The following is a 144,179-nucleotide window of genomic DNA, read 5'->3' as shown; positions in this document are numbered from 1 at the left end:
AATGGAACATTATTCAGCCATAAGAAAGAACAAAATAATGCCATTTGCAGCAACATGGATGGACCTAGAGATGATCATATTAAGTGAACTAAGCCAGAGAAACACAAATATCATATGACATCACTTATATGTGGAATCTAATAAAAATGCTACAAAAGAACTTATTTATAAAATAGAAACAAACTCAAAGATTTTAAAGTTCAATTTAGGATTACCAAAGGGGAAACTGTGGGGGGGGGGAAATAAATTGGAGGATGAGATTATTTATACATACTACTGTATATAAAACAAATAACAAGGACCTTCTTACTGCACAGTATGGGGAGGTTTACTCAATATTCTGTAATAATCCTTGGGTGGGGGAGAATGGACATATGTATACATATAATGGATTCACTTTGCTAATATAATATTGTAAATCAACTATACCTTAATAATTCTTTTAAATTATTCCAAATTAGAGTTAATTGGCAGTCCTTAACCTGACAAGTTGTGCCCACCTTAGTCGCCACCTCACCACTCTCCCCTCCAACCTATTCTAGGCAAGGGCTCTTCTATCCCACACATACACTTTATATCCTTTTCCTCCTTGCCTACAGGTCTTGGCTTATCCTATACCCTAATCCAGAATCCTGCTCCTCAAATCCCTATTAAGCTCCACCTTACAGTTCCTTCATGACTGGAAGCAAAACTTCTCCATCTTAAGCCTTCTTCTCCTAATCCTACCTGACCATGTCCATCTCCCCGCCTCTAAATGACATTCTGTCTATAGCACATTCAGCACAGCATCTGGCCTCAATGAATTAACTTTGAATTCCTTCAGAGATTACACTGACAGCTCTACTATCCAACTTAGAATATCATAAAGGTCACCTCCAAATTAAGTATTTCAAGCAACCTATTTTCTCCTTATCTTTATAATTCTTGTCTTTCCCTTCGAAGTAAATGTAGAATGAGTTGAGTTGCAGGGTTGGGGGTATTTTTATCTTCTAAATTTAAAATGTGTGTGTGTGTTCTTCTTTTTATGGCCACACCTATGACATGTGGAAGTTCTCAGACCAGGGGTCAAATCGGAGCTGCAGCCGCAGGGCTCTGCCACAGCCGCAGGCCTCTGCCACAGCTAGGGCAACACTGGGTCCAAGCCACATCTTCAATCTATGCCATAGTTTGCAGCAATGACAGATCCTTAACCCACTGAGTGAGGCCAGGGATTGAACCTGCATCCTCTTGTACGCTATGTCGGGCTCTTAACCCACTGAGCCACAACAGGAACTCCCTCAAATGTGTTTTATTTTATTTTGTTTTTTATTTTATTTATTTTTAGGGCTGCATATGGAGGTTCCCAGGCTAGAGGTCCAGTCAGAGCTGTAGCAGCCAGCCTATACCAGAGCCACAACAATGCAGGATCCAAGTCACATCTGTGACCTACACCACAGCTCACAGCAATGCCGATCCTTAACCCACTGAGCAAGGCCAGGGATTGAACCCGCATCCTCATGGATGCTGGTCGGGTTTGTTAACCTCTGAGCCACAACAGGAACTCCAAATTTGTTTTATTTTTAAATTTTAAACAAATTAATAATTTCTTATAAATTCACTAAGTCGATTCTATCAATTAGATAGCCACAATGTTTATGTTCCAGACCTGCATTAACAGGATGTACAAAACTATAAAAATGTGTCTGGCTGTGCTTATGGGGCAAAGGCAAAATGAGGGAAAAATGAAGTCGGATGCTCTGTGGATGTCCACCCACTCTACATCTTGACGGCTGAATTAATTAACTGTTTAACGCAACTGCCATCCTGTAGTGAATGACCTTCCTAACCTGACTTTCCGTCTAAATGAAAGATCATCCGCCTTCCTAGTGTGTACAATTGTTTGCCTAAAGATCTAATGATTTCTGACACACTTAACTTAAATCCCATGTCTTCTCTTTGAATTTCAAAAACCTAATTAGGTTTCCTTAACTCAATTCCATAGTGGACAAGGTTATTTGAGGACGAATTGAGAAATACATTCAGAGGCCCTCGTCTTCTTTGAAAGTGTTTATTTTTTTTTTCTTTTTCTCTTCCAAAATCTATTTTCCTAGAGGAAAGGGAATAATTTAAGCATCCCCTCTTTGGATGGAAGAGTGTGAGATAATTACTGAGAATTTCCCTGGGGCTCTGAAGCAGCTTGAGGTCAAATTTAAGTCTGAAAACAAGGACTCAAACAAATGCCATGAGATGATACCTTATAAATACTTAAAGAGGGGAAATGGTTGGACATCTCCACCTAGAAAAAGTCAGACAGTATCTCAAGGATGCTATGTGATTTGGTAAGACAAAATTTCCCCAATGCCTTACTCTTAGAGTTAAATCAAATTAAAGCCACATTGTGTCCACCCCTGTTCTGGTCCCTGCCCATAACCAAGGATATAGGAATTCGTTCTCCCATAGGAAGAAATCCTCTTCAGCTTCTCCTTTGAAAAGAACCAAAGCATCCTCCTCGTCAACTGTTCAGGACCCTCCTGTAAGAGCTTAGTCTCCTTACTTCTCTCATCAGAGAACAAATGAGCTGGTGATACAGAGGTAATTTGTACCATTTCCCCTTATATAAGACAGCCTGGTGTTAGGATCAAATAGAACCCTGGAGGTTCTAAAGTTCCCTGCTGTGGTGTTGGTTTGATACCTGGCCTGGGAATATCCACATGCTACAGGTGCAGCCAAGCAAAAACAAAAACCAAAAAAAAGAATCCTGGAGTTTCTGGATTCATGAGATCTGGGGAGATATTAAATCTCTCCATTTTTGAAAACTAAGAAACTGAACAAATGAAGCTTTAAGATCTTAAGTCAATGCTTCCTCCCTTCCATTCCCCCTTTCCTCCGTTTCTCCTTCTCCCTTCCCCCTCCCTCCTTTCTCTCTTCCTCATTTTTTTCTTTTCATTTATACCCCCTTCAGATGACAGGAAGCTCAGATGGGCTTTTAAAAAAAAATCATTGTTCCCTCTCAAAACAATAGGGTTAACAGAGAATGACAACTTGAATACTAGAATTCTCAAATTCAGAAAGAGAAAATAAATGAAATTTTATATAAACATAAGATGGGACACTGTGAAGAAGAAACTTCACAGATTAAACAATGCCCCTACTACACCTCCTCTATCCTCTCCACCTCACTCAGCTTCCCCTCCAGTCAGGACCCAATGGGTAAAGGATTCCCTACTTTTGTGCACCAAACACCTCCTAAGCATATCTTAGTACTTTCTTCTAACTGTAGAAAAAAATATGGACCTGGGGGTGCTGAGACAAGTGTTCCTGCTCTTACAAAACTTACACCCCAACAAAGGAGAAAAGATCATGCAAATAACCTAATCTTATTGGTTGTGAGATAAAAACAGCCAGAGAAAATTATGTAAAGGGCTATGGAAGCACAGAGGAAGTAAAGAAGCTTTTATGTGATATGTTGGGACATTCTAGAAAGCAAAGGAAGACTTCTAACCCCAACGGACTGAAGTCTTCTAATGATGACATTTATTCACCATGGCAGGTGACGGGAAGATAATTCTCCATGTATGTGTGGTAGAAAGGAATCATCTTCCCAAATTACTACAGTTCCTCTGTGTTAATGTTTAACCACCTTAAGATCAGCCCTGAATTTCACTCCTGGGCCTGGAATATAAGTGGGATGCATAGCATGGCTCAAGACACAAACTTTAGCTTCAGGCAGACAGGTTTGAATGTCAACTTCTCCCTTTATGTGTTATATCCGGAAGGCAGGCAAGTTTGAACATATTGATCCTTAGTTTCCTAATTTGAAAAATAAGGAAAATAGCAACTCATCTGATTTTTTGTGAGGTATCTAACACGTAACATTTAATCTAGATGTATCAATAATACAGCTATTAATACTATGATATCTAAAAATTTTACAAAGTGACACACTGAATATGACAATGAAACACAAAACTTTTATTCACATACAGCTAGTAGAAATCTGCATCAGATATTGTGTCAGAATCCTGATAGTCTGAATGTCTGTAAAATATCCAGGCTTCCAATGCATACCCCTGTGTGTGCCTATGTGTCTGTATGTGTGTGTGTGTGTGTGTGTGAGTGCAAACACTCACACTCTCTCTCTCTCTTTTAACTTTGAGCCAGGTTACAAATTCTCCATCAACAGAACTTATCACAGTCAGGAGCATTATCAAACTGCAAGAAAAGTGTAGCTCCCTTTCTTTAGCATCTAAACCATTTTGAGAACATGATGCTCCTCAGATTGACTTAGAGGATGCCATCAAGGTGACCCAAGCTTCTTTGGTCAACTCCTAGAGAGATCCAGAATGAAAAAGAAACATCTTTCACCTTCTTTTCCCACCTTACCTCAAAGTCTCCCATGTGAATCCTAATCCTAATCTCATCACTTCGAGAGAAGCAAGAAACAAGTTTACTAAAAGACTCAGATCAGCAGTTAAGTTTTCCTACAGTAAATTTTTTCTCACTATACAATATACATGAGGGGTTTCTGCCCTGATATTTTAATCATGGAGTAAACAACATTCTAAAAATCTATACATATGGGAAAGGCTCTTTCTCATCCTCTGGAAAACCAAGTGAGGACTTTGGATATACACACCTTTATTTCAGCAGAAGAACCTTGGAGTGGAAACAACAGTTCCTCCAACATTCATCACTATGTGGCTTTGACTTGTCCCCTCTGAGTCACTGCTAGATTTATGAGGCCCACCATCCTCAACCCCTCCTGAAGGAATAGGCCACCCACAGCCCCTGTGACACAAATGACCGCATCTGTACAACATGACCCAGAGTCAAAGGGATCAGAGGTTGTGTCTTATGGCAATCCATCCACAGGCCAGAATTCAGTCTTTGACCTAATGGGAAAAGATGATCTGAGCCAATCAAATTCCATTCTTCAGAATTTAGCACTAGGAAACCCGGAGTTGAGGCAGCTGGTAATAGAGACAGGAGCTAAAAAGGGCATGTGGCAGAACGGAGTCAGAGAGAACACTGCAAGATGATGTTTTCAAGGAGCAGAAACTACAAAGAAGAAAGTGAAAGTCAGAGTCATCTGGTTGATGGAAAAGAGAGGAGACATACACAGAGAGAATGAGAGAGAGAGAGACTAAGTCTCACTCTGTCTTTATCCAGCTTCTTCCTTCCTCTGCCCTTCCAGGGAAGCCCTCTCATTAATGCCTTAGCTCATCCCTCCCACTTTGCTTCTGTGCTCTATTTACTTTCCCAAATGCACCTCACTGGGCAAGGGCTTTAGATCCCCTCAATCATAAACAGTCCTGGTGCTAGGTCCCAGGCTCTGAGGGCCATGTGCCTTCCCAGATAAATGTCAAAGGGCTAGACTGAAATGTGAGGTTTGATCTAGAGTAGTGCAAAGCATGGAGAGTGGAGCAGGAGAAAAAAGACCTAAGGAAGGAGCCAATGCAACCTTGATAGGCTGAATACAATTTTGGCATTGCCATGATTTTTGAAAATCTTTTTGTAGGACTAAAATTGTTTTTTGGGTATATAGCACTATTGTAAGTGTTCTTACTAGCCCTTTCCAGGCTGAGTCATTCTCACTGCATTACTCTCCCTCTTAAATCTGTTTCGAATTCCAATTATGGTCACTCTCCAAGTTCAATTCTAGACTTTAGAATTCGATAAAAGTCAGCTTAATTTTTTATTTCATGCTATGCTCTTCCATGATACATGGAGAGAGAAATCCCAGGTCTCTTAAAGATCTAATATCTACAAGCTAAGATGTAGTAATCATTAGCTTGATAAGTGTAAATAAAGAAAAAAAAAGTCATTTTGTTTTAGGATCTATGTTCTAAAAGAGGGTTCTGGTAGAAGCTTCTTAATGGAGCAGGAGCTTAGGGAGAAACTTGAGGATTTTTAATTACCTTTCCAGAATATGTTAAATATGAATAAAATAAATTATATTCATCCAGAAAAGTGTATGTGAAAAGGAGGTCTTGGCAATGGAGTTCTAAAGGCCTAAGATATGGCCTTATTTACCCTAACATCTTGTAAATATGGTCTCTAAAATCTGCCACCCCCTCCCATTGGTATACTCAACAATTCTGGATGAGCTCAAAGATGAGGAAAATGAAGGCTCAATTTTCAATTTTAGGTCAGGAAACGTCCTGGGAACTTGAAGGGATTAGTATACTGTTTACATGCCAACTAAGCAGGTGATTCCATCAAGCTGATCAAACCCAATGAACATGTAACCATGTTGAAATATTCCCTGTTAGAGGATAAAAATGGTCAAACACAAAAGAAAAGAAAAATACTGTGAGGTCTTTTTAAGGGATTTTGTTTACCTTGTATCTATCTCCAGGTTTACTGTCCACTCAGATGTTGAAGAGCTTAGAGTGAGAACGTGCCTTCATGTGGGTAATGGATGTTTGCGCGCTCCAGCCCACTGACGTGTATAGGGAGAAATCCCATGTTGGCTGAGGCTAAGCTTTCAGTCAGCTTCAGAAGTGGGCCTGAGCACCCTGATGAAGCGAGGCAGGACTTCTAGTTGTGAACCAGTCACACAGATGAAAGACACATATTTTTTCAAGGCAGCCTTACAACTTCCCACAGTAGGGACTGGCCCTCACAATCCAAAACAGAGAACTGAAGGCAACTAAAATGTACACCTATCTTGAAGCTTCTGACAACAAAATCTTCTTCCTGGTCTTTTTCATCTTAAGGAAATGTATGTCTCAGCTCCACCTCTGAATTCCAGAACAAGTCAGACCACCTCTGTGTGAAAGGAGGAACTGGCAACCCAGAGGAAACATATTTCAGAAACTTTCAGTACATAAATGTCAAATCAAATTAGGCTCGTACTTTCCCCTTCATTGAACCATAATTCAACGAGAGTCTTATTATGCAAATTCACTGGAAAGCGCAGGTCTCTACATCTCTGCCAAACAATGAGTGCAACAATGGCTGTCACGTCATTCTAGTAAGAAAACATTGTATCTTGAAGACAAGAACTGGAGCTGATATAAAATTTTAATATGTTCATATTGCTTAATACAGTGCTATCTTGAGAGAGCACACAATAAATAACACTTGAAAGTGGCACACTGTTCCATGCCAAGTTAACCAGAAGGAAAATGTGTTCTGAGCTGAGCTATAAAACATTAGTCTTCCAAATAAGTCTCTGGCTCCACCGTTTTCAGGACACTTTGCTAATGCTTGTTTTTGTTGCCTTTTGTTGTGTATTTTATGTTTGCTTCTTTTCTGTATTACCATATGTATAATCCTTCAAAGATAACAACCAATCTCATTGAAAACTGCTCAATGTATTCTTCACATTTGTCAAAATATTTCAATTAACAGGATAAGGTGAGTCACTAAAGATTTTCTTGTTCTCACACATACAAATGACCTAAAGCTTTAATGCTTAAGCACCCCTATATAAGCAATAAATGAGCTGAACAATTTCCCACGAGCTCAGAGACACTCTGAAAAACTTAAACCTTCTCACGACCTATGAAATGAACTCATTACCTTTATGAAATTGCAATAAAGCCCACTAATGTTCCGTAAACATAGCATTTACTCCCATCACTGCTTCTGGCAAATACTGTTCAAACAGTGCCTGCATGGCAGAAGGGCTGAAAATCCTTATTTCTAACAAACATTAAAGGAATCTCTTTTGAATACATCATTCCAAACCCAAAACATTTTATTTTCCTGTTAGAATAATACTAACTTAAAGAAACTTAAGCTTAGTAATTGATGTAACTGTTCGCTGCAAGTTATTTTAAAAAAAAGAAATCAGGTCCAAATACCTGCTGTCTTCCTCTTGTAACAACCCTGACTTGGGTTAAGCAACAGTCAAAGATGCTGCAAAGCCACACACCGAGCTACTCTGGGAACATCACGACAAAGTGGTAGAGACTCAGATGTCATCTAGTCTCTCCACCCATCTTGCTGCACAGCCCTCTCCCATAACCCCCTGCAGGGGGCCCCCAAACTGCTGAAGAACTCCAGGGATGACACACTCACTGGTCTTTTGTGCTCTCACTGGACAACTCCAATTGGGAAAAGGTTTTCTCTATGTCCATGCTGTCTTAGACCTTGCAAAGGACCTCTTCTCTCTATGCATAATATGGCCTTCTACCACCTCCTGGCTCTTCTTGTATTTTCCCACTCCCATTTACTTTATCTGGGTGAGAGATCCATGCTCCTGTCCTTCCTGGTTCTCCGAACCCCAGGCTCAGCTCACAGCTCCTGATTTCTACTTCAGCCCCAGCTTTGCTCTACCAACTATTCAGACATGCTTCTCCCATAACTCCTTAGCATATTCACAAAGACATAATTTGCAACTTGCTCTCTGGCTCCATGTAGCTATAAAACTATAGGCCAGAGATTCTCCCACCTTCTGCCAGCTCCCCCTCTCATGCCCTGAGCAGTTCTCCCTCCAAGAAGCCAACATCAGACCATGAAGAGCTAAACCTCCCTGAGACACTGACTCCCATGTTCTACCCACATGTTCCCATCCTGCACTATGAAGTCAGAACATATAAGATGTGGTTGTTTTAAAAAAAGCAGTTCAGAGTTTACCTAAACAGAAATTGGGGACTTCTGTGAGCAAAAGGAGTTGGAGTTCAGAGCCCATCCAGGATCTCAAGACCAGAGGCACAGGCAGGAGAGAATGAGGGCAGATCCCAAGGCCATGCTGCCTCTCTTGTTGCGGGCACACCTCCCGGCCTGGGTCCTGTGCCATTACAGCCAGTCTGCTTGGAATTTGCTCCCTCATAATCCCCTCTTTCCTGTTTACACCTCTCTTTAACAATCATGCCTGACCCCTCTTTCCTTCAAACCCCATGTAGATTGTACAAGCCAGACACTCCAACTTTACTTTTGAAGCATAGTGTTTAATAATTTCCTCTCCAACTCTGCCACTACTGCCTTCTTCCAGCCCCACATCACTTCACACTTTTCTTCCTGTCTCTGGCTTCTTAGCCTCAATATCACATAGCCAGAGAAGTTTCCTATTGGGTGAAATTGCCCATGTCCTTCCCTGCTCATCTTCCTAGTGGTTCCCGTGTCCTGAAGCAGAGTCCAAGCTCTTTGGAATCATTGACACGGATCTGGCCTCAGTGACCCTTGTCCACCTCACATGTCATGGTTTCTTTTCACTCCTGCCCCAGATGAAAACAAGTCGGTTATTGCTCCCTGCAGACTCCCAGCTGGGTGCTTTCCCACATGCCTTTATCATCGCTATCCTCTCTCCCTAGAATGCCTTTCACCCACTCCCCAATTCTGACTTGAATATTTCTCCTTCATTCTCCAAAACTCCACTTGGACATCACCTACTCCAAGGAGTCTTTTCTAAATCTCTTAACTCTAAAGAAGGTTGTGGACTATGAACACCCAGTGCCTCTCACTGATGATATCATATTGATTACGACTGTCTACTTAGGGATCTCCAAGCCTCTCAAGGGCAGGGCATGTCTTATCACCCTCTGAATTGGTGGCATCTGGTGCAGAGCCTGGCACAAAGCAGCAATATGTAAAATGTTTGTTAAATAAATAGCTCAACAATTTTTTTTAAAGATAGGACATACCAAGCAAATACACGAGAATAAATGGTCTTACAATCAAGGAAAAAACAAAGTTTCCAGGTAAGTGCTATCATGTTTGAACTGTTGGTGCTGCATGAACATAAAACCCTTACTGTAATGGTTTAGCAAAGCTTATAGTCCATAGTTTGGAGTCAGTCAGAGAACAGAAGTTGCCCTGTATTGAAAGGAGCATGTGTTACATTTAAGTCAGAGCACTCATAGAACTTGGTCCCCTCAAAAAAACATAAACTATACTGAGGAATCATGACACTAAGCACAGAAATGAACAAGAGTGAATCAGGACCATAAAGTTAACATTGTCATCACTGACATATTGAGGAGGTCTTCATTTAACCACAAGCAAGCAGGAGCCACTAGGAAAAAGACTGGATCTCTATCAGCCTCTGAGTAAAAAAAGAATACCTTCCAGGCCAAGACTGTTATGTAGGAAAGTGAGTATCTGTAGCTATCTGAGGAAACAGAGGGAGCTGAGATCCTTGTAGCCTCACTGACTGTGCCCTTGACTTTCAACCCTGACCACATAACTAGAGTGGTTTTAGTACTGGGATGAATACGATGATCTGGCTTCTGCATGCACTGTTTACCTACTTGGGTCAGGCAAAATAGGCTGAAACAACTTAGAAACTAAACATTGGAGAAGACAATATGATAGAAAAGAAAATGAATCTACAATAAAACAGTAGCATTATTAATAAACCACTTAGCAACTAAGAAAAACATGAATTTTATCCATTTCTTTCCTTTCCTCACCCTCTATTTTTTCACTTCTCTCCCTACCATTCTCTCTCTCTCTAATCTTTATTTTTTCATTTCTCTTGCACTTTTCTTCTCTTTTAAGACAAGGAGAAACTGAAAAAGTATAAGATTCTATGGATTTGGGAGTTATCATAGGTTTGTTGTCTAAAGCTTGGAAATTTTCTCTGGAACATATCCCCACACATGCCCATAACCTCCAGTTACTTCAATAACTATTACTTACAAATGTCTATAGAGTTCTGCCTCCAAGTCATCACTCATACCTTAGGAGCCTCGATAGCTACCTTCAAAAGATCAATATGGACAGTCAATGTATTTATGTTCTAAATATAGGTTGAATGTGTGTGCCATACCCATGAAAAGATATGTCTACCCAGAACCTGTGAATGTAACCTTATTTGGAAAAAGAGTCTTTGCAGGTGTGATTTAGTTAAGAGTCTTAAGATGAGATTTTCCTCATAACCCTAGTTGACAATAAATCCAGTAACAAGTGCCGTTCCAAGAGAAGGGGAAAATACACATAGAGAAGTTGAGAGGAAAGAGGCAGAGATTGGAATGATGTGTTACCAGCCAAGAAGTGCCAAGAACTTCACACAGCCATCAGAAGTTGGGAGAGGGTCATGGAATAGACTCTGCTGCAAAGCCTCCAGACGGAACCAACCCTGCTGGCACCTTCCTATTGGACTTCCAGCCTTCAGAATAAATTTGTTATTCTGAGCCACCTGATTTATGGCCACTTGTTACAGCAGCCACAGGAAACTAATACATGTAAAAATTACAGTCATCTCTATACCACTTGCTTTACCAGCAAGCATTCTAGTGTTTTTGTGGATGGAGGGGAATTCTTCCTTAGATGCTCCTAAAGATCCCTTCAAGTCTCCTGCACATCTGAGAACAAGTTCTTTTCATTACTCATCTGCTCTTTCCTAGCCATATGCCAGGTCGAAATGACGCCATTCCTTGGCCTGACACCTCTGCCCTAGGAAGTAAGAACTCCATTGCCTTGCAGATACCACGGTGTCATAAGATATAACACAGAGAGTAATTTACAATTGCTAACAGATGTGTGATTTCATTTTCCATATGCCCTGAATTACACAAGTCCAAGGAAGAACCATTTTCCTTCTTTCCACATGAGAGGTAACCCCTTGCAGCAGTGTAATGCACTGAGTGGTCTGCATGGGCCCTTCTCATAAAGTGCCCTACAGAACCAGCTCCCTTACCTAGCTCCACCTGTCATGTCTCAAACTCATTCCAAGAGCTTAGAGTGAATTTAACCACCCTCGTTACAGTCCCTAATCAAAAGAGTCATGAAGACTCCCCCTTGACCCAGGCTAAAGCTCACCTTATCAGGATCAGCATCTATTAACAAGGGAAATATCTTCACCTTTCCAAGACAACCTCATCTCCAGCCCACTGTAACCTCACCATTAAACCCCCAAAGTCAATGACATCAAACTTCAGCTTCCCGACACCTCTTCATTTATCCAATCCTGGGTTATTCAGTCTTGCAGTCACTCACTTAAGACTACAGTGGTTATCTCCAGGACAACCATCATTAATTCCTTTCCTTCCTGAACATATATGTTAATATCACATTGAGAGGTGGAAAATATTTCTCTACCCCCTTCAATCTGGTCTGGCCTTTGATGCTTTGACCAATAGGAACCAAAGAAGTAACACTGTGCCAGCTCCAGGCCTTACTGTTGGGACTAGCAGAGTTCACTTTAGTATCCACCACCTAAGCAGCTATTAAGACGTCCAGCTGTAAGGAAATCCAGGTTGAGCTTTGTATGGTCTTGTCTGGTCCTATCTCTTTGTACGAAGTTTCCTACTATGTGTTGTGAAGCATAGGTTTGGCCCTCTCTCCTGTTGTCTACTTTATCTCAGCATTCAAACAAGATACATACAATACCTATACAACTTCCCATTAGAATAAGCAATAACTTACTCCCACAGAAGTATCTAAATCCATACTTGGGGAAAAAAAGCATTTCTTAGAAACAAAACCCACAAAAATGTACCTCTGATTCAACTGTACAAAATAATTTCCATCACTAAGCCTGCTTGCAATCAGATGAATAGTTTCTTCTTGGTTTTCCCCAAGTGGACACTTGCCTTTCCATTTGCATTTAAAGAGTCTATTTAGTTAGTTTTCTCCAAACGAATAAAAAAGTCTCCCCAAGAAAAGTAGTTGCATTTCTACCTCTTTTAAGACTAACAATTTGTACAGCTTAGAAATGACAATTATTTCTTTTCTATCACTTCCATCAAGGTTTTAAAAGCTTTGGGAATTACAGCGATGCACCATGTTACACTTTCATGCCTGTAAGCTGAAGTTTTATTCTAAGAAACATTCAAAAAGATGTAAGGAGGCATTACATTGGTCTCAACGCTTGATTATCTCTAGAAAATGTAAATGCAAAGAGAAACAGAAGCAGAAAGCAGAGACGGGGAGCAAGATATGAAAAGGCTGTCTCAGGGGAGTTTAAGACATTTTAGAAGGAGAAAAGCTAAAAGGAAGACGTGAGATTCCATTTCCATTCTTTTCCTTTCTCCCCATCTTTTCCCTTGTGGCTACACATACTTCACAAACACAGCATCAAGATTAGAATATAGCTCAGGAGCCATTTTAGACTTCAGTGTTCCAAATAAGTTTCAAAACCTCCACATATGTGGAATATCCCAATTGAAAATATTCTACTCTCTGAGAGCCAATCCAAAACTCTTCCTTCAGGTATCCACCATATTCTCATTGTCATTTCTTTGTCACCACCATTACTGGCTGTAGAAAAAGCTTAGTTCACTGCTTAGGCTGCAGAAATTAATGCTCAACTTATCCAAGGTACATGTATACAATAAGGATGATAACAACTGTTTATAAATTTAGCATAAACAAAAAGGTTACTCTGACGGTCTTACTTTCAATTCATTTTTAAGGGTAAATACCAGTTCTCCTTAAATACAGATTCTATATTTGTTGTTGATCCTTAACCAAAAGTAGACACTTTTAAAAGAAGTAACAAAAGCTCTATAGTTACATATTTTACAATACAATATGTAACTATAGATTAAAATGTTCAAAATCAGGAGTTCTCAATGTGGCACAGCAGGTTAAGGATCCAGAGTTGCCGCAGCCATGGCACAAGTTTCAGCTGCAGCTCAGACTCAAGCTCTGGCAAGGGAACTTCCATAGGCCATGGGTGCAGCCAAAAAAAAAAAAAAATTCAAAATCAATAATGCTATTAGACTATGGGCCTTTAAAATTCCAAGCATGCATCAATAAGCAATAAGAAATGGGAAAAAAATCATTGTCTCCACAAGAGAAAAGAGTTAAAGCCTTCAAAACCTACAAGCATTATGGTTGAAAATTATTTCATATTATTATTTGTCCTTAAAAGTACAAAATTAATGTATTTATTCTTTCCATAGGCTTTTAACAATCTCAAAGTTGTAACTTCATAAAATATTAGATATAAAAAGCATGATTTTATTAATTTCTGAAAATAGATACAAAGTTGAAATTCATCAGTGGATTATTAGTGGCTGAAATACATAAGAACTGAAAAAATAAGAAAAATGTGAAATCTAATAGAAAAATGGCAAGGTATACCAGTCTATTCATGTAAATATATCAATTATAGCTATGTAAAGTCCCTGTCTATTAAAGATCTGAATCACCTGTGGGTCTGCTTCTTTGGTGTATTCATTCAATCATTCATTCACCTTCTCCCTTTCTCTTTCTTTTCTCCCCTATCTCTCCCCTACTCTGTCCCCTGTCTTTATATGATTTGTTTGAGATTCATAGTATGCCTAGTAAATTTTGACTGAATGCCAGAAGTTGTACACAAAAACCTGTAGAAACTCTGGATAAGGTTATCTTTTTCTGGAGAGGGTTGGTCATTTCTTTGCTGGGCAAATAAAACAGAGGTGGCCACTTTAATCCAGTCACGGACTGAGAGGGGTCATGGATGAGTTCTAGTTCTGGCAAGGCTCTGTCTATCTCTGTTTGCCTCTGCTCCTAAGATAAGTGCCACCAGGATTCCAGATAAAACCTGTTGTCTTCACCAGGCCTTCTTCCCCTGGTGTGTCTGCTACTCCTATCCTCGCCTTCTCAAGCCAAAAGCCTACTAAAAATTCCACTCTGTTTTTGGAGCTTTTCTGCTTGGCTTCTTAACCTCCTACCTGTTTAGCATCATAATTCAACAGAAGTCTTGAAGGAAAACAGGCAGTATGTTGGGTTAAGTTCTCCACCTCTCCCCTCTCAAAAGGATCCTGACCCCTCAGGTTCTAAGTTTGCCTTTCAAGCCCCACTAGATGCACATAAACTCTGCTGATTTCTTTCCATCTTGGTAACAGTCCTTTTCCCAGATCTGCAACATCCTGCCCATACCTGGAATTGGCAAATGCCCAAGGAAACATTCATTCACCTCCCCATTTCCTGAGGGTTTGTACCCCTAAGTACTGATTGTCTCAGAAGCTTTCCAATACCTTTAAAGATATTTTTTAACCTGGCTTTTCTAAATCCCTTAACCCCTGGAGCACTGGTCTGCTGTAAGCACTCAATCATACATAGAGGCAGAAGCTCAAGGGGTATGAATAATACATAGAAGAAGAAATCTGGCATATTCCTAGTGAGGCTATGAAAGTCCTGTGACCTAGTGATTCCACTTCTCGTTTGATTTGCTAGTCATGGAATTGTCTGTAGCAGGGTCTTGGATCACCATCACTAGGTTACCATCACTAGGTGAGGGGAGTAAACATGCTAGACACACACTATAGGGTGCTATGAGGCAGGGGGAAGTCTGGAGCTAGACACAGACACAACTGACCTTGAACAATGTGAAAGTTAGCCTGTGCACAACTTATATTCAGCCCTCTATAGCTGTAGTCCCTCTGCATCAATGGATTCAAATAACCACAGACCCCTGTAGTATTGCAGTATTTACTATTGAAAAATATCAGCACATAAGTGGACCCATGCAATCGAAACTCACATTTTTCAAGGGTCAAACTGCAAAGCCAACTGGATACACCTCAAAAGTACAGAAACATAACAAATTATACAGCCTAGAGTGGATCAAGCACACACACAACACACACAAACATGACATATATTAAAAGAATATATACATACTTGAGAACACAAACACATTAAGACAACTATGTACAGAAGTAGGGCTCTCAGGAAGGAAGGGGGAGAATTACAAGAAAATAATGAGCAAACACTTTTAGAGCTATTACTATGCACCCGGCACTATTCTAAGTGCTTTACATTGATTTAAATTCTCTCAACAGTGCAGAGAGACAAATGATATTATTATCCTTGTTTTATAGTTGAAGAAACTTGAGGCACAAAATGGTTAAGCAACTTGCTCAAAGTCACACAGCTAGTAAGTGGTAGAGCCAGAGTTGAAACCTGGGAAATCTGGAATGAGAAGCTATGCCTCTCCCGGGAGGCTTCAGATCAACAGCAGGACTAATGCTGAGGAACACAATGACATCAATGCTTCCACCCAGAGGTGCCAAAACTAATCAACCAGTTACTAATGAGAACATCTGGGTAAGGCTGACCTGCATGGACGGATTCAATTTCTTTCCACCAGAAGCTCATTGTTCATAAAAAAACATTTTCCTCATTTCTCTTCAGCATAGAGTCTAAACCATTTTAAGTGTGCAGTCAATGAGAGTTGAACAATGGCTATAATCTCAAAAGAAGCCTATGGTTCATGCTGTATGCTCCTTTTACTTGAGAATCAAAGGTACAATCTTTGGCAGTGTCAAGCCCCATGGTTCCCCTCAGAGAACGGATCTCACAGAAAGGAAAATAAAAGACACTGTGGAATGTCCAGGAAAATATCAGGAAATTGAAGGTACAGAGGAGCCCAGATAACTGGGCTTAAGGAGGATTCAATACCGCATATTGACTCGGGTCCTAAGAGAGGCCCTGTAAAATGCTTCTTGAGGTAGAAGCTTAAAAAGAGAGGGTAACGAAAATAATTCTGAAGCTCCTGACTTTGAGCACACTGACATCAGTAAATGGAATAGCAGACGAAGGGAGAAAGAAGGAGGAGGAGACAGTAACCACTGTTTAGAAGGATATGCCAGTTGACTAAAAACCATGGTCTTTTAAGAAATGGATGTAGGAGTTCTCGTCGTGGCTCAGGGAAACAAATCTGACTAGTATCCATGAGGATGCAGGTTCGATCCCTGGCCTTGCTCAGAGGGTTAAGGATCTGCCATTACATGAGCTGTGGTGTAGGTTGCAGACACAGCTCAGATTCTGCGTTGCTATGGCTGTGGTATAGGCCAGCGGATGCAGCTCAGATTTGACCCCTAGCCTGGGAACCTCCATATGCCATGGGTAAGGCCTTAAAAAGACAAAAAGAAAAGGAAAGAAAAAGAAATGGATGCAAAAACTGGGTAAGGGAATGGGGAAACAGGGGAAGGAGGAAAGACAGAATGAAGAGGGATGAGGGTGGAGAGTGAGAAATGGGAGGAAGAGGAAAGAAAGAGGGGGAGGAAGAGGAGAGGCTCAAGGAGGCAAGCAGAAGGGAAACAGCAGGAAAGGGAGTTAAGATGCAGAAGCAGAGGGAACAAACTACCCGGTTCCATTTCATACAGGTAATTTTGTTCTTTACAAAGTAGCTTTCAAGTCTATTCCTCTAGGAAATCCCACCAAAGTGAATATCAGTTGCTTTTACTCTCCCCACAGCCCCCATCCCCTCCCCAAAAACACACACCATTTTTTCTTCACCATACTGACAGCCAGAGCTTATGTAAAAAATTGAAGGAAAACAGTACCATATGTTTACCCTCACCCGCCCTGCCCAGGTGTTATTCATATGTACATATGTCATCACAAGTGATGTGCGCGTCATTTTCTTGTTCACTCTCAGATGCAGAACCATCTGTCCCCTCGTAGGCTTTAGATCGACTATAGCTTTGTATCCCTTTGTCTCCTAGCATCTGGTTGGTTCAGCTAATAAACAAGAGGCACTAGTGGAAGATGGGCAGTCTGAAAAGGAAAGATGCCAGGGTATTTCTCCCCACTTTGCTCATTTGAGGCAATGTCTCCAGTGGTGCTTATGCCTCTATCCTGACCTCAGCTCCTGCCAGACATGCCCTCTCCCATTTTTCAGCTGCAGCCGGGTGGCCCCGGGTCCTGATCTCTGGCAACACTACCCCCTCCTGCTGCCCCTCTACCTAGAGATGTTTCCAGCTTTTTCAGTAGTTCAGCTCCATCTCTATGCTCTAGGTCCCCACATTTAGTTCCTCCTACTGAACACAGCCCAGTTTTTCTGCATGGAGCCCATCTGAAACACTCGCAAGCAAGTACATATAGAATAGGATGGTAGAAATTCCCTCTGTGGCACAGTGGGTTAAGAACCTGAGTTCAGCAGCTTGGGTTGCTACAGAGGCACTGATTCAATCCCCAGCCCAGTGCAGTGGATTAAAGGATCCCATGCTGCTGCAGCTGTGGATTCAATCCCTGGCCCCAGAACTTCGGTATGCCAGGGGTTGCAGTCATTAAAAAAAAAGAAGAAGAATAGGATGGCATACAACCTCCTGTTCTCAATTCTTTTGGGCAATAGGCAGAAACACCAGCCTCCACCCCAAGTTATCCACATCCTAATCAATCCTAGGAGCCTGTGAATATGTTTTCCACATGGTAAAAGGAATTTTGCAGCTACAAGTTAAAGGTCTTGAGATGGGGAGATTATGCTGAATTATCCAAGTGGACCCACTATAATCACAAGGCTCTTAGATGTGAAAGAGGAGGCAGGAGGGTCAGAATACCAGAGGAGATGTGGTGATGGAAGCAGAGGTTGACATGATATGATTTCTGGAGAAAGCCAGAGGCCAGGAATTCAGGTAGCCTCTAGATCACAGGAAAAGCCTGGAGTATTCACACCCTACCCATTTCCTTGATTTTAGCTCAGTGAAATCCATTTTGGACTTCTGACCTCCAAAATTATAAGAATAAATCTGCATTATTTAAAGCCACTAAGTTTTTTCTAATTTGCTACAGCAAGAAAAGGAAACTAATACATCCTGCAAGGGTCACCAAGGGAGCACTGAATGCAAAAAGAAACTAGACGGTCCTGGGAGAATCCTGGCTGTTATGGGCTCTTCCATTTCTTCTGAATGGGAGAGCAAAAGGAATGGAAAAAGAGAAACCCCTCCACCAAGGGCCAACGGTCTCGACACCAGGTACCAATAGGCACATGTGTGGGGGTCCTAATAGAAACTAGGGGTTGATTAGAACTCAATTCACAGCCAACATGACAAGTAAAGCACTTGATTTTTCAATAATGGAATGGGATAATGTTATCAGAGTTGCCATCTATCATATTTCACAGTGTCCCCCCAAAGGATACCAGGGCAACTTTCTGAGTTCAGTATCAGAAATCATTCTGTTTCACCTATTTGACACATTTGATCTTAATTAATAGATTCTGTGACATATGTTCATGTCATGCTTCCCCTTCCCATTTGGCTACTGGAAGATTTAAGCTTAAATTATGATTCACCTGTGACCTCGGTATAGGACTTTATTATATGCCTTTTATGGATTAACCTGACTTCTGACTCCGGTACTTTCCTACCTTGTTTTCTCTTTACCTGAATTTGTTATTTCAAATTTATTCATTCTTTATCATGTATACCTATAAAAATAAAATTAAGATACTTTTGATATAAGACAGGGTTTCAAAGAGTGAATAAATCAATTCTCAACAATGGATGTCACTGGCAAGAGGGAATGGAAGAAAAGGAAGTCATGAATGATAAATGGCCAAAGGGCTAATGCAATCAGAAGTGAAGTTGAAATTGAAAAATATTGAGATAAACATATTTTCAGTTAAGTCAGGATGTATTTTGAAGTATACCAGTCAGAAGACAGAGGCAAGAGTTTCCCATCATCCCCCAACTCTCTGATCACAACTATAGACAGACAGTAAGGAAGAACAGCCGGTGAGCGTGGTAAAGAGCTACAGACACTAGAAATGTCAGTCAGGGGTGGAGCATCAGAAAAAAAAAAATGAAACAAGGTACTCGGATGTGGTTCTTGGCATTGACCTACACTAGCCTATGTATTTTTTCCTTCCTTTCCAGAAAGAGAAAAGAGCACACATGTACTTCAGGGTCTACCAAAATGCCCATAAAACAGACCCAGGGATGTTCCTTTGGACTCCATATCACTTCCCATCTTAAATGAGATTTTGCAGGTAGGTTTTCATAGCTGAATAAAAATAGCCAAGATCCACACAGCTGCCATTTATGATGAGTACATGAAGATTTATAATAGGCAGGATAGAATCACTACCCAAATTAACAATATAGACTGATCTTCAGACCAAAATATGCTGACGGCAGGGAACATAATTGCTTATTTACACAAATGGTCTGTGCACTCAGGCATTCTGTGTAAATAGATCATTATAGCCATTTTCAAGACATTATAATCCATTAGGCAAATTAGACATGCTTTACAAGTCCTAATGATATGGCGGCATGACCAAATACCTCCAGAAACATTTATCCAGTTCATCTCTCAGATCTGCCTGACTTCCAATGAGGGCATTGGCTGAGAAGGCCACCAAGTGGTTCTGTTATGAGAAAAGGCAAATGCAAGATCTCAAGGTTCAGGGGTTTGATGCCTTCTTTGCCCTGCTGAGCAATAAACAATTGTTTAGAACCAACCCTCACATTTAAACCCTCACATGATTCACTAAATCATGAGATTTTTAATAACTGCCAAATAAGACTATTCTTATTCATCTCATAAAGCTAATGATTTTCTTCTGAATGGCTTCTTTCTTGTTACTATGAACCTTGCCTGCCTAAGAAGAATAATTCCCAGGCCTTTTCCCAGAATACTTCTATCCTCAATATCTCTTGCCAGGATTGTTAGCATAGACTCTTACTGATCTCCTGGACTCTGATGTCTCTCCTTCCACTCATTTAATGCTTGATAGCAGATGAATCTTCCTTAAGCAAAACTAGCCAGTGTACTTTGCTTTGTCACATATGCTAACACATATTTTCTCATTCAGTTACTAATCTGAGAAAAACTAGATAACTTCCCTGATTAAATCTGTTCCATGATTCCTCTGCCTACAACCAAAGTGACCTTGAGTTTTAGTTCACCCAGGACAGACCCAGCTTAATCCACCATTCTGATACAATTCTTTTTTTTTTTTTTTTTTTTTTTTTTTTTTTTGCCATTTCTTGGGCCATTCCCACAGCATATGGAGGTTCCCAGGCTAGGGGTCTAATCAGAGCTGTAGCCACCGGCCTACATCACAGCCACAACAACTCAGGATCTGAGCCTCGTCTGCAGCCTACACCACAGCTCACGGCAACGCCGGATCGTTAACCCACTGAGCAAGGGCAGGGACCGAACCCGCAACCTCATGGTTCCTAGTCGGATTCGTTAACCACTGCGCCACGACGGGAACTCCCTGATACAATTCTTAAATGTACTCTTTTCACTCTCAAAAGTGTCCCAGGTTGGACAATAATTTTATTGTTTGCATATAAAGTAAAGCTGAAACTCTGCGGCTTAAAGTTCATGCCTACTGAGCACAAGGCTGGAGCCTTAGTAAATCTGAGTGACCAACTGAGCGACCCCGCCATATTTCACACTCAGACAGAGTATACTGCCCTTTAAAATCATGGAGCCTATAGGATAGAAGAGCCCTTCTAATTCAAGCAACACCACCATTTTATCAATGAGCAAACTAAGGCACAACAAGCTGATGACAGAGCCAGACCCCAATACCTGTGCCTCCTAACTCTTGACACAGGGTACTGTTCCTTCTGCAATGAGTGTATATAATCAGAAGTCTGTGAGTCTAAGAAATAGGGTTTTTTTGCTCAGTATTATGACAAAATGTTGGATTGAGCTCTTTACATTTGTCCATGTCCAGCAACAGTGACAGCATTTAAGAGGACTCTACAACATGAGGGATGCTTTCTGTTCTTATGAGGCAATAAAGCTATGTGACTCAGAAAGAAATCACACTCACAACCTCAATTTCACTAACAGCTCCTATTCATTAAAGAAAGGAAACAAGTGCATTTTTAATTAAAAGAAATTGGGCAAATAGATCCCTAATGAATGGGGAAAATGTCTGCAAATGGTATGTCCAATAAAGGATTAATATCCAACCTATATAAAAAGGTCATGCAACCCAATATCAAAAAAAAAACCCTGATTAAAATATGGACAGAGGACCCGAATAGACATTTTCCTAAAGAAGACAAACAGATGGCAATCATGTACAACAAAAGGTGCTCAATATCACTGATCATTAGGAAAATGAAAATCAAAGCCACAATAAATCAACTCACATCTGAACGAATGGCTGCCATCAAAAAGACAACAAATAGTAAATGTTGTGAGGGTGTGGAGAAAAAAGATCCCTCCTATATTGTTGATAGGAATGTAAATTGGTGTAGCCACTCTAAACAACTCAAAATAGATTCCTCAAAAAACTAGAAATAAAAGTACCATATGATCCAGCAATTCCCCTCCGAGGTATACATCCAAAGAAAACGAAAACTCTAACTAACTTGAAAAGATATATGTACCAAATGTCCATAACGGCATTATTTACAACAGCCAAGATACGGAAGAAACCTAAGTGTCTATCAATGATTGATCTGGATAAATAAGACATGGTATATACATATATACGTAATAAAGTATTACTCAGTCATTAAAAAATGAAATTTTGCCGTTTGCAACAACATAGATAGACATAGAGGGTATTATGCTTAATGAAAAAGTAAGACAAAGACAAATAATATATATCATCACTTATATGTGGTATCCAAAGCAGCAAAACAAATGAATGAATATAACAAAACAGAATGGACTCACAGATATAGAAAATAAACTAGTGATTGCCAGTGGGAAGAAGGAAGACAGAAAAATAGGGATAGGGAATGAGGAGTACAAACTACTATGCATAAAATAAGTAAGATACAAGGATATGTTATACCCCACAGGGAAGATAGTCAATATTTTATAATAACTTTAAATGGAATATAATCTATAAAAATATTGAATCACTATGTTGTACACCTGATACTAATGTAATATTGTAAACCAGAAAAGAAAGGAAGGAAGGAAGGAGGAAGGAGGGAGGGAGGAAGAAAGGAGGGGAAGAAGGGGGGATCTCACACCCAATGGACCAAAAAAATTACAAATGGGTCTCCAGCTTCTTTGGTGCACTTGTTTCTTTTTTAATCCATAGGCTCTGAGAAGGAATTCAGCTCTCTGTCCCTCATTTCTTTCTGTCCTTTCTCCTCTTGCTTCTCTCCACCATGAATACAAGGGACAGGTGCCCAGCCTGAGTCTCCCCATCATTCCTATGCTGCTTCCAAGGTCACACTGACTGGAAGAATGTTAAAAAGGATGGTCACCTCAGCCAAATTACCTCAAAGCACATTTCCTCCTTCTGCTTTAAATTGTTGCAGTCTAGGAGCTTCAGAGGAGATTTAGGAAAGGATTAAAATTACAAGGTAGGCAAAGGGAAGTGGGAAAATGGGGAGTTGTCATTCAAAGGATGTGGAGTTTCATTTTTGCAAAATAAAATATTTCTAGAGCTCTATTAAACAACAAAGTATATATAGTTAACACCACTGTATGGGACACTTAAAAATGGTTAAGATCGTAAGATTTATGTTCTATGTTCCTCCCCAAAGTCTGAGGTAGGTGTGATGGTTAGTTCTATGTGTCCACTTGGCTAGATCATAGTCTCCAGTTGTTCAATCAAGCAATAATCTAAGTATTTCTGTATAAGTAGAGTTGGCCCTCTGTATCCATAGGATCTGCATCCATGGATTCAACCAAATGTGGATCAAAAATATTCAGGGAAAAAAAATTCCAGAAAGTTCCAAAGAATAAACCTTGAATTTACTCTGTGCTAGCAACTATTTGCATAGCATTTACATTGTATTTGCAACTATTTACATAGTATTTGTATTGTATCAAGCATTATAAGTATCTAGAGATGATTAAATCTAGAGATGATTTAAAGTATGCAAGGAAATGTGTTTAGGTTAAATGAAAACACTATGTAATTTTAACAAAAATAAACTCAAAAATAAACTTAAAGACTTAAATATAAGGCACAATACCATACAACTCCTAGAGGAGAACATAGGCAAAATATTCTCTGACATAAACCATGCAAATGTTTTATTAGGTCAGTCTCCCAAGGCAATAGAAATAAAAACAAAAAATAAACAAATGGGACCTAATCAGACTTAAAACTTTTGTATAGTAAAGTAAGACATAAATAAAATGAAAAGACAATTTACAGAACATGAGAAAATAGCTGCAAATGATGCCAATGACAAGGGTTTGATTTTTAAACTATATAAATAGCTCATACAACTTAACAACAAAAAACAAACAACCCAATAGAAAAATGAGCAGAAGACCTAAACAGACTTTCCTCCAAATAAATACAGATGGCCAATAGACGCATGGGAAAAAAATGCTCAACATCACTAATTATTAGAGAAATGCAAATCAAAACTACAATAGCATGCTAAAGAGGGTACGGAAGAAAGGGAACTCTCCTATACTGTTGGTAGAAATGTAAACTGGTGCAACCACTATGGAAAATAGTATGGAGGTTCCTCAGAAAGCTCAATATAGAACTACCATATGATCCAGCAATCTCACTCCTGGGCATATATCTGAACAAAACTGTCCTTAAAAAAGATATACGCACTCTTATGTTCATCGCAGCAGTATTCACAATACCCAAGACATGGAAACAACCAAAATGTCCATCAGTAGATGAATGGATACAGAAGATGTGGTACGTATATAAAATGACATACTGCTCAGCCACAAAAAAGAATGAAACAATGCCATTCACAGCAACATGAGAAATTAGAGATTTTCATACTAAGTGAAGTAAGTTAGCAAAAGAAAGACAAATGCCATATTATATCACTTAATGTATGGCACAAATAAACCTACCTATAAAACAGAAACAGACTCAAAGACATGGAGAACAAACTCTTGGTTGCCAAGGGGCAGGGAGTGGGATGGACTGGGAGTTTAGCATTAATAGATGCAAACTATTACATTTAGAATGGATAGATAATAAGGTCCTACTGTACAGCATAGGGAACTATATCCAATCACTTGTGATAGACCATCATGGAAAATAATATTTTTTAAAAAAACGATGTATATATATTATGACCAAGTTACTTCACTATACAGTAGAAATTGGCACAACATTGTAAATAAACTAGATTTAAAAAAAAAAAAAACACTATGCCATTCATATATTCCGTGGACTTGAGCATCCACAGTATTTGCTATTCACAGGGGATCCTAGAACCAATCCCCCCTCAGATACTGAGAGACTTTACTCTGTAGATGTGATTAAAGTTGATACTCAGTTGGTTTTCAGGAAGGGAGACCATCCTACATAGACTGGGGGCCTGACTCAATCAGTTGAAAGTTCTTAAGAGCAGAGCTGAAGTTTCCCTGAGGAAGAATAAAGTCAGCCTGTGGACAGTAGCTTCACCTCATGTCCAAGAGTTGCAGCATAACCTTCCTGATGGCCAACCACATGGATATTAGACAAACTTGGCTTCCAATTTGCCTTAGCAGCCACCAGAATCAGATAAGCATTTGCATAATCATAATCCTTTGTGTTAAATCTCTTAAAACATAGCTCTCACTGGTCTGTTTCTTGATTAAACTCTGACTGGTACAGTGGGAACAACAACAAAAACCTTTTGGCTTTTCTTTCCTTTTGTTATAGAAAGATATAAAGAATGTCATGGGTTTCCAATTGACATATATTAGGGACCTAGCCAGGTCCAGACCTTGTAGTAGGTAGTTGGACCCCAGTGGAAATAGTTCCCTCACTGGAGTTCAAACCCTCCCTCTTTTCTACCTCATCACCCAATCTTTGACATTCGCCCATCACAGATATATATGCATAAAACTTCACAAAGGATAGGCTCTCTCCAGACCAGTGATTCCTTTTTTTCTTAGTATTATAGTTGATTTACAGTCTTGTGCCAATTTCTGCTGTACAGCAAAGTGACTCAGTCATATATAGATGTGACACACATTCTTTTTTTGTATTATTTTCCATCATCAGACCAGTGATTCTTAATCCTAACCTCACTTAGAATGCTATGAAAGTTTAAATAATACTGGGTCCTGGCCCCACACCACATCATATGGATTTGAATCCTGGGGATAGGACCTGGGCACAATTTTTTATAAACTCCCAGAAGACTATAATGTGAGCCAAGGTTGACAGACACTGGAATTAACTACCCAGTTGTAATTATAACTTCAGTGTCAACTAAAATCACTCTGCCCTAGAGTTCACATTGTAGCTCAGTGGGTTACAAACCCAACTAGTATCCATAAGGACACAGGTTTGATCCCTGGCTTCTCTCAGTGAGTTAAGGATCCAGCTGTTGCTAGACATGTTTTTATATTTTCTTAGCCTCTTTGCTGAAAACTCCATCTTGTCCTTCCTTTCTTTGTCCCGTCTTCCTGCTTGAGAAACAGTCATGGTGGTGGTAAATAACTTAAACTTAAGAACAAAGACCTAAAGGTTTGGGTTATTCACGGGGTCAGCTGAATGAGGACATAATACATTGGTCTAGGCATGTAGGACCTGTGCAGATTGGCATGCCATTTGCACAAGCATGATATGTCCTCTAAAGAATAAGAGAAAGAGGAACCTCATGCCCAAGTGGTTTATGAGTGGTCGTTAACAGAATACGCATAAGAAAAGAGAACCAAGGTGCAAACCTAGGCACACAGGGTTGCCACAAATAGGCATGCCATTTGTAGAAGCACAGTGAGGATTCTCTGAAATGCTATGCATAGATAGCTAACTCAAATGCTAATGATTCTTAAATGCCTTAAGTTTAGAGTAAAAGTTTAACCATCTACCAGCTAAGTGACTTTTAAAATAATAAAAGAACTTATAAAATAATAAAAAAAAAAACTTATATCCTGCACCTACAACTCCCTTTTCACTTGACGTAATCCTCAAGAGCACAATAAAAGCAGTGGTTTCTTGAGGCAGTGCTCTTGGTCCCTGAGACCTTGAGTCCCCCGTTCCCACCTTTACTTAAGATAAATGTCTCTGTGTCTTGTTTTATGTTAACTTTCTTTCCTTAAGTTCCACAGCACCCGTTCTTCATTCCCATCCTGCTGGGCTGGTCTCAGCATCCAGCATTGCCATGAGCTGTAGTGTGGGTCACAGATGCAGCTCAGATCCCATGTTGCTGTGGCTGTGGGCATCTGCAGCTCCAATTCAACCCCTAGCCTGGGAACTTCCTTATGCTGCAGGTGCAGCCCTGAAAAGCAAAAGAAAAAATCACTCTGCCCTAGAAAATCTAAATAAGATTGTTTGAAACCTCATTTACAACTCATGGAAAGTCCAGTGTCTTTGCTAAGATTTCTGCACATTTACTACAGTAGGGTTCCAGATTTAGCTAATAAAAATAAAGGATATCTGGTTCAACAGTGGAATGTTGCAATTTATTACAAAAGACTTAATCTAGGACATTTAGGGCACCCTGACAAAGTCAACACATGTTTCACTGCAAAAATCATGAAATACGAGGGCATATATAGATTAGAGAGAAAGAGAGAGAATGCCTGGCAACCCTATGACCATGGAAAACCCATGAATTCATGCTCTTTCCCTCACTGGATTGTTTTGACTTATTAAGTCTACTTGTAATCCTATATGTCCTTTTTTTGGAGTTTAACTTTTTATTGAAGTACTGTTTATTTACAATGTTGTGTTAATTTCTGCTGTACAGCAGTGATTCAGTTATGGTTTATCATAGGATATTGAATATATTTCTCTGTGCTATACAGTAGGATTGGGTTGATTATCCCTTCCATATATTACATCTTATGTCTACTAAACTCAACCTCCCACTCCATCTCTCCCTCTTGGCAACCATAAGTCTGTTCTTCATGTGTGCAAATCTGTTTCTATTTTGTAGATAATCTGTGTCATTTTTTAGATTCCACATATAAATGCTATCATATGTATTTGTCCTTCTCTTTCTGACTTACTTCACTTAGTATGATAATCTGTAGTTGTATCCATGTTGCTGCAGATGGCATTATCTCATTCTTTTTTAGGGTTGAGTAGTATTTCATTGTATATATGTATCATTTCTTCCGTATCCATTCATCTGCTGATGGACATTTTGGTTGTTTCCATGTTTTGGATATTGTGAAGTGCTGCAATTAACATAATAGTGCATGTATCTTTCGAACTGTAGTTTTGTCTGGATATATACCCAGTAGTGGGATTTCTGGATCATATGGTTAACTCCATCTTTAGTTTTCTGAGGAACCTTCATGTTTTCCGTGGTGTCTGTACAAACTTACATTCCCATCAACAGTGTAGGAGGTTTCATTTTTTCCACATCCTCACCAGCATTTGTTATTTGTAGAATTTTTAACGATGGACATTCTGACTGGTGTGAGGTGCTACCTCACTGTAGTTATGATTTGAATTTCTCTAATAATTAGTGATGTGAAGCATTTTTTTCATGTGCATATTGGCTGTCTGTGTTTATTCTTTGGAGAAAAATCTATTTAAATCTTCTCCCTACTTATCAGTTGGATTGTTTATTGTTTTGTTGTTGTTAAGTTGTATGAGCTGTTTATATAGTTTTGTCAGTTGCATCATTTGCAACTATTTTCTCCCATTCTGTAAGCTGTCTTTTCATTTTCTTTATGGTTTTCTTTGTTATTCCAAAGCTTGTAAGTTTGATTAGGTCCCATTGGTTCATTTTTGCTTTTTTTTCTATTGCCTTGGGAGATGGACCTAAGAAAACATTGATGTATAGTTTGTATCAGAAGATGTTTTCCTATGATCAGTTCTAGGAGTTTTATGATATATCATGCCCTTATGTTTAAGTTTTTAAGCCATTTTAGTTTACTTTTGTGCATGGTGCATGGTGAGAGGGTATGTTCTAACTTCATTGACTTACTTTGTTCTTTTTTTAAATTTTTTATTGAAATATAATTGACTTAGAATGCTTTGTTAGTTTCAGGTATATAGCAAAGTGATTCAGATAATACAAATATATATATATGTATTCTTTATATGTTCTCTTCCACTATAGGTTATTATAAGATATTCAGTATAGTTCCCTGTGCTATACTATATCCTTACAGCCTTACATGTTTCTGTCAGGATTCTGCAAGCATAAATTAAGATGTATGTTTCACTTCCGGTCCTTATGCTTACCCTTGTGGGTAAATGACTTTGCTAGAGGTTTGAGCAGGGTGTTAATACTGCAGCAATACAAGCAACTGAAGATTGAATAAGAGGCACCTTGTTTGACATGGTTATTATCACTTCGCTAGATTGTTTAGTCTCTTCCTCTTCTATCCTTTTCTCTTCCCCAAATCTAAATTCCCATATTTTTTCCCCTAATGAGAAGTGATTTAGCAACATCTATACTTTTCTTTTCACCTTCTCTCTGAAATGCCTCTGAAATGCTTCTCTCTGAAAGGGCCCTCAACAAAGACAGGCCCTGCTCTCTGAGGGCTTCCAGTACCACTTGGAAAAACATTTACTTTTCACCCATTCCATGACTGTGCTAATATTTTCTATGTCAACAAATACTAATTCGGGTCCTTGGAGTTTGGAAAACCATTTTTCTGCACCTCCAGTTTTCAATTAGAGAGGGCCATTCTATGTTCCAGTCCACATTAGCTTTGAAGAGGAAGCTGGATCGCCTAAGGCTACACAGCCCATTAGGCAGACTGGTTAGCAGGAATGCACAATGTTAGTAAGTCAGCTTTTGGGTTTATTGTGGTTTCTAACACATGCTAACCATCATCATTACCTGGGCCTATTAAGAGTGTAGTTTCCAACTCCCACCCCAGACCCAGAGAATCAGAACCACAATGAGGGTGATTTGAATGATTAGCCAAGTTTAGGAAACATTTCCTTTGCATACTTAAAGGCCCTGTTAAAATGTAAACAAAGACATTTTCAGTATGGAAGAATTAACATGAGCTGATTCCTTGGAGTGGTTCTGAAGGGAAGATCCTCCAATGCGCAGTTCGCCTTCAGTCTGTGGGTCTAATTCTCATCTATTCAGTGGCTGGGCTAGCATCATCTCTATGGCTTCTCCCAACTCCAGAATTCTAGGATTCAGCACCACTAGATCCTATACGAAGGCTTCCAGACCACAGTCCAGGGGACTGAAGTATGGGAAGGAATAAAGCCAGAAAGAGATGAATTTTAAGAGGCCAAAGAGTAAGAAGGGAAGCAAGCCTTGTCGGAAAGGATACTTTAAACTGGAGGATCCGGAATCCAGTGGGGACACACAGGCACTTGGAGAGGGAGTCGTGGCTAAGAGCACAGATGCAGATCTCCAAGCCATCACATCACTGTGCCTCGGGACCATCTTGCCCAGGTCCATCCCTTTATCTCTTCATATAAAAATTAATGGTCAAATGTTCCTGATATTCCTGAGGAAGAGGCCAACCTACTTCCACTCCCGCTGAGACTCATAGCACAGATATTAAAAAGGGGGGTGTGACATCACTCAAGTACTAATGGAGCAGGCTGTTTCCTTACCCAAAATACCTCAACTTTCTGCTCAGCACACATTTAACAGACACAAACAGGTTGACTCAACTCAGAGGTGCAACATTTAGAAAATGATCATCTGGCACTTGTTTAGATGTCTGAACAAATTTTGAATTCAGGTGTGAAAGCTTCAAATCACTCATGCAAAATTAAAGTGGCAAAATGCCATTTATACCCATTGTTGAAATAAAGCTAAAACTTTTCAAGAAGAAAATCTAAATGACTGCTAGAAGTTCCAAAGCCATAACTATTCCAAAGAAAGGAAAGTAAATGATTAAAACACTGATAAATAAGGCAACATTTCTGGAGTATTAATTCCACATAAAATGAAGAAGGAGGAGGTGGAGGGGGAGAGGAAGGAGAAAAGTCTGTGCGTGTAACATGTTAAAAGAAGAAGAATATTGTACTTGGAATTCTTTTTGCAAAGCATTTCCTGAAGAAGAAGAAGGGAGAAAAGTGGAAGAGAAGAAACAGGCAAATTGTGTTCCTCTGGGGAGTTACTGACCACCTCAGATGAAGCCTAGACTTGGCATATTAAGGTCTGGTCTCGGGAGCCCTGGGGGAACAAGCAGAAAATAAGTCAGAGTAAAAGACGGAAAGAACCAGGAGTCAGAAGGACTGAGCTGCACCTTTGGGACCACAGGCAAGGAACTTGGCTGCTCTGCCTATTTCCTTATTTATAGATTGAGTGCACAATGCCAAGATCATGGTATGGTTAAAGGATTAGAAATCCCGTAGGAGTCCCTGACACCTACTAAGTGCCTGATAAACAGTAGCTGCTGAGATGATCTGAAATCCTGACCATGTTTTATTATTACTCCTATTTACGAGAGGCTTTTGGATGCCTGTACATTATACACTGTCAGCTGTTCTCTCTCTAGGAGCAATTATATGTCTCCAGGAATATGTTATCAGGCGTGGTTTTACTCATCAAAACCAACATACAAATGTCAGAATCCTGAAGACTGAGAAAGAAGACTGACAAATTTTAATGAAAGTGAGAAGGAAGAATAGGGACTTACAGTGGAGGACTGGAAGGGTTGCCCAGGAGACAAGAAATCAGAATGAGGGCCCTGCATGGTCCCCTGGAAGACGTCTCAAAACTAAGATAATGAGCCATTGAATCTAAAGTCTGAATGTCTCATAAATGTGTCTCTGGTGAATGCTCAGGGATTTGCCCTCCTAAGGTCACCAACTCAGGAGCCTGGCTGTCAGGGTTTGAACCTCGACCCCACCACTTCTTGGCTATGTAAACCTCAACAAGCCACTCAACCATCCTGTGCTTTGATTCCTCTGATGTACAATGGAGAGAATGCTGGAGCATTCTAGGGGTGTCACAAGGGTTACATGCTCCTAGCGTGGAGAGGACACTGTAAAGGGCCATTATTATTTACTCAGTAAGAGACAACAGAAACCCTGAGTCGACCTTTTAACTGCTTATTTGCATATGTTACTATTATTCTTTTGTCTGTAATTAACATTCTCATTAACTAAATCTCTCAGAATCATAGATTAACAAGCCTCAGCAATTTTGAGTATGGACGGCTCCTTTTTCCAAATGTTTTTAAGGATTAACACACACAGGCTAACTATTGAAAAAATACACTAATTCAGTAAATTTTCTTGAAATTACTATATTTTGTAAAAACTGTAACTGCTAATGGCTTTTTTAAGTCCAACCAATTAAAAAACACAAGATAAAGATTCCAAAAGCCACTTCAAATCCAAGTACTGCAAACAGCAAGCACCGACATTACTTTTTTATTTTATTTTTTTTCCTTTTCTAGGGCCACACCTGCAGCATATGGAGGTTCCCATGCTAGGGGTATAATCAGAGCTGTAGCCACTGGCCTACGCCAGAGCCAGAGCAACGCGGGATCCAAGCCATGTCTTCGACCTACACCACAGCTCACGGCAACGCCGGATCCTGAACCCACTGAGCAAGGCCAGGGATCAAACCCTCAACCTCATGGTTCCTATTCGGATCCATTAACCACTGTGCCACGACAGGAACTCCAATATTACATTCATATTAATCCAGGTATTCTCCAAGCAGGCAGGGGGACAGAGAGACAAATTATTCTAGAAAAGTTATTTACTGCTGGGAGAGTATTACAAATTGGTTTGGAGAAGGAGAAAGGAGGATAAGCAGAATGATGCAGGCTACAGAAATGTGATGAAATCCCTTCCAGAATGCTCTCCCATTTCGTTTATAGGTCATGGCAGCAACGGAAAAATCCAAATCAATTCAGTGGACAAGATGGAGAATCCTACCACAGTCAATCACGATCACATGTGGTACAGCTCCTCTCTCGGAAAGTTAAAAGAAATCAAATGCAGAATGCCCCCCCAGCCACATCAGTCACAAGAGCTGACCCTGACTTCAAAGGCAGCAGCCAGGGATCGGTAACCTCAGCAGTGACCGTCTTGCCAAATACAGCCAATAAAGTTTAAATCACTTGAAGTTCAGTTCAAAATAAGTATGTTTCTAATAAAAGTGTGTTTTCATAGATCTTCAGTGATGCTACATTCCTGGCTTGGGAAGCACTGGGGGTTTTATCTCTAAAAAAAGCAGGCCCATGAACAGAGTTGAGGAGGCAGGCAGGTGGCCACAGAATTCTATGAACCAAGCTACACGGAGATTTAACCACTTCTGACATTCATGTATAAGAAAGGAGGGAGAGAACAGGAGTAGGATGTTTAGAATCATCTGTGTACAAACAGATAAGATTCTCCTCCACCATTTTTGATCCAGGATACACAAGTTCTGTTTCTTCTATTGCATTGTTGTCCATTGTTCATAAACCCACCATTAAAAAGCATACAAATCATCCCACTTTTAGTAATGTAATGTCCCAAACATTTTGTAGAAAATTAGAGTCCCTTCAGAGTTATAGTCTCATGTACTTCTCTAAGCAATTTATATTTTAGGAACTTCTAATGGGACTGTAAAACCTTTTTTATAAACACTGGCAAATATATCTGCCACAGGACAGTTTTAAGAATTTTAATGAATGTGTTAATAACCTCTTTAAATTACCCTTTACTATCACTGACCTAAAGGATGTGCCTTAGAAAATATCTATAATAGAAGGATTATTTTAAACAATTCTCTCAAAGAGAGTTCAGGGATTTATTTTTAATAAAAGATTTAAAATCTACAAAAGGCAAGTTAAATTATATTTTGTCATATTGCTCAAACTAAAACTTAAAAATAGTGGTCTCTGACTACTGTCAGTGATCTCTAATTATTGATATTTTTACAGTTAAGTCCAATAAAAGAAAGTGACCTCTTGCTATGGACTGAATTATGTCCCCCCAGATTCACATGTTGAAGCCCCAGTGTGACAGTACTTGGAGATAAAGGCTTTAAATGAGGCCATAAGAGTAGGCTCGAATCCAATAGGACTGTTGTCCTCATAAAAAGAGGATGACGCTCCAGCGATATTTCCTGCCCTCCTTCTCACACCCTCCCTCTTTCCCTGCACGTGGACAGAGGAAAGGCCAACTGAGGACACAGCAGGAGGGTATCTGAGCAGGACCCTGTATCTGAGGCCTTCCCAGAGGAGATCCTCACTCATGTCTTCCATTTGCCTTTTAATCCATAGAAAAACTTTAAAGAACCAAGTTAATCAAGGAAGTGAAAAAATTCAGAGAAGAAAAGAAAACAGTAATAATAATTGAACCATTCAACAAAGTCAAGGACCTTCAGTTCTTCCAAGGCTATAGATAATATTCTGAGCCATGTCCTTGAAGCTGTTTTGCAGGTGCTGAAGCCCCCACCGGTGGAAGAAGTCAGCTGGATGCTGCCCATAAGCATGTAGATCCCAGACCAGTTGGAACTAGAAGGTTGATGACACTGACTCCCAGTTACCTCACCACCCACCAATCAGAAAAATATCCATGAGCTGACCACACCCTGCTCTTCAAACATGATAAAGACTCCTCACTACCCTCTCTATGGGGGAGCACAGTTCTTGAGTCATTAGCCTGCTGTGTTCCCCTCTTTGCCATGGAATTAAGGCTACTTTTTATGTTTCCTCCAACTCTGTCTCCACATTTCTATTTGGCATCGGTGTACAGAGGCAGCCAATATTTTGGCAACAGGAGGCAGCTATCATTAGCCGGAACTAAAACCTGAAACTAAACCTGATGGCTCCTGGATCTTGGACTTCCAGCCTCCAGAACTAGGAAAAAGTACAATTTCTGTTGTTTAAGTCACCAATCTGTGGTATTTTGTTATGGTCGCCCAAGGTATTACACCACTTAACAAGGAATTCCAAAACAGTATGATAAATGCTATGAAAATGAGAGCTGCAGAGAACACAGGAGGAGCAGCTCATGTGGGCTTGGGTCAGGAAGGGCTTCACAGGGAAGTGACTTCTAAACTGAGATGCAGAGAATGGGTTCGAGCAGGGTTTCTCCAAGTGGGACCTGAGGAATCTGGGAGACTCCGAGACCCTCTCAGAGGGGTTCCTGAAGTCCTGCCTTTCCCAACCATTGTGGGTTGAAGAGTGTCCTCCCAAAAAAATGTTATGTTGGAATTCTCCAGTACCTCAGAATGTGACTTTGTTTAGAGATAGGAGTATTTACAGAGAGAATTCAGTTAAAATTATGTTATTAGAGAGGGACTTTTATATTGATTACATGTTGAAATGTTACTATTTTGGATATATTAGGTCAAAACACATATTATTAAAATTAATTTTATCTGATTCTCTTCACCCTTTTAAGGCAGCTACTAGAAAACTTAAAATTCTACAGGTAGCTTGTATTATATTTCTATTGGACAGTGCTGATATAGCCCAATTTAGCTACATAGCCTGAGGGTCAATAGGAAATTGTATCTGAAATTTTTTTAATAGAGCTGGCTTATTAATCTCTTTAAGCTGGTGGAGGTCAAGCGGCCCTGCTTGGCTCCACTCCTATCACCAGCTGAGTGTAAAACAGGAGGACGGAGCATTCTTCTAATTTTAAAAAAGGCATCTAAGCAACAACTGAAGCCCTCTAAGAAGAGTATTATTCTGAAATCATGAGAACAGCATTGAGGGGCTGCTCACACTGATGAAGAAACTCTGGAATTCCCAAAATACTAGCCGGAGATTATATAAGGATCTAGGGTTCCTGAGTTGGGAAGCCAAGGCTTAGAGCTCATGTGAGCTTATTCACAGCCTTGGGCTTGTGAAGTCAAAGGACATTAAAGTCACAATGACTATCTGAAGAGGATATCTATTAGGATGCTTTTAGCTGCGATAACAAAACTGAACTTAAAGTAGCATAAACAAGAGTGGAATGTCTTACATAATGAAAAATTCAGAGTTAAGGTAGAATTCATTGATCAACAAAGTTCAAAACTGTGGGCAACTGTGGGTTGAGTTTCTTTTTGCCCCTCCTTTCTTCCACGTATGCCATCCCAATCCCTGTAATTCTGTTTTGTTTTGGCTTTTTCTCATGGTTGTATAATTTCACTGATGATATTTAAAGCCACATGCTTCTTTATTCCTACCCCTAAAGAGAAAGAGAGTGACTTTCCATGTTTCTTTCTTAAAAGAAAATAAGAATGTTACCACAGCTACCAAAAAACTCTCCTCCTGTCTCACTGGTCAGCCTTGGGATAGTCACCTATTCTTGAAACAATCACTGGCTAGGATGATGGGATTACACTTAGGCCAATCAGGCTCCCTTTTCCAGAGCCTGGCTCTGAAAAGATAGCATCCCCTGACAATTTGTCTTGCAAGAGGGTGTGGTGGATGCCTGAACAAAATTCAGGTCCTGTCCGGAAGGAAGAGGGCAAGGAATTCTACTGAGTAGGCAACCATAGCAACTCTGTTTAAATACAAGTAAGGAGCCATTTGATAAGGGGTTAACATTCCAAATATATGAAGAACTCATACTATGCAATAGAAAAAACAAGTGATCCAAATGAAAAATGAGTAGAGGTTTCTGAACATACATTCTTCCACAGGAGACATACAATGGACAACAGGCATGAGAAAAGGTGCTCAACATCACTTACCATCAAGGAAATGCAAATCAAAGCCACAATATCAGCTCACGCCCGTTAGAATGGTTATCATCCAAAAGGCAAGAAATGATAAGTGTTGACAAGGATGTTGAGAAATGAGAACCTTATCTAGTATTGGTGGGAATGTAAATTCATGGAAAAGAGTATGGAGGTTCCTCAAAAAATTAAATATAGAACTACCAAATGACCCAGCTATTCCACTTGTATTTATTCAAAGGAAACAAAATCCTAACCCCCAAAATACATCTGCACACCCATGTTCATTACAGCATTATTCACAACAGCCAAGATATTTGAACAGATATCTTGGGTCCATCAATGGATAAATAGATAAAGAAAATGTGATACCCACATACTGAGGAATATTATTCAGCCATAAAAAAGAAGAAAATCCTACATTTACAATAACATGGATGAACCTTGAGGGCATTATGTTAAGTGAAATAAGTCAGATAAATACTATATACTTTCAGCTATATGTGGAATCAAAAAAACAAAAACTGTACCCAAAGATACAGAAAACAGAATGGTGGTTGCCTGAGGTAGACGGTAGAGAGTGGGCAAAATGCAAGAAGTTAGTCAAAAGCTACAAAATTCTAGTTAGAAGATAATAAGTTCTGGGGGTGTAAAGCACAGTAAGATGAATATAGTTAACAACACTGACTGTATATTTTAAAGTTCTCATCACAAGAAAAAAAAACTTGTAACTATGTGTGGTGATAGATGTTAACTAAACTAATTGTATTGATCATTTAGAAAATACACATTTATCAAATTATTATGTTGTACACTTAAAACTAATACAACATTATATGTCACTTACATCTCATTTAAAAAAAAAAAAAGGAATGGAGCCAGTGGGGAGAAAGCTTAAAAATACAAAAGGTGGAATAATACTTCCAGCCAATTAATCAGTCCTGAGCCTGCTTCCCTCAGCTTCACATCAGCCCCACAACGGGTTTGGCTCAGGAAACCAACTAATTTTAAGAGGACAAAACAATAGGTCATTATGAAAGAGCGTTATAAAAACAAAGATTCTCTTTCAAAGCTGAATATTAATGACTTCCAAAATATCTGTTGTTTGGTACTGTCTGGACCACCAATGCCTCTGCTTTTCTGCAAAAATGGTAAATCAAATAATCCTTACTCAGCTTCTTGCTCCATTTCCAGCAGATATACTTAGCCCATCTTTATGTTCCATCTTTCTGCCTTCCCACAGTCCCCGGACTTTTCAGGCCAGAGTAATGAGAGTGTGTTCTCTTGTGACTATTTTCCAAGCCTCATGTGATATAGATAGACCATAATCTAAGAGGAAAAAAGTAAGCCTGTAGGATCAGGGTTTGCTTTGTAACTGAGCAGGGGACAAAAGATGTCCTTTAGTTACTATTGTGTTTATCACAAAAACAGCTTGGGTTTTTAAACCCTTGGCATTAAATATTCTAATTCCCCCACATGACTCCTTCTGTAGCAGCCCAAAGGTCACGATATACAGAAGGAACTGGAACTCTACAAAATTGTCTCTTCATGGAGCACAATGAGACACAATGAGAGCACAGAGTCGGAGCTAGTAATTAAAGGAAACAAATCATGCTGACACAGCTCCAATCAACCGGTGGAATTTTGGAGTTAGAGGAGAACTTCAAGACAATCTAGCCCTCTGTGGCTGGCAAAATAATGGCCCCCACCAAAAATACCCATGTTCTAATCCTCAGAACCTATGAACATGTTACTTTATACGGCAAAGGGAATTTACAAACGTTAGAAAGTTAAGGAATTTGAGATAAAGACTATCCTAGATTATCTGGGTGAGCCCAACATACAGGGGTTCTTATCTGTGAAAGACAGGACAGGAGAGTCAGAGATGGAATGTCTGATGGGAGCAGAAGCCAGAAAGATGCAACTGCTTCTGGAAGGGGTCCCTGAGCCGAGAAATGCAGGCAACCTTGAGAAGTTGAAAAAGAGAAGGAAACTGTTTCTCCCCTAGAACTGCCAGAAGGAATGCAGCTCTGCCAAGGCCTCAATTTGAGACTTCTCACCTCCAAAACTGTAGGAGAAGAAACTTGTGTTGTTTTAAGTCACTAAGTTTGTAGTAAGGTGTTATGGCAGTAATAAAATACTAATAAATCCTACTACCTCATGTTATAAATGACTCCCCCTCCCAATATACTGAGACACTTGAGCTTTCTTCTTCCATTTATTTTTGCTTGCTAACTAACTCTCTAACTAGACTCTGGGCGTCCCCAGGGTATAAACCCTCTTTTCTTCTTTTCATCTCTAATAACACCTAACACAGATTTCTGACCCAGAAAAAATCATGTATTAGATATCTGTTAGCAGGAAGGAATCCAGGAAATAAAAGAAGAAAGCCGAAGATGTCTCCCATGAGGGGGCTTCAAAGGCCTAGGCTCCTTTAGATCACACCTTGTCCAGGGAAATGGGTGGGAGGCAGTTTCTTTTTTTCTTTTTTTAGGGCCACACCTGCGGCATATGGAAGTTCCCATGAGAGGGGTCGAATCAGAGCTGTAGCTGCTGTCCTACGCCACAGCCACAGCAACACAGGATCTGGACCTCATCTGTAACCTATGCGGTAGCTTGCAGCAACACAGGATCCTTAACGGGAGTGGGGAAGGAGCGGTTTTAAAGGCTGGGACAAAGTTACTAAGGTCTTACTCTCTGAGGAGGGAAGAGCTTGGAATCAAGGAGAAGACCTCTGCATTTGTGTCTTAAGCTATGGGGTCAGAATGCTGCAGGAGCAGCAGAGTTGATATCAGGGAGGCCATGCTTAGCCTTCAATTTTCTCTGCAGATAATACTCCTCAGAGCAATGTGCATTGGCTCTGGAAAGCAATCTTTGCTTTTGTGCCACCAGGGCCTCCAGCTTCTCCCCTTCATCTGGGAATAAACATGTCCCCTTGGATACAGGGTGGGGCTTTGTACTAAGGGTGGGTGCCCAACCCCAGCCATGCCAGGGGCCTTCTCCAAGGATTTTTCAGACACTTGTTGGCAAAGCACAACCTCTGTGCTCCTTAGTGACAAGCTATAAGGTGATCAAATTGCTCAAAGCCACATTCTTCTGCCCAAGTTCACGAGCAGCTGGGAGAGTGGGGTCAAGCCTCAGAGAGAAGGAGAGATGAAAGAGGGAGCCAGGCAGGCCTGAGCCTGCAGAGGTCCCAGGAGTTGCCCTGGTTTGTGTAGTTCTTCCTTGAATTTGGTGAACTACACTGATAACTCTCCCTGGGGCTTCATCTGCTTGAAATCGGTTGCCTGTCACTGTTAAAGGAACATCTGTCATATGTGCTGGTACTTATACAGTCAAGCAACAAAAAGAAAGGCAAAGCTGACGGAGGCCCCTGTGTCAGGTCACATATGTTCTCTGACTGGGACCCCTCCCCTCCCATGTGTGTCACTTCACATCTGCCAGCATCTGTCCTCACCCTCCTGAGTGAGCTTCTTGGCCATGAAGTGCAAGTTCTGCTAAGACCACATTGTTGGTATCCCCAAAGCCACAGAAGGTGGAGAGCAGCCCACTGCAGGAGCCAGGCAGGAGGGAGGAGGCAACATTTCTTTCTATATAAAACTTCCCTTGCTAAGAACTGAGCATGTCAAACATTTCTCCTCTTCCCCATTTCCACAGCTTTTGTTGTTGCTGTTCCAGAATATTGCATAGCAGATGATATATACACACGCCAAACATTCATGAGGAGGTTCAAAGAGGAAGAGAGGGGAATTTCTTGAATAATACCCTTTTATTCAGTCTAGCAATGAATTGCCTATTTTGGCTGAAGCAGTCATTAACAAAGTTTCCAGCTTCTGGGTCCTGTTTTCATTCTTTCCAGCCTCTCCCACTGAAGTCGGAGGGGTGTCTCCAGCCCTTGGAATGAACCCCATGGCCTGAGCCTCAGAATGTATTAAAGACAAAAGCAAATCGGTGAGGGGAGAGGATTAAGATGGTGGAATAGAAGAACTGGAGCTCAACTTCTCTCCTAAAAATAACAAAATTCCCAACTAAAGACTGAGCAATCTCCACCCAAATGGACCTTAAAAAAGATACCCTACTCCAGAAGAAAAAGAGGAGATCACATCAAGAAGTAGGAGGGTGATTTCACAATATAAACAACCCAATACCTCCTGGGTGGGAAGCTCCTCAGACTGAAAACTAACTGGTTCACAGAGACTCACCTACAGGAGTGAGAGTTCTGAGCCCCACATCAAACCCTCACGTGTGGGGATCTGGCACAGGGAGAAAGAGCCCCTGGAGCATCTGGCATTGAAGGCCAGTGGGGCTTGTGTGCAGGAGCTCCACAGGACTGGGGGAAACGGAGACCCCATTCTTAAAAGGTGCACACAGACTTTCACATGTACTGGGTCCCAGGGCAGAGCGAGGTCTCCATAGGAATCTAGGTCAAACCTGACTGCAGTTCTTGGAGGACATCCTGGGAAAACAGGGGTGAATGTGGCTTGTTGTGAGGGAAGGACATTGAAGGCAAAGCTCTTGGGAATATTCAGCAGCCGGGCCTTTCTCTGGAGGTGGCCATTTTGGGAAAATCTGGCCCCACCCATCAATCAGCACTGAGAAGCCCCAGGGCAAACAACAACCCAGGTGGGATCACAGCCCCACCCCTCAGTAAACAGGCTACCTAAAGACCCCTCAGGTACACAGCTGCCTCTAATCCCATCCAGAGACTAAGCCCCACCCACCAGAGGGATAGGAATCAGCTCCACCTACCAGTGGGCAGCATCAGTCCCTCCCATCAGGAAGCCTACAGCAAGCCCCCATACAGACTTCAGCCACAAGGGGGACAGACACCAGAAGTAAGAGAAGCTACAACTCTATTATATGTAAAAAGGTCACCACACCAAAATCCTATAAAAATGAAAAGACAGAGAACTATAACTTAGATGAGGGAAAAAGGAAAAACACCAGAAAATCAGCTAAGTGATGAGGAGATTGTCAGCCTCCAGGAAAAAGACTTTAGGTTGTTGATGCTGAAGATGATGCAAGACATTGGAAATAAACTGGAGGCAAAGATGGATAACTTACAGGAAACACTGAGCAGAGAGATACAAGATATAAAACTTAAACAAGAAGAGATGCAAAATATAATAACTGAAATAAAAAAACTCACTAGAAGCAGCTAACAGCAGAATATGGGAGGCAGAAGAACAAATAAGTGAGGTGGAGGACAGATTAGTGGAAATTACGGGTGCAGAACAGAAAAGAGAAAAAAGATTAAAAACAAATGAAGAGAGTCTCAGAGAACTCTGGGACAACATTAAATGCACCAACATCCATATTATAGGGGTGCCAGAAGGAGAAGAGAGAGAGGAGGGGGCAGAAAAAATATTCCAAGAGATAATAGCCAAAAACTTCCATAACATGGGAAAGGAACCACTCACTCAAATCTAGGAAGCACAAAGAGTACCATATAAAATAAACCCAAGGAGGAATACAGTGAGACACATATTAATCAAACTGACCAAAATTAAAGACAAAGAGAAAATCTTGAAAGCAGCTAGGGAAAAGAAACAAGTGACATACAAGGGACTCCTGATAAGGTTATCGGCAGATGTTTTAGCAGAAATTCTGCAGGCCAGAAGGGAGTGGCATGATATACTTAACATGATGAAAGGAAAAAACCTCCAACCAAGATTACTCTACCCAGCAAGGCTCTCATTCAGATTTGAAGGAGAAATCAAAAGCTTCACAGATAAGCAAAAGCTGAGAGAATTCAGCAACACTAAACCAGCCTTACAACAAATACTAAAGGAACTTCTCTAGGCAGAAAAGACAAGACAGCAATAGGAAACAAAAATTCCACAAATGACAAGGCTCACCAGTAAAGGTATATATACAGTAAAGATACAAAATCATCCATGCACAATTATACCACCAAAATCAGAAATCATGAGAAGTGGGTACAAATACAGGACACCGGAGATGAACTTGGAATTAAGAGAACAACAACTTAAAACAATCTCATATACATATGGACTCTTATATCAAAACTTCAGAATAACTGCAAACCAAAAATCTACAATTGATACACAAATGAGGAATCTCTGGAGAAGAAATATATCTCATAGTAAGTAAGTGCATAATCCACCATGAAGGGGGTCATTTGACATCATTCTTGGAATCCTGAAGTCTTCTTACATCTGATTCTGATTTCCTCTCCATCAAAGAATTTATGATAATTATAATTAAAGAATGCAACTGTACAATTAAATAATACAATTCTACAATTGTATTATTAATAACCTTTTCTCTCCCTGGTACAATGTAAAGTCTCTGTCTTGTTTATCACATCACCTAGAATGGTGTAATGCCTATATTGAAGAATCAACAAGATGTAACAAATTGTGAGGACATATTTATATAGTTACACTGTTTTTTAACCATTTTATGCATTTTATATTTTACTTATTTTCATAGGGTGTATTATTTTTGTTATTCTTACCAGTTAAGTTATTCTTTTTATTATGCTATATAAAATATTTAATGGTAAATAAGGCTTTCTTCTTTATAAATTTTAGTTGCATAATATACACAATTTTAATATAATGCTAATTTTTAAAGAAAAATTGAAATGTAATAGATAAAACTAAATAGGAAAGATGAAAGCCATACAAAATGGGATAAAATATAGAATAAATTTCCTATTTGTCTCAGCACATTTTCCATTCCACTTCTCCAGAGGGAGTCACTTAATCTGTTTCTTCATGATATAATAATCTGTATGAATGTAATTGTGTTTAAACATATGTATTTTATTCTGCAAAAAAAATAAAATAAAATTTCAAAAAGAAAAAAAAAATAAATCCAAAACCACTTCTTGGCAACCCATTATCACAAGGTGCTGAACTCAACTCTGAGGGTTCAAAACCACGTATGAGGTGTAGTCCCTCGAGGGACTGTAACATTTACTGAGACTTTACCATGTGCTGGGTCTGTCTGGAGGATCTAATCTAAACATCAAAAGAAACCCGAAAAACATATTCTTCTTCATTTTGTAACAAAAGACACCAATGCTCTAAGAAAAACATTCTTGCTGAAGGTCACATAAATGTTAAGTGGCTGCGACTCAAACTCAGGCCTGAATTCCAAGTCTGCACTTAAACCCTTGGCTTAAGAGATGAAAACTCTGTTTACAAGGGATAACGTACGATATAGAGATAGAGGTACACACACAGAGGCTGTACAAATGGGATGAAATGTTAGCTCTCGGAGAATTTGAGTGAAGAGATTGGAGGTCTCTTTGCAACTTTTTTATAAGTTTGAAATTATTTTATTGTAGATTATTTCAAAGTTTTTCTGACTGGAAGGACTCTATGTTGCATAGGAGCTGGGGGGTTTTTTACCTGTGCCAATTTTTTTTTTTTTTCCCTTTTCTAGGGCCACACCTACAGCATATGGAGGTTCCCATGCTAGGGGTATAATTGGAGCTGTAGCTGCCAGCCTACCCAGAGCCACAGCAACGCCAGATCGAGCCATGTCTGCGACCTACACCACAGCTCACGGTAATGCCGGATCCTTAACCCACTGAGCAAGGGCAGGAATGGAACTCGCAACCTCATGGTTCGGTTCCTAGTTGGATTCGTTAACCACTGCGCCACGATGGGAAATCCTCATCTGTGCCAATTTGACAGGAGTCAGTAGTTGTCCTGATGTACATCTCCTTGTTAATGAGTATTAGGTTTTTCACAATTTTCTTTGCCATTAGTATTTTCACTTTTAGTCAATTATCTCTTTGTGACTTTTTCTAGTGGGTGTGGTGACCCACCCAGATCCCATCTTCAGGGCCACAGCATGCATTTCACAGCTGCTGACAATGTTAGTGGCTGACAGCTCATGGCTGCATCACTCACTGGGAAATGCATCCACCCCCAGGAACTGTCTCACCCACAGGTACCCCCCTCCTGGGGGCAAGTGACCAGTGCCTGCCTAACGTATTAATATGATGGCCTGATGCCCAGCCTAAACTTGGGACAATTCTGAAAGGCCATCCCAGCTCCCCGTAAAGTTGGATAAGACCTCAACTGCAACCATTATGCATTTCAAAGTCTCCCTCTTGCTCTGTCTTCCTCAATACTTTGCAAGTTGAATTTCCAGAGAGCACTCCCCAACAAGCCTTCTGCACACAGCTCTCCATCTCAGAACCAGTTTCTCTGGAACCTAAGACTGGCAGAGTATCTTCTACATATAGAAATGCAATGATAAGAGCTACATAAGTCCACAAATTGGTTCTGAGAATTCAAAATGTTCAATGTTAATCCACTCAGTATTATCACTGGTATCTTTTATATTACTCATATCTACCTAACTCTTACAGAGAATCTGCTATGTGCTTTTAAAGCCTGCGGTTCTGCCTGATCCTCAAGATCTTAACCTTGAAGGGCTTGAGCTCTGCAGCCCAGAATCTGCCTGTGTTCAGACCCAAATGCATCACGTACCAAGTTCCCTAATCTCTCCAGGCTTCAATTGCCTCACTTATCAGATGGGAATATTAGTTTCCACTTCATACGCATGGTGATTAAATTAAATAATGTAAAGGTGATAACTCTATATAGAAAACACATGACAACAAAGATTTCCACAACCATCCAACAGTTTATTTTACTGTCGAAGGCCACTGGAAGTGCCCAAAATCATACTAACTCCTGCCTGCACTTTAGTTTACAAAAATAACGTACACAAGAAAACAGCTATCAAAAGTCCAGGGAGTAGTAATAGCTTTTGTTCATACCGTGTTTCACAGTTCTAGAGCAGTAGATAATAATTGCATTCAAACTCCACTCCAACCAAAATTCTCTGTGTTCAAATAAACAGCTACAAGTAATTGAAGGTATATTCATAATACACTAGTTTTTCACGCATAACTTGAAGTATAAAAAGACATGCTTAACATTATCTTAAATTACGTTTCAAGCTACCTATGACTCCACACTTTAAAACCATTTTATTATGTTAGGCTAATTACAAACCTTCAGCACATGGTAACATACTGACAATTTGAGTACTTCTCAGTTTCTTCTAGAAAAGGCATCTGAATCCAGTAACAGTGACAACAATTCTGTGAAATTGAAGCTAAGAATAAGGCTTCCGTTGCCAAAGAGAGGGACCAAGAGAACAAACTTAGCATGAACAAAGTATGATTTAAAATTCACATATCAGTTTTTTGCAACTGATGCGTCTTCCAGGATCCCAAAAATAATTTGTACTGTTTATGCTCTAGGCATTCCTTTATACTTGAAATCCATGGGAGGCAGAAAGGTAAATGCCAACCTATCCATCTCTCTAAATTTCATCACTACAAATTTTCTATTTGTGGGTTTGGGAAAAAATGGTATTTTCCACATTTATTCCCTGGGAAATATGCATGCATCTGCAGTGCTTTACAGCCTGAGAAAGGTTTCCTTACAGAGCCATGTGTATATCCAAGCTAGATTTGGTCTTGAAAGTGGCTATTTATTTCATTTCAGCAACAGCCCAAGTGAGGCATTGATAATGCTCATTTAAAGTAAGTATTGACGATAGTAATATCCTCTTCTTGGATGGATCCCTTAATCATTAAGTAGTGTCCTTCTTTGTCTTTATGTCTTTTGTTTTAAAGTTAATTTTGTCTGATATGAGTATTGCAACTCCTGCTTTCCTGTCATGTCTATTGGCATGAAATATTTTTTCCCACCCCTTCACTTTCAATCTATATGTGTCCTTTGTCCTAAGTTGGGTTTACTGTAGGCAGCAGATTGAAGATTTTTGCTTTTTTATCCACTCAGCCACTGTGTCTTTTGATTGGGGCATTCAGTCCATTGACATTTAAGGTGATAATTGATAGATGATTATTTACTGCCATTTTAAACCTCGTGTTCCAGTTGATTCTATGATTCTCCATTCTTCCTTCCTTTTTTTGGGTGGATGGTCTCCAATTATTTTCTGCTTGAGTGTTTTTCTTTTCATTTTTTGCAAATGCAATGTTTGGTTTTGATTTGTGGTTGCCCTGTTTTTAAAGAATGCTAACCCCTTCCTATAATTATGTGTTTTAGCCTGATGGTCCTGTAGGTTCAAACACTTCATTAATATACCAAAAGTAAGAAGAGAAACAGAACAGAAAAAAAAAAAAACAGGAAAAAATTTTTTAAAAAAGATAGTTTATTTCCTTACATCCCTTGCCAACATTTTATGATTTTGATAACTCTTTTTTTTCTTTTTAATTTTATTTTGTTTTAAACATGTTCATGATTAAATCCATATGCTGGCTTATCTGAGTGACTTCTCCCTGATTGTGGCTTCCTCATTCCTTTCTTTTTGGTTTAGAGAAGCCCTTTCAATATTTCTTTTAGCCTGGGTTTTGTATTGCTGAATTCTTTTAGCTTTTGTTTGCTGGAAAAAAATTTTTATTTCCCCTTATAATTTAAATTATATTCTTGCTGGATAGAGTATCCTAGGTTGCATATTTTTTCCTTTTAGCACTTTAAATATCTCTTGCCATTCCCTCCTGGCCTGTAGAGTTTCTGAAGAGAAATCAGCTGATAACCTTATGGGGGTTCCCTTAAAGGTAACATTTTGCTTTTCTCTTGCTGCCTTTAAGATCCTCTCTTTATCATTAACTTTTGCCATTTTTATTATAATGTGTCTTGGTGTGGGTCTATTTGGGTTCAACTTGTTTGGGGCCCTCTGTGCTTCCTGTTTCTTGAAATCAGTATCCTTTATATTTAGGAAGTTTCCAGTGATAATTTCTTCAAATATATTTTCTATTACCTTATCTTTTTCTGCTCCTTCTGGAATTCCTATTATATATATATGCCCCAAATACAGGAGCACCAGATACATAAAACAAATATTAACATAAAGGGAGAAATTGATGGGAATACAATCATAGTAGGAGACTTTAATACCCCACTCACATCAATGGACAGATCCTCTAGACAGAAAACCAATAAAGCAACAGAGATCCTAAAGGAAACAATAGAAAAGTTAGACTTAATTGACATCTTCAGGACACTACATCCAAAAAAAGCAGAATACACATTCTTCTCAAATGCTCATGGAACATTCTTAAGAATCGACCACATATTGGGACACAAAGCTAACCTCAACAAATTTAGAAGCATAGAAGTTATTTCAAGTATCTTCTCTGACCACAATAGCATGAAACTAGATATCAACCACAGGAAAAGAAATGAGAACAAACCTACTACATGTAGACTAAACAACATGCTACTAAACAAACAACAGGTCAATGAGGAAATCACGAAGGAAATTAAAAAATACCTGGAGACAAATGATAATGAAGACACAACCTCTCAAAATCTATGGGACACTGCAAAAGCAGGGCTAAGAGGGAAATTCATAGTGATACAGACCTTTCTCAAAAAAAAGGAAAGATCTCAAGTTGACAACTTAACCCTCCACCTAAATGAAGAACAAAAAAGAAAAAGAAGAACAAAAAAGACCCAAAGTCAGCAGAAGGAAGGAAATTATAAAGATCAAAGAAGAAATCAATAAAATAGAGATTCAAAAAATAATAGAGAAAATTAATAAAACCAAGAGCTGGTTCTTTGAAAAGGTGAACAAAATTGACAAACCCCGGCTAGACTCACTAAGAAGAGGAGAGAAAGAACCCAAATAAACAAAATTAGAAATGAAAAAGGAGAAATCATAATGGATTCTGCAGAAATACAAACTACCATAAGAGAATACTATGAACAACTATATGCCAACAAAGTTTACAATCTGGAAGAAATGGACAGTTTTCTAGAATCTTACAGCCTGCCAAAACTGAATCAAGAAGAAACAGACCAACTGAACAGACCGATCACTAGAAATGAAATTGAAGATGTCATAAAAAATACTCCCTACAAATAAAAGTCCAGGACCAGACGGCTTCACAGGCGAATTCTACCAAACATATAAAGAGGGTCTGGTGCCCATCCTCCTTAAACTTTTTAAAAAGATTGAAGAAGAAGGAACACTCCCAAAGACATTCTATGATGCCATTATCTCCCTAATTCCAAAACCAGACAGAGATACCACCAAAAAAGAAAACTATCAGCCAATATCTTTGATGAACATAGACGTAAAAATTCTCAACAAAATTTTAGCCAACCAAATCCAACAACATATCAAAAAGATCATACACCATGACCAGGTAGGGTTCATCCCAGGTTCACAGGGATGATTCAACATACACAAATCAATCAACATCATACACCACATTAACAAAAGAAAAGTAAAAAACCATATGATCATCTCAATAGACGCAGAAAAAGCATTTGACAAAGTCCAACATCCATTCATGATCAAGACTCTTGCCAAAGTGGGTATAGACGGAACATTCCTGAACATAATCAAAGCCATTTATGACAAACCCACAGCAAATATAATACTCAATGGGGAAAAACTGAAAGCCTTCTCACTCAAATCTGGAACAAGACAGGGATGCCCACTCTTACCACTACTATTCAACATAGTTTTGGAAGTCCTAGCCACAGCAATTAGACAAACCAAAGAAATAAAAGGCATCCAAATAGAAGAGAAGAGCTAAAACTGTCACTATTTGCAGACGACATGATATTATACATAGAAAACCCTAAGGACTCAACCCCAAAACTACTTGAACTGATTAATAAATTCAGCAAAGTAGCAGGCTATAAGATTAACATTCAGAAATCAGTCACATTTCTATTTACCAACAATGAAATATTAGAAAAGGAATACAAAAATATAATACCTTTTAAAATTGCACCTCACAAAATCAAATACCTTGGAATACACCTGACCAAAGAGGTAAAGGACCTATATGCTGAGAACTATAAAACTTTAATCAAAGAAATCAAAGAAGATGTAAAGAAATGGAAAGATATTCCATGTTCCTGGATTGGAAAAATCAATATTGTGAAAATGGCCATCCTACCCAAAGCAATCTACAGATTCAATGCAATCCCTATCAAATTACCCATGACATTTTTCACAGAACTAGAACAAACAATCCAAACAGTTATATGGAACCACAAAAGACCCAGAATTGCTAAAGCAATCCTGAGAAACAAAAACCAAGCAGGAGGCATAACTCTCCCAAACTTCAAGAAATACTACAAAGCCACAGTCATCAAAACAGTGTGGTACTGGTATCAAAACAGACAGACAGACCAATGGAACAGAATAGAGAACCCAGAAACAAACCCTGACACCTATGGTCAATTAATCTTTGACAAGGGAGGCAAGAACATAAAATGGGAAAAGGAAAGTCTATTCAGCAAGCATTGCTGGGAAACCTGGACAGTTGCATGCAAAGCAATGAAACTAGAACACACCCTCACACCATGTACAAAAATAAACTCAAAATGGCTGAAAGACTTAAATACACGACAGGACACTATCAAACTCCTAGAAGAGAACATAGGCAAAACACTCTCTGACATCAACCTCATGAATATTTTCTCAGGGCAGTCTCCTAAAGCAATAGAAATAAGAGCAAAAATAAACCAACGGCACCTAATCAAACTGAAAAGTTTTTGCACAGCAAAGGAGAAAGAAAACAAAAAGACAACTTACAGAATGGGAGAAAATAGTTTCAAATGATGCAACAGACAAGGGCTTAATCTCTAGAATATACAAGCAATTTATACAACTCAACAGCAAAAAAAGCCAATCACCCAATGGAAAAATGGGCAAAAGACCTGAATAGACTGTTCTCCAAGGAAGATATACAGATGGCCAATGAAATACATGAAAAAAATGCTCGACATCACTGATTATAAGAGAAATGCAAATCAAAACAACCATGAGATACAACCTCACACCAATCAGAATGGCCATTAATAAGTCCACAAATAAGAAGCACTGGAGGGGGTATGGAGAAAAGGGAACCCTCCTGCACTGCTGGTGGGAATGTAAACTGGTACAGCCACTATGGAGAACAGTTTGGAGATTCTTTAGAAATCCATACATAGAACTTCCATATGACCCCACAATCCCACTCTTGGGCATATATTCAGACAAAACTCTACTTAAAAGAGACACATGCACCCTCATGTTCATTGCAGCACCATTCATAATAGCCAAGACATGGAAACAACCTAAATGTCCATCAACAGAGGATTGGATTCGGAAGATGTGGTATATATATACAATGGAATACTACTTGGCCATAAAAAGAACGACATAATACCATTTATATAGCAACATGGGTGGAACTAGAAACTCTCATACTGAGTGAAATAAGTCAGAAAGACAAAGACAAATACCATATGATTTCACTTAAAACTGGAATCTAATATACAGCACAAATGAAGATTTCCACAGAAAAGAAAATCATGCGGCTGCCCGGGGGGAGAGGGAGGGAGTGGGAGGGATCGGAACTTGGGGTTATTGGATACAACTTGGAATGGATTTACAATGAGATCCTGCTGAGTAGCACTGACAACTCTGTCTAGATACTTATATTGTAACAGAACGAAGGGTGGGGAAAAAAAATTCATACATGTGAGTGTATCTTGGCCCTCGTGCTGTACAGCAGAAAAATAAATAAATAAATAAAATTAATTATTAATTCATTAAAAAGAAAGTAACTAAAGACCATCTTCACTTTGCAAGTTACTTAACATCTTAGGCAAGTTACTTAGCCTCTCTGTGCATCATTTTCCTAATATGTAATATGCAAGTAATAATAGTACTTCCCTCAGGGACTCCTTGTGAGGATCAAATGATCTAATAAATATAAAACGTTCAGAATGGGGCCTGGAACGTAATAAACACTATATAATGTGAGCCGTTTCAACTTCATTATTATTATTATCATCAACATAATCATCATCATTGCTATCATTAAATATAAGCTTTATTCCATGTACTTTATATATTCAAAGTAAAATAATTTTACTTATTTTCACTATTCTATGATTCAGTCTTTTCTTCTAATTCACACTATTTTTTTCTCCCCAACTTCACACACATTAATGAGGTTTGCCAATTACACTCACTTCTTTTCCCTATTCATGAAGCGACAGGCACTTACAATGAGACTTACAAAGACAAAGCCTCATAATTTTTTCTGTAAAAGAGTAAAGAAAATAATTCATTCTATTTTATTCTTAATTAGAAACATTTGTTCTATTCCTAATTTAAAAAAACAATATAAGATCTCAAAGCTGGAGAGATTTAAAAATATAGTTCATTTTACATCTTTCCCAATCACTGTCAGGCAAGCTCAGGGCAAAACGGTGGGGCTAATGAAACCAAATTTTAAGATCATTGCTAGGACTAATTATAGTTTATTACATTTAAAAAATACTTGTTTTCTGAATTCAAAATGCATAGTTTTAAAGTTTTTAATTCATTTCATGCAAAGGAAATAAATGAACATAAATAATACAAAGGCAATACTGCTTACAAGTAAATATTCTTCCCTTCAGTGGGTTATACTGATTTAAACTTAACAATATTTAAGGACAAGGAATCAGCACCTCAAGCATATAATTGTAATTCACTGGTGTAAAAAAAAAACAAAAATTCTAGTAAAAAAAAATGGAGTGGAAGAAAAGGTGGGTAGGTGGCACCATAACAACTAGAAGCCATTTGTAACTATGCTCACCTGTCCCCTTGGCATAGCTAGTAGGTTCAGATAGCCTTGGAAGTGGTGATTTCCTCTGCAAAGATTGAAGGAGGTCAAAGACAGAGTCCTGGTGGCTGTGACACAAAAGTCTTCAGCCCTGCTTCTGTTTGCTTGAACATGGACCTTAACTGTACCAGGGCCATTGTGTGACAAAATGGTTAAGCCCACCAAAGACGTCTCCAGCCTTCCTTTTTTAAACTCTTCTCAATCTCAATGGCTTACTTACAAATTCCCCTCAGTAACCCAGAACATTTTCATTTTTAAAAATCCTCTTCCCTGGCAAAATGAGACTCATGTCATCATTTGCAGAACTGAAGTTCATCTGCACTTCTTTCCATCACCCTCTTATCTGAATTTCCACCTTCAAACCTTCTATCTATACTTATAGAATAAAAATATTTGGCCTCTGCAAAAGAAGTTTAAGAAGCTGTATTAGTTTCCTATCACTCCTGTAACAAATTATCAAAACCCAGTGGCTTAAAACAACAGAAATTTATTATCTTCTCATTCCAGGAGTTAAAATTTCAAAATAGGCTATCAGAAGAAATGGGTTCGTCCTGGAGGCGCTAGGGAAGAATCCATTTCTTGCCTTTTCCACCTTCTAGAGGCTGCCCATGTTTCTTGACTCATGGCTGCATGAACCTGAACTCTGCTTCCATCCTCACATCTTCTTCTCTGATAATAACCCCTCCTGCCTCCCTTTTATAAAGACCCCCGTGATTTCACTGGGCCCATCAGGATATTCTAGGATAATCTTTTCTCAAGATCCTTAACTTAATGACATTTGCAAACATGTGGCTATGCACAGTAACACTCTCAGATTTCAGAGATTAGGACATGGGCAGGGCATCTTGGAAGGGAAGGGGAAGACGGTATGCATTAGTCCATTTACCACAGAAGCTGACCCCTGCTCAACTAAACATGCCTCAGACCTGCTGGCTCCCTGAGACCTGGAGCCCTTCCTGCCTTGACTCGAACTAGCCTATTCCCATATTCTCTCCTCTTTTCCAATTCTTTCCAATTTCTTTGTCGCAAGACTACTAAATACCTATTATTCAAAACTCTTCAGTCTCATGATAGCACTTCCTTTTCCCTATGGCTTTAACTGTGACCTGGTGCTGCCCTCTCTGTCCCTGCCACATCCACCACCACCAGTTCATACATGATACCTGCCCATATTTCTATCCCAGGAATATAGTACCTAGCCTGCTGTCCCTACCTTGGCTGAAGAACTGCCCCCACCTGGGCCTAAGGCATACTATTTAAGAAACTTCTGCTTGGATGAGAGAGAGAAAAAGATGTTCATGAGAGAGAATTACAGATGGAATGGGCATAAGTGGAAAGAGCATAAGGAAACCAATCCTGAGGCCTTTATCTTTGAATCTCTGATGAAAGGGGAAAGTCACCATCAAGGCCCATTTATAAAACTAACAACATTTTAAAAAATAAAGGTGAAAATTTGTTTTGGCTATAGAAACATCCTTTTAAATATTTTATTCCTTCCTGAGAGGAGGTGACTTTCCATAAACGTGTCGTATCAATCTGGTTGTAAGTTTTATTGGGTTGCAAGGCTAACCACAGTATGTCTACAGAGCAACGAGAATGGTATTCCACAGAGGGATAGGATTCCATGCTCTACTCCACAGCCTCCACTTTCTCTGTCCAGGGCTCACATAATAAGACCATGGGGCCATTTCTCTATGAAATGAGAAGGAATATTGCCAAGCAGCATCACAGATTGCCCACTAAAGGCCAGGGGTCCATGAAAGCATGCTAGGCCACTGTGGCTTCCTAAGGCTGGTCCTACTCGCCATACCACATATGTGCATAGATGGCAGTAAATGGATATATCCATCCATGTTTATCATTCTTTTTTTTTAATTTTTTTCTTTTTTTGGCCACCTCATGGCATATGGAGTTCCCAGGCAGGGATCAGATCAGAGCTGCAGTGGCGACCTATGCCATACCTACAGCAATGCCAGATGCTTTAACCCACTGTACTGGGCCAGGGATCAAACCTGTGTCCTGGTGCTGAAGACACACTACTGATCTTATCCATGTTCTGTTCCTAATGCCCTGGTACAGAATCATTTTTCCTTCTTCCCCTTCAGAGAGCTACAAAACAGCTGTGTCTCAGAGTCCTAGTTTCTCTTGGCCCACAACAGAATTATAAGCATTTGTGCTAACAAATCTGGACTCCCAGAGGTTTTAGAGTTAGAAGAGCAAAGAACCCAATATGGTGGGTAAAAGGAGAACGTCTCCAGATGTCCCACATGTGAGAAAAGGGACCACGGATTTGAGGGGCACTCTGGAAAGGAAAGCTCTAATATATCATATTCAACTCGGAGACAGCCAGTCATTCACCTCTGAAGCCATGGGGTACCAGAGAGGGTGCCTGTAGTTCAGCCTGAATCAATGAGGGAATTAGATTGTTAATTAATTGAACACCGGTTTCCTTACCCTACCTCCTTTCACTTGCTGACTGGGGTGGAAGCATGGCTCCCTGGGGTGCCTAGGTGACACTACCCAGGAGGGCGCACTGAGCACTGCCTGTTTCTGCTGTGGCTTAGCCTCAATCAGTGAGAAGAGGGTCTAGAAGCCCACTGTGTGGACTGGTAGCCCACGGATGATAGGGAAAGAGACTCAACTGCAATACTCAGGATACGACAGAAGGAGCAAGGCAAACCATCACCAAAAACTAAACCCAGGCTTTGCTCTGTGATCTGGAAGGGCCTTGTGACCCCTGCGCCACAATGTAAGCTCTAGGGAATGACAAGGATTCCAAACTCATACTAAAATTAGATATGGTAGTATTTTGACAAATGCAATCATGGATCCAGATTTACTTTAACTTGGAAAAAAGTAAAGGAAAGCAATATAGCATTTCTTTCATTCTTCACCTAAATAAATGTAAGAAAACAAACGTTAAATTTTTGTCTGTGTCCCATACAAATACATACCATGTTTAAATTTTTTTTTTTTTCTTTTTAGGACCACACCTGCAGTTTATGGAAGTTCTCAGGCTAGAGGTCAAATCAGAGCTGCAGCCACTGGCCACAGCTACAGCACCACCAAATCCAAGCTGCAACTACAACCTACACCACAGCTTGCTGCAACTCTGGATCCTTAACCCAGTGAGCAAGGCCAGGGATCAAACCGACATCCTCATGGATACTAGTCAGGTTCTTAACCTGTTGAGCCACAGTGGGAACTCTTTAAATTTGTTTCTTTATTGGGGAAAAATTTCAAAAAAGAGACCTCTTGCATAAAATGTGGAATGTAGATTAGAATTTACATGGGAGGGAAAAAAAAACCTACATAGGTTAAAAGATAAGGAAATAACAGAAAAGAAAATCATAGACTTGGAGAATAGACTTGTGGTTGCCAAGGGGGAACAGGAGGAAGTGGTATGTATTGGGACCTTGGGGTTAATAGATGCAGACTATTGTTTTTGGAATGGATTAGCAATGACATCCTGCTTTGTAGCACTGGGAACTATGTCTAGTCACTTATGATGGAGCATGATAATGTGAGAAAAGAATGTATACATGTATATGTAACTGGGTCACCATGCTGTACAGTAGAAAAAAAATTGTATTGGGAAAATAACAATAAAAAAAATTTTTAAAGAAAAGATGAGGAAATATTCTTCCAAAAGATACTTAATTTGGAAAAGAATCTGCCTATGAAATCAACTTGACTGGTGGAACTTAAAAAATTTAGCTCAACCTTCATTATGTATTTTAGCTCATCCAATTACGTATTTTAAAAATCGTCCCATAAGGAACTCCAAATAAGCTTGACTCCATTCATCAAAGAGGATATTTAATTGATTCATTCTGTTCTTCTTAATTTTCAGATTTCATAAATCTTTTTTCCAAGTAGTTATAAGCCTTTAAAGTCCTCTCCCATGATTTCTCTTTATCTTTCAGAGATGATGGCTTTACTCTCATATGTTTAAAAGAAGCTGGAAAATATCAGATGTTTCTCTTCAATGTAATAGAATCTGGGCCTTATTTCATTCCTGGATTTTATTTTCTAAAGGAATTGTTTAAAAAAAAAATGAACAGCACACAGTTACTCAAAATAATTTACCATTAATTTTCTATGAAATTGACTTCATCTCAGGTTTATCAAGACTGAATAATTAGATAACTGATTAGAGGCATCCTCCAATAAACGGTGTAAATATGGTGGTTTTTGTTTTTTTTTAAGGTGACTATTCCTAGAAAATGCAGGGGATTATTTAAAATAAATGTCTCTATAAATGGCATTTCTGAAAACCTTAGCAACCCTGCTACTTGCACTGTTGTCCAAAGAAGAGCTGTGGTCCTGAGTAGGGGGAGAAGGGCCAGGGTGGGGGGTAGAGGGCCCAGGGCGAGTGAAAGGAGGTATATAAATACAGTACAATACCTATATGCCAACATCTTACTTTAAGCAGACTTCATGTAAAAAAAAAAAAAAAAACTAGATTTTTTTTTTTTAATTGCGAATGAAGTACTAAGTTCCTTTATAAAATGCTTCTCTCCCACAGGATTTATTTGAAGAGCAAGACCCTCTGTTCCACATCTAGTTAAAGGAAAGCACTGTGGACAAAAGGAGTGAAAGATTGCTCAAAGTAATGCATAATGGTCTTGTCTCCTAAAGAGCATGTTATCTACGACAAAAAAAAAAAAAAAAAAAGCATTACATACCTTTTTAGGAATATCTCTACTGTATGAAGCTGTCAATTCTGCATTAAAAACAAACCACAAAATGCACATATCATCTACATAAAAAATAACTGATATGAGTACAATATACTTCCATTTATAAAGTACTGAGGTTTTTTGGCCAGACCCATGTCGTGGGGAAGTTCCCAGGCCAGGGATGGAACTCCAGCCACAGCAGTCTACACCAAGTCCTTAACCACTAGGCCCCCAGGGAACTCCTATAAAGTACATTTAAACTCACTTTTTTTAATCCTAACAACAAGCTGAGGAAGTAGAAATGATTATTCAAATCCTGCATTTACAGATGAAATTGAAGGTCAGAGAATCAAAAGCAGAGAAGCTATACTCTTTCTGCCTTCAAAATAAATGCTATTCCCAGTTTAACCACTGCTGGAAGACAGCCAGGAGACTGGTTCTTAGGAAGCATCCTCCAGTCTCAATGAGAAAAGCAGAAGAGTTTGGCAACATCTGCCCCCTGTTCCTATCTGTTGGGCTTGGCCCAGGTCTGCCAGCAGCTCAGGGACTACCTGCCTGCTGCACTGGCCTGTCAACCAGGCTTGCACACAGCTCTTCTTGGCAAGGCCACATCTTTTGAACCTGCCCCTAACTGTGTCTTCAGTGCTTTTGCTCTGACCACCCTGCCTCAGCAAAGCATGATCCGTGTCTTGCCACATCAATTCTCTGTGTGACAGCTCACTGCACAACTCACCTCCTCTCTTGTCTGTGTGTCTCCTGACCAAACACGTGACGCTGAAATCCAGGGGACCATTGGTAAAACCCTCACTGCTGGTGCTGCCATGATCAAAATATAACTAGTAAGACAGTAAACCAGATTCTCAGGCATTTTCATCCCTCGTAATTCCCAATTCTACCAAATCCCCACCACGATTCTACACACACACACACACACACACGCACACACGCACACACGCACACACGCACACACGCACACTCTCTCTCTCTCCTCTCTCCCTCTCTCTCTCATTTTGCCTTGAGAGATGGTAATATCACATTTATTTATCCACTCTGAGTAGGCAATTTATAATTCTGAAGTTCATTAAAAATTTATTTTTCATGTAATTGTAATGTATACATGTAAGGATAACCTGACCCCCTTGCTGTACAGTGGGAAAATTAAAAAAAAATTATTAAAAAAAAAGCAGCAACTATAAAAAAAAAATTATTTTTTAAAACACTTAAACACTTTCATGGCACCTACTCTATACCAGATGCTGTTGTTAGCACTTTTCAGATAATAACTCAATTAATCCTGGCAACCCATGTCTGCATTTCACAGATAGAAAAAAGGGCACCTTGCCCAAAATCACTTGCTAAAAAGTGGGGACCAAGTTTCTAACTCTGAGAGTCTGTTTCCTGCCTCCATTTCTCATCCCCTGTACCAACCCTACAACCACCTAGTTGAGGCACATCAGAGGTGATTTCAAGAAAGCATGGATGAAAATGAATGCTGGTGTAGAAAGAACTGAGGAACATGGGCCATCACATTGAGGAGAGAAGAGTGACCTCAATAGATGGAAAAGGCAGTAGTACAGACCCTCTGTTCACAAATCAAACGTGACATGAGAATGTCAGGCTTCCCAGTTTTCTCAGCGCTCTTTCTTCCTTCTCCACCCCCAACACCCCAAACAGAACCAGTCTAGAAACATCTCACTAGTCATTCTCCTCCCAGCTCACAAGGGAAGGCCTACTTACAATATTTTGTTTTATAGTATTTTTTGCCTCCTCGCTGTCAAGATGCAGCGATTATAGGGATTCATAAACAGAGGCAATATTTTCATAATTCAGAAGTAATTGCTTTTCAAGCTGCAGTACACAAACACTTCCCCAGAGCTTGAAAAAAGGAAAACGAAGCAAAGCACTCAGTAGTTTTATATCTGATCTATGACACTATTGTTTAGATAGACGGTTTGGGTTTGGCAGTTTTGTTTTGCGGGTTTGTTGCTTGGTTTTGTTTGGTTTGGTTTTAGGTTTTTTTGCTTCAATTTGGTATTCAACCACGTGGTGGTGCACTGAAAATTAGTCTGATCCACTCTCCTCTGTAGGTCTTTTGTGTGGCAGCATTACACACATCTCCCTGTTTTCCTTAGATTCTGGTTTATTTTATGATCACTTAGAGAAAGTGGTAATGTTATAGCAGAGGAATTTATGTTATAATATTGGTTCTTCTCTGGCCTGAAAAGGATGAATTGTTCCCCATTCTGTGCTGCAGCAGCTCCTTTTTTCACTGTTATTACTGACCTGTATTTAACTATCTGGGTGGGCTTCTGGTAATAATTAAACTGCCGTCTCCATGAAATCCCTTGAGAGCAAACAGTGCGGACAGAGAAATAGGGCTTGTAGCGACATTTCACCATCATCAAGAGGACAGCCAGAAGGGCACTTGTGTGTTCTTTCTCTGTTCTTCAGGCCATAACAGTGTAAAAATCTGATGATAAAGCATCCTTTGAAAAGTCTGGATAATTTACTGGGCTTTTGTTAGGGCAGAGTTCTAATGTTTTTTCAACACTTCATTTCTACAGTTAGGCAGTGGCTTTGGAAACACATTAAAGACTCTGTCAAATAACACTGAAATCCAAATCCCAATAAGGACCAGATTTTGAGTATTTAACCCTGAATGGCAGCACTTGAAAAAAAAGAAAAGAGAGAGGGAAGGAGAGAGAATATTATGAAGGTAGCATGAATCATTGGCACGAAAAGGTCCTGGAATCAAGAAATGAGTATTAATTCTACCTCTCTAAGTGTTTCACTGTGATCCAAGAAAAATGAAAACATCCTTAGGCTCTTGTCTCCTATATCCAAAACTTACAGACGAGACGCATCGGTTAAAACTAGGTTGGGCTGCATCATTTAAAAAGTGACTAACAACAGTGGTGGAAACACATGAAAGGAGCCTGATGCCGGCAGCTGAAGGCTAATGTGGTGAAGCCAGAGTTAGGAGCCCAGGGTTCTACTCTGTGGACTTCTCCATCCTCAGATTGCCAGCTCATGGTTTAAGATGATTCCTTAAATTCCAGTCATCAGGTCTGCATTTCAAACAGCAGGAGAATGGAAGGAATAAAGAAGGAACTTATCCTCTCCCTTAAATAGCACTTAGGACATCACGGCACACTTCTGTATCACATTTCATTCTCCAAACTGAGTCCACAGCCACACCTTAGTCACAAGGAAGCAAGAGAAGGTATACTTTTACCAAGTAGCAAAATGCCAGTGTTAAAAGTAAGAAAACAGCCCACAATGGAGTTGCTTATGCTAAGTTCCATGTCACCAGAGACTTAATTACAGCTTCGGCTCTCCCAGAAATGGAATCTTAAAGGAGTCGATCAGGAATCGGCTTATCAGCCTAGCTAGGTACCCTACCCGAGAGATTCCTGCTATCCCCTAAAGGAAAGTAACCTTGTAATAACCAACCTGCTTTCTGCCTGGTATAATGTCCTTGTTTCTGCTCCCTTCTGACTATGAAAGTCTTTCATTTTGTACAGCTCCTGGGAGCTCCTTTCTATCTGCTAGATTGAATGCTGTGAAAGTCAAGTTGATTTTTACTCACATAAACTCTAAAAATGTTTAATATGCCTTAGTTTATCTTTTAACACGAGCTTAGCAGGAAGCAGAGAATGGCTTTGGGGAGGTGGTCTCTGCCCCATACGAATGCAGGCTTTTCTGAGATATTAAAATGTATCAGTGATTAGCAAAGAGATCCTGCTGTGTAGCATTGGGGACTATGTCTAGTCACTTATGATGGACCATGATACTGTGAGAAAAAAGTATGCATACATGTATGTGTGACTGGGTTACTATGCTGTAGAATAGAAAAAAATGTACTGGGGAAATAATAAAATGTTAATGTAGAACATAAAATGTTTTAGGATACTAAAAATAAATAAATAAACAAACAAACAAAATGTACCATTGAAACACTAGTATTCTTTCTTCAAACATGGCATTTAGACAACATTACATAGCAATAAGCTTTCTCTCTTCCACCCACCCCCTGCCCAGCCTTGTGCCACTGTTGATACTGCCCACCAACACCATCCCCAAATCTGACAAGGCCCTTCAGGTTTTCTGTAGGGTATTGATATTGTCTGTACTGTTTAGAGTCACCGAATTAGATGTTTTCTGACAAGAACCTACTAAAACATCAAAATGTAATTGTAAAATACGAAAAGCAATTGGCTCTACAAACTAACAAGAGACAGAATTCACTGCTGACACTGTTGGAGTGATGACTGGGAAAGGATTGGAGAGCTCATGATGTTCACAAGAAAGAAGCCTGAGGACAAGAAAAGCTGAAGTTTGTATAGGTCATGTGACACACATGAGACACACTAGCCTGGCCAGTACTATGCTAACCTTTGCAGAAACTGTCTCATTTAACTGTCACGAGAACCCTATGACATATATAAGCTTTTTAAAAACTGCTTTATAAATAAGGAAATTGAGGTTCATAAAGATTTAGAGACTGTTTGAGGTCATACATTCAGTAAATAGCAGCAATAAAATGAAGAGACTTAGAAAGGATTACGAAAATTACTGACCAGTAAAACAGACCAGAAGAGAGTAGTCTTGCATGGAGACAGGCCACCCTGTGAGGAGCAGGGGCCTTGGCTAGAAGGAACAGCCCGCTGGCACAGCCTAGCAGGAGGGGAGCCGAGAACCACACCTTGAATTCCTTCTCAGCCCTTTTGCACATCTCCTGCAGAGGCCCCTGTTGGAGGAACCCAACCAAAAGTCCAAGGTCCAGGGGGTTCCTGAAATAGTCTACACAGGTCAGCCTCCCAGAGCAGAAAGCAGAGTTGAAAGAGAAGAGCTGAATCAAGAGAAGCAAACAGGATCCCAGCACAGAAGATAGGCCATCACTGCTCTCTCTTTGTTACATTCAAGGATAACAATGGACAAGTGATATAACTTTGCCATTTTACCATAAAAATGTCCCTTCCCATTCCCCCACCCACGCCTATAAGTGGGAGTTGGGATGCACGACGTGACTCACTGCCCTATTTGTGCCAGCAGGTAAGAAGTTAGAACCTTGGCCAACTATTTTTTTTTTTCATTTTTTCAAGTTTTTTGATGTATAGTTGAATTACATGGTTGTGATAATTTCTGCTGTACGACAAAGTGATTCAGTTATACACATAAACACACCCATTCTCTTTCATAGTCTTTTCCCACATAGATTATCACAGACTATTGAGTAGAGTTCTCTGTGCTGGCCAACTGTATTTACAGGTTTCCAAAACCTAATCTAAAGCATGTAAGAGAGATGCAACTGACTATCCTATTTTTAAATTATGTTTGGGGAAGAGGGCGTGAGGGGTAGAAATTACAGAACTATAACACTTAATTTTTTCCATGGCTTGAAGACACTCACCATGAAGAACTTTCTTCTTTCCTATGAATCATCTATTCCCCAAAGCATCTTCTACTTAGATCTCTTGGTTTTCTTCAGGGAAAGAGAATAGCAAGACAGCAACATTCTTCAAGTGGTTGTTTCCTGACTTGCAGATATGTCTTTACCAAGATCTTCCATCCCAGGTGAGTAGGTCTTTTTCTCATCCTCTATAAGGGATCTCTTTTCCTTTTTCCTGCTCTTTTGCATATTATCCTTGTCCTTATTTTGCCCTCCTGAAATGCTGGCTTTTCTAGCTCAATACTTACCTCCCACTCACTCACTTCTTTAAGAAAGCCTGTTTAAACTAACTCATTCCCCAAAGGAGTTTTAGTTTACTTGAAATTTCCATAGCAGCTATGCTCACCGCCAAAACATTGTGAATCCTCCATATCTACCAGTACTGCCTGAATTTTCCCTGACCTGAGATTTGGTGTATAGAGATTGGCCTCATTCTTTTTCATGACAAGGTCCTTTTTCATGAAATTACTATGAAGTTATGATTGCATTTATCATTCTCCTGCTGGTGGACTCGTGGATTCATTTCTCCATTGTTTCTCTGTTACGAACAATGCTATGTTTGACATAGTTCTAAATGTATTTCTATACCCACCTGGAAGTGTTCTGTAGGACAGATGCTAAGGAGTAAATCTGACTGGTCAAAGGGTTTACATGTTTATTATTTTCATAGCTCTTACCGAATTTATTTTTTTTTTAAGTGGTAGCCATGTGGGCTCCTATTTAATGCATGAGAGTGTCCTCATACCTCTCCCTCCTTGCACAATGGATACTACTAATCATGAAAATGTTTTCCCAATCAGATAGGCAAAAATGGTGTCTGAATATATTAATTTGTATTCTATAATTACCAGTAAAACTGAGTATTTTCTGTTAACAGAGCATCTGTATTTCTTCTCCAACTTGCTGCTCTTGGCGGATTCCTATTTTCTGAGAAGTCTCTGTCTCTTTGACTTGCAGATAGTATCTATATAATATAGATTCAGCCTTCGTTTCTGTCCTAGATTACAAATATTCTCTCCTAGTCTCATTCTTGCCACTCATTAATTGCTTTCTTTGTGGATACAAATTTTGAAATTTTAAATGGTACAATCTCTGAACCTCACACCTCTTCATAATTATAAAAATATGAGAACTTATAAAAGCATAAAACTTTTCTCTCCCTCCTTCCTCTCTCTTCCTTCTTCTGCTTCCTGCCTCCCTCCCCCTCTCTATCCTGCCTCTCTCCTCATGCCTCCCTCCCTCTCTCTTCCTCTCCCTTCATCCCTCTCCCTATGTCCCTCTCCCCCTCTCTTTTTTCACTTCTCTTTGTCTACAGGGCTCTGAAGTCTCTCATCCATTGTGCTGAGCATTTGACGTACTCTTTCCACCTGGAGACACTCCTTCAACTTTGGAAATAGTTCTTGAATTATTTTAAAAATGTCCTTCTCTCTGTTTTCTCCATTCTTATTTTCTGAAACAACAGGAACTCTTGAATCTGTCCTTTAAGTTTTCTTTTGCTCTAATCTATCTTTTGGTCTTTTTGCTATGAAGTTTCTGGGAGATTTTCTCAATGTTATCTTCCAAATCTTCTGTTGAGTTTTAAATTTCCTTTCTTGTTTTTAATTTCCAAGCACTCTTACTTTTGTCCTTTAAATGTTTTGTTTATATAGCTTCCTGCTTTTTATATCATAAGTGGAATACCTTATTTATCTAAGGATAATAATGAAAGTCTGCTTTGTTTTGTTTTTTTAAGTTTGGTCTTCCTGGAGAGTCTCAGTTTTCTCAAGTTGCTTTTTTCAATTTTTTTTCCTGGTCTCTGGCATTCACGTCAGGTTTCCCTTCAATGTCCAGTTACTCTTGTCATCCAATCACATTTAAGAATGAGGGGCTACAGAGCTGGCATCATGCTCCGTGAGTGAGACTTTGTGGTCTGCCTTTGCCATGATGTTGAGGAAGCCCTAAGGCCAGTCTTTTTTAGGTCTTTTCTTGGACAGCTTACGCGCCATTTAGAAGAGCATAACTCTAGGCAAACACCCAAACATGAGGGAAGGAAGGTTGGTGTTAACAGTCAGAGAGTAAACTTTCACCTAACACCTTAATGTGCACCTCACAACCAACTGTATCTAGTGCCCCAAGTCCCAAGCTCCTGTTCATAGACTTCAGACAAAAAAAACGTACAGCCATTGCCAGGGGGCAGGGATGGAGGTGAGCTGCATGGATTGGGTTAGGGTCTGGGACTTTGCTACTAATAAACAAGGTTTCAACACACCATCCTGGACCAAGCCCTGCCTTCACCTCCCACTTTCAGGGGCACCTGGCACTACCAGATCCTAAAACTAAGGCTCCTCAGTACATACTAGGTTTCTTCACTTTCCCATGGCTAGTTTAATATTCAGCTCTCTCTGTTTCGCTGGATCAGCAACCCCTTGTCCCTTGGCTTTCCAGCTCCCAAAATACTGTTGCTGTTGTCTCCTCTCCAGGTCTATTTTTCCTTCTGGGATTATAGCTTTCAAAAATATTGTTCTTGTAATTATAATGGGTTTTTGAAAGGGAATGGAGACTAACAAATATGTTTAATTCACCAACCTTTCTTAGTATTAAATTTTAACACACATATTTAAACTCATTTTACCATCAATCTTCAGGGTTAATGAATATCTATATTTCACTACACATACACCTGATCACATATGACACCACATATACACATACAAAGAAGACCAAAAAAAGAAAAAAAGACAAGAATCTTGGCACATTTTTAAATTTCTTCTGCACTTTTGTCTCATAAGTTAAAATTATCATAATCTAATTCCAGATTTATTATGATGCATTAATTTTGCCTAACCATCAGTAGTAATGGTTCCTTTGTTCACACTGCTTCTTCCATTCACTTAAATATCTGAGTATTTTCTATATTTCCATAATTTTTTTAGGACTACGTATTCTTCCTTCATGTAGCTTACGTAAATACTGGGAGAAATGGGCAATAAACAAGTAAGCATGTAACAAAATATCATCATTTTAGATAGTTATATTTGCTCTATAAAATAAAAGAGGAAATAGGAGAAAAGAAAGGTGATATTTGGGATACTGTGGCCAAGGAAGATCTTTCTAGAGAAGGTACATCTGTGCAGAGACCCACATCATGCAAACAGAGCAAGCTCTGGACACGGATGTTGTCTAGTGGTAATCGGCATCCTTTCCCCTTCCTTCTGCCTTCCCCACTGTATTATGGAGGCTGGAAATCTACATTTCTTAGACTTCCTTGCCAGCAGATTCTGGATACAGTTAGGGTCAGCCAATATGATGACCACACGACTGCTAATGTATTAAGTGAGGAAGTAGGCTCATGCCACCAGGATCCACTGGTCTTACTGTGTATCCCGTCGGCCAGAAGAAACTGCTTCTTTAGAATGATGCACTAGCCTACTGAAAATTCAATTACAGCACCACCTTAAAACAGCACACTGCAAGGCTCAGGTGCTGTCCTGCAAGTTGTAGTCTACAGTCTCAGGGAATATGCAATCAACGGTGTTGCTTCTACTCTAGTTGCAATAGGTGCAGGAGGCAAGGATAGGCAAAGGAGTAGCATCTTCATGAATACAACTTATAAACCATGAAATGTTCATTGCCTTTCTAATGTCTTTAGAGTCTGTTAGATAAAGGTAGCTGTACCCAAGGGAGAAAGAGTCCCACCAGGAGACATGACAAGTGTTCCATTGGCTGAGGAATCCATGTGAGATCAAAGAACTGACCACAGGGTTTGACAAGTCATTGATTACTATTGACCAACTAAGAGTGGATTTTGTGGAACATGTGGTTCAAAACCTGACTAAAGTAGGTTATAATAAGAGGTAATAAAGTAGAAAGAGTGAGCATAGATACCGTTTCGAAGAACGTCTATTACAAAGGAAAAGAAAGTTATAATAAAGTTTGGTGCTGATATAAAGGGTAACTGAAAAGGAGCATAGCGTTAAGGGAGAATTTCTTCAAGACCAACAATATTACATTTTAGTATGCTTTAGGCAATGACCTGGTGAAGAAGAAATGAGATGATGCAAAAGTGAATGGGGGAATTTCCATTGTGGTTCAGTGGATTACAAACACCACTAGTATCCATGAGGATGTGGCTTCAGTCCCTCACCTTGCTCAGTGGGTTAAGGGTCTGGTGTTGCTGTGGCAAGTGCGGCCCTAAAAACCAAAAAAAAAAAAAAAAAAAAAAATGGGAATAAGTGAATGGGGAAACCCTCAGGGAGATGTCGTGGAGTAGGTAAAAGGGGATAGAATCTAGTGGGTGAGTAAAGAGAGTCTCCTTTGTTGAGGATATGATGATTTGACCACTGTAACAAGAGGCTAGACAGAGAACATGGATATAGATACAGATAGATTAGTAGATGGAAATATTCTATTTCCTTTCTTATTTCCAACAAAATAAGAGTCAAACACATCAGCTACGTACAGATGAGGGGGAAAGGTAGGAGGTTTGGTTTAAAGAAGAAGGCATGAAATACCCATCAGGAAAAGAGAAAGGCAAATTTATTAGGGATACATATTAGACTTACTGAGTGATAGTAACAACATGCAGGAAATTTCTGGTCCATAATATGAAGTGAGACCAATTAGCAAGATTATGCTTTACTAGAACTATATTCAGCTGTTTGTATGTAGAGAAGTTGTAGAAGTGGATTGAACTGTGGGTTGAGAATATTTTTCAGGTAAAAAACCAGAGTTGTAAATGGGCTTGCAGGTATTTGCAAGTGGATGATGGTGGTGAGCAACCGTGGAGGCTGGGTAAGAAGAAAAGTAAAGACAGATGGCCCCAGCAAGCGAGTCATAACAGAAGAAAACTGACAGATTAAAAGATTGAAGGCCCCAAAATATTGAGGTAGAAAGAAAGGAGACAGTGTAACAATGAGATTTCAAAGTTGATATAACTGCTACATAGGACAAGATCTAAAGGATGACCACAGGAGTGGAGAAAAGGATCACTGGAAATGAGAAAGTCCAGGAACTAACTGAATGATGAAATTTCCAGGAGTTACAACTTAAGTGTAAAGAGGAAGAGAGAGCAAGTCTTCAATGAATGAGAAAGAGTCACAAGTAGTGAGGGAATTTCTGTAATAAGGAAATATAGCATGGAGTACAGTTTGAAGTTCAGGCACTTCAAAATAACCAGGATTTTTAGGAAAGGGGAATATTTTTTGAGAACAGCAACCAGAGGCAAGAGAAAATTTACCCCGACTTCAAGCTTTGTTGTGTGAAGGGGCTTTAGAGGAAAGAAAACTCCTCTCAGGAAACAGCTAAGTTTCAGGGAAAAAAAAAAAAAAAAGAAAGAAAGAAAGAAAAAGAAAAAAAAAAAAACAAGCAAAACAGAGAAGGAAACATTTAAAGAAGAAATTTTTTTCTTTTTTTTTTTGCCTTTTTTTAGGGCCATATCTGGAGTATATGGAGGTTCCCAGGCTATGAAGTCGAATGAGAGCTGCAGCTGCCTTCCTACACCACAGCCAGAGCAACACAGGATCTGAGCCAAGTCTGACCTACACCATAGCTCACAGTAAGGCCAAATCCTTAACCCACTGAGCAAGGCCAGGAATCAAACCCAAGTCCTCATAGATACTAGTCGGGCTTGTTAACGGCTGAGCCACAATGGGAACTCCTAAAGAAATTACTTTTTTCCAAATTTTCTTCCTTCTTATATGTGTGTGTGTGTGTGTTTGTGTGTGTGTGTGTGTGTGTGTTTGTCTTGTGTTTTTTTTAGGGCCAGACCTATGGCATGTGGAGGTTCCCAGGCTAGGGGTTAAATCAGAGCTGCAGCTGCCAGCCCATGCCACAGCCACAGCAATGCGGGATCTCAGCCACATCTGTGACCTACACCACAGATCGTGGCAACTCGGGATCCTTAACCCACTGAGCCAGGCCAGGGCTCAAACCTACATCCTCATGGATACTAGTCAGATTTGTTTCCACTGACCCACGATGGGAACACTTCCATTGTTTTAATGGAAAACATTCTCTTCAAGATATCTTGGGAATTCCCGTCGTGGCATAGTGGTTAATGAATCCCACTAGGAACCATGAGGTTTTGGGTTCAATCCCTGCCCTTGCCCAGTGGGTTAAGGATCTGGCGTTGCCGTGAGCTGTGGTGTGGGTCACTTGGATCTCACATTGCTGTGGCTGGCGTAGGCCAGCAGCTGCAGCTCTGATTGGACCCCTAGCCTGGGAACCTCCATATGCCACAGGAGCGGCTCAAGAAAAGGCAAAAAGACAAAAAAAAAAAAAAAAAAAAAAAGTACCTTAGACAGAATATTATTGAATCCTTCACTATTTAATAAATTTCTTCATTCACTCTTAAACATGTGTTTTGCTACATAAAGAACTCCAGGTTCCAACCAATTTTATCATTCATATCTTAAATCTTTCTCCATATTTTTCTCTTTGCATATTTGGACTGAGTTCTGGGGACATTCCTCCACAAGGTCTGTCAGCTCACAAACTGCACCTTCAGTTGTGACCATCCTAATATACACTGCCATCTGGTATTTGATTTCTGTAATTGCCTCTTAATTTTAAATGCCAATAATTTTATTTTTTTAATATCATTCCATTCTTGGTCCTTGGTAGTAAAATTGTTTAGAATTCTTCTGAGAATTTTAATCTAGTTTATCTGAAAGCCTTCTTCTGTTTGACTTTTGAACTCTGATTCCTCAGGTGTTAGTTCTCCTATGAATTGAATTTGGAACCTTTCCTTTACAGCACTGGTTTTCCTCAAATGTTTAGTAGTTCCTGGTTAAGTATTGCATCCATATACGAGAATTCTTGTCTTCATAGCAATAAACAAATATTCTATTTATAGCAGCTATCCCTTTGTGATTGTATGGTGAGGTGAGGGGATATGTGAAGTTAGGTGGAGTATGTGGGTAGATTGTCTTAAATGTGGAAATGCTTCAGTCTTCTTAGAGGTGGTCAGTAGCATACTAGCCAGCTCTGTCTCTCAAGCCCCACCACCCAAGTAGTGACTACCCTGGCATTTCCACCTCAGAGAGTTAGAGGTTATTCCAGAAGCAACTGCTAAAATTATCTGCACCACCCTGTCACTCCCTCCACTCCACTTTCTTCTGTCCTTGTGGAGATTGTATATTGCTTCAATCTGCTTTTCTTATCTATTTGGATTTAACACCCACTTTGGGAATGCTCCTTAATCAGAGCTCCTTAATCCTTATTTTGTTTTGAAGACAATTCTCCGGGTTATATCTTAAGAGAAAATTCTACTTCTGGCTGCTGCTCAGTTTAAACTGAGAGAGGAGGGAAAACAAATAATTTCCAAGGTAACTAATTCTATGAATTCCCCTATGACTATCCAAGGTCTCCTCTGTGCTTTGATTTTTTTTTCCCTAAAATTTGAGCATAAGGAAATTCCAGATATACTTTTATCTGCAATATTTTCTTCCCCGACATACGTCTTTGTGTCTTATTTTCACTGTTCTCTTAATACATTAATCCTAGTATAAATATTAAAATTATGGCTAACTTTTATCACCTTTTATGTTTTCTAGCACTGTTGTGAATTCATTATATTTTTAAAAACAACGCCTATCATTTCAAAACTTTAGGGAGGGAGGAGAGGTTAATAGGTGTTTTCAATCTACCACCTTCTCTAGCTAATAATGAGGTAGAATAAATCTGATCTCAAAGACAGAAATTTTATATATTCAAAAGTTAAAAGACTTATCCATAATTAGTCCATAAGTATTAAAGTCATTTCTAAAATGTCGATTTCCTCTTCTCTGTTAATACTTCCTTTAAAATCTATCCTTTATTAGGAAGTGTCCATTTATCTAATGTTTCACATAAACCAAGATTTCATATTTTTTTTCACTTCTCTCTTACCTTCAGCTTAAAAAAATTCTGGCCATAAACACATACTTTTTGGTAATGAAAAATCTTTTACTAGTAAATTTTCAAATAAAATACTGTGAAAGGCTTACACACTGAAAACTACAAAACATTGCTGAAAGACATTAAAGAAAACCTAAATAAATGTGAAAACATGTTTATAGATTGGAAGACTTAATATTGTTAAGATGGCAACACTATCCAAAGTGATCCACAGACTGACCGCAATCTCTATCAAAATTCCAACAGTCTTAATATCCAGCACAAATGAACATCTCCTCAGAAAAGAAAATCATGGACTTGGAGAAGAGACTTGTGGCTGCCTGATGGGAGGGGAGGGAGTAGGAGGGGTTGGGAGCTTGGGCTTATCAGACACAACTTAGAATAGATTTACAAGAAGATCCTGCTAAATAGCATTGAGAACTATGTCTAGATACTCATGATGCAACAGAAGAAAGGGTGGGGGAAAAAATGTAATTGTAATGTATACATGTAAGGATAACCTGACCCCTTGCTGTACAGTGGGAAAATAAAGTTATAAAAAAAAAAATTCCAACAGTCTTTTTGGCAGAAATGGAAAATCCAATCATCAAATTCATACGGAAGTGCATGAGGCCCAGAACAGTCAAAACAAGGACTAAAAAGAAAAACAAAGTTGTGATACCTACGGCTCCCAATTCCAAAATTTAGAAAATCTAAAGTGATCAAACCAATGTGGTTCTAGCATAAGGATAGTAAACCACAGAAATAGATTTTAGGAGTTCCTGTGGTGGCTCAGTGGTTAACGAATCCGACTAGCAACCATGAGGTTGCGGGTTTGATCCCTGGCCTTGCTCAGTGGGTTAAGGATCCGGCATTGCTGTGAGCTGTGGTGTAGGTCACAGATGTGGCTCGGACGCCACGTTGCCTTGGCTCTGGCGTAGGCTGGCAGCTACAGCTCCGATTCAACCCCTAGCCTGGGAACCTCCATATGCCGCTGGAGCGGCCCAGGAAAAATGGCAAAAAGACAAAAAAAAAAAAAAAAAAAAGAAAAAAGAAAAGAAATAGATTTTAGAGTCCAGAAATAAAACTGTACATCTATGGCCAAATGATTTTCAACAAGCACACCAAGACTGTGGAAAAAACGATCTCTTCAACAAACAGTGCTAGCAAAACTGGGAATCCATATAGAAAAGAATGAAGTTGTCCCTTACCTCCCATCATACAAAAACATTAACTCAAAATGAATCAATATCCTAAATAAAAGAGCTAAAACCATGAGTATTCTTGTGGCACAGTGGGTTAAGGATCTGGTGGTATTGTTGCAGCAACCTGGGTCACTGCTGTGATGTGGGTTCAATCCCTGGCCTCGGAATTTCCACATGCTGCCAGAAAAAGAAAAAGAAAAAAAAAAAAAAAAAGGACCATAAAGCCATAAAACTTTTAGAATAAAACGCAGAAGTAAATCTTTATGACCTTAGATTTAACAATGAATTCTTAGATATGATACAAAATTACAGGCAACAAAAAATAAAAATAAAAATAGATAAGTACGACTTCATCAAAATTAAAACTTTTATCAAAGAATACTAACAAAAAGTAGAAAAGACAACCTATAGAATGAATAAAATATTTGCAAATAATGTCCAGAATATACGAAGAACTCTTACAACTCAACAACAAATACAACACCAGGTTTAAGTGGGCAAATGATTTGAAAAAACATTTCTTCAAAGATCTATATACAAATGGACAATAAGCACATGGAAAGAGGCTCAATATCATTAGTTATTAAGGAAATGCAAATCAAAACCACAGATACCACTTCACATGCACAAGGAAAGGTTTTAAAAATAGAAAATAACCAATGTTGGAGAAACTGGAATTCTTAAACATTGCTGATAGGACTGTAATATGATTGCGCCTTTGTTGAAAGCAGTTTGGCAGTTCCCAAAAAAGTTAAACTTAAGAGTTACCATATGACCCAGAAAATCTACTCCTAGGTATATCCCCAAAAGAACTGAAAGCAGGTTTACAAACAGATACTTGCCATGAATGTTCCCAAGCATCCCTAATCACACTAACTATTTAATGGACACAGAGTTCCAATTGTTTAATGGATACAGAGTTTCAGTTTTACAAGCGAAAGTAGTTCTGAAGATTGACAGCACAACAATGCAAATATACTTATTACAAAACCATACACTTTAAAATGGTTAAGATGGTAAATTTTATGTTATATCTATTTACCACAATTAAATTCAAGTCCATACACTGGCTTTAATCTCCCAATTTTAAGTCACTTCATTTCAAAGAGCATTCTTAAGACATAACAAATATTTAAGCAACAAAATAAGCATTTATTTCTGTTTACAAAGTATTTTTACATATACTCTTTCATTTGAACCAATACATTGTATTATTTGATTACTGTTATCTTGCCAGTAGCCCTTCTCTGGTTTCCCATTCACTATTGAGGATAACACAGCACACTCTGCGTGTCAGAGATAAGTAAGCAGGGATAGCTAAATACAGACCCTGTGCTCAGTGTACAGAACTAAGAGCTAAAAGTTTCAGAAAGATTTATTTTTGTAGAAAATTATATTCTTGCTAAAATCCCTTTTCAGTAAGCTGAACAGGGGACCAAAGGATACACAGACCACAATTTATCTCCAAACTTCCTTATAACCTTCCTCTACAGAGACACACGCAACCACGACATACCACACACTAGGTGCTATAGACTACAGTCTAGTTATCATGACAACAGAGTTGTCTTCAAGTACACTTTCAGGCAGCTCCAAAAAAAAGTACTAATCATTACATACAACCTCGAATGACCTTTCATTTAAGATTAGAGTCCTTTGGTACAATAGGTACAATAAGCCTCTCAGGATCAATAAGTTAGAGGCAGTTCTGAAAGTTCATTTTTACCCATACATGTATCTTTTTTAGAAAAATTTATTATATTGTAGTTGATTTACAATGTTCTGTCAATTTATATAGCAGTGACACAGTTACACATATACACACATTTTTTTCTCACATTATATATCTCTTTATTGCCAAGTGGTACAAACTTAGTCCCATGCCCCTTGAGAACCTTAATCCAGACCCACATGTTTAGCTCCCTGGCTTCTTACCTACATCACCTGGCAGCCAAGGAGGAGAATATTACAGGAGCACTTTTCAGTAGAAAAATGTTATTTCCAGACTTTACTTATTGTCAAACTTTCCTTTTTCCTGTCCTAATGCTCCCACCACCCACACAGACACTTGGACTTTGGCATATCTTCTTCCTCCTCTCCCTCTCCCCACCCCACACACACCTTTAAAAACAAATGTCCCTTTGGTACAACCACTATGGAAAACAGTATGGAGGTACCTCAGAAAACTAAATATAGAACTACAATATGCACAGCAAAGGAAACCAAAAAGAAAACAAAAAGACAACTTACAGAATGGGAGAAAATAGTTTCAAATGATGCAACTGACAAGGCTTAATCTCTAAAATATATAAACAACTTATACAACTCAACAGCAAAAAAGCCAATCACCCAATGGAAAAATGGGCAAAAGACCTGAACAGACATTTCTCCAAGGAAGATATACAGATGGCCAACAAGCACATGAAAAAATGCTCAACATCCCTGATTATTAGAGAAATGTAAACCAAAACTACCACGAGATACCACCTCACACCAGTCAGAATGGCCATCATTAGTAAGTCCACAAATAACAAATGGTGGAGGGGGTATGGAGAAAAGGGAACCCTCCTGCACTGTTGGTGAGAATGTAAGCTGGTACAACCACTATGGAGAACAGTAGGGAGGTACCTTAGAAAACTATACATAGGACTACCATATGACCCAGCAATCCCATGCTTGGGCATATATCTGGACCAAACATTCCTTAAAAAAGACACATGCACCTGCATGTTCATTGCAGCTCTATTCACAATAGCCAAGACATGGAAATAACCTAAATGTCCATCGACAGATGATTGGATTAAGAAGATGTGGTATGTATACACAATGGAATACTACTCAGCCATAAAAAAGAACAAAATAATGCCATTTACAGCAACACGGATGGAACTAGAGACTCTTATACTTAGTGAAGTAAGTCACAAAGAGAAAGACAAATACCATATGATATCACTTATATCTGTAATCTAATATATGGCACAAATGAACCTATCTACAGAAAAGAAAAAAACTCATGGACATGGAGTACAGACTTGTGGTTGCCAAGGGGGAGGGGGAGGGAGTGGGATGGACTGGGAGTTTGGGGTTAGTAGATGCAAACTATAGCATGTGGAGGAGATAAGCAATGAGATCCTGGTGTACAGCCCAAGGAACTATATCTAGTCATTATGATGGAGGACAATGTGAGAAAAAGAATGTATGACTGTGTAACTTTGCTGTACAGCTGAAATTGACAGAACATTGTAAATCAACTATGAAAAAAATTTAAAATAAATAAAAAAAATAAATGTCCCTCTGGTGAGCACTTTGTAATGTATAAAAATACTGAATCACTACATTGTAACCTGAAATTAATATGTTTTAAATAAACTATACTTCAAGTTTTAAAAAAATGCCCCTTATCTTCATCAAGGTTCTAATGCCCTACTAGGATACAAGCGGGTGGATCATGATTAGCTTTTTAAAAATCTCAGTCCCTCCCATGATGCTTACATACCTTCCAAAGGGCTCCTTTCTCAATCATCAAACAGCTCTACCAGCTCCTCATGAATCTTCACAATCTTAAGTTAGACCAAGGAGAGGCTGACCGGCCACATGGCCACAGCCAGGAGAGGTTGGCTAACACAAGTGCCAGTCAGAGCAAGATATCACATGAAGACCAAGCCTTTTCAGGATGCCAACCCTCTCTCTTCTGCTGGAATTTCCATTCCCAAAGTCCAAGAAAGACAGTAAATTCCTTTGTGACCAGCACCACTCCCTCTATCAGGCCTTGTGTGTATGAAACAGAGAAAACACAGGGACTTTCCTGGGCTGGAAATGTACTCATCATGATCCTTAAACATGGGATCTACACTATTCAGAGTTTGGGTCTCTGCTAAGGGTGCACACATAGACCCAAAATAACACATTCTGGCATAATTTGGACCACCACAACTACAAAGATGAAGGCTGAAAATCTTTTCTCAGTGAGTAAAAGAAAAGTCCCTGCAGTAGGACCTCGTTGGGTCTGAGCTTGTCTCACGGTTATTATTCCTCCCAAATTTCTAGAAAGAGTTAATAGGAGAATATACTGCATCTCTCACCTATACCCCACAGGTCCCTCCTTGCTTGGGAAACCTTATGTGGAAAGCACCTCCATCCACAGTCAGAATTGTCTTCTGGGCTTCATTAGTAAAGGAGACAGTGCTCCGAAAACTCTGAGAACACAGAAGAGTAAAGAAGACAAAAAGCAATTATTTATAAGATTTATGTTATTAGAGCTTTGGTTTTGTTTTCTCTGAAAAATGCTTCCACATTTCCCAATTGCCTAGAGTAAATCCATTGTCTAACTGGGTCTTCACCTCCTCTGCAAAACAGCTCATCTCTGTGTGTGGCTGACTTGGGAAGGGTGGGAGCAGCTGGGCGAGGCATGCTTGCTGCAGCCATCTCAAGGGAAGAGTTTAAAGACCACATACAGGAAGGCTCTTTCTATTTTCCTCCCATGAAAGACAGAAATTTTTTTTTTAAATTAGAAATAAATAAACAAGAGGTACACTCAGATGCCAGAGCCTGTCTCTTGATAGCTCAGCTTGCATACTGGGTTCTCCTGGTTTAGGGGTTGGCTTGGTCAATGTCCAAAGGTCCCTGGACTGAAGTAAACCTGTTTCTTTCTTCTCCATTCTCTGCTTCTATCTTAGCATTTGTCTGGTTCAAAAGTAATTCTATTAAATAGAAATTTCCAACAAGGTCAGCTAGTGTAAATTTCATTAAGTCTTCAGTGTGGTTATCTTGTAAATGAGCAAACTTCCTTTGTCTCCAAAAACCAATCCACAGCCTCTTCTCTAACAGTTGGACTAGTTGAAATGCTATGAAATACTATGATGTGCAAAAGAGTGTCTGAAGATTATGGAAAGAGCCTGTTAAGAGCTGGCAGGAAGCCTTTAGTGCTAGTCATTTGCTCATTTACCCCAGGTCTGTTACCCTCCCTCTTTTGATAGGCAGAATAATGACTCTCAAAGACATCACATCCTAATCCCTGGCACTTACAGACTTGTTATCTTTCATGGCAGAAGGGACTTTGCAGATGTGATTAAGAACCTGGAGATGAGGAGATGGTCCAGTATCATACAAGTGGGACTGATGCAATCAGAAGAGGAAGGCAGAAGGACTAAAGTGAAAAGAAAAAAAAGGAAGATTTGATTAGGAAAACAGAGGTTAGAGTGATATAGTGAAGACAGAGGAAGGGGCCATGAGCCAAGAAATGCAGGTAGCCTCTAGATGCTGGAAAAGGAAACAAAACAGATTTTTCCCAGAAGCTCCAAAAGAAATGAAGCTCTGCTGACGCCTTGACTTTAGATTTCTGTCCTCTAGAAATATAAAAGAATGAATTTGTACTTTCTTTTTTTTTTTTTTTTTTTTTTGTCTTTTGTCTTTTAGAGCCACACTAGCAGCATATGGAGGTTTCCAGGCTAGGGTCTAATCGGAGCTGTGACCGCCAGCCTACACCAGAGCCACAGCAATGCCAGATCTGAGCAGCGTCTGCAACCTACACCACAGCTCACAGAAACACCAGATCCTTAATCCACTGAGCAAGGCCAGGGATCGAACCTGCAACCTCATGGTTCCTAGTCAGATTCGTTTCTGCTGCACCATGACGGGAACTCCCAAATTGGCATTGTTTTAAGCCACCAAGTCTGTGGCAATGGGCTACAGCAGCAAAGGGAAACTGACACTCCTTCCCATCCCACCCCTGAACTGTTCATTCATTCAAGAAGCTATCACCAGCCAACTATGTTTCCCAGGCCACCTTGCTGCTGCCAGCTCCGTTTAGCGACAGGAGGAACTCTGCTTAGCTTTATTGCTGCAGCTGAGACTAGAGGTTGAGAAGAAGACAGAAGCCAGAGAATTACCTTCCCACCTCCTGCTTTGGACAAGGTCTCCAGCAATTGCTGGTTCCCTTCCATGGTCTCCGGTCATCAAATCCAGGGTCACAGCCTCTAGAAACACAAGCCCCTCACTCTATCCTTCTAGCCCTGCCTCTGATTAGCCTCACCTTCTTGTGAGCTTGTGTAGCCCTTCTAACACCTTCTTGATGAATTTAGCATATTAAATTCCCTGCATTAAAGTACTTGATGTCAGTTATGTTTTCTTAGAGGATTCTTTCAAGAACCAACTCTATTCCTAATGTCTGCTTATTTTTATTTCCTGTACCAGTGTTGCTTGTTCGTCTACAGCTGAGGTCATACATTCAAAATTCTCTCCCATATTTTTTCGATCATAGCAGAGTAACATTGATGGCTTTCCAGGAATTGAAGGTCTTTTCCCTTCCCTCATACCCTGCTTCTGTCAGCATAGTGAATTGGATAATGCCTCCCAACAGTGGTTGATTGCAATTTAATTAGTTTATGCAAACTGGCATAATTTAAGTGTGAATCAAACAACCTCTTTCTATGATCTAGTGACCTAGAAAAATGAAAGCAACGATATTCAGTGAGGAATTCTTATTCAACCAGCCTAAATTTCCTTAGCAAATCAGAAGGCACATTTTTTGGTATGTGAACTGAAAGATCATCCTCATCACTTTTGCTTAGCTTTACTGCTGCAGCTGAGGTAATCAGGCAAGTTTTTAAGACATTGTTCAATGAGTTCATCACTTGAACAATTCAATATGCTATTAGTTCTTGAGGTTTGTTTGCTGAGGTCTGGGGAATGATGGTCTTCGGAGACATAGCAATGGTCCCTAAAAACAGAATCTCAAGGTCTAATTCCTACCTTATTAATTTGCTAGAGCTACCATAACAAAGTCTCACAAACTGGGTGGCTTACACAGAAGTTTATCATCTCACAGTTTTGGGGGTAGAAGGTCAAAATCAAGATCTGGCCAAGGTTGGTTCCTTCTGAGAGGTGTAAGGGAGAATCTGGCAATCTTTGGTGCTCCTCAGCTTTCAAAGCATTGCCCCCTCTGCTTTAATCTTCACGTGATGTTCTCTGGTATCTGACTCCAAATTTCCCCTTTTTAAAAGGAGAACAGATGCACTGGCTTTGGGCCCATCCTAACCACTTCATCTTAACATATAACCTCTGTACAGACCTTAACTCCAAATAAAGTCACATTCTAGAGAACCAAGGGGGTTAGGAGTTCATACAAACTGGTCATGGAGGGGGACACAATTCAACAGATACCCTGTTCTCCAAGGAAAGCCTTTGGGTCTTTATGGTTTTAATTCTGGTAGACTCATTTGAGCCAATGGACAATTTTCTCTCCTTTTAATGTTCTTTCCAATGGGCATAGTAAAAGTGACGTTGAGAAATTTTTCTAATTAATCCAAAGGATACTAAGACAGATTGAGGATTCTCCTCTACATTCCTTTTCTTATTCCTTGTAAATTAAACGTCCTGGTAAACTAATGATATCTGGTTGTATATGCCTATCAATCAAGTCCTGTGAAGTCGGAACAGAGGTAGGATATTCTCAAGACTATATACCAAGAGTAAGAAGCAATAACAGACTACAGACAGAGGAAAATATCCAACATTATATTATTAAGACAGAACTAGAACCACTCTGCTTTGTTCTTCTTTCCCCAAGCCCATATTTGAATAGGGAATTAATTTAATTAAGTTCTTCAATAATGTATGTTCCCTATTTTTATTCATTTTTTAGTTTTATTCATTTCTTCTAACTTTCTGAGGAAAGTTTATTTTAGAATATTTTTGAAAAGAAAGTGAGGAGTTCCCGTGTGGCTCTGTGGAAATAAACCCAACTAGTACCCATGAGGATGTGGGTTCAACCTCTGGCCTCTTTCAGTGGGTTAAGGATCTGGCATTGCTGTGGCTGTGGCTGAGCTGTAGGCTGACAGCTGCAGCTCTGATTTGACCCCTAGCCTGGGAACTTCCATATGGCGTGGGTGTGGCCCTAAAAAGCAAATAATAATAATAACAATAATAAATGAAAAGAAAGTTCTGGAGGAGTTTCCATGGTGGCTCAATGGAAATGAATCTGACTAGCATCCATGAGGACACAGGTTTAATCCCTAGGCTCGCTCATTGGGTTAAGGATCCAGCATTGCTATGGCTGTGGTGTAGGCTGACAGCTACAGCTCCAATTTGACCCCTAGCCAAGAAACCTCCTTATGCCATGGGTGCAGCCCTATAAAGACAAAAAAAAAAAAAAAATTGCTGGAGAACAATATTGTCTATTTTATTTTTATATACAAATGTTTATAGCCATCCTTGAGAACAATATTCTTTAAATCCTACAAAAGCATAGGACCAGAAACACAGTTGAGACTTTTTTATTTCTGCCCCCGTGGCATGTGAAAGTTCCTTGGCCAGGGATTGAACTCACACCATAACAACCTGGGCTGCTACAGAGACAATGTTGGATCCTTAACCCCCTGCACCACAAGGAAACCCCCAGACACACAGTTGGAGGCTCAAAGTAATTAACGTCTGTGTTTATATGATTATAAGTGATGGGCCTTGATATAAAAGGCCTATTCACAGAACATAGAGAACACATTCCTTCTCTCAGTTATAGAAAAATAACACAGAAATGCAGAAACATTTTTAACCTGATCAAAGCTGAGAGCACTTCAGACACAGCTCCTAAAAAACACGCTCCTAAAGCAATCTGAACTCACATAAGGCCATTCTTCTCTTGTTTAGAACTAAAAAGATTGACTATGTGAAAGAAAAAGCAACTGGTAACAGTTTCGTTCACTAAAGACACTATCATTTTTCTCAACATTTATGATCCACCTTCTGAAAATGTATGAGCAGTGTGTAAAAGTAAATCTTGAGGGGAAAGTGTGATACTGGGATATATGAGTTCTGATTAAACATTTGCGCCAGTTTTCTGGAAGTGCAAAATATTTTACAAGAAGCTTTATTGAGGAAAAACATGGTATAAAAATGCATGGGGGCTCAGAATATTATTTCTCCCAAGGCCATTTTTAGCTAGCTCCTCAATACCAAGTGCCAGCTGCACAGCTCAGGCACATGGACCTTGTAACCTACTGAGTTAACAAAACAAGCTGATCCACTTCGGTGGTGGGATTCTAACAGATCTTTCCAACAAGTCATGAAGTTGTTATCTCCAGTTACTCCTGCCAGGTCCCAGGCCAGTAATCTAAGCGTTTTTAGAGCGTATCTTGTTTTTCCTCTTATGCCTAAGTCATCACCACCTTGACTCATTTATCATGTTAAAATATAGCAAAGATTTTTCACATAAAGCTCTTTTGTTAAGACCGAGAACTGCAGCATGCTGAGGGCTGTCAGCAAAAATCACAGGGAAACAAATACTCCTTTTAAGCACTTCAATCTTCTGTTACACCACACACAATCAAAAATTAGTTGATTATAACTCAAACTAGGAAACATTTTTATACTCTGTTATGGGGGGAGGAGGCAACTACACATAGGCCTCTTGATGGAAGCCTGTTCTTTGTTGGGTCTTCATTGTGTATTTAGTTACTCTCAAGGATCAAACATATCAAAGAGTTTGGCAAGAAATCTTTCCTTCCCCTTCCAAATTCCCACAGATTTTCCAAACGTTGGCCCTTGAACACACAAAACCATACAAGCCTATGACTATAAACGTACTCTGCTTGAAAATTAATAGAACCACCATGTATTCCATTCATAGTCTGAAATCACAGTTCTTAAAATGTGGAACCAAACTGAAAATTTTAAGTCAGTACAAAGGCAATTTCAGTCCCACACGTCTGGAAGAAAATAAGCATTAATACCTGTAGTCTCCAGCTCCATATGGGCTAAGTGGAGGTAGGAGTATGTAATTCCAGTTGCTTCCTTTACTCTCATTCCCCACCCCTCACATCCATCTCATGTTCACTTTGTTTATATAAGCACGTGTCCATTTCCAGAACCCCATCATGTACTAACCATGGAACTTAATAATGTACTTTAATGTGGGGGGTTTCCTTTTTGAAAAGCAACATTCATTGGCATGTAGTGTAGTTATAATAACAGTGTAAAGTTTACTAGAGGGCTCCAGAGTCAAACTACCCAAGTTCTAATCCCAGTGCTACTACTACTTATTATTAAATTGAAAAATATATTCCCTTTTGAGATGGGGGGAAAAACTAATATTTACCATTCCACATGATTCAATTTAATATGTCTCCAAAAACCCATCTGAAAAAATAGGCATAATAGTTTCTTTGAGTAATTAATGAGGTAAATAGAGAATTCTGGTTACATAATTAACTACAGATGTGGCAAGTAGACAGTGTGGTCAAACAGTGCTTTCTCAAACTTTAACGTGCGTAGGAATTACTTGGAGATCAGATTAAAAAGCAGATCCTGGGAGTTCCCATGTGGCTCAGTGGTTAATGCATCTGACTGGGAACCATGAGGTTGCGGGTTTGATCCCTGGCCTTGTTCAGTAGGTTCAAGATCCGGCATTGCCATGAGCTGTGGTGTAGGTCACAGATGTGGCTCAGATCCCGAGTTGCTGTGGCTGTGTGTAGGCCGGCAGCTATGGCTCTGATTGGACCCTTAGCCTGGGAACCTCCATATGCCGCGGGTACAGTCCTGGAAAGACAAAAAGATTTAAAAAAAAGTAGATCCTGATTCAGTGGTATGGGTTGGCTCCAAGATTCTGCATTTCTAACAAGCACCCAAATGATTTTGACACTGTCAGCCAGCACCATGTTGAATGGCAAGTATTGTAAGACATACTTCCCTTCTCTGATGAGCGGAATCACCTGGGGTGTTTCTTAAAAATACTCCTTCCTATCGCCAAAGCAATCCTGAGAAACAAAAACCAAGCAGGAGGCATAACTCTCCCAGAATTCAAGAAATACTACAAAGCCACAGTCATCAAAACAGTGTGTACTGGTATCAAAACAGACAGACAGACCAATGGAACAGAATAGAGAACCCAGAAACAAACCCTGACACCTATGGTCAATTAATCTTTGACAAGGGAGCAGGAACATCAATGGGAAAAGAAAGTCTATTCAGCAAGCATTGCTGGGAAACCTGGACAGCTGTATGCAAAGCAATGAAACTAGAACACACCCTCACACCATGCACAAAATAAACTCAAAATGGCTGAAAGACTTAAATATACGACAGGACACCATCAAACTCCTAGAAGAAAACATAGGCAAAACACTCTCTGACATCAACATCATGATATTTTCTCAGGGCAGTCTCCCAAAGCAATAGAATTAGAGCAAAAATAAACCCATGGGACCTCATCAAACTGAAAGCTTTTGCACAGCAAAGGAAAGGAGAAAGAAAACAAAAGACAACTTACAGAATGGGAGAAATAGTTTCAAATGATGCAACTGACAAGGGCTTAATCTCTAGAATATACAAGCAACTTATACAACCCAACAGCAAAAAAGCCAATCAATCAATGGAAAAATGGCAAAAGACCTGAATAGACATTTCTCCAAGGAAGATATACAGATGGCCAACAAACACATGAAAAAATGCTCAACATCACTGATTATAAGAGAAATGCAAATCAAAACTACCATGAGATACCACCTCACACCAGTCAGAATGCCATCATTAATAAATCCACAAATAACAAGTGCTGGAGGGGCTGTGGAGAAAAGGGAACCCTCCTGCACTGCTGGTGGGAATGTAAACTGGTACAGCCACTATGGAGAACAGTTTGGAGATACCTTAGAAATCTATACATAGAACTTCCATATGACCCTGCAATCCCACTCTTGGGCATCTATCCGGACAAAGCTCTACTTAAAAGAGACACATGCACCCGCATGTTCATTGCAGCCTATTCACAATAGCCAGGACATGGAAAAAACCCAAATGTCCATCGACAGATGATTGGATTCGGAAGAGGTGGTATATATACACAATGGAATACTACTCAGCCATAAAAAGGATGACATCATGCCATTTGCAGCAACATGGATGGAACTAGAGACTCTCATCCTGAGTGAAATGAGCCAAAAGACAAAGAAAATACCATATGATATCACTTATAACTGGATCTAGTATCCAGCACAAATGACCATCTCCTCAGAAAAGAAAATCATGGACTTGGAGAAGAGACTTGTGGTTGCCTGATGGAGGGGGAGGGAGTGGGAGGGATTGGGAGCTTGGGCTTATCAGACACAACCTAGAATAGATTTATAAGGAGATCCTGCTGAATAGCATTGGAAACTATGTCTAGATACTCATGTCGCAGCAGAAGAAAGGGTGGGGGAAAAAACTGTAACTGCAATGTATACATCTAAGATGACTTGACCCCCTTGCTGTACAGTGGGAAAATAAAAAAAAAAATAAAAAATAAAAAATAATAAAAAAAAATACTCCTTCCTGGCTCCTCCCCTAGAGACTTTCACTAGTTGGGTCTGGGAAAGGCCCAGGTTTCTTATTTTTAGCAAGTAGCTGCAGGTGAGTCTATCTCATTGTTAGCAAACCATAGAATCACTATTGTAAATAAGACATGTGGAGTTCCCCCTGTGGTGCAGTGGGTTAGGGATTGGTGTTGTCTCTGCAGCACAGGTTTGATCCCTGGACTTATGCCGTGCTTAAGGATCCAGCGTGGCCACAGGTGCAGCTCAGATTGGATCCCTGGCCTTGGAACTTCCACATGCCATGAATGATAAAAATAAATAAAATGAGAGGTATAAATAAAATTCTATATGAGTTAAGAAAGAAAGATCATTTTTAGTAAGAGGTCAGAAAAAGTTCTCAAAGAACCATCCTGTTCTTAAAATCGGTGGATTGACTCTAGCAAGATGTGCGAGCCTTCCAGAGCAAAACATGAGTGAAACAGAGTTAGGGTATGTGGTACAGAGGTCACCAATGCAGGTCACTCAATCAACCTGCAGTATTGAGTTCACCAATAGAAGATTTCAAATAGCAAATAAAGACATTGGAGCTCTACTATGAGACATGGAGAGAGATGACCTTCCTGAGCCGTGACGTGATCAGAACCAGGCTTTTAGCACACTGGCTGCTCAGGACTGAAGCTGGGCTGAGCTGGGCATAGGAGAATCACTGCAGATTCCAAAGCAGAGCCTGGGACTGATGGGCAGAGGGCTGAGTCTTTCTTTGTCTCAGCTTCTTCCTCAAAGGCAACATGTCCATTTGAAAATCTAGGTGCTCAAGTGATGTGGGATTTTCCAAGGTATGTCTTTTATGTCCTCCCTTCAGAGAGGCATTGTAAATGGCTACGTGGGGCCCATAGCAATGGGATGATGGGGTGTCCTTCCCCATTGCAGGTAAGCTCAGCTCTCACCAGCCACACAAACTCCAAGAAAACTTAGATGGTGTCCTTGGGATTCTTTAGGGCTTACCCAAACCTAATTTCTCTCAGAAGTTCCCCTTCTTTCCAAAACAGCATATTCTGAAGGCCAGCCCACCCACTCCAGAGTGGTCAGTACCAAACAGGGAGTCATAGTCTTTCAAGTACACTCACAAAACACCCTCTCTTTTATTTAAGACAATTATTCATGTGACAAAAGTGTCTTACTTTTCTCCAAAGAGAGGACCTGGATGATGGATGGATGATCCATCACCCCAACCCTAATTAGAGTGTTAAATTCTACTTTCGAACTTCTTCAAACGCTAGCCCTTAAGTTGTGCCCCAGCCACACCGAGTGGCCTCCCAGCACTCTGGCTGCACCAGCTCCCTTTGTCAAGAATTATCCCCACTAAGGGTCACCAGGGCCTCCCAAGGCCCCCCATTAGCAAACTGCCTCCTCGCACTTTGGGGTCTGCCATCCTCCAACACATTTGCTGCCTAAAGTTGATCGTGTTTGGCGCAGCACACCTCTAGACCAGTGTTGTTCCAGTTGTAATGAGTTTCTCATTCCTTTAGTTCATGGTATTAGTCAGCAAGGCAGACTTCTCAAACACTGAAGTCCCACCACCTCACACAGCTTTAAACCTTTCTCTTTAAACGGCCAATGAAGTTCAAGTGCTTTCTGAGAAGAGCGGGACTGGCCTGGATAAGGTGGCTTGATTAAGACCTGCATGTGTCCTGCAAGTTTGATCAGGATAATAACAAAGGAAAACTCCTGTTCTGCATACAAGAACCCAGGGAATTATAATGAGAGTGGGAAAGGAAAGGAAGAAAAACAAAACAAAACAAACACTGAGTAAGGCACTTGGGGGAACAAAGGAATAATAGTTTCTCTCTTAAAATTCTACATCAGCAGGATTAAAGATGCCTCCACGAGACCCAAATATACATAAATTTAAAAAAAAATTGTAATTCATGTGCACTTAGACATTTTTGCCTCAGAAATAGCCGGCACAGCCGCCTCCCAGATCCCACGCATTCGCTGTGTACAGTACTTCTGTCACAGCTGAAAGGCATTAAGTAGTCCTGAAATAATACTCCGTATTAAAGCTTTTATTCTCTTAATACAACACACTCTCTTTTATTCTATCACAACCCACTGCTAGTCAGGATGTTTAAGGCATTCTCGGCGCCGCTGCAGACCCACCAGAGACCACCTAAGTTTCTTTCTTAGTTAATGGCTCTGTAAAGGGAAGCAGTCCCAACTTGCCCATCAGAATATACCAGCTGCCTTTTATTAAGTACCTACTGTGTTCTGGGCCTTTTATACTGCTGCTCATCCTTACACAAGCCTGCCAGCATAGTTTTATTATTCCACCCATTTTACAGATGAAGAGACTAAAATGCAGGGGCTAAATCACTTGCCCAAAGCTACCAGCAAGTGTCAAAACCAAAAATTGAACCCAGACTGACCTAGTCCCTAGGCTTGCACCACCATGCTCCCCCAAATGACACAGGCATTAACCTGTTTCAGTTAACTGCATTCCCAGGTTTAAAAAGGACGGGGACAGAGCCCACATATGTACTTACATGCTTGGTCCTCATCAGTTAACTGCAACCTTCTCCTGAGATCTCACTCTTCTGAACTTCATCATAGTAAACCACGATGCCTTCTCCCAGATTACTCCACTTTCACACTCATAAAATTGTCCTTCTGAGGCCACCGTACAAATCCCAATCAGCTAAAGGGGTTGGTAAGTAGGAGCCTGGGATTGACCAGTCCCTCCATCACAGCTGAATATGATAAGGACTAACATTCAGTAGAAAACCAGTGCTATAGAATTTGAGAGGTATTAAAACATCCCCCAAAGAGGTCACATTTGCCACCTGAGGCCACAACTATCACATAGCCAGTTTTATCATTTTACCAAGCTCTTTAGTTTACAATACCAGGGAAAAAAACAAGTATATAGTATTTTTTTCCTAATCACTATTGAGACATGTTTTGCCCCATCAACTTAATAAAATCACAGAACTTTGTTCACATGCTAAACTACAGATCTGAGAAAATGTTAATGTGTTTAATTCTGGTCAGCACTTGGGTTCTCCTTTAGCCACCATGCTACCGGAAGTTCATCTACAGAAACCCCTCTTTAAACAAATTCGCTCCACTTTATAAAAGCCCTCTGAGTGTGGCGATTTACTGCTTACACCAGAGTTTGGGGAAGCTGGCCTCAGGGCTAGAGGCAAGCTGGTTCACATTTGCTCAACTGCATGTTTGGGTTAACCAAAAGCCAGCTAATCAGAACCACCAGCTATTTAAGTAAACCCCTTCACTTCAGGAATAGATTCCTGAAGACCAAATAAAGCTTGCTTAACCAAGTGTGCTGCTCTCATTAACTCATTACCCCTTGATGTTTGCTCACAAAAGCTGATTTCGTCAGACTAGTGGTTATTTAAGACAGGAGCCATACCCTAACAAACCTCATGATGACCAACAGCATTCACATGAAAGAGGCAGTTTGCGTCAAGATGAGGCCAAAAGTGGAATGCTGGAGTCCTAGCATTTCCTGTGGCATCTTCACCTAACCTCAGGAGCTGCACCCAGCAAAATATCCTGACCTTTGGCAGTCAGGAGTTGAGACAGGGAAAAGCAGAGTCCAATTGCCTGCTTTCTCCTTAGGATGAGAATAATCTTTGGGGCAAGGGAAGGAAGGACAAGTGGAACAGAATGTGGTGTTTCTACTCTCCTTATCTTCTTTTGCCCACAGAATATCTCTTTTGCCATCTTCTCTGATGATATACTATCCTTTCCTTCCCTCGTTCCTTCATTCTTCTTTCTTTCTTTCCTTCCTTCCTCCTTTCCTTCCTTCATCCTTTCCTTCCAATCTACTATATACCTAAGCAGTTTTCTAACTGTTGATTGTGGTAAAGGATGGAGGAAAGGACAGTGATGAAGGAAATGCAGCCTTGGAATTAAGCTCTGGGAGACAAAATAAGCAGCCCACAGGAGGGAGTGTGCGGATCCTATAGAGAGATGTGGATTTGAATCCCACCCAGAAGCCACAGATCAAGGAAAAGTTGTCTCCTTCTTCCATCCCTCCTACCTCATTCCTAACCTGAGACCATACCCACCCTCAGAGACACTAAAGAACTAGATGTGAACTCAAATGGTTGTGGCTCATCCATGGTATAGTTATTAGCTGCCTCACATTTCCCTTATTTTTCACAGCAACCCCATACAGACAAATAAGCATAGAAGTTAGAGAATTTGGAAAGACTCAGCAGGAAGAACCCTGGAAAGCCTTCAGAGCAACGCCAGTTTGGAGTCTGCTGCATGTGGAAGGGAATATGACACTCCCCCAGGAAAATGTTCTCCCGGGAAGCAGATGCCGGTTACTACCCAAAGGCAGGGCGGACAACTTGGTTTTTGTTCCTGCTGGTTTATTCATTGTTCTGATGTGATTTACCAGCATTATTATGAGTCAAAAATGCCTAATGGTTGGGAATGAACTGGACTTTAAGGCATAAAAAATTTCTTGATGTGCTTGTTCAGCTGTGATTCCAAAAGAGCTTTGTTTCCCTGGAAAGAAGACTTGGAACTTCCCTGCAGTTAGAAGATTGAGCTAAAGAGCAATCAAGATTTCCCACCAAGGCATGGTCCCCCTAAACCTCACTAATCCATGTGATCTGTGGCTAGTTAGCAACTGTGGAAGTAGGTGTACATAACAATACATCCAGCAAGGAGTAAAAGCAACATCGTTGCATTCTCTCCACTCCCACTGAAGCCTCATCACTTCACCCCTGGAATACTACACCTGCTAGTCTCTCTCGCCTTAGGATATACAGTAGCCCTGTAGCCAGATAAATAAGCCTCTTCCATCACATGGTCTCCCTGCTCTAAACATAAATTCCTGCTTGCTGAAGCAAATCTAAAGTCTATTATCTGGAGTTCCCATTGTGGCGCAGTGGAAACAAATCCGACTAGGAATCATGAGGTTGTGGGTTCATCCCTGGCCTCGCTCAGTGAGTTAAGGATCTGGCATTGCCGTGAGCTGTGTAGGGACAATAATTCCCCACACACACCAATTTCTATCATTCTCTTCTTCCTTTTAAGTAATAGCATCCTCTTTTCTAAGCATATGAGTTCCATCTAGGGACTACATTTCCTAACTTTATATGAGCATATTAAATTTTGCCAAATTGACCTGAAATCAATTTTACAACTCTTTTCATATCTTATTTTAAAAAGACATTATCTTAAATATTTGGAAGATTTCAATTCTGAGTAATTAATAGAACTAGCAGAGAGAAAAATCAATAAGGATATGGAACAATTTTTTTTTAAATACTGTAAACCAATTTGACCTGATTGATATTAAAGCAAATAACAGTCAAGTACACATTCAGTTCAGGTGCTTGCAAAACATTCACCAAGATAGACCACTTAAAACTTGGCTATAAAACAAGTTCCAATAAAGTGCAAGGATTGCTATTATATAGAATATATTCTCAGACCATATGAGTATAATAAATCAATAAATACCAAATATTTGGAAATTGACACATTTCTAAACAACCCATAGGTCAAAGAATAAATCAAAAAGAAGATTAGAAAGTAAGTTCACCTAAATAAAAATAAAACATAACAAACTTTGTGAGATGTTGCTAAAGTAGTGCTTAGAGAAAAATTTATAGCTATAAATGCATATGTTAGAGAAGGAGAAAAGACTAAAATCTATAACCTAAGATATCACCTTAAGAAGCAAAAAAGGAAGATCAGATGAAACCCAAACTGTATAAAAGGAAGTAAATAATATAGAATAGAAACAAATGTATCATAGAACAAGCAAAGAATAGAGAAAATCAAACCCAAAAGCTGGCTCTTTGAAAATGTCAATAAATTTTATAAACTTCTAGTTAGATTTATTTTAAAGAGAGAAATGGGTAAAACACAAATTACAACATCAGGAATGACACAAGGATGTGACTACATATACTAATATACTAAAAGGAGTGTACACAGAAGAGAATATTATTAACAACTTCGTGACAATAAATTCAACAACTCAGATAAAATGGGCAAATTCCTCAAAAGAAATAAACTACTAAAATAGACACAAGAAGAGAAACAACATCTGAATAATCCTATATTAAAAAATAAATTTATGATAAAATAAATTAAAAAAAAAAAAAACTAAACTCCAGGCCCAGATAGCATCACAGGTAAATTCTACAAAATATTTAAGGAAGAAATAAAACCATCTTTCTACTGAGGATTTGCTAAAATACACATAATGCAAGATCAAGGACCTGTCTTCCTTGATGAGGTGTCCTGTGGCATCATACACTAACCTGATGTATAGTAGGTGCTCAATATATAAATGCTGAAGAAAAAAAAAAGAAATAAGACCATCTTTCAAAAGTGCCTCAAAAAATTTGAGGAAGAAACATGTCACAATTCACTTTATGAAGCCAGCATAACCCTGATACCAAAAGGATATCACAAGAAAAAAAAAAGAGTTTTATGATTATAGGCACAAAAAGCCTTTACAAAATATTAGTAAATTGAATCTCACAATATATAAAATTCATGTAGCTCTTACCTTAAAATGGTATTACATCCCAATAAACCCATTCTAAGTTGAAAATACCATAAGTTAAAATGCATTTAATAAATCTAACCTACCAAATATCACAGCTTAGCCTAGCCCATCTTACACATGTTCAGAATGGTCACATTAGCCTAATCATGTAACAAAGCAAAATCATCTAACATAAAACCTATTTTATAATAAAGTGTTGAACATCTCACATATTTACTAAACACTGAAATTGAAAAACAGAATGGTGGGTACAGAATGGTGGTAAGTATTTCAGTTGTTTATGCTCCAGATCATGCAGCTCACTGGGAGTCGAGGCTCATTGGCACTGCCCAACATCATGAGAGAGTATTGTACAGCATATCACAAGCTCAAGAAAAGATCAAAATTCAAAATTCAAATACATTTTCTATAGAATGCATATTGCTTTCATAAGTCAAACCATAGTAACTCAGGCACCATCTGTACTATATCATGTCCAAGTTGGAGAAGTAGGGTTGGAGCAGGGAATATCCCAGGAATAAAATGTAGTTTAAAATTTGAATATCAATCAGTGTAATTCAACACATTAACAGATTAATGAAGAAGACCCTGTATGATTATCTTAATATTTGCAGGAAAGGGATTTGAAGAATTCAATAACTTTTTTTTCTTTTTATTATTTTTTTATTTTTTGTAATTATTATTTTTAATAGTTATTTCCCTAGTACAATTTTTTTCTACTGTACAGCATGGTGACCCAGTTACACATACATGTACACATTCTATTTTCGCACATTATCATGCTCCATCATATGTGACTAGACATAGTTCCCAGTGCAACACAGCAAGATCTCATTGCTAATCCATTCCAAAGGCAATAGTCTGTATCTACTAACCCCAAGCTCCCCAACCACCCCACCCCCTCCCCCTCCCCCTTGGCAACCACAAGTCTATTCTCCAAGTCCATGATTTTCTTTTCTGTAGAAAGGTTCATTTGTACCTTATATTAGATTCCATACATAAGTGAAATCATATGGCTTTTATCTTTCTCTTTCTGACTTACTTCACTCAGTATGAGAGTCTCTAGTTCCATCCATGTTCCTGCAAATGGCATTATTTTGTTCTTTTTTATGGCTGAGTAGTATTCCATTGTGTATATATACCACATCTTCCTAATCCAATTGTCTGTTGATGGACATTTGGGTTGTTTCCATGTCTTGGCTATTGTGAATAGAGCTGCAATGTACATGCGGGAGCATGTGTCTTTTTTAAGGAAAGTTTTGTCCGGATATTTGCAATAAACACTCTCAGAAAACTGGAGAATTTCCAGTTTGAAGGAATCTTCCTCAACTTTATAAAATAAAGACCTACAACTTATATCACACATAAGGGTGAAAAACTGAATGCTTTCTTCCTAAGATTGGGAATAAGCAGATTGCTGCTTTCATCACTTCTATTCAACATTACACTGGAGATCTTAACTAGTGTAATAAAGCAAGAAAAATAAATAAAAAGTATACATGCATACCTTGGAGATATTGTAGGTTTGGTTCCAGATCCTCACAATAAAGCAAATATTGCAATAAAGCGAATCACAGGAATTTTTTGGTTTCCCAATGTGTATGAAAGCTATATTCACACTACACTGTAGTCTATTAAGTGTGCAATAGCAGTACGTCCTAAAATATGCATACCTTAATTTAAAACACTTTATTGCTAAAAAATGTTAACCATCATCTGACAACATCATGTTGTCATAAACTTTCAATTTTTAAAAATGCAGTATCTGCAAAGCACAATAGAGGGAAGCACAATCAAATGAGGAATACCTGTACAGATTGAAGAAGAAAGAGTAAATTATCTTTATTCACAGAAGTAAACTATCTTTAATTCTCATAAGTTTTATATGGAAGAGTCTAAAAGTTTTAATAAGAATTAATAAGTGAATTTAGCAAGTCTGCAGTATACAAATCCAATATACAGTATTGGCTTCATATGGAAGGAGATCAGAATGTGCCCCTCCAAACAGGCAAGTTTGGCACAAGGATTATTTTGAGAGGAAGACACCTGAGAAGAAGCAAACACAGGAAAAGCTCTCTGCCCTCTTCTTATCTAAAAGAAAGACATAAATTTGCCTTTTCGAAGATGTCCCTCATTCTCCCCCACACCAGAAAGATGACACCAATGTGTCTGCATAAACAAACCCTACTAACTCTTATCTTCTATTAGTTTCCTTATATATTTACTTCCCACATATACTGCCTCTAGAAGCCCAAATCCTTTTTCCTTTGTCTAATCACTCTCCACAATTTATCACCCTTTGCTAAAATGAAATATAAGGCCCCACTCTGCTACTTTAAGTTTCATTTCTTTTCTCTAAGCTCCTGTGAACATAAAGATATCAATAAATTTGTATTCCTTTTCTTTCATTAATCTGTCTTTGGTCCATTTAATTCACAGGCCCCAGTCACAAATATAGGGGGACAAATGAAAGTCTTTCTTCCCCTACAAAATAGGTAAGAAAAAAAGTTTTGAAACATATATAACAATACATTTAAAATAATAAAAACATGAAATACAGAGATAAATTTAACAAAGATGTGTATACTGAAAACTATAAAACATTGCTAAGGGATTTTAAGAGGTCAAATCTCTCCGCAACTGATCTTTAATCAGGGTAAAAACCCTAGCAGCATGTTTTTTGAAAACTGAAAAACCAATCCTAAAAATCATGTGGAAATACAGTGGACCTAGAATAGCCAAAAAAATTTTGAAAAGGAAGAATAAAGTTAGGTAACAACACTATTTGATTTCAAAACTTACTATAAAGTCGCATATTTGAAATACTATAGTGTTTGTATAAGGTTGGACATGCATATCATTGAAATAGACCACACAAATATAGACAGTTTTCTTTTCAAAATGTGCCAGGGTAATTCAATGAGGAAAGAAAAGTCTTTTCAACAAATGTGGTAGAACGACAGGATGTCTGTATGGGAAAAAATTACCCTTAATCTTTACCTCTCAACATAAATAAAAATTAATTCAAAATGGATCATAGACCTAAATGTTAAAACTAAAATTATAGTATTTTTAGAAGAAAATATAGGGAAATATCTTTTGACATCTTGTATTATATAAAGATTTCTTAGGCCACATAAAGCATGAACCATGAAAAAAATCAATGAATTGGAATTCTTCAACATTAAAAACTTCAGTTCTTTGAAAGATCCCATTAAGGAGTTCCTGTCAGCAGTTAGCAAACCCGACTAGCATCCAAGAGGATGCGGTTTGGATACCCGGCCTCACTCGGTGGGTTAAGGATCTGGCATTGCCGTGAGCTGTGGTGTAGGTCGCAGATGTGGCTTGGATCTGGCGTTACTGTGGCTATGGTGAAGGCCAGCGGCTACAGCTCCGATTTGACCCCTAGCCTGGGAACCTCCATATGCCACTGGTGTGGCCCTAAAGAGACAAAAAGACAAGAAAAGAAAAAGAAAAAGGAAAGATCTCATTAAGAAAATGAAAAGACAAGCTACCTTGGAGAAGATTTACCATACATATATCTATCTGACAGATCTTACATCCAGAATATAAAAAGAATTCTTATTTCTCAATACGAAGAAGAGAACCCGTTTTTTAGTGCGCAATAGATTTTAACAGATATTCCACAAACAAAAACACGAGTGGCCAATCATCATATACAATAATGTTCAATATTACTAATCATAACATTGAATCACAATATTAATTATTGGGGGTATAAATTAAGGCAGCAATGAATATCACTACACAGCTACTAAAATAGCTACTGAAGATAGAGGATGATAATAAGAAGTGTTGGTGAGGCTGTGAAGTTACTGGAATTCTTACACTGCTGGTGAGAGTGTAAAATATTAGAACCATTTTTGATGATGGTGCAGCAGTCTCATGAAGCTTAATACATACTTATCACATAATCCAGCAATTCTACTTCTAAGTATTTTCCCAAGAGAAATGAAAGCACAAAAATACTTGTATACAACTGTTCACAGCAGCTCTTTTCTTAGAAGTCCCAAACTGGAAACAACTCGAATGTCCATCAATAGAAGAACGGATTTAAAAATTATAGTACATTTATAACACAGGCTACTTCACAACACTAACATGAAACTGAGCCAGCCCAGCAATGCACCCTATACCATATGCTTGTGTATCAGTTTCTTTTGCTCAGTATACTGTTTTTGAGATTCATTACTTTTGTTTGTGTATCAGTAGATTTTTCATTTTTATCATTGTGTAGAATACTACACTGCTTAAATTTGAATCTTAGGCACCTCATTTGTATCACCCTAGTTCCAGCCTGAAAAGTATTCACGGCATCGTTCCATTTATGTGAAACTCTGGAACAGGCAAAATTAATCCATAGTGACAGAAAGCAGATCAGTGGCTGCCTCAGGCCAAGAGTAGATGGTATTTACTGCAAAGGGCTCAAGGGAACTTTGGGGAGTGATGGAAATATTCAGTGTCTTGATTGGGGTGATGGTTAAATGGGTATAAATATTTGTCAAAATCCATTAAACTGTATGCTTAAAATAGGTGCATTTTACTTTCTGTAAATTATACCTCAATAATGCTGATTCAAAAAAAAAAAAAAGTGTTGCTTATTCTCTGCTTTGTCTCTCTGGCCTTGCTGTGAGCTGGAGTGTGGAGGAGGGAAGGATAAGCCAGCTTTACTCACAGCAGAAAAACAAGGTAGAGGAATGAGGACTCTAGAAGCCCAGCATACCTCAAGGGCTGGACAATTGAGCCCTCCTTTCTTGTATGAGTCACTGCACTTTTGAGACACTATATAGAATATCTTAGCCTGAGCCCCACCTAACACAATTGCATATAATTGAGTATTTTTATCAAGTATTTTCCTGTGTGTGAGCCTCATCTATTCCAGATAGACTATAAATTCTTCATAAGGCAGGTCTAGAGAAAAATGAATCTTATTTCCCAAAACAGTCAGGACTTACAGGCTTATCAATTATAGCCACACCCCATGCTCTGCTCTCTCACCCACAGTGCCTCACCTAATTGAACCCTGAGAGATGGTCAATATGTTTTGGCTGGCTGACCGGAAATATTCTTCATCCTAGAACAATTAAGCAAATATTGGAGTCATTTCATGGTCTCCTGCTTTAAAAAAAAGAAAAAGAGCAGAAAAGTTTTAAAGAACTGGCAGTACATATAGATAATTAAGAACACACTAAGAATATTATGAATTCTTAAAAAATGATTAATGATAATACAGAGAAGTTCACAGACTCCATATGAAACCAAAATAATCAATAGTTCAAGAGAAGAATGTGACTCGTTTATCAAAACACTACTTCAAAACACGTGCACACATACGCACGTACACACTGACGGAAATCAACTTAATTGATTTTGTTCATACTGCATAAATAATAACAACTCAATATCATTATTTCCACTAGTTTACTAGAATCTAAATTCACTTAGACTTTGGGAGGTTGGAAAACAAAGGTGACAAAGGCTTTTCCAAGGTAGTAGCAGTAGTTTTAGTATAATTTATTCCTCTAAACAAGTACAATGAGATGAAGGAAGGAAGGGTAAAAATTAGCATCATAAATGATGACTGGCTCCTTTTTGTTCATTGAGCACCTACTATGTGCAAGGCCTCATCCAAAACTCTAAACAAATGAAGACATGTGGGCTAAAAATAATCTTCACAATAGTCTCAGTTGCATGCTCAATTTACAGCAGGAGCTGTCAATTTTATCACTTTGTTTTTTAAATGGTGAATTGAAACTTCAGGGCTGGGAGACCCATATTTTTCTCAGAAGATGCTGCTCTAAATCTCTCTGTGGCACCCACCATCATTTCTAGAAACTCTTTCACTAGCTCTTTCATTTAACAAAATTCACTATAAAAAGCAGAGCATTTCTGCAGTTCCCTGGTGGCCTAACAGTTAAGAATTCAGTGTTATCACTGCTATGGCTTGGGTTCAATCCCTGGCCCAGGAAACTCTGCATGCTGTGGACACACACACACCCCCCCCAAAAAAAGCAGAGCATTTCCTATTTTAGTCCTATCAAGTTTTGCTTTAAGAAAATTCAAATTTTAACCAAAAGATTTTTTAAATGTTTAACTTTTAAAAAGTCAGAAATAAGCAAAACTTAAGAATTCACTGATAGAAGACAGTCATTTCTATTCCTCCCTCCTACGAAAATGAAACGCCTACATCACCCATTATTACCCAACTTTGAATGAAGGAACCAAAACTGAAATATACAACTTGTCAGTTCTTAAAATATCCTGTTGTCTTTAGCCTCATTTCTTCATTTTATCTCTGAGAGTTCAAAAAAGGAAAAAAAAAAAAAAAAAAAAAAAAGAAGATCTACATTGGGTTAAACCATAGATATTGAGAAAGACTTTGCTTTCTTAGAGACATTCTAACTGTGCTCCCAGGTTGCCTACAATGCAGTCCATCTACTTGTAAAATGGAAACATAAGATGTAATTTCATTTTTTTTTTTTACATTTTTTTTTTTTATTATTTTCCCACTGTATAGCAAGGGGGTCAGGTCATCCTTAGATGTATACATTGCAGTTACAGTTTTTTCCCCCACCCTTTCTTCTGTTGCGACATGAGTATCTAGACATAGTTCTCAATGCTATTCAGCAGGATCTCCTTATAAATCTATTCTAGGTTGTGTCTGATAAGCCCAAGCTCCCGATCCCTCCCACTCCCTCCCCCTCCCATCAGGCAACCACAAGTCTCTTCTCCAAGTCCATGATTTTCTTTTCTGAGGAGATGTTCATTTGTGCTGGATATTAGATTCCAGTTATAAGTGATATCATATGGTATTTGTCTTTGTCTTTCTGGCTCATTTCACTCAGGATGAGATTCTCTAGTTCCATCCATGTTGCTGCAAATGGCATTATGTCATCCTTTTTTATGGCTGAGTAGTATTCCATTGTGTATATATACCACTTCTTCCGAATCCAATCATCTGTCGATGGACATTTGGGTTGTTTCCATGTCCTGGCTATTGTGAATAGGGCTGCAATGAACACGCGGGTGCATGTGTCTCTTTTAAGTAGAGCTTTGTCCGGATAGATGCCCAAGAGTGGGATTGCAGGGTCATATGGAAGTTCTATGTATAGATTTCTAAGGTATCTCCAAACTGTTCTCCATAGTGGTCGTACCAGTTTACATTCCCACCAGCAGTGCAGGAGGGTTGCCTTTTCTCCACAGCCCCTCCAGCACTTGTTATTTGTGGATTTATTAATGATGGCCATTCTGACTGGTGTGAGGTGGTATCTCATGGTAGTTTTGATTTGCATTTCTCTTATAATCAGCGATGTTGAGCATTTTTTCATGTGTTTGTTGGCCATCTGTATATCTTCCTTGGAGAAATGTCTATTCAGGTCTTTTGCCCATTTTTCCATTGATTGATTGGTTTTTTTGCTGTTGGGTTGTATAAGTTGCTTGTATATTCTAGAGATTAAGCCCTTGTCAGTTGCATCATTTGAAACTATTTTCTCCCATTCTGTAAGTTGTCTTTTTGTTTTCTTTTTGGTTTCCTTTGCTGTGCAAAACCTTTTCGGTTTGATGAGGTCCCATGGGTTTATTTTTGCTCTAATTTCTATTGCTTTGGGAGACTGACCTGAGAAAATATTCATGATGTTGATGTCAGAGAGTGTTTTGCCTGTGTTTTCTTCTAGGAGTTTGATGGTGTCCTGTGGTATATTTAAGTCTTTCAGCCATTTGGAGTTTATTTTGTGCATGGTGTGAGGGTGTGTTCTAGTTTCATTGCTTTGCATACAGCTGTCCAGGTTTCCCAGCAATGCTTGCTGAATAGACTTTCCTTTTCCCATTTGATGTTCCTGCCTCCCTTGTCAAAGATTAATTGACCATAGGTGTCAGGGTTTATTTCCGGATTCTCTATTCTGTTCCATTGGTCTGTCTGTCTGTTTTGATACCAGTACCACACTGTTTTGATGACTGTGGCTTTGTAGTATTTCTTGAAGTCTGGGAGAGTTATGCCTCCTGCTTGGTTTTTGTTTCTCAGGATTGCTTTGGCGATTCTGGGTCTTTTGTGGTTCCATATAAATGTTTGGATTGTTTGTTCTAGTTCTGTGAACAATGTCATGGGTAATTTGATAGGGATTGCATTGAATCTGTAGATTGCTTTGGGTAGGATGGCCATTTTCACAATATTGATTTTTCCAATCCAGGAACATGGAATATCTTTCCATTTCTTTACATCTTCTTTGATTTCTTTGATTAAAGTTTTATAGTTCTCAGCATATAGGTCCTTTACCTCTTTGGTCAGGTGTATTCCGAGGTATTTGATTTTGTGAGGTACAATTTTAAAAGGTATAAGATGTAATTTCAAAGTAACTACTAGCAAGGTTTCACACCTGTCACCTGTCCAGGGACACCCTCACAGGCACACCCAGAAATAATGTTTTACTGACTAATTGCATCCCCTTAGCCCAGTCAAGTTAACACATAAAATCAACCATCACAGGTAGTTTCCCATTTGGCTATTGTTTCCTACTGTGTGCTCCTCCTCAGTGGGGATTCCAAAAAAAGGAAAGTGATGGTGGGGATTCCAAACGCTTCCCCAAACCCCTAAGAGGCAGCATGAATTTCCCCTTCTTGTCATCCTGCATTGACCAGGCTGCAATGCAGACTCAAAACAATCTTATCTTTATATGAACAATACTCTATAAGTCTCAATTTCCACACACTCGGTCTCACCTGAATCACATACAACCCCATGCAGTTGATATAACAGAGATTATCAACTCTGTTCATAACAACAACACTAAAGCCAAGAAGAACTACCGACTAACACAGTGAGTTTATAGAAGGGACAGAACCGAAAAGCCGAGATCTATACCTAGTCAGGATATTTCCTTCCATAAACTACCAGAGTCTCTCAATGTTCACTTGCTTCTAGAAGGGACAAATGAAATATATTCAGGAAACACGTAAAATGGGAGGTTTGTAAATATTCGATCATAAGAAGATTGGGCAAGTGTGTGTCTGTGTACACACCTATGTTGACGAAGGATCAGAACATAAAAGAGGTATACACCAAAGAAAAGGGGGAGGGGGTATACACCATTATTTGACTTAGCACAGTTTTAGTGGGTCTTATTTTTTTTGCACATTATTCCAGAACTAAACTTGTCCAGTCCCCTGCCTTTTGGAAACCTGCACATAACCACCTTCTGTTGACTCTTCTCAGTTTAACCCAAGGGCTCCCACCAGATTCGCACCCATAGGAAATAAACACAAACACTGCCATATACAGTCAGTCATAGGATGTCCTAGATTTCTTTTCTTCCATAGACAACACACTTTTAAAGCAAAAAGGCTTTGTTCCTAGTAATAAAAGTTCACTTGTTGATTTTTTTCTCTTCTCCAATTTCTTATAATGTGCCACTTGTAAACTGGAATTGTACAATTAAACTAGGGCATGCCCAGAACCAATAAAAGAGAAGATAAAAAGGAGATCATCAGGTAGCCTCACCGGTTTAAAAAGACAAGTCAGGGACTTCTCATTGTGGTTCAGCGGAAACAAATCTGATTAGGATCCATGAGGATGCCGGTTCGATCCCTGGCCTCGCTCAGTGGGTTAAGGATCCGGCATTGCCGTGAGCTGTGGTGTAGGTTGCAGATGCAGCTAGGATCCCAGGATTGCTGTGACTGTGGTGTAGGCCAGCAGCTGTAGCTCCAATTTGACCCCTAGCCTGGGAATTTCCATATGCCACAGGTGTGGTCCTAAAAACCAAAAAAAAATAAAAAAATAAAAAATAGACAAGCCAGCCTTAGCATGGTTGGTGTAGAAATCTACCTAAAATTTCAGGACAAAAGCAAATACCTACTGTGATAAAATAAAAACAATTTTGGCTCAAAATCATAAAATCACTGGTTATTAATAGCAACAGTCTACACACCAAGTACAGCCAGGCTGTAGATATGGAGCAAAGGGACAATAACAACCACATTAAACAGACTCAGCAGGTAATGGAGCTTCAATCAGCTGGAATGAAACCAAATTAACCTCCCAGTTTATTCCCAAAGAGAGACTTCGTTTGCCAAGTTTCTGGCATGACAGATGCTGCCAGGGATCTCTAGCAAACCAGTATAAGTGCTGACAGACTCATTAGATTTGGGCTGGCTGTCAGACTCTGCTCTAATACCAAGGGTATGTGTTCCATTTGCTCATGGTTGTCATAGGGCTAAAGGATCTAAACAATTTACATATGCTGGAGTCTTAAGCAGTGTTCTCATCAACATCTGGATCCATAGTTAGAGTTGTAAAATGAATTCCATGGCATTTCCATGAATTATGTATATCACTACATCTTTTCACCAGTTGCAAAGTTTGGTTGTTTATAGGATGAAAACAGGACTCTGAGTCCTGAGACCCTTGACAAAGAACTGAGGTAAATTGATTCTTCCATCTGTTTTTGTTTCCATTTTTTTTTTCTTTTTAGGGCTGCACCTGCAGCATATGGAAGTTCCCAGGCTTAGGGTCAAATCGGAACTGCAGCTGCCAGCCTGCACCACTGCCACAACAAAGCCAGATCCTTAACCCACTGAGTGAGGTCAGAGTTCGAACCCGCATCCTCACAGACACTATGTCAGCTTCTTAACCTGCTGAACCACAAGAGAAACTCCCCTCCAACTGTTAAATGATTATAACAGTATTATTTTACCCTGCCTGACTTTGTTTTGAGGCTTAGTCAATTCATTTGTTGATTTTTTTTTTCTCCATTAAATCCTTATGCAATACCCCCTATAATATGCTGGCCACTATTTGAGGGTATGGTAAGGGAAGGCAAATGGGATTCAGGAGTGAATACACAAACAGGTATTCCTGTCCTACAGAGCTTACATCCAGGTATGAAGGATGCTGGGATGGAGGGGAGAGAAGATTCAACAATAAACACCTAAACAAGCAAAATGTATACTATATCAAAATGTAAAAATGCTATAGAAAAAAATGCTGTGTGGAGGGAGATGCGGTTGCCAGGGTGACAGGGTGGATTTCTGTTTTAAGTGGAGGAATCAGGGAAATCCTCACTGCAAAGATGCCAAAAAAAGTTGAACATGTGTCACCGTTTTTATCTTCCCAAAGGATGGGAAATACTTGGATAAGTGAAGAGACTTCATTTCACGAAAAACAAGACAGTCCACTCTTCATTCTGACCATCCTGTTTTTTTTTCCTTTTTTCTTTTTTTTGGTATTTTTGTCTTTTGGTTTTTTTGTTTTGTTTTGTTTTGTTTTGTTTTAGGGCTGCACCCACGGCATATGGAGGTTCCCAAGTTAGGGGTCTAATCGGAGCTGTTGCTGCTGGCCTACACCACAGCCACAGCAATGCCAGATCCAAGCTGCATCTGTGACCTACACCACAGCTCGTGCAACACCAGATCCTTAACCCACTGAGCAAGGCCAGGGATCGAACCCACATCCTCATGGATGCTAGTCGGATTCGCTAACCACTGAGCCACGATGGGAACTCCCTGAGCATCCTATTCTAATCTTCTTATGCAAGGAAGTCATAATGAATTATCTGAATGCTCCCTAGTCAGTATTGTATGTTATTCAGGGTTAATCAAAATTTCATCCTCAGTATTCATCCTTTCACTGGAGAGTAATGAAAGGCACCATCATTTGAAAAGAGATCAGAAAATTGAAATTTGGGCTGTAAGAGTCTAGTCCCCACTCTGCCTGTAAATCTTTTTGTAACTTTACACAAATAATTGTCTTATTTATTTATTTCAATGGACCTCAGAACATTTGGGGAAGTGAGGTGTATGAAATGAAAACCACAAATTAAATTAGAAAGGGAAAAAAGTTTCAATACTACCAATGGAAAAAAAAAAACACTAACAAGAGATTTGGAGAATGACAGTGAAGTAATTTATCAAGTGAGGAATGAGAGACAATTTAAAACATTCAGAAGAGAGTGCAGGCTGGGCAGGCCATGAGGAGTGAGTGAAGATTAAAAAGAAAAGTCACTCCCTTAATTGAAGGTTAGTTGCAGAGGATGAAAGAAAGAATGTAAACCAGAGCCAACTAAAGGATCAACTTAAAAAATTCAAAACCAAGGAACAAACAAAATCAAACAAAAAAACAAACTCATAAATACAGAGAACAGATTAGTGGTTACCAGAGAGGAAGAGAGGGTGGACAGAATGGGTAAAGGGATTCAACTCTACGGTGATGGGTGGTAACTAGACTTGTAGTAGTGCTCACTCTGCAGCATATACAGATGTTGAACTATAATGCTCCGCACCTGAAACTTATATTTTAAAACATAAAGAGTACAGCACAGGGAACTACATCCAATCTCTTGGGGCAGAACATGATGGAAGATAGTATAAGAAAAAGAATGTTTCTATAGGTACGACTGGGTCACTACGGTGTGCAACAGAAATTGACACAGCATTGTAAATCAACTATATGCTAATAAAAATTAAAAGAATACAGGATCAACCTGAGGATGGAAGAAATTCACATCTGATGTAAAACTTCAAGGAAAGGGGGGGTTCAGTTATTCTAATTATGTAAGAAAAATAGCATGATTCTGGCCAAAGTCAAGAAAGAGAATTTGAGAAGTAAATTCAGAGGGAAGAGCAAAATTCTTCAAAATCAAAGATAAAAGCAAGAGGACCTTTAAAGAGATAACATCAAAATAAATTTTATAGATGATCTATTGTGATTTTCTGTATTTTCCAACATTCCTAGAATTGGTACTTAGTACTTTTATCTTTTATCATCAGAAATACATATATGCATATATATATACACATAGTCTGAACAAAAGACTACAGTGCCAGAGGCAAACAGAAAACCAGAATTAAGAATTCACATTAAGCCATTGCTTAATGGACCTCAGAACATTTGGGAAGTGAGGTATACAAAATGAAAACTACAAATTAAATTAAACAGGTAAAAAAAACTTTTTCAGTAATACTAGTGGAAAAAAAAAAACTCTAAAAAGAGATTTGGAGAATGAGAGTGAAGTAAGGTTGGTGTACCATCTGTTTCTATTAGAAACATTTTTAGGGAGGATTGTGGCTTTGCAAAACATTCAGACAGAGGGTTGCTTCAGGTGTTAGGGATGTTTCTGTGGTAAGAGGATGTGGGCAATCGCAAGTGGGGATACAGTAGAGAGGATCACACAAGAAAAGAACCAGGACCAGCAGCAGGACAAGGGCCAAAAGAGAGCTGTTACCCTAACCCTTCCAACAAGGAAGATTTCAATATCTTGGGTAGAAGAGTTTCGTAGGTCACACCAGAATGGCATTTTAAAACTGTAGTTTTTAAAATCTGAGCTAGGAAACTCTTCCAATAAAATCTCATCACAGCCTAGTATAACAGACAAAAAGGGTCTAAATCAGTTGTGGTAGAATAACCTGAAAGTCCACCGTCTCAGCATCTCTCCTAGCCCATAATGTAGCTCACGTGGGGATACCTTTGTGGAATTGCTAGACTCAATGACACACAGTTTGAAAATACTGGCTATAAATCAGACTGACATTTTAGGAGTTAAATTTACTATATGGAGAAGAACTCATAAATATGTGTTTATAGACATATTACATATTTATAATATACACAATATTACATATTTATATAAATATATATCATGTATTTCATGCATGAAAATGAATTTACATTAATGTTCAAAAAACCTGGTATCTCTCTGATGACCAGAGCTTATTGAGGGCTATCCGACCCTTGATGAAAGCATCCATTTTAGGATCACTGCCTTTTTTTTTTTTTTTTTTTTTTTTTTTTCTGGCCACTCCCACAACATGTGGAAATTCCTGGGCCAGAGACTGAAACTATGACACAACAGCGACTCACCAGATCATTAACCCTAACCTGCTGCACAACAAGGGAACTCCAAGGGTCACTGTCTTAATGGGAAGGGAAGGCTGTGGGGTCATTCGGAACTGGCTGCCTAACAGTCCAGCTACAAGAGAGTCAACTACATGACAGCCGTCCTCTGTGTAAAGGTGTTTTGGGGGAGCACATATTCAAGGATGGTCTGTGAAATCCAATGACTGGTTTACCTAAAAGCCTGAGGATAGATTTGTGAAGTGAAAGAAGCCAAAATAAATCTAAAACTAGAATACAATCTTTTGCCCAAGTACACCGTACATTAATCATTTATTATTCTCCAGGTTGTTGAGTTGTTCTTTTTCTATCTATCTCATTTGCTTTTTGTCTGGATATGTGCCATTTAGACTTTTTTTTTTTCTCTCTCTCTTTTTAGGGCTGTACTTGCAGCATATGGAAGTTGCCAGGCTAGGGGAGGAAATGGAGCTGCAGCTGCCAACCTACACCACAGCCACTGCAATGCTGGATCCTTACCCCACTGAGCAGGCCAGGGATTGAACCCTCGTCCTCATGCATACTACTTGGGTTTGTTATCGCTGAGCCACAATGGGAACTCCGCCATTTGGACATGTTTATCAGACAATCCACAATGACATCTATAAACGTGACTTTCTCGGAGCCAATGAACTACACAGCCCACTCATGTGTACTAGACAGAGGACTACCGAGAAGCTTGTAAGAAGGGGAGTAGACAGTGATAAATGATGCACATTGGACTCTTAAAGCAAATAAGCTCCAAAGTTTCAACTCTAACTCAATAGCAATACATAATGGAAATGAAATCATAGCTATTTATCCATTTTATTTGACATTTTTTATGGGTTCAGGAAAATAAGAAGAGCAGATTTAGATCAGTACTTTCCATGCAGACAAGTTTAGGGGGGAAAAAATGAACTGGTTCGTGGCCCTTTAAGAATCAATTCTTAGAACAAATGTAAAAATCCACTCTATGCTTTTATTCATTCAGGCTGATAAATAAGAAGCAAGTAAGAAGCCAGCCAATTCTTTAGGAGGCCCTATACAACCTAAGGGAAAGAGCCTCTCAAGCCCTCTGACCTTACTCCTTTCGCAGCAAACAGGGCTATCTTCTTTTACCACCAAGTTTCTGAGGTTCAGAAACAAAGGCTCACAAACCAGAGTTCTCTGAGTTTTCAAGGAACTAGAAACTGGGCGGAGTGAGGATTGGGAGAAAGAGCTGCTCTTTCTTTTTCTAATGAAAGTCCCTCAGAGGGAAATTCCCTTTCCATTTAAATTAAAACCAGAAATGGCAGAGATTACATGTTAAACCTTGTCTCAGGTACTAGGCAATAGAAAATTATTTTCAAATTTTCTAGGAATAAGCTTCTCCAGCTGCACAAGCCCTTTGTAGTTCTGAGGTTTTTCAGGCAATAGCTGGCTACCATCCAAGCACAGAAATGACAAAAAAACTACATTTAATAAAGGCCGTCATGATGATGCCCTCTGGAGAACTGAAAGGCGAGAGTGAAAAGGGTGTCTGCAGGATTCCTCTGGGTTTGGCTAGAATGATACATTTCAAAGAGTATTATGACTCCAGTTAAAAAAAGCAGCATCAGGAGGAATTTCTGTCTGGGTTCTCAGTGAGCACTAAGACCATGCCTAGCTGAGGGTGTGGGGGGACCAGTCCCACTGTGGAGGGGTGTAGAGATAAAATAATGGAAGGGAACCTTGACCTAAACAAACGGTTACCGCCCTTGTCACATTCTGCCTCTCCTGGGCCCTTAAATAAGTCTCAGCAAGAGACAAAAGGGAAAATGCCATGTCTTTATTTCTCCAGAGGAAAGAAGTATCTGATTTCATCCTTTAAATAAAATGTCCAACTGAAAATAGGAAAAATGAATTTTAAGGCTAAGTTTTCCACTAATATCTCTTGTGTTGCCTTGAAATTTTATAGTTTAGACTGAATAGTCTAATTTTCCAAGGATTTTTCCTAAACTACAGTTCAAAGCAACAGCATAATCTCATCCAAAGGCAGGGGTGGAACCCAAAAGAAAAAAAATCTTTATCGTCTCATCTCACAAATACTGCATCAATGAAAGAATCCTCTCTAGCCAGCTTATCTACATGGTAGTCAGGGTCCATAAGCCCATATAATGAATGCATTTAAAGCAAAAGGAAAAAAGAAAATTCATCAAAGCTCTTTTGAGACAAAGGAGTATTCTTTCAGAGCTTGACAAGATGCCTTCCTTAAACAAATTTCCTCTGAGCCTCTTTCTTCAACTAGGCCCTGTCCTTGGGCATATTCTCAAGAGCCCAGTTTTAGCAAAAATCCTGCTAAGTCAGTTTAGAGATAATCTTCACCCTCAGTATCTGACTGAATTCCTCATCCTCCACCCTTGGGTTCTGGCCATCCTGGCTTGGCTTCAGCAAGAATCCTGTTCGGTCAGCTTCACCAGAACCCCCCTACCCCTGGTGCTCCCTCTTAGTAGTTCTCCATCCACTAACTCCCACTAAAAATACCCACTTTCCCATGCTGTATTCAGAACGGAGCCCACATGAGAGACCTGTGTTGAGACCTCTTTTCCCTCATTGTAATAGTCCTGAATAAAATCTGTTTATACCACCAAACTATTGTCCAGATCTGATTTATCTCTGGAAAGTTTATCCCTTCTACAAGGCTCATGCATAGGCACCTCGACTAGCTTATTCATGGACAAGGCCATTTGTTTATTTACAGAATGGGATTTTTCCAATAGATGATTTCACACCAATCTGATTCAAAAAGGTTTTATAGGGTTAGAACTCACAGAACCTGATTCTGAGTTCCATGAATCAGTTCATTGTTTCAGTTCAGTTTTAAGAAGGAACCACAGGATTCCTGACATGGCATCAGACAGAGGTGCTACGAGAGGAGAGCAAATTGGTAAGAACCCCTTAATCCCAGGAGTCTTCCAGACTCTGTGGAAGAACTTCCCATTCCTCAAGCCTTGATATTTTTCTCCCTAGGAAATCTAGGCCTAGCATTGTTGTGGCTAAACCTTTCCCTATATTTAGATCTTATAGTGGAATGCCAATTAATCTATAGAATCCTTACATACTAAAATCTTCCATGGTCCTTAATTACAGATGTGGAAGTTGACATCCCCAAATATTTAGACACTGCTCTGTAACACTCAGTAGTGTCTTGTTGAGGGGTGATGTACTACCTATGCAAACAAGCAGTTTCCAACACTTGAAAACAAAAGAAAAGAGTTTAATTCCAAAGTATATTCAAGTAATAGGCCATTCTAATGAAAGAAAGTAAAGCAATAAATTATTCTGTACCATAGAAGCCAAAAGCAATCTAAGCTATTTGATTAAAATCTATCCCCCTTCAAATGGTTTAACACCACAGTTAAAACTCCATCTTCTCTATCAAAAAGAACAGTGTACAAATTCTTAAAAAGAGAGAGAGAGAATAATCATTCTTAATAGGAAATTAGAAGACATTCTGAGGAAGGATGTAAGAAAGTAGGTGTCAAATCTGACCACATGACATTCTAGAGTGATAACTGAGCTAAATTTACGGAGGGCTCGCAACATGGCGGGCACAGTTCCAAGTCCTTTATGGGGGTTAACTTGTTTAATCTTCACAAAAGCTCATTTGTTAGGTACTGTTATTAACTGTATTTCACAGTCAAGGAATCAGAGTTCAGAGGGATAAATAAACTGCCAGACATTTCACAGGCAGCATTCTTGCCCAGACAGGTCAACGGCACTCTTTACCACAGTGTTATACCAAGTTCCAAAGGAATCTGCAGATACAATAACTAAGACGCTAATCTCAGAGATGAAGGAATACATAAAACTAAGATAAAGGTCAAAAGGCTTATAAAGGTCAAAGGTTCTTATTTTCAAAAAGACAAAAGAAGATTATGAAAAGGGTACCCCATGAGTCTGACATCAAATGCCAGAAAATAGATATCTAAGCAGAGAGTCTATGAACTTAGCAAAGAAAGTAGTAAGTTCTAAGTAGCAGTCCAGGCTCATTAAAAACAAGTCATGCCTTCTGATAGAGTCACTAAAATGGCAGGCTGCAGAAATTCTGATGACAAAGAGCATCTGAGTTCAACAAAACATTGATAAGGTCTGTTTCACTATTTTTAAATTCACAATGGATAAATGCAGTTAGTTGAAAAAGTGTTCTCAAAAGAGCACTGACAAGTAGATAGCTATCAAGTAAGAAGGGGGTCTTAAAAGACGCAAAGCTCTCAGTTCAATTCTGTTCTATCGACTAGAATGGAATACATTTTTCCACAAATATGTCATAAAATTTGGAGGTATCACGAATAGAAAGACTAAGAAAAGCAATACTTGAAAATAGTTTTTGATAGGCTAGAATAATGTATCCAAACTCATGAGATAAAATTTAATGGAACAAATGAAATATATTACACCTACGTTTAAGAAAAAAATAAATCCCAGAATAGAGAATTGTCTTGAAAACAGTTCATGTAAAAAGATTTCAGGGCTTGAGTGGATGGCAAGCTCAAAAGAAGCCCACAGCATGAGCTTGCTGCTGAAAGAGCTAATACAGTTCTAGGCTACATCTAAAAATGTAACCATCCTTCCCCTGAGCTTTGGACTGGATTTATTGGATCCACAACACACTTGAGAGGTGCACTGGAGTGTATCCAAGAGACCAATCAGTATCACGAGGAGTCTAGAAACAACATCTAGAAGTCTAGAAGTATATGGATGGGACCTGCAATTCCACATGTTCCAAAAGTGAACTTACTATTGTCCCATCACCCCACCGGTTTTCCTTCTAGTATGTATCCTATTGGCTAGTGACATGATCTGCTCATCCTTCCTCCCAAGCTACAAATAAATACTATATATATCACCCCAACCATCCTTCCTACAATTAACAATTAATCCCTCAATCCTGACAACTTCTATAATAAATCCCCTCTTGTCCCTGAATTCACCCTAACTTTTTGGGCTTTTAATATCGATTAGTTGGGCTATTGCAAAAGTTTCCTAACAAGTCTCCTTGGTTCAGTCTTGTGTCACTTTAATCTGCCTGCATCGCTATAAGCAGTATAATTTTATAAACACGAAGATATAAATGTGCCCTTCTGCTTTAAACCACACCATCTATAAGCTAAAGTCCAAATTCCCTGGCATGGCCTCCAAGGTCGCCCACCATGTGAAACTTTTTTTCAAGGCCAACCTCACCTCTCATCACTCTTCTCTGTATACTCTAAACACCAAACATACCACATTCTTCACACTTCCCATGGATGTGATCAGTGCTGTACATCAGTTCCACCATCAGCAGAATGAAACTGGAGTAGGGAGTGTAAGGCATGAACCATGGCTCATGGGAGTCGACTTGAGTCTCCTGCCTCTGCTCATCCTAAACCACAACCTCATTCATACAGAGGCCACAGTTTCTGAGAGCTGCTCTCAGCCTGAGCAGTGCCAAGGTACCAAAGCTGACCCATCCCAGAGGGAGGCAGCACTGCTCAAAAGGGCAACTTTAGCTTGAAGTCCCCCCATCAGCCTGCCTGAAACTTTCTTGGAGCTGTACTGCAGTTAGAGACCCTTCCTACCCAATCTTCTGACTTATCTAACACCCAGCCTGGATACATGTCCTCTGCGAAGACTTCTTTAATCTACACTTACAAGTATGTGCTTAGTCCCTCTGATGGGACAGTTTCTGACATCCTCTATCCTGATGTCTTTCTTAGTCAACACTAAGCTTTAACCTATTTTTTTGCATACAGTTTGTGCTCAGAAGTGTTAGTTGAAATAAATAAGAGTTATTTAATCTGCAAAGGCTAAAACGTGAGGACATAACTACCTTCAAATATCTGAAGCATGTCACCAGATAATCACATCTCAGACACTCTCAATGAGTATTTTTGGATGATATGAAGGAAAAAACGGTGGGGATGAGGCTTCATTTAAAAAAAATTAAAGGATCAAATATAACTAATTACTACCTTTCTCCAAAATGAAATTACTGTGGCCTGAAAGTGTATTTATTCCATAAAGCACAGCAACAATATGGTTCTGTTCTGACCTGGCAGTCAGGTCTCAGAAGACAGATAAATAACAGAGCTGATTTTTACTGGTTATTTGGAGCAATGGTACATAAGGACAGCACTTTTGTTTCTGGAAACAATCTTAGGAACATGGTTTTAAAGTATCATTTCTCCCCTGATAGCATTAATCATAGAACATAAATTCCAATTTCAGTTCTCTTCTCTGTGATGCTAATCCTGGGCCCACCATGGACCATTCCTTAAACTTAAATTCATAACATAAGAAGCAACTGAAATCAATCTTAATCCTCTGCTCAAAGTTTCTAAGAATATGTAATAACTTGATTATGTGAAATATTTTCTCAGATGAACTATTTTCTTGCTTTGGGGAGAGGTATTCACCTCTGCTTGATTCCTGATTAGATGGAGTTCTTGTGAAATTTCTTTACTCTCACCAGTAACAACCTTTTTCCTACATAACTCAATGTGTTTCCTACTTCTATGCAAATTTAAGCTCAACTGTGAAAAATTCCTGCAGCATCTATGTCATATTATAACATCTGAATTACAAACAAAACATCATGTTGAAATGCAAAGTATCTGCTCTACACTCCACAGTCACTGCAGTCATCCTTCATAACCCTATCTTTGTGTATTTTTTGTTTTTGTTTTTGTTTTTTGGCCCCACCCACTGTGTGTGGAAATTCACGCACCAGGGATCCAACTCTTGCCACAGGAGTGATCTGAGCCATAGCAGTGATAAGGCCAACATCAGATCCTTAACCTGCTAGGCCACTGTGTAAGTCCTGTGTGGTTGTTTTATATTTATAGAGTGATTGAAAGTCTTAGAGAAGAGAAATATTGTAACTCTCCAAAATGAGATAGGAAATGAAACGTAAGAGCCTATAAAACCATACGTGAACTATGACCCATCCTATTTCTTCTACAGCAATATTAAAATCATCATTTTGAGGAGGTGAGGACGTAGAGTGACGATAAAACTAAAATAAAATCAGACTATGCAGGAGGCTGAATGATGCGCCCTCCCCCCGAAATATCCAGGTCCTAATCTCTGGAACTATGATTGTTTCCTAATTAGGAAAAAGGACTTTGCAGATGTGATTAAACTAAAGTTCTTAAAGACATTTTCCTGCATTATCTGGATGGCCCTAAATATAATCAAAGGGACCATCTAAGAGGGAAGCAGAGGAAGAGTTGACAGAGACAAAAGAGAGAAGGTGATGCAATGACAAAGTAAAGACAAATTTGAAGATGCTACATTGATGATCTTGAAGATGGAAGAAGGGACCACGAGCCAGATAAATACGAGGCATGAAACTCTCCAAGCTGGAAAAGGCAAAGAAACAGATTCTTCCCCAGAGTCTCCAAGGTAGTGCGGCCCAGTCAACCCTCAGATTTAGTCCTGTGAAACTGATTTTGGACTTCTGACCTCCAGAACTGAAAGTGAATAAATATGTGTTGTTTTAAGCCATGAAGTCTGCAGTAATTTATTACAGGAGCCATAGAAAACTAATACAAATAAAACTACCAACTCTTGGCAGTATCTATAACATTGATAATAGTGAATATTTATCCAGACTTACTATGTACCAGGCTCTGTGTAAAAAGGCTTATATGTATTAGTGCTTTTGAACCTCACATAGTATCTATGAGAGAATTAGTATTTAGGTCCCCAATTTATAGGTATGAAAACTATGTCACACAATTAGCAGCACAGCATAGAGCTGGAATGTGAAGCAAAGCAGCCCACAGTCCAATTTGTTCACCTGACTTTCATCCTTTAATGTCTAGTATTCATGTCTCTTGTATTTTGATATGTTTGGAGGGTGAGGGGCTGTGGTGGGCCACCCAAGAACCACATGTCTATTACCATTGTATCATTCACTTCAAAGGATTATTTCAAACATTTCCTTCTTAGTTGGAAAAACTGAGTCATAATGAGATTAAGTGTTTAAAAAAAAAAAAAAAAAAGCAAAGAGGGAGTTCTCTTGCGGTGCAGTGAATTAAGGATCCAGTGTTGTCATTACATTGGCTTGGGTCACAGCTATGACTTAGGTTCAATCCCTGGCCCAGAAACTTCCCCATGCTGCTGGTGCAATCAAAGAGAGAGAGAGATTAAGGGTGTTCAGCAAGCCTGTGGCAGGACCTGGAACAGAGCTACTGCTGAATGACTGGCTCTGCTTGAGCAATTATACCACACTCAATGTGCTTTCAACTCTTGGAAGCATAGTCATACCTTTTATCTCCCAACAATTCTGCAATGTGAGTCAAACAAGCATTATGATTTCATTTTAAAGATGAAAAACTGAAATGCAAAGTAAAGCAAAGTTCATACATTCTTTCTGCTGGTTTGTACAATAGTAAGAAAAGGGTTCAAGTCTCCTGTATTCAGCCCTGAACTCTCTACTCAACCTCACTTAACTGTCTCATAAATGGTCCAGCACCATTTTCTTTTCATCTTTTTTTAATTCAAGTATTGTTGATGTACATTGTTGTTTTAATTTCTGTTGTACAGCAAAGTGATTCAGTGATATACTCTTTTTTCAGTTATCCTTTTCCATTATGATTTATCATAGGACACTGAATATAGTTCTCTGTACATACATAGGATTGTGTTGATTATTACCCCATGTATTATAGCTTACATCTGCTAACCCCAAACTCCCAATCCATCCCTCCCCCAAAGCCCTCCCTCTTGGCAACCACAAGTTTGTTGTCTATGTCTGTGTGTCTGTTTCTGTTTTGTAGATAGGTTCATTTGTACCATATTTTAGATTCCACACATAAGTGATACCATATGGTATTTGTCTTTCTCTTTCTGACTTACTTCACTTAGTATGATAATCTCTAGTTGCATCCATGTTGCAAATTTCATTATTTCATTCTTTTTTATAGCTGAGTAATATTTCACTCTATATATCAATCATATCTTCTGTATCCATTCATCTGCTGATTGACATTTACGTTGTTTCCATTTCTTGGCTATTGCAAATAGTGCTGCTATAAATATAGGGTGTATGATATGTATCTTTTTGAATTTTAGTTTTGTCTGGATATATACCAGAAGTGGGATTGCTGGATCAAATGGTAGGTCTATCCTTAGTTCTCTAAAAACTGCCATACTGTTTTCCATAGTGGCTGTACAAACTTATATTCCTACCAACAGTGTAGGAAGTTTCCCTTTTCCTCATGTCCTCTCCAGCATTTGTTATTTATGGGCTTTTTAATGATAGCCATTCTGACTGGTGTGAGGTGATAACTCACTGTAGTTTTGATTTGCATTTCTCTAATAATTAGTGATGTTGAGTATCGTTTCATGTGTATACTGGCCATCATATGTCTTTTGTGGAGAAATGTTTGTTTAGGTCTTCTGCCCAGTTTTTGATTAGGTTGTTTGTTTTTTTGTTGTTGAGTTGTGAGTTGTTTGTATATTGTGGATATTAAGCCTTTGTTGGTTCCATTATTTGCAACTATTTTCTCCCATTCCATAGGTTGTCTTTTCGTTTTTGTCTTTTTTTTTTTTTTTTTTTTTTTTGGTTTCCTTTGCTGTGCAAAAGCTTGTGTGTTTGATTAGATCCCATTTGTTTATTTTTTGTTTTTATTTCTATTGCCTTGTGAGACTGACATAAGAAAACATTTGTACAGTTTATGTCAGAGAATGTTTTGCCTATGTTCTCTTCTAGGAGTTTTATGATTTCTTGTCTTGTGTTTAAGTCTTTAAGCCATTTTGAATTTATTTATATGCATGGTATGAGGGTGTGATCTAATTTCACTGATTTGCATGTAGCTACCCAACTTACACAAAACCACACGCTGAAGAAACTGTCTTTTTCCTATTGTATATTCTTGCCTCCCTTGTTGAAGATTAATTGACTGTAGGTGTGTAAGTTTATTCTGGGCACTCTAATCTGTTCCATTGGTCCATATGTCTATTTTGTGCCAATACCACATTGTTTTGATTACTGTAGCTTTGTGGTATTATCTGGGAGTGTTATGCCTTCTGCTTCTTCCCCCTCACCCCTTAAGGATTCCTTTGGCAATTCTTGGCCTTTTGTGGATCCCTATGAATTTTAGGATTATTTACTCTACTTCTATGAAAAATGTCATGGGTAATTTGATAGGGATTGCATTAAGTCTATAGATTGCTTTGGGTAGTATGGCCATTTTAACAACACTAATTCTTCCAATCCAAGAGCATAGGATATATTTCCATTTATTTAAATAATCTTCAGTTTCCTTTATTAATGTTTTTATTATTATTAATATTTTATAGTTTGCAACATATAAGTTTTTCACCTCCTTGGTGAGGTTTATTCCTAAGTGTTTTATTTGGGGGGGGGGAGTCCTATTTTAAAAGGTATTATTGTTTTACATTCCCTTTGTCCAGCACTATTTTCTGGGCTATCCTGTAAATCACTTCAGAAACAAGACTCCCACTGGAATGCATTCGATCTAGTCCTGTGATATCCAATGTGGTAGCCTGCAGCCAGCAGCTGCATAAGACTATTGAGCATTTGAAATGTGTCTAGTTAAGGTAGTTCCCTGGTGGCTCAGTGGGTTATGGATCCAGAATTGTCACTGCTGTGGCTGAGGTTACTGCTGAGGTGTGGGTTTGATCTCTAGCCTGGGAACTTCTGCATGCCATGGGTATGGCCAAAAATTTTTTAAACATAAAAATGAAATGTGGCTAGTCAAAATTGAGATGCATTATAAGTATAAAATGCAATTGAATTTTGAAGACTTAGTATGCAAAAGAGAATGTAAAATACCTTACTAATATTTTTATTTTGGTTGTATATTAAAATAATACTTTGGATATAATGGGTTAAATAGAACATATTTTTAAAATTAATTTAACCTATTTCTTTTTACCCTCCTGCTACTTGAAAATGTAAAATTAAATATATGGCCCATGTTTCACAGCTTTACATTTTATCACAATCAGTGCAGAAAAAAGGCCTTTGCCAGCATCCATAGGACAACCTCAATTTTAACATTTCCAGAGGCAGAAAGGTACTCAAGAAGCAGCCAATTCCATTTTTGAAAAGCTCTAAAAGAAAGTTATTTTCTTTCTTTTAGAAAGAAATGAAAACTATAGATAAGGTAAGAGAAATGTCTTAAAAAGCATGTATCCTTGGGTGATAATGGGTCAACACAGGTTCATCAGTTATAACAAATGTGCCACTCTGATGCAGGATATTGACAATGGAGTAGGCTATTTGTATGTGCTCATGTGGGGGCAGAGAATATATGGGAAATCTCCACACCCTTTACTAAATTTTGCTATGAATCTAAAATTTTTATGAAAACGTATCTATTTTTTTAATTACAATTAAAAGAAAAGAAGAAAACAGGTTGTGATAGCTGATTTTATGTGTCACCTGCCACAAAGTTCCCAGATATCTGGTCAAACATAATTTTGGGTGTGTCTTAAGGTGTTCCTGAATGAGGTTTTATTTGAATTGGTAGACCAAGTTAAGCAGGTCACCCTCCCTAATGTGGAAGCCCTCCTTCACATTAGGCCTGGACAAAACTAAGAGGTTGACCTTTCCACAAATAAGGAAAACTTCTGCTATCTGAGGACACTGGTCTCTTCCAGCCCCTGGGCCAAGATTCAAATACTGGCTTTTTTTTTAAGTCTTGCTGACCGCAGATCTTGGGACTCGTCAGCCTCCATAATCACATAGGATGACTCCTTATAATAAATACTTGTAATTCCTTACTGTACACACTACTGGTTCTGTTTCTCTGGAGAACCCTGGTTAATACGTAGGTCTATAAGAATTGTCATAACAAGATACTCTGATAAATGAAAACATTTAAAGAAGACGCAAATGAAGAAGAAAAGAGATCGGTCGGGGAGAGAGAGAAAGGAAGTCAGATAAGGAAAAGAAATGAAAAACAACAAAAATAAAAAGACTTTTATCCCTATAACCTTTGCTGTGTACAGAATATCTCTAGAAAATAGATAACAGTGATGACTTCAGGAGTGGGAAATGAGGGGTCTGAGCAATGGGTGGATAGAAAATGGAGTTTTAACGTTATGCCTTTCAGTGGCCTTTAGTTGTTTTTCTTTGAAGGTGTGTTTCCCATTCATAAATATATTTGAAATAGAAATCATAATGCTTTGACTAAAAACCTTTGTCAAAAACGTAAAAGCAGATATTGTAAGGAAGACTCTTCAGCTTTTGAGCTTGAACAGAGAGTAGCTGGGCAGGTTTTTGCAGCATGAAGTGATATTTTGGTAGCTCATACGAAGGGTTTTAGGCTCACTCCATATTTGAATGGACATCAGCAATGAATGAGCCTGAGGGCTGAAGGAGAGACACCACCCCCACACCACCTTCCCAGACACACCCACACCAGTCTCACCCTCTCCTCCCCGACAGGAAGGTAGATGGCGGGGGTCAAGCTGCAGAGCTAAGTTGACGACAGGACCATGAGCCCACATCTGCCCTCCCCTCAGGCAAATGTGACATGAGTCCCCAGGAGAGTAGCTCCAAACATGGGGCTCCTCCTCCCCCACACATACAGTGACAGGCAGGGAGGACATGGTTCTCTGGCAGCTGACACAGGTTCAACCAAGAATCTTATGAGTCCAGGACCCAGATGGGAGCCCACACTACTGAAGTTTGAGGGTCCAGTCAGGGCAGCCTATTTCACCATACAAATTGAGCACTAACTATGGTTCCATAAATCTTTCCTTGCTCATACAAGGTTTCCAAATCTAGCTCAGTGACACAGTTTTATACACTAGTTTACCTCCTGATGAAATCTGTTTTCTCCATCCCACAAGCAGGAAATGACAGTGTTGACATCTATGCCCTAATTTATGAACATACACTGTAAATTGTTCAAAGTGATTCACTACTAGCCTACAGACATTTCTCATCTGCTAACTATGGCAATCAGTAGAGATTCAGGAACTATAATCACAAGGGTGGGGGTTAGGAACACTTGCTGAGCAATCAGCCAGGTCCTCTAATATTTCAAGAGAAAAATCTCTGTTTTTCTTAGAGGGAGAGGGGCGAAGCATTGTTCCCAGTGCTGTGGGGACATGGATTAGACATCCCGTCCTAGTTCTTCGCCTATAAATGTGTAATCTAATGGCTCTCAATTTGTTTCTTTGTCTGCGAAGAGAATAATGATTCCTTTCTCATAGGATAGTGATAAGGGCTAAATAAAAGAAGATAACGGGAAAGCATTTAGTGCTCTGTCAGTCACTAGATTTAATTTCCTCTCCCCTTAGGAGAAGTTCTGCATACAGCAAACAAGTGATGCCTTCTCAATTCCTGAGTAGCCATACAAGATTTTCATGCTGTCTCTACATTTCAGCTAAACTCGTAACTCACACACTTTCTTCTAATATTACCTGGAGACTCAGAGAACAGAGGATCATTATGCATGGTGTGTGCTAGATCCCCAATCTCTGGTTTCCAGGAAATGCTGCAGCAAAGGAGAGCCCCAGGAGTCACAGCCAATGCCCAGGTAGTGGTCAGCACCTTCTGTGCTCTGACTCTTCTAACTCTCTCAACAGTCCTAACATGAGTACTATTGTTTTCCACGTATCACTGATGGGAGAATTGAATCACTGAGAGGTCATTTGCCCCAGGACACGGAGACAATATGCTGGACCAGGATTTACAAAATACATGTGCTTAACCACTAGGTTAGACTGCCCTCAAGAGGTTTGAAGGCAGGAAGAGGAGCCAGTGTTTGAGGTCAGGAAGGGAACACCCTTCCCCCCAATCCTCTTCTCAATCGTGCTTTTACTGTAAGTCTATCTTTCACTTCCACCTTAGTCCAAATCTCTACCTGAGGGTGCTATTCTCCATGAATAGAGGAGAATATCTATGTCTATATAACATATAAGAAAATGTATTTGAATATATTATATTCAATACTTTATATTGAATATACATATAATTGAATCACTTTGCTATATATCTGAAACTAACACAACACTGTAAATCAACCATACTCCAGTTTTTTAAATTTCAAAAATTAAAAACCACCCCCCAAAAAATGTACACACACACACACAGAGTGAATCCTACTCCTGCATGAAGGCTTTCTCTTCTGCTTACCCCAGTGAGGAGAGATGTCACTCCACTGGGTTTCCATGGTTTGCACTGCTTGTGACATACCTTCTGCAAATACTCACTGAATGTCTTCTATATTTTGAAAAAATTCCATCTCAACCAGCACAATGCTTTGTATATACCAGAAGCCTGATAAACTGTGGCAAACACTGATATTCTAATCAAGCATGCCAGCTGCATCAGCCATATCCTGTGACTCCCTTGGGTCACTTAAAGGCCCACAATAAAATTCACAGTCATAAACCCATATCTGCACATGATCCTTCTTGTCGCCAGCAAAAAAGCATACAATCATATCGTGCGTGCAATTGGGCAAGAGAGCTGTTCCTCCCACAGAGAAAGAAGAGAAGGAATATGCAGCATTGGAGGAGGCGGCGGGGGTGGGGGGAATAGCCCCGCTGCAAGAGTAAGGGGGGCAGTTGGAGGGCTGAATTTGCACCACTCTTAAACAAACGAACACTCCCTAGACCAAGGCCTATTCAAAAAGAGAAGAAAGGTTTGAAAAAATATTCTGAGGATGCACTGAAAAATCATGTCAATAAAGTAAATATTGTTTAAATTCCTGCTGCCTGTTCTGAGAGAGTTATAAAATCACATCCGTTTTTCATCTGTTTTTATTTACTTTCTGATTCACAAATATATATATTTGTACAGTTCTGGAGAAAAAAAATAAGTCTGGGTTTTGTTTGTCTATATTATGTTGTTTGTTTTCGCTAATCATATCTAAGGGGAGTTTTTATTTTTGATTAAAAATAAGTTAAAAACAATTGAATGTGAAGCCAACTGCTGCTTTCCAAATTCACCAGACCATTGCTAACTTACCAAAGTCAGGAAGCAATAATAATTCCGTCTCTTTATAGAACGCTTTTTCTCCTCAGGAAACTTCAAAGCGCTCTGCTGACGCTTGGGCTCTGCAGCTGCCAGGAAAGAAATGTGGCTCCACTTACCTCAAAGGGAAAGTCAGAAGCACATGGGGAACCACTGACCCACAGAAGGCATGCCCACCCCACACCCACCTCTGCCTCCACATTATCAGAGACCACACCAAAGCTCTGGTCTGGGGGCAAGAAAACAGGGGGGGCAGCAGTAGCACCAAACTACTCCAATCCCTCACCCACCCAGACAAGCGTCCTAAGGACATCAGTGACCAGAAGCAACAACAGCTACTACTAAACAAAAAAAAACCAAAACCAAAACAAAAATGGGCGTTCCCTTCGGGCTCAGTGGTTAAGGAACCTGAATAGGATCCATGAGGATGTGAGTTCAATTCCTGGCCTTGCTCAGAGGGTTAAGGATACGGTGTTGTCATGAGCTGTGGTGTAGGTTGCAGACATAGCTCGGATCCCGCGTTTGCTGTGGCTGTGGTGTAGGCTGGCAGCTGTAGCTCCAATTTAACCCCTAACCTGGGAACCTCCATATGCCGCAGGTACGACCCTAAAAAGCCAAAAAAAACCACCCTGGGAACTCTGATGTCTCCTAGAATACACATCTTATCATACACAACCCTGCCACCTTACATAAAACAGAGTAACTATTATTTACTGAACACCTAATATGTGTGAGGCATTTCAGTATTATTTTTGTGAATCCTCACAGCCACCCTGAGAGAGCTGTATTGTTATCCATTGTTTTATAAATGATGGCATTAAGGTTCATAAAGTTTTCTTTTTCTTTTTCTTTTTTTAATCAATGCTAGATATCTAAGGAGGAAATGTTTCCAATAGTTCTACAGCTATCCATTTGCCCCAGGAGAAATAATTTCACAGCGGCTCGATGTGGTGATGCCACAGGGGCCATCTCTGTCTTGCGGACCCAAGTCAGTCTGATTCCAGCTCAGTTCTTAGCACTGCACCTTCCTCCAGCTTCATGGGTCCTAAGAGTAGCCAGCTGTTTGAGTGCAAATAAACAAATATGGGCAGACTATTACCCAGACTCCATTTGTGCTTTTAGTTTCTACACTTCTGGTTTTGCTCTCAGCTAAAAGCTGAAGAAAAGGAGGCAAGTTTGAAACTATAAACCAGCTGTCAGCTGATGAGCCAGTTGAATCATCAGTTGGACCCAGGTGAAACCAAGCAGAGGCTGGATTTGCCACAATTTTACAGATGAAAAGACTGAGACTCAAAGAGATTGACTCTCTCACCCAGAACATATAACGAGTTGCTAGGTCAACAGCAAATCTACCTGCTCCCGCTGAACATGCTCTTTGCACAGCAACCCACTCATCAGCATTCATGATGGCTCTTCTAGGCTTACCCAACCTGTGGGCCCAGGCCCGAAGCAGGACTCCACACTCTCCAATGTGGTCTCTTAATTAAGCTTTAATTTTACCATTTCCCTCTAGGTTTACTGAGCACCAGATTTGATGATTTACTTGGGAGCAGGCATTGTTTCTGGTATGACATGGTCTTTCCAGTGGGAAAAAGATAAAATCTTTTATTGAGGGGGACCCTAGACCTCACAGACTGCTCGCTCAGTGGGCTGCTGACCATCAGCACCATCCTGCACCATCTCTGGGCCCTCACCCTTCCCAAGGGCAGGGTGGCTCAAAGTCATTCTATTTCTCAGCTGTTTCATAACATTTATGACACTAGATTATATTTTGGGAATAGAAATGACCCAGACCTATAAGTTTTATTTCTGCATTACTGGACCTATGATCCTAAGATAACTTGCTAAGAGGTCTGTGATCAGCATAAATTTTAGAAAGATGGCCAACCACAGGGAAATTGTGGGCAGTAGTGGTCTGTCAAATTCACATAGTTTTATCCTATAGACTGAACAATAGCCCATTGTTCTGAGGAAGGAGAGCTCTCCCCCATGTTGGAATTTCCAGAAAAAAAAAAAAAAACTCTGGAATACAGATCGCTTCCAAGGATGGGTGCATTACATATCGTCAAAGAGAGTGCAAGAAGATATCTGGGGGGGTGGGGGGTGGGAATAGGAAAGATACAGCAGAAAATGTAGAAATAGCAATGGGTGACAAAGTGCAAGAGTTAAAAATATGTATAAGTAGCCTGCACTGGCTGGAAGAAGGGCATTATGACAGCAGGAACTTGATCAGTTCTGTGTCTGTTAGGAAAATAGCCTTTTTCCTTTGGGAATAAATACGAGAGAGGTACTCAGCCCAGTCCCTGCACCCCCCACCGCACCCCCACCCCCAGTGATTTGGAAGACCAGTAGTTTTGGAATTGAGCGACATTACCCACTGATTCTCACTTAAATCTCCCTATGCAAGCGAGCACCGGTGCCCACATTTTGAGAACTCCTTGAAGGACTCGGATCTTTGAGTAATCCAAATATAGCCTATGTACCCACAATGGTAAGAGTATTTTTATTATGTTCCTCTGGAGACAAGTAAAAATCTTCTGATTAGGTTTTAGAGAGAAAACATTTTCTCTTCTTATCTCTGTCTCCTCCCAGTTCCTACCCCAGCCTAGACACATACAAATGCTGGACAGTGGTATTGGTATGATGTCACTTCCTGTACTATGCTGTGGACCAGTCCATGTCTATTGCTGGATAAGCTGCATGGTCACAGAAGAAAGATAATGAAACTGCACATGATCCTTCGCCCTGACTGGGGCCGGGGAAGAAGGTTATCACAGCATGTTTAAGAGGATATGTCTGTGTTTTTCTGGGGCTAGTTTGCAGAAATACAATTATAGTCTGATTGGCCCCAGTCTGGAAGTAGCAATTAGCAATGCTCACCAACTAAAAAATAAAGACCATTCCAGACCATCTTGAAAACAAACACAACTTTGAAGACGGTATATTAGAAACCACTTCTAAAAGATGTTGGCAAACTTTTACCTCTAAAATACATTAAAAAAACAGCAGAGTTTTACTAGTCTAGAGCGACACTCTATCACTGGAAGACTTCAAAAAGGACCGAAAGCAACATTACATGCCTATACTTCACAGAAACTGTATTTGCATAATGGCACAAAGTGATTCAAAATTGACCTCACACAAGAAAACAGGCAACAGATGGCATTAAAATGTGATGGTGAAGGAAAATACATCATGGAAATCACTTGCAAAAGCTAAGAGACCAGGTCATTTTTCAGACTCCATGGAATTTATAGTTACTTGTTTAATGCGACATTCATTCTTTTTGAAAGATGTGGCCCAGACTACTGTGAAGAAGGCTCCTTCCTACACATGGCCTTCGATTTTTTTTATTATTATTATTCACTTATGCTTGGATAAGGAGAAAAAAAGAACTTCCTTAATCTTTGTAGCCCATTTAATCAAATATTTTTCATTTTTATTAGCCAGTTTCCATTCTTATCTGTTTTGAATGTAAATCCTCAGTTGTCCTCAGACAGCCAACCCCAGTAGGACTCTGAGATTTCCCCTTCTTGACCTAGTATTCATTTGGAACAGCACAAATCTCCAGCTGCTTTATTGAATGAATGTTGGACACAAGTAGTATTTTAATTCACATAGAGTGAAAATAGGAACTTGGATTATTGGAGGAAAGACAAGCATCGATGAAAATGGTGTTTTCCTTAAAAAACACACAGCTAACACTGAAATAAATAAAGAAGCTGCTTTCTAAATGAACACACAGCCTTCACCTAAAGCTGTCGGTTTCCTAGGTAATACAAAAATACAAAAATTTTTCTGGGAGTTCCCGTTGTGGCTCAGTGGTTCACAAGACTGACTAGTAACTGTGAGGATGCAGGTTCAAGCCCTGACCTCACTCAGTGGGTTAAACATCCGGCATTGCCGTGAGCTCTGGTGTGGGTCACAGACATGGCTCAGATCTGGCGTTGTTATGGCTGTGGTGTGGGCCAGTGGCTACAGCTCTGATTCAACCCCTAGTCTGGGAACCTCCAAATGCTGGGGGTATGGCCCTAAAAAGAAAATTGTCAGAACTGATTAATTCTGGGTTACATTTCCCACCAGAGGAATCACATTTGTGATCTTCAAGCTTTTCATAGAAACAGAGGAAAAATAATCAGCACTATTTGTTTCCCAGGCAACCCTTACCACATACCTACTAGGTGTCAGATGTATATCCTGAGCTCTGAAAAAATAATGGCCTTTCCTGCGTTAGTAAGGAAAAGGACACACCACCACTCTGTGACTCATAAAGCAACCTATTGTCTAAAATATCCAGCTTGTATTGTAAGACAATGCACACAAAGTGAGCCTCCCAAATAGTTTTACTCATCCATGGAACATGCTCATCACTCATCAAGGCAGGTAACTTTCACTGGCCTCACCTACCTATTCTCAGTTGACACATGGCCCATGTGCATAGATTTTTTTTTTCCTGCATAGGGGTGGGTGTCTTAATTTTATTGGAATATAGTTGACTTATAATGCTGTTTTAGTTTCAGGTGTCCAGCAAAGAGAATCAGTTATACATATACATGTACCCATTCCTTTTCAGATTCGTTTCCCATATAGGTTATTGTACGGTATTGAGAAAATTCCCCTTTGCTATCCAGTGCGTCCGTGTTACTTATCTGGAATTGATGCTACTTTTGCCCATGCCTCTAGTCTGCCCTGCTCCTGATAAAAACCCAGGTGCTGCCAACCCCCCACCCCCTCCCGGATGACAATTCTAAGAAAGGCTAAGTTTTCCAGGGAGCACCTATAGGCTTCTATGGGAATGACGGCTCTCCTGGTGGCTGCTGACATCAGAGCCCCACCTTCCCCTTCTCGATTACCACCCACCTCCTGGCCCCACCCCACCCTGGTCACCAGAAGGATCAAAGCCCTCCTCATTTGTATACCTGCCCCCTTGGAAGTTCTGTGCTCTTTGTCTACTTGGCTAGAAAAGGAGAGACTGAAGGAGATGGGAGGGTAGGGAGAAAGGGGCTACTGCTCCTCTTAGAATCTTTACAAGGGTGAATGTGCTTTGAATTTTCCAATCTAGTGTTTAAAACTTTCTTCCCTTACCTAAGGAAAACATACAGCTTGAGCCCATATAAAATGGCCAATATTCAACCATCTTTGACACATACAAAAATGTCAGTTTGATATGGTTCAACCTCATATTAAAGAATGACTTGACTGTCACTCTTTAATCTGAATCTGTTAGTTCTAAAGTTCAGCTTTTTAAGGATTCCTAAGACTATCATGACCTGCCACTTTCCTCTGTGACCCTGCTACGACAGGAAATGGGTTCTACGTCCCTAACAACTGACCACAAACAAATTTTGGAACACAACCCATTCATAAACTGAGGATTGCCTACAAAGGATGTTCTTTCCTATGCAAGACATGGCTGATGAATTGCATTTATTAGAATTACAGGCTAAGGAAACCACGAAAGGCTTACTTTGGGTCTCCCGATATCCCTCTCAGCCTTCTGGCTCCAAAACATACTCATAATCTAAATTTGTCTGGTAATGAGCCAGGCCATCCCAGGGAGAACTGGAACCAGGGATACAATTCGACTCATGAGGCTGGATGAAAGCCACAGGCCTGAGACGGAGGCACAGAAAAGGCTAGCTAATTTAAGGTTGGACAGATAAGGGGAGATAGTCAAAACAGTGGTTCTCCACATACTTGTCCATCAGATTAACCTGTGGAGGTTTAAAAATCCTGGTGCCTGCACATCCCTGGAAGTCCTGATTTCAATGATCCAGAGAGTATCCTGGGAAACCAAACCCGACAAAGTTTCCTAGGCAGTTCTAATGAGCAACCTCTTTTTGAGAACCTTTGTTCTAAGGAGTACTCCTAGGCCAGGCGAGAGACTTTTGAGGTAAAGACAGACATAGTATTTGAAGGCCCAGAATGAGCCCTTGATCCAAGATGTCACCCAAACAGGTGAGGCCAGTGGTCAGAAGTCCCTGAAGTGGGTGTCTGGAGGCCTGTGGACTGCAAGAAAGTCAGGAAGGCCTGTGGCATCAGTCTTGTGGGTCATAGGACCCAATCATGAGTCCAGGGGGAAAGGGGCAGGGAAGGGGTGGCACTGAGGGGTCACAGGGAGAAGGCTATAAACCAAGCACAAAATTCTACTGCTAAGAAAATTCTGAAGACATGCCAGGAATCAAAAAAAAAAAAAAAAAAAAAAAAGGAGCTGTGCTTGACAAACATAAAGTAGCAACATGAACCTGAAAAGTGAGAAAGCTCATTCAATGCTAAGTTCTCAGCTTCTTCTTTTCCTTTTCCCCAAAGTCAGGATAGTTCCCACAGCTGCAAGGAGGCTTCATTAACTTTGCTGGAGCCCAGTTCTTTACTGTTTTTCCTCATAAAATAGAACCTACTTCCTCCGTCTGCCATCCCCAAAAGAGAGGACTGTTTCCTTTAAACTCTGCCCAAGACCTAATTCTTCAGGGAATTTTCCAATCTAAGGCCATAATTGATGGCCCACTCTCTTACCTCAAAGCACGGTCATGTACAGTGTGCAGTCTGTACACTGTACAAAGGCACCCAACTGAAAAGAGAAAGAGACTAAAGTCATGTGGGCTGGTGCAGGGGGCTCTGCCCAGAGGACTCCTTTTCTCTAAATTGCACAGTTCAGTGTGCAGCAGCTCTGACAATGAAGATTGATTTGTATCTACTCCAATATTTGCTGACTGAATGACTGAATGATTAATCTACTGCCGCTAATTCATCTCCCTACCAAAATGCAAAAGTAAATGCATAAGTAAATGCTATATTTTAAACACCTCACAAGGCTTCTACACTTAATTTGTCACATACATCTCTTCCTTAAAAATGCTCATGCAACTAAAAAATAAATAAATAAATAAATTTTTAAATATTCCATCCAGCATAGCAAGGGAAAGCTTGTACTCTGCCCAGCCAATTTTATCCACTGACGACAGCAGAGGAAAGCATAAGAGCCCCTTGTTTTGCTGTCTTTGTTTCCCATGTTATGAGTGAAATTGCATAGGAATTATGAACAGTTAGCAAATGGTGTATAAGAGACTGAAAATCAAATGACAGCTCTGTGAACATAACCAGGCTGGCCCCAGCAAAGCTAAGCTGCTAGATTTCTGGAACAAGAATTAGGGAATCCAGTTCTACCCCTGGCCCCGGCCCCAGTTCACTGTTGACCTTCCCTTGTCCTCACAACGCCAGCCTCCCAGAGCACCCACAGTGCTCTGTGACCTGAACTGCAGTGCAAAGATCGTTGAGATGCTCCTTAAAAGAATCTGAACATCTTGGACAGAAGCCACCAAGTCAAGTCACTGCTGGGAGACCTCTCCCTGCATTCCCCTCTCTCTAGGGCTGTTCGGCTACTGTTTGGATGTCTGTCCTTGACTCATCGAATTCATGGGAGGAGAAATGGGTTGTAGGAACTATTCAGTCTCCGGCAGGACAGATATGCTTGACAGAGTTTAACCCAACTGTATAGAAAAATTCAAGAAAAATATGACTGTGCCTTTAAAGAACAGATACACACTGTACATTCGAAGTGGTCTTTCTCTCTGCTCTCCTACACTATCCCTCCTCCAGGCCGCCCCAAAGGTTAAATCCTTTGATACCACGTGCTGTATCTCATGATTGCATCACAACTATTACCTGCTCAGATGAGGGTGACCCAAATGATTCCAAATGGACCTCATTTTGTGGCCTTTGTCTTTTTCTTCCCAGTGAAAGCATCCCTTCTATTTTGGAAATCATACCTATTTCTAAAGGTAGGAATGGTCCCCTCCTACCTGGCAGAGTTCTCTGAATACATGTCCAACTCTGATCCGGCTGGTTGCTCAGAGAAGTCGCTCCCTTCTGGAAAACTGGAGGCATGCCAGAGAGGAAGGGGATGGGGAACCCACTTTTAGAATCTATTCATATTTGGGTTTTGGTCTCACAGTGAGCATTTCCCATTCACTCACAGAAATGCTCCAATAATGTAAGGAGGGTTTAGATCAAATAGAAAAAAGATGTTCCTGCTTAATATAAGCGGAGTTTTTGTTATCACATCTGGGTCCTATCACCATGTCAGGTGGGCCTGATTCAAGGGTCCTGCCCTAATAGTACCCTTCCATCCTAGCACCATCTTCTTCAGGGAACTTACAATGTAAGACTGGGTGAGGGAAGGGCTGGGTTTTATTTTGTGTACTTAGCTTTGCTTGGTTTGGTTGTGCAGAGAACTGACTCTCTGCCTTTGCTTCTAAATTCGCTTTCACCTTGCTCACCTAGAAGAGGCCACGGACTAAGAATCTGTGATGATACTGCCAGGCCTCCCCATCAGTTCACACCACCCAGCACCCCAGATTTAAGACATCAGACAGTGGACCAAGCTATCCCTACAGTCCTTCCTGACTTGAGATTCTGCAATTCTTTTAAATGTTTTCATCTACCGAAAAATTGCTTGCAAGTATAGCTTTATGGTGTTTCTCCTCTTCATGATTCACTTTCAGCTAGGCTAGTTAAAATCAAAAGGAAAATAAGAAGTAACAGAACCACGTGTCTGAAGTTATTATTATTAATAGGAAATTATAATTTGAAAACGTCCATCTTTCATGAGGGGGTGGAGATGGGTAACATCTGTACTTGTACCCTGAATTGTCTTCTCTGATTTATTTTTCTTCTCTAGAAAAAGTATCCTCTAAGCAAATAAACAGAAAGTAGAATATATTTAAGCTATAAGTATATATGACTTATCTTACCCACCCACATAAAATTAAATGGGTAGGAATGCAGGGTCCAATCTTTGGAGAGACTTAAAGCCACCTAGTTCGGTGGTTCTCACCTACAAACAATTACACACACACACACACACACACACACACACACGTGCGCACACACACCCCAAGGGACATTTGGCAATGTCTGGGGACATCTCTGGTTGTCTCAAATGGGGAGGCTGGGTAAGGGTGCTACTGGCATCTAGTGGAAAAAGGCCCAAAGATGCTGCTAAATACCCTATAATGCATAGGAGAGCCCCTGCAACCAAGACTCATCCAGCCCAAAACATCAATGGCAATGCTGAGAAACTCTGGTCTAAATGTACGAACAGGTCTAGAAACACAAAGCCACTGTTTTTCTACACAAAAGAGAAAAGCACTTATTCTCATTAATAAATAGTAGACCCTAAGTCAGGCAGCATCAGAAATAGCAGTACATTGGAAGGAGCTACCTAAATTTGATTGCAAAGACTAAAGAGGCAGAACTTGCAGCGTCTCCCTTTATAGAAGTGTGCGCGCTACAGGGCAATGTCCTAGTTAGCCAGTAAAGAATGTTGCTGCCATCTAGGGGATGGAAAGGGGATCCTCAAAAATACACCATTCCTAGCTCCAAGGCAGAAGCCACAAGATCTGCAGGCATACAACCACATATTTCCCACATTCATAACACTGAAAAGAAAAAGAAACACTTGGTTCTATGGCAAGCAATTATTTACATGTTTTTTTTTTCTGGCTGTGCCTGCGGCATACAAAAATTCCTGGGCCAAGGATCAAACCCAAGCCACAGCAGTGACCAAAGCCACAGCAGTGACAACACCAGATCCTTAACCACTAGGCCATCATGGAACTCTGCAACTTTTAAAAATATATATGATTCAGAGTCTCCAGTGCCTTCAAGTATTTAATTTTCTCCATTTCACATGTGACATGAAATGGAAAGTCTAGTTTCTGATAAGGATAACAGGTGTTTGGTGGCTGTTTTTATTCTCATAGTTAACTGGAGTGGAAAGGGGCAAGGTAGCCAATGGCCCCAGAACGCTCCAGGAGGACCTGCTCTTCCGCTCAACCCTTTTCTTTGGATCATAGAGAGATAATGGTAAGTACTCGGCAAATCATAAATCAAGGGAATTCCTTTGCTTAAAAAAAATTATGAAATTTTAAAAACTAGACTCTAATGAAATAAAAATTATGAAAAATCAGAGTGTAGACAGAAGTCTTTCTCCAGCCAAAAACACTGTAAATCCCCCTCTCTCTCTCTCTCAAACACACACACACACACACACACACAGTCCACAGAGATGACAGCTGAAAGAACTTCTCTAGAACTCTGACAGTAGCAAAAGAGGGAATTCGCACCACCTTCCTTGCAGTTTCCAGAGACGGCAGCCCCCAGGCTGGAGGAATGCAGTTTACCCAGAACTGCAGGCTCTTTTCATTCTTACCAATGGTCTTTCTCAAGCTTTACCATGGCAGGATGGGCTGAACCTTGACCAAAGGTAGCAAACTTCCAACTTCTTCACCATAGAGATTCCTATACATCTTAAAACAATGAGAAAACTTACTATGATCTTCACAACATGCCTTTTTAAGGAGTTCTGAACTGTTTCTGTGTTTCAGGCAATGAGATTTGTTGTCTTGGTTGATGAGTTGTTTTTTTAAGCTGAGGATGTTATATCACGGGGTTTGTTGTTGTTGTTCCATGTAAAGCTTTTAGGGCATTTTCTCTACGCCAGTAATTTTTTTTTTTTTTTTTCATTTTTGGCTGCCCTGTGGCCTATGAAGTTCCCGGGTTAGGGCTCAGATCTGAGCCACAGAATCCACCAATGCCACAGCTGCGGCAACACCAAATCCTTAACCCACTGTGACAGGCTGGGGGCTGAACAGTGTCCAGTGCTCCCAAGATACCACTGATTCCATTGTGCCACAGAGAGAGCTCCTACTCCAGTATTTTAAATATTACAATGTTATAAGCTATGATATAGATTCTCCCATCTATTTGCAACTTTAAAATTTCGATCTAGAATTTTACATCTTTCAGTTCTGGAAAACTTTTTTTTTTTCCCCTCTCTTGGATTTTGTACCTGCTGGACTAATCCTTTGATTTTTTTTTTTTAATTTTTTCCTCCTATTTTTGCATCTTTATCATTTTGTTATACTTTCTGGGAAAGCACCTCAACTTTATCTTTCAGTTGTGATGTTAAAATTTTTATTGTGCAATATTGTTTATAAGTCCTAAGAGCTTTTTTGGTTCTCTGGATACTTCCTTTTATGTCATTCTGTTCTTGCCTTATAGATGTAATATCTTTTATCTCTCTGAGGATATTATGTATCATTTTATCTTTTGCAGGCTTTTCTTTTCTTTGTTTCTTGCATTTTCTTGGCTTCTTTCATGGTCTTTTTGTTCCCATTGTCCTGTTGGGGTCTGTCTTTCATATTAGAAGCTGTTTTCAGATGGCTGGTATCTTGGCCAGTCACTTACACTCAAGAGTGAGGCAATGAGAAGCTGACTGGTAGTTTGAGTGATTAAAGTAATAGACTTCACTGTGGGATGATTGGAGAGACCCCTAACTAATAGCATCTGGAGATCTTTCCTCGTGGCTCATTTTGGCCCCCACCCTCTTGCCTGAGTGGTGCAAGCCTGGCTGCAGGCCTGATTTTGAAGGCAACTTGGGAAAGGAGGCTGAGGAGCACTCCACACACTGTGTAGACTTTTACTTAATCCCTTAGTAGAGCCTATTCCATTAAAAGGAGTAGTTCTACCATATAAACTAGCTTCTATGCAGTTGGCACATAGAAAAATTGTCACTATAATGAAGAACTGACCTTAATTCACATGCAGTATTTCCTAAGCATGAGAGAATAGAATGTGGAGTGGAATTTCAAATTTCAGCAATAAAAGCTTTTAAGTCTGTTGTTGTATTGGCAAACAGCAACTGTTTCGCCTATATTTTGAAAATTAAAAACAAGCACCTCTACCTTGTTTTTAGAGGCTACACCCCAGCCCTGTGTGGCTTTCCACTCCTGGCTTGTACTGCCTCTTGGCACCTTAAGAGCAACTAAACTGAATTAAAATGCCACTCGTGTCTACACTGCGTGAGTTATTAGCAGCCCTGCTCTCCTGTAAGTGTTGCCAACATCCCTACTCAGTTATTTCTGACTTCTTATTACATCCCAGCCATAACAGACCCCAGCCACAATAAGCTGCCTGCCTTCATAGTCCAAGTTATTTCCCTGATTATCAATTGTTTTTATTGATGATTTGCATGGGTTTTGAATTGTTTGTCCCAATTCTTTTTTTTCCCCTTTTTCCCATTATTTTTAGGATGCAAGTTTGAAAAGTGTGGGGGTTTTTTAGGAATCCCTTCTTTACTGTGTTTTATGGTAGATTGTTTGCAAAATTGGTCACAACTTTTCCACTCTTCATATTCACAACCCTTTGCTGCTAATGTGGCATGGCAGCTCTGTCCATCAAGAAGTAGAATATGGAGTTCCCGCTGTGGCTCAGCGATAAGGAACCTGACTAGTATCCATGAGGACATGGGTTTGATACTTGGCCTCACTCAGTGGGTTAAGGATCCAGCGTTGTTGTGAGCTGCAGTGTAGGATGCAGACTCAGCTTAGATCCTGTGTTGCTGTTGCTGTGGCTGTGGCATTGGCTGGTAGCTGCAGCTCCAATTTGACCCCTAGCCTGGGAACTTCCATATGCCACAGGTGCGGCCCTAAAAAGCAAACACACACACACACACACACACACACACACACAAAAGAGGTAGACTCTTATCTCTCCTCGCCTTGAATTTGAGCTGCCCTTGTGACTTGCTTTGTCCAGCTGAATGTGTGGCAGAGACACTGTCATTTCCCAGTCTAGGCCTCAAGAGTCCTTGCAGGCTTAGACTTACTCTCTTGAAAACCTGCCCATCCAAGGTGAAAAATCGAGACTTAGCCTGCTAGAGGATGACAGAGCCTAAGAACCAGATATGGGTCAGCCCAGCTTTCCTAGCTAAAGCCCCAGAGATATGAGGCAGGGGCAGGAGAGAATCTTTGACATACCTGCTTTGGGTCCATATCTTCAGCCAATGTTTCTGTTCCTGACCCAAATGTTCCCCCACTATTGGAAGTACCTCAGATCCCAGCTTACTGAGCCTTGCTGGGTCTCTGCAGGAAGAGCACTATTGAGCTGGGCCTCCCCTACTCCCAGATGAGGTTTCCATTTCCTCAGGTCAGCTTAGTTACCCTTCATTCACATCTTTCCTGCTCTCAAACTGTCACTGCTCCACATCCCCTCCTGTTCTCTTTGTCCTTGATTTTACTGCCTTTTTATTTCCTTATTGCAAAGTTTAGTAGTGTTTCGAGAGAGAGTAGACAAATGCATATGTTCAATCTGTCAGAGAAGAAAAAATCTCCTCACTTCATTTTATAGAGGAGGACACTGGAGTCATAGCAGCTAAGTGGCTTGCCCACGGCCATCTGGGTGGTTAGTGAAACATCTGGAACATCCAGAGCCCTGGGAGTAGTCAGTGTTCTTTCCTCTCTTTCTTGCCGCCTCCATGATAACTCCAGGAAGTCCACGGAACAGGACTAAAGGTTACCCTAGTGGATATGATTGCAGGTTTCTTCTGTACAGCACACAAGATCCTGCAGCGCATTGTCTCCTCCAGCCTTGACAAAGAAGATTAGCAGACAGGCATTCTGAAGTATATGGTAAAAATGTCCTTTACATGTATGAATATGTGATCTCTGCTCATGTCTAAACCATCATTTATGTAGAACCATGAATTTCTGTATTCTTACAAAGTAGGTGTAAACTTTCAGACACAAATTAGAAAATGTTCCAAAAATATTTAAAATTCCACTGACATGAGGAAATGCTTGTGCTCTAAACTGAAACAGATCTGCAAGGTGCAGCCTCACTGGACAGGTAAATGACTCCTGAGCAGGTTAGAAGTGGCTAGAATCCAGTGCTTCAGAAAAATACCAACAATCCTTACTGATGTCTAATGGCCCACAGACCAGTTACAGTATCATGTTTCTGCCAATAATCACCCCCGACCATGAGAAGGGCATGGGCTCGTCCAGGGACCAGACTCAGCTCCACCAGAGGACTCCTGTGAGCATCAAGCCAAGGTGTGGTCAAAGGGGCAAACAGAACCCCCTGTGCCTCCAAACCCAGCAGTACAAAAGCAGTGCATCTAGATCAGTAAGAAAACCTCTTGCCTTGTTTTTTCTACAGCTGTACACCATCTAAATCAATGAATCCTGAGAAACAGTTTCGTTTCCATCTCTACTCAGAGTATAGCATCCCTGACGTAGGACGACCAGTCTCTGCCTGGCTTGTGGCATTCAAATCACTCAGCATCAGCTTCAGGGTCTTTCCTTAATTGTCCACCTCCCTTTAGTCATCCCTGACTTTCCCTTTCTTAGAACATACACTCTTGCCCCACCCATAGGGTTTGCTCAGTCCCGACTTGAATCCTTGCCAGGCTGTCCTGCTGCCTGCTCTTCACCTCCTTCGCAGTAAGGAGGTGCAGTTGAGCAGAGCTGAGCAGGCATCCTGTGGTGTCCTGGGAAATGCAATGATTGCTGTTGCTAATACATATTGCACCCTTGCTCTCATTATGCACTCTGCTAAACACTTTGTAGGTACCCTCTCATGCCAAACCCAAGAAAATTTTATGGGGTAGGTACACTTATCTTTGGCACAGAGAAGAGGAGACCGAGACTTTGGGAAGTTCTGAAATGTCCCGGTTTGCAGGCCTAGCAAGCATGGGAACAAACCAAGTGGGGAAGATTCTACAGCTGTTTTGATAGTTACCGTAGAATTAGAACAGGAAAGATAAGTTGTTTTTATTTGTTTGTTTTCTGTTTTGTTGTTTTTTGCTTTTTAGGGCCGCATCTATGGCACTTGTAAGTTCCCAGGCTAGGGATAGAATAGGAGCTGCAGCTGCCAGCCTACAACACAGCCACAGCAATGTGGGATCCGAGCCACGTCTGTGACCTATGCCCCAGCTCATGGCAATACCAGATCCTTAACCCACTGAGTGAGGCCAGGGATCGAATCTGCATCCTTATGGATACTAGTCTGGTTCATTACCACTGAGCCACAGGTGGAACTCCCCAGAGCAGAGAAGTTTAGATTTTATGTGGTAGCAAATTCAGTATACATGATCTAAGAGTTTGCTGGCCATGGTCTTAGGAAAGATTTTGATGTTGGAAGGGATATTCCACAAAGCACTCTGGAGCTTAACTAACTGTGAAGTGAGTATCCAAGGCTGAAACTGAGATAGAGCAAACAGGAACAAAAATGAAAAAAACAGAAATTATCCCCAAGAATATTCAATAGAGTTTGATGTCATACCACATTATGTTTTTTAAAAAGAATAAAAATGGTTGAGTCAAAAATGACTCCCGAATTAGAAAACTGAGTGATTTTGAAAATGTTGAGGCCACTAGTATAAACAGAGCACTTTGGAGAAGCTGATGAATTTGGTATTGGATGTGCTTGGTTAGAACGTATACACAGAATATGCTAGAATGTTAACACAGCCCGATCAAGCATTTGTTGAAAAACAAACATTGGAAGCACAGGTAATAGTCAAAGATTAAAGAACAACTAAAGTTATAAGACCCTTTTGTAGGCACTGTTAAAAATAAAATGTGGGCATGATCTAGATGGTGTATTGAGGCAGACAACCACGCACATAAATAAACACAGAACAGAAAGGGATAAGAACCACACCAGGAATATAAGCTAAGTGCCGTGGAAGAAATTAAGGCAAAAAATTAATGCCTTCTAGCGAAACTGGAGAAGGCTTTATGGGGAAAACTGGTGAGCATCTGAGACCAATGGAAGATCAAAGGACAGAGAAGGTAGAAAGGACATTCCCAGAGAAATAAACAATATCAGCAGGTCCAGGGGAACAGGAATAGCTATTAGCCCAGGAGACTGGAGCCTAAGCTTCCAGGGCAGGGGAGGAGAGGATGGTAAATATAAGGCTAGGGAAGTAGGTTGGAGCCAGATAATAGGAGCCTTCACCTCTATATTAAGCACTTTGGACTTTGTTCTAAAGTGAATGGCAGTTATCAAAAGCTTTAGAGAAAGGAGTGACGGTTCCTGTGTGAGTCATATGCTAATATTTCATTTCCATAAATGAATATCTGATTTGCACAAAATAAAATTCTGCTTTATATCTCTCCCCAGACACTCTACTTTCTTTGGCAAAGCTTGCCCTTGGGTTAATATTCTTGAATTCTTTTGCATTTGTTATGTTCCATACAGTATTTCTCATCAACATTTTATCTAGGTTTTCTTTCCTTTTTGGTTAGAACTAAAAATATCATCAAAGTTCACCTGAGATATCAACAACAATTTTTCCTCATTTATTTTAATCCCACAGTCTAATTTCTGATACTTCACTAGCTTGACCCAGATTCCATTTGTAGCTGGATGTAACAAAAGGAAGACTTGCTCTTCAACCAATGCTTTCCTTGTGCAAATCATTATATTGTAGCAGCTTTAGGCACCCTTTTTTCAAAGAACTCATAGTTTCAGAGGAAAGGGATCTGAAGAGGCAAAACGCATTCATTTCGACAGAACAGGAGAAATGTATTCAAAAGAAGAGACTTCTTGCTTTAAAGAAAAAAAAAAAATCCAGAATGAGATAATATTTAAAAACTCAGGCCAGTCTTCTTCAACCTGCCAATCAGAAAAGGAGAAAACCCAAGGCACCAGACCTCTGAATTTTTTGTTCAAAGCAAAAACAGACATAGCTGACAAAAAAATATAGTTGTAATGCATTATATTCTCAGCAATTTTCTTCTACTTGTTTAGTGAAAAATCCCTCCTCTATAACACAAACCTATTCCACCATATCCCAGCATCAGTAAAACAATGAAGAAGAGAAACTTCCTTCTTGTCCTACCATATTTTGAACTCAATTCCTTTTTAAATTCCTAAAGACTAAGTGTTACATTGGAAAGTCAACAGGTAATTAAAGTAACTCAGCCACATAGTATTTTTCCTCTCTTGTGGATACCAGCTCATTCCCAAAACAAACAAAAAAAAAAGGACCACAGAACACAGGTTCCCACCTGTTCTTCTCTCCTCCCCACTCTCCCAAAATGCAGGTTCCTCTTCAGTTTCTCAGAACACATTAAACTCACATGCCTACAAGAAGCATGAACAAAGCTGGGTGGAAGCAACACCACAGGAATGTGAGGACCAAGAGGGAAAGGAGAAATCACACCCCTGCTAAAGTGGTAGCTGCTATGCAGCTGTAGTTTGGGAATGAGGTCCAATGTTGTTTGATCTTTCCTTTTTTTTTTTTTTTTTTCAAGAGAAGTGGGACTTCAGGAATCTACATATTTGCAAATATTTATAATTAAAAATTAAAAGACCTTTGTAGAACACTGTCTAGACCAAAGAAGTTGTGCGCAGTCTGTATGCTCTGTGTTACACGGGGGACTGGCCCATGAGCAATCTAGAACCAGCACCACATACTAGAACCATCTTTTCTGTAGCTTCTTTGCTGTTGTTTTGGTTTTTGCTTTTTTTTTTTCCTGGACTTTGTAACATTATAACTAAAGGAAGAAAAACTATCAAGAGACAGGTTTAAATCCACAGGCCTCACTGGATTCTAGATTTCCTACCTTCTCTATAAGTTTCTGTTCCCTCCTCTCCTGAACTCCATCCCAAAGGGTCTTCCTGCCCATTCATCCTATTTCTGTCAGCAGACAACATGCTGCCTTGCCATCAGCAGAAAGATAACTAAGAAAACCCCAGGAGGCCAGATACTGGAAATAACTTCCTAACTATGTCTCCTGAGAGTCCCAAAAAAAGAGTGCTTCCCTTGATTTAGGAACAAATGAACTACATTGAGTCATATTCTATAAATCAAAAAGTTTTCTCTTGGAGTTCCCGCTGTGGCTCAGTGGTTAACAAATCCGACTAGGAACCATGAGGTTGTGGGTTCGATCCCTGGCATTGCTCAGTGAGTTAAGGATCTGGCACTGCTGTGAGCTGTGGTGTAGGTCACAGATGTGGCTCGGATTCCATGTTGCTGTAGCTCTGGTGTAGGCTGGAGGCTATAGCTCGGATTAGACCCCTAGGCTGGGAACCTCCATGTGCCACAGGAGCAGCCCTAGAAAAAGGCAAAAAGACAAAAAAAAAAAAAAAAAAAAAGTTTTCTCTTGACAACAGTCAGAATGGCCATCAATAATAAGTCTACAAATAACAAATGCTGGAGAAGGTGTGGAGAAAAGGGAACCCTTCTACACTGTTGGTGGGAATGTAAATTGATACAACCGCTATGGAAAACAGTGTGGAGGTACCTCAGAAAACTAAATATAGAATTATAATATGATACAGCAATCACATTCCTGGGCATATATCCAGACAAAACTTTCATTCAAAAAGATACATGCACCCCTATGTTCACTGCAGCACTATTCACAATAGCCGAGACAAGGAAACAACCTAAATGCCCATCAACAGATGGATGGGTTAAGAAGATGCGGTAGATATGTACAATGGAATCCTACTTAGTCGTAAAAAAAGAACAAAAATGTCATTTGCAGCAACATGGATGCAACTAGAGATTCTCATACTAGGTGAAGTAAGTTCCGACTAGGAACCATATGACATCACAAAGAAACCTATCTACAGAAAAGAAATAAACTCATGGACATGGAGAACAGACTTGTGGTTGCCAAGGGGGAGGGGGAGGGAGTGGGATGGACTGGGAGTCTGGGGTTAGTAGATACAAACTATAGCATGTGGAGTGGATAAGCAATGAGATCCTGCTGTGTAGCACAGGGAACTATATCCAATCACTTGTGATAGAATATTATGGAGGATAATATAAGAAAAAAATGTACATATATGTATAGGTCACTTTGCTATATAGAAGAAACAGACAGAACATTGTAAATCAATTATAATTAAAAAGAAATTTTTTTAAGTTTTCCCCTGGAAGTAAATTATGCAGCTTTCAAACCCTGAGTTAGCCTTCTCGCTCCCCCATCCTTCCTTGTACTTTACCCATGCAGTGCATTCCCAGAGTGGCAAGCACTCTTTCTAAGAAGGGAAACTGTTGTGGCTCTAGCATTTGACAGTCCACAATCCAGTTGTATAGACAAGGATATATAGATGGTCTTAATGAAAATGTGCAAGAAATTAGATATGATACTAGAGCAGTTACAAAGCCAGGTTCACCAGAATGAAGAAGAAACAGCAAACACAACTCCGTGGCCACAAGGCATTTTTCATATTTTGTTTTCTGTGTTTTTATGAAAGGCCAGATTCATTAAACTAGCCTGAAGGACCTGTGACCTCTCCTGGTCCAGGTTACATCAAATCACACCTGCATTCAGGCTTGTTCCCTCTGTCTGTCAGATTTTCCCTTTGAGTCTTCTCAGGCCCTTGATCCCTCACACACTATAAATTATCTCAGCTCCCAAGAGAATTATCCCTGGCTTTAACTTATGCTCTTAGGTGGTATGATCACTAGGGATTTATTTTGACCTAACGTCTCATTATTCTCAAGTTTTGTCACCTTCACTTCTAGAGTCTGTAGTCCCTATCCATTTTGGCTGGTTTCTATCCATTTTGGCTGGTTTCTATCCTTGGCCAGCTTCAGAGATCATCAGATGCATTCAATTACCCCAGGCCCTCCCAGGCTCACCATACTTCCTGAACCACAATCCCTGCCAGTTCCCAGGCTAGGGGTTGAATCAGAGCTACAGCTGCTGGCCTATGCCACAGCCATAGCCACGCAAGATCTATAAGCCATTTCTGCAACCTACACCACTGCTCACAGCAACACCAGATCCCCAACCCATTGAGCAAGGCCAGGGATTGAACCCACATCCTCGTGGATACTAGTCAGTCAGATTTGTTTCTGCTGTGCCACAATGGGAGCTCCTTGATATCCTATTAATAACATGAAAGAACCAGTTAAAGTTCTCCAGAAGTTTATTGGTTTTCTTCTTCTGACTTTAATATTTAACCTGGTCTTCACTCTAAGATGAGGTTTATACACTTTAAGACGATGTTTCCCTAGACTCACAGACATAGAAAACAAACTTATGGTTACCAAAGGGGAAGAGGGGTAGGGAGAAGGATAAATTAGGAGTTTGGGATTAGCAAGTACAAACTCTATACAGCACAGGAAACTACCTCAATATCCTGTCCTGTAATAAACCATAACAGAAAAGAACAGGAAAACAAATATATATATTCATATATATATATATATATATATATATGAATAACAAATATATATTCATATATATATTCAAAAGAACAGGGAAACAAATATATATATTCATATATATATATGAATAACAAATATATATATTCATATCTATATATTCATATATATATATGAATCATTTTGCTGTACAACAGGAACTAACACAGCATTGTAAATCATTTATACTTCAATAAAAAATCAAATAAAATACAATAAGGAGTTCTTGTCACGGCTCAGCAGAAACAAATCTGACTAGTATCCATGAGGGTGCAGGTTTAATTCCTGGCCTTGCTCAGTGGGTTAAAGGATCCAGTGTTGCTATGAGCTGTGGTGCAGGCTGGCAGCTACAGCTCCAATTCAACCCCTGGCCTGGGAACCTCCATATACCTCAGGTGTGGCCCTAAAAAAAAGAAAAAGAAAGAAAAAAAAGAAAAGAAAATATGATGTTTCCTAACAGGGAATACGAAGACTTCATAGGTACAGCCCTAGTTGGCTCTCTCTCACTGATTGTCAGCCAGATGCTCTGTATCCTGTTTTTAGCCCATCTTCGGGCAGAACTTGAGCTCTGGAGTTGATCTGCTTAGGTACAAATTCTGACATTGCTGCTATCATATCACTCTGTGTAGCTTTGGTCAGTGTACTCATTCAGCTTCAGTTTAATCTTTCTAATATGGGGATGACAATCCTAGGTAGCTTGTGAGGGTTGTCATGATGACTGAAGAGGGAAAACATTTAGCAAAGAGACCGGCACACGCTAAGTGGTCAGGGGTCACAATTTTTACTGTTACTTTCTCCACCTTTCAGAATCATAACACAACTTGGAACTTGCCTCGGTCTTGGATAATATGTGCTTCACATCAGCAGCAGCTGAGCTGCTATGAATATTGATATTTCCATCTGCACAACCTTCATCCCCTGTTTCTCCCCCAACCCCTTTTCCTTAGAGTCAAAGTATCTTCAAAGTTCATCTACTGCACACAAGAATCCATTCCTCCTAACAACTTTGTTTATAAGTCAGGTGAACTAGCTAAAAGCTGAACTGTGGCATATTTTAAAGTTAAGCATTAGGAAGAACGGCCATAACATCCACTTATGGTCCTTTTAAACTTGGGGTGGGGGGGTTGCTTAACACCCTGTGAAGTGAATGTGGATCATGCTCATAGAAAGCAGGCCAGGAGGGGCTGAGGGCTGTGGTCACTGCACCACTAAAACAACTCTTGCGCCCTGATTATCCTCCCAAGTGCTTCCTGGAACGGGCCAAGTGGCGCCTCACCAACGCCACCTCCTTCTCCCTCTTGCCCACACCTGCCTTAAAAACACATGAGCCAGGATTTATTTGGGGACATGGTTGTCATACTTTTAAATTTTTCATTATTTTTACAAAATTTTATATATTACCACAAATTGTAAATCACTAGGAACTATTACCAGCAATTGGTTTTGGTGGGTTTACATAAGAAATTGTTAAGACCAGGGAGTTCCCATCATGGCTCAGTGGTTAACGAATCTGACTAGGAACCATGAGGTTGCGGGTTCGATCCCTGGCCTTGCTCAGTGGGTTAAGGATCCAGCATTGCCGTGAGCTGTGATGTAGGTCGCAGATGCGGCTCAGATCCCGCGTTGCTGTGGCTCTGGTTTAGGCCAGTGGCTACAGCTCCGATTAGACCCCTAGCCTGGGAACCTCCATATGCCACAGGAGCGGCCCAAGAAATGGCAAAAAGACAAAAAAAAAGAAATTGTTAAGACCATATTTTAGAGACTTCTCCTGAATGAACCATCATAGTTGTTGAGATATGATTAAGCCATTTTATCAATGTGAAATGTAAATATTAGTATTTAACCATAATATAAATGAGTTTCTAATGTTTAAAAAGGAGTCAGCTATATCTATCAATGAATAGAGCAGAATGAGTAATGAAAAAAGAAAATCTCACGACCTACCCATTCATGTATTAAATAAACATGTGTCAAATTCCCACTAAGAGCAGAGCATAGTTGAAGGAGATTCTCAGAGCAGTCCACCAGCAGAAGAGGTAGACGTGTGTACAAAACCTACAAAGGACAAAGAGAGCGTGGGGCACAAGGAAAGACCAAAGAGGAAGGTGGCTGACTCAGCATTCCAAACTGGATTCCAGAGGTGGAAGCAGAAAGGGGCCTCATTAAAACTCTCAGTCTCAGCAGTTTGGTCAAGAGATGAGCATCTGGGGACAGGAGATAATCACTAGGACATAGCCTCTATGGGCACATGGTCCAGGGGCCCCTGATCAAATCTTCTGTGCCCAGAGGGAAAGTGACACCCAATTCTAGAGTTGCCCTCCTTCTCTCTTGCCTGCTAGGATCCAGACTCCATTCCAAACCTTTGTGACCCTGTATACAAACCTAGGTCCAAATAAATACATTCTCGATTCTCTGATTTTTTCCAAGATGGTATTCACACCTGCAATGTCCCCTCCATGGGTCACCAGGAGCCTCCTGTTCACCCTCTGAGACTCAGGCAAAGGGTCTTCTTCCCTGGCCTCTTCCTGCCCCTTCCCCTCACCCCAGGTTCAAGGGCTTTCCCCTCCACCTTCATATCATCCCAGGCTCCTTCTCTCTATACATTAACCATGTATACTGGGGAATGATTTTCAAAACAGTCCACAGGGAGTGCCCCACCAGAACAGGTGCTGGCTGCTCCTGGCTCAGTGTAGAGTGACCACAAGTCAGTCTGTTGAGAGGGGACTTCCACCCACCAGACAGATAACACTTTAAATATAAGAGCTGTGCTTTATTCACCAATATGTCACCAGAGCCCAGCACATGGGATGCTGAATAAGTGTCTGGTTTGAATCAGTCGAAGGCTCCTTGGAAAAGGCGAGAGCATGAGGCGCCTGTGATGGGGAGTAGGGCACTGCTCCCAGTCCCCGCAGCCTACAGTTTGTACGTGTCACACACATACCTATGTTTCCCTAGGGTTGTGTTTCACTGAGTGATTGTCAAACTAGGCCAAATGTAAAAGAAAGTGATATTCTGGGCTTCCAAAGGTTAATCATAAAGGCCCCCATAGGTTTTAAGTTTAGGTAACTGACTAAACATTTGTAAATTCCAGTCAGTCACAAAATCCATTACCTTCAGGAACTGCCCCCCAGAGTCCAGCTTTTGTAAACCCCTCTTCCAATGTTTTACTCACTCAAGTTCTTACTACTTTTTTAAAATTTAACCAGTCCCACAGATATTTTTAGATGGATGTTGAATTATGATACGTCCCTCTTGTATTATTGGGCATTAATTAAAAGAACTTCAGCATACTTTAAGAATATATAATTGATGAAAATTTCTCTTGGGACACCAATATTAAAACAGAGGTTAGAAGGTCTTCCAGCAAAAGCACACATCAGCCTCACTCATAAAGCCTCAATTATACTGTGTGGACTCATTACCAGCCAGCTCTCAGTTCAAAGGCAACTCTAAGAAGAGCATTATAGTAAATCTAGAATTTAAAGATTGCTCTTGGTGTCACATGGATTCCTACACTGGCATGTTTTTGTTTTATATTCCAAACTATAGATTCATAAATAGGAACTGGTGCGAAATGTGATGGTCTTGGATTTTTTTTTCTTTTTTTTTTTTTTTTTGGTTTTGGTTTTGTAGGATGTGCATGTAGTTTGTTATAGGTCTCAAAAAAAAAAAAAAAAAAAGACATTTCCAAAAGCACCATCCTAGAGCAATATAATAGTGTTTTAATCACAAATTTGGTTGTGCTACACAAAAAGGAAGTACACAAAACCATTCAGTTGAAGGTTTCACAGTGAACTCTTTAACTCTGTTGCAGGAGGAATTGAGTTTGCAGTTACAGAAAATTAAGGGAAAAGATACTCCTAGTGGAAAAAAAAGAAAAACTATGGATTCTATAAAGAAGCCCACATTTTTCCATGACTGGTCGTCAGAAGGAAGGTTTTGAAGGCAGCTTATAGGGTAAAGCACTGGCAAAACTCAAAGAAAAATAAGTCTGTATCAAGTTGTAGACAAAAAAGAGGGTTGGATACTCATGGCTTGATGTTACCATGACTCTCCAAGAAGCTCATGAGCAAAGACACTACCTAGATCTGGCCTTGAACTAAAGGATACAAGTCTGTCCAGTACTGCAGGACTGCTGCTACCTCTTACAAAGCAACCATAATTTAGTTGATAGTTAATTAATTAACCAAAAGAAAGGTTTTGGAGAATTCAGACACGGCATGAAAAATCGATATGCTTTAGAAGAGCTGACAGGGGAATTACATCCGATTTACCTAACACACACAGGACAAAGTAATGAACTCCCTTAATTGTTGTTTTTCTATAAGACACTGCTGATATCCTTTGTTTTTTTTTTTTTTTGTTTTTTTTTTGTCTTTTTGCCTTTTCTTTTTGTTGTTGTTGTTGTTGCTATTTCTTGGGCCGCTCCCGCGGCATATGGAGGTTCCCAGGCTAGGGGTTGAATCGGAGCTGTAGCCACCGGCCTACGCCAGAGCCACAGCAACGCAGGATCCGAGCCGAGTCTGTAACCTACACCACAGCTCACGGCAACGCATGATCGTTAACCCACTGAGCAAGGGCAGGGACTGAACCCACAACTCATGGTTCCTAGTTGGATTCGTTAACCACTGAGCCACGACGGGAACTCCCAATATCCTTTGTTTTATCATGCTACATATGTAACCTGGTTGTCTATATTTCTATATGAAAAATAAAACCCAAAAAAACTATTCCTATGAAATGATCAAGGTGTAACGTATCCTAAAAACTGAAGGAAAGTGAACACTTACTATTCTAATTGTGTACATTTTAACAACTACCGAGACATTTTGGCCACATCCACAAAGCAGATAGAAGTTGCCAGGCCAGGGATCAAACGGGAACCACAGTAGTAACCAGAGCCACAGCAGTGAAAACCCTGAGCCACTGAGGAACTCCCCAGAAGATCAAAACATTTTAAAGATCAATTCAAATATATTATTTTTAAATGCACTAAATCACTAAACTTTGTTCACTGTTGTGTAATTCAAACGTTATTGCAAATAAATATATAAAATTTTTATAATTTGCACTTTAATAAATCATGCAAGATAATTGGACACTCAGCCTCTATGCAATCAACATGAACCCAATAAACCTAGTTCTATGAACAATGTCTGCCCATGGTAGTACTTAATGAAATCTAGTTATTAGAAACTTACACCAGGAAATTAAACCTGTAGTGGTTTACTTTCTTGATTTTACTTGATCTGTAATGTGTTAGAGGTCTGTTAAATATCCCTAAATTTTACAGGACATAAATGTATTATAATTACAGCTGTCAGGCCACTCTTGGTCACTCATCATTTTCATTCATTAAAACAATTTCTATCAAGAGTTCCCACTATGGTACAGTAGGTGAAGAACCTGACTGCAGTGGCTCAGGCCACTTCAAAGGCTTGGGTTCAACTCCTGGTCCAGTGCAGTGGGTTAAAGGACCTGGTGTTGCCGTAGCTGCAGTGTAGGTCACAGCTGCAACTTGGACTCACTCCCTGGCTTGGGTGAGGCCATTAAAAAAAATTAAATAAGTAAAAAAATTTTTTTAAGTTTCTATCTGATATATTACGAATCTAATGGGGGGAAAAAATCTTAAAAAAGGGAAGTTTG

Source organism: Sus scrofa, chromosome 16 (genome assembly GCF_000003025.6).
Source record: "Sus scrofa isolate TJ Tabasco breed Duroc chromosome 16, Sscrofa11.1, whole genome shotgun sequence".
Classification (NCBI taxonomy): domain Eukaryota; kingdom Metazoa; phylum Chordata; class Mammalia; order Artiodactyla; family Suidae; genus Sus; species Sus scrofa.
Note: the sequence above shows the minus strand (reverse complement) of the source record.